The sequence below is a fragment of the Dermochelys coriacea genome, chromosome 8 (assembly GCF_009764565.3).
Source record: "Dermochelys coriacea isolate rDerCor1 chromosome 8, rDerCor1.pri.v4, whole genome shotgun sequence".
Classification (NCBI taxonomy): Eukaryota; Metazoa; Chordata; order Testudines; family Dermochelyidae; genus Dermochelys; species Dermochelys coriacea.
Window position 1 is genome coordinate 6,807,615 of NC_050075.1, and position 141,961 is coordinate 6,949,575.

The window sequence follows — 141,961 nt, forward strand, 5'->3', positions numbered from 1 at the left end:
GGTGTGGACTGCGAGTGCTGGAGAAGAATCTGCACTGGATTTCAGTGGCCACTTGACTTTAACAGCACCACAAGTACAGTCCTTTGAACTGAGGTGTTAGTCAAAGGCCCTGATTAATTGACCAGTTTATGCTGACACTGTTCTGGAGTCTTAGTTAATTTTTATACTGCATGGTGAGTCAGAACCCTTTCAGACTGCATGAGAAAGAAACGTGGATTCTGGACACTCAATACATCCGCAGATCTGCAGTGGGGTACAGCATGGGTGCAGGAACCCAAACCATGTGGGGAATCAGGACCTAAGATTCAACAGACATTCATTTCTGAACTCCCTCAGCCTGATGTGCAAGCCATTCCTTTCTCTCCCCACTATTCAGCCCGGCACCCCCATGCTGCAAACAGGAAAATTTTATTTATTTCAATCTATAGCACATTGGGCTATGGTGGATTATCCTGAGTTATGTGATAATCTCTCAATCAAAGGGCCCCTATGATTCTCCCAGCCTGGAATGTGTTTGATGCTTTGCTTAGTGATATTTCCATAAAGTCCCTTCTCTCACAGCTGTTCCCCAGAGGCAAGCTTGATGGGGTGTCCTGAAGGGTTAGGCAAGGCTACGCTTTGGTATAATTGGCATGTCAGGCTGATGTCTTCTACAAAGAATCCTTTTATCTTTTCATTGGCATGTGTGTGCGCGTGTGTGTGAGCCTCTCCTGCCAGATTTTAGAAGCCAATTAATTCTGAGGCTTCCCCACTATATAACCAGGATTTGATATGAAGCTGCTGGGTCATCATATAATTCCAGCTCGTATACTGGCTGAGAGACAAGCACAAGGTGCCGATTAGAGCCAACTGCCAGCTGTACACTGGACTTTGTCTATTTCAATCTCTGCTCCAACCTGCACAAAAATTCCCTGCATTCCTAGCAGGAGGAAACAGATTTGACACAGCTCACCGTTCTGTCCCTGCCCCCTTCCTTCTGCCCAGAGGCTAACAGTGCTTGGGTTAATCAGCAGCACAGACGGCATGAGTCTGTTTCACCACCTTGCCATGTGCAATAAGCAGAATTTCTCCCCACCAGGGACACTGTTCTGGCACGGGCGATGGACCGGTGTGCTGCTTCTGTCTCTGATATTCTGACGTGCTACAGCCACCATGCAGATGCAAGGAGAGATGCAGCAGGAGTCAGTGGCAGGGATTGAGAATGACAGAAGACCATGGGTCAATGTTGTCTCCTCAAAGGAATGACCAAGAATATCACAAGTACATGGCGGCCCTCTGAGGGATCACCGAGAAAGGGACAGAGCAGCCCAGGCCAGTGGGGGCTCCGCAGGTGAATGGCACGGAAAGAGATGGACATGGTGCAGCACAGATTGCTAGGGCTTCTTGGATGAACAGAAAGGCCAGGCAATAGGCAGGCCAATGGAGGGACAGAGAAGCGAGTCACAGGAAACAGCAGGACAATATGGGGGTGGGAGGGCAACATTTTGTAATGTAGACCAGACCTCAGGGTGAAATTCACCCTTTTGCAGAGGGCCAGCACCAGTACTATGCACCATTTAAGTCACACTTAAGTCCTGTTTTGATGTCAGAATTGGGACATAAGTCGCACATGGGTTTGATACAGATCCTCTGCATGGGGGTGAATTTCAGCCTTAGAAAATCATTTTTAGTGAGAAAATACAAATAAATGCCTTCTCAAAGGTGCTTTAGGACCTCACATGGCAAATCCCAAGCCCTAGACTGCTCGTTCTGGGTCTCCAGGCTGTCTCGGCTTTTGCCACCTGGCCCACAAATCTGTGTTTCATTATCCAGTCATTGTGGTTATTGCACATAGAGAGTGAGAATGTCCAACACTGGGTGAAGACGACACTGTGAGGTTTGGTGTCCCACAGCCAATAGGAACAAGACAGACTGCAAGATCTGTTTGGAATTTGGCCTCCGGCACAGTTTCCTGGGATGGTTTCCCATTAACCAACAGTGGAGGAAACAATGTCAGTCAAATCAAACAACCAACAAACCAAAGAAACAAAAACTTAGTAGAAAGGAAACAGAGAATGGCAGACAATTATAACTGCAAATTTACTAACAAGCTCAGAAGCAGCTATTGAAGTCAAATATTTTTCATCCTCAAAACAATTCCCTCACATGTATTTTTCCCTAAAGATCTTTGAATGTTTTGCCCGATCCAAAGTAACTTGAATGTTCAGAAAACAAACAGGAATCGTTTCAACTCTGAACTGCTGTAAACTGGATGATTTTTTTGCCAGCCTAAAATTGTCTCTCTAAGCTCAGCCAAAAATACTTAGCTCAACCAAGAAAATCTTATTGAATAGCTACTGGCCCATGTGAGAGTTATAGTTGGGGGATTCACATAGAAATCATCATGCAACAAGCCAGCCATGAGTAATAAACAGCACATAACAAAACTCTGTGCACAATCTACACAGTTCATAACCTCCGGTGGTAAAGTTTTCCAATGACTAATTTGTTAAACTCTTGGCTCAGCATTTATAAATACATTCTTTTTTAGAGTTGTCTGACCCATTGGGAACATAAGGTTGTTTGGAAAGACATTCATATTGATCAGTACCAGTTTTACCATTACAAATAAAATCAAGTGGGTTTTTTCCCCTCTCCATTTTCAGCTGCAAATTTAAAGGAAACCAACTCTGTTCCTGCACAATATGAGTTATAGACTCTACTCAGGCACAGCTGTTTGAAACCAGTCTAGCAGCTTCTCTCTGTATCATCTCCAATGTATTAATCAACACCTACACGTTCCTAAAGAGTTAGGAACAAGGCATGGTCCCATTGATGTCAATGGCAAAATTCCCATTGACTTCCCTAGGACCAGGAATTGGCCCTGGAAGTATATGCCAAATCCTTAATCATCTTTACATCAGAATTAGGGGGTTTTAATCTTCTTAGAACCTTTTTTGATGCACACATTTGAAATATCTATTTGAACTGCTTTTCTAACTGGGCGGGAAAAAAACCTTACAAGTGAATTGAAAAGCTGTTTACCTGCTAGCAACTGCATCCAGGGTACTGAGTTTCTCCTACAGAAAGTTCTTAACATCACTGGGGCAAGGGGAGAAGTAGTAAAGATTTAATGTTGGTGAAAGGTACCATTTTGACAGGCCCAGAGACCAAAACCCTCTGATTACCTACAGGATAGGAGTACTTGTGGCACCTTAGAGACTAACAAATTTATTTGAGCATAAGCTTTTGTGAGCTACAGCTCACTTCATCTCACGAAAGCTTATGCTCAAATAAATTTGTTAGTCTCTAAGGTGCCACAAGTACTCCTTTTCTTTTTGCAAATACAGACTAACACGGCTGCTACTCTGAAACCTACCTACAGGATGCGTACTGTAGAGGCAGCAGACAGCAGGGCAGGGAAAATAACTGGTTTTCAATTCAGTGCAGTTTCAAAAAAAATAAATTTTAAAAAATTGGATTGGGTTGAACCAAATCTGAAATGTTTCAAAATGTTCAGTGAATTGAAAAAATCCATTTTGGGTCCGTTCCAGAGCTGGGATTCAAATTCAGGTCTTCCGCAAATGCCCTAAAAACTAGGCTAAAGGTGGGGAGGAGGCAGGGTTACTGGCAGTGGCAGCAGCATCTCCACTTCCTCTTCTGGCCGTTTTGTGAATGGCTAAAACGGTTTGTGTCCAATTTGTGCATTGTTTCCGGTCACCCTAAACTGCACTTTTCATGGAACAAACTCTTTGTCAGAAACATTTCGCCCAGCTCCAGCTGACAGTATCCTTTGGCCCCTTATGACTCCTCCATCAGTGTGCCTTTGCCCTGGTGTAGGCGGAAGAAGGGAGTCCAGTCGATGCCCTTGCAGTCTTGGCCTCTCTTCAGAGCCTGCCGACAAGGCATGTTTTGGGTGGCTATTTTTCAGATGCAAACAGTTTGCCCATCAGGAAGGGAACCAAGAACGGTGAACGCAGCTGTCACAGGTCACCATCAAGAGGCTAATGACTTTGAAGGTGTGCCTACACTGCAGCTGGCAACACGCTTCCGAGTGCAGGCAGACAGACACGCCGGGTCTGCTCAAGCTAGTGCGCTATAAAAATAAATAGTGTCGCTCAGGATAGCATGGGGGGGGGCTGGCTTGGACTAGCCATCTGAGTACAAACCTGCTTCAGCCCCAGGTATGACTCAGGTGACTAGCCCGAGCTACCACCCATGCTACAGAGTTTCCTGTGCCAGGAAGCATGTTCCCAGCTGCAGTGGCTTTAGTCACTACAAACCTGGGCTGGATTCCCACTGCAGCTGATGGGGTCATTAAGAGCGTGAACTGCTGACACAGCAGGGGGAAAAAACCAGAATCCTGAACTCAGGTTTTCAGAGAGACAGATTACCAGATACGTGGCTTTAAAGGGATGCTGTCAGTTTAAAGATGGGCCAAGATTATAGAAGTAAAAGACCAATAGAAACAGTTAAATTGTTTTCATTTAATCATGAGATGAGCTTTGAATTCCATTTGCAGCGTCCCTGTGTCTGTGGGTTTCCCATCCGTTTGGGAGGCTTTTGCCAAGGAGCAGTTGGGATTTTAATTAGCCATGAACTCAATCTGGAGCATTTTTTAATGCAAAGCAACAGGGGGGCTGGAACAATTTGTACAGTGGGGGTGCTGAGAACCATTGAACCAAACTGTAAACCCTGCATATGATGGAAACCACTTCAAGCCAGGGGGCGTGACAGCACCCCCAGCACCCATAGTTCCAGCACCTATGAAAGCAACACAAGAAAGCTCGAGGAGGCAGTCCTCACAGTTTGCAGCTGGGTAGCTTGCATGACAGCCATCCATCTTGCACCTTTGCTACTTGGGCAACCAACGGGACACTCTAAGCACCCACACTGGCTGCTGGAAAAGCCCAGAATTGCAAGCTTGTGGGGTGACTTCGCTTGCCAGGATACAAAGTTCCTGATGCTAGGGGGAGGGTAGGAGAGGAAGGATCCTTCCCTTTGGAAGTGAAAGGAGAAAACACCCTTCCCACGCAGTGCCTAGAAGGACTTAAAACATTTATCGGCAGCTGTGGGACTGTTGTGTGTTTTATTAGAAGCTCATCTGGCAGCCTGGTATTTTTGTTACTATCAAATGAGGTTTGCAGCTTCCTTGCTTCTGGGTCACATCTGTTCCAGAACCATCTTTATGTGGGTCCAACCCCCAGAGGACAATTCTGTGTGTGATCTGCCCTCCCCACCCTTGCACACACCCAAGTTCTTCTTTGCAGCCCTCTTGGGATAAATTCATCCAGGCTTGTTCACATCCCACTGCACCTTTCCTGTGTTTTTGAGCTTGGACAGGCCACATGCATTTAGTTCCAAGCCTGACCACCACCTGACACATGACTGGTTGATGTATGAACTCTACCGATCCCCACTACTATCACATGGTGCTTGTGGAAAACTACTGTGTAATTACTGGAAGGTCCTGGATGATTAAGAAAGCTAAGAGAATGCTGAATGGGAAGGACAGACACTTAGTTAGACAAGTTTCAGAGTAGCAGCCGTGTTAGTCTGTATTCGCAAAAAGAAAAGGAGTACTTGTGGCACCTTAGAGACTAACAAATTTATTAGAGCATAAGCTTTCGTGAGCTACAGCTCACTTCATCGGATGCATCTAACTAATTTGTTAGTCTCTAAGGTGCCACAAGTACTCCTTTTCTTTTTAGTTAGACAAGGATCAAATGGAAACTGTGGAAAACCACCTCTTTTCTGGCGCATTTTCAGACCAGTGTGGAAACGACTGCAAAATACCAACGTCCACATGAGAGAGACAAGGTGGGTGAGGTAATATCTTTTATTGGACCAGCTTCTACTGGTGAAAGAGACAAGCTAACAGAGCTCTTCTTCAGGTCCACATTATTTCTTCAATACCTAGAGGCTCCAACCAACCAAGATGGAGGCCTCACTGTGAGGTGCTGTTCAAACACATAGGATGAGACAGTCCCTGCCCTGAAGGGCTCACAATCCAAACAGAAGGCAGACAAAAGGTGTGAGGGGAAACAGAGCACAGAGAGGAGAAGTGACTTGTCCAAGGGCAGGCAGCAATGAGGAATAATGTCTCTCTTTCTTGTTTGTTCCCCCACCCCTTGCCCAAAATACAAACTCCACCATCAATCACGAGTGCTGCTTGTATCACTGGAACCCTCAGCTGGAATTACAGCAGCCCTAATTAAAGTATGTGGTGAGGGAATCTTATCCAATATGAAACATAAAGAGCCATGATGTAGGTGACAACTGCTCAAGGAGACAGGAGCAGTACAGGATGGCCCACGTGGAGGGAGCTAGGAGTTATGTGGGTGGAAGTGAGCAAGGGAAATATAGTTTGCACAACACAAAAGCTTTCAGAACAGTGCACTCCATGAGCGTGTCCAATAGACTCCTAAGGAAAGCCAGAGAAGCTCCAGGGCTTGAGTCATTAACCGCAGACTGGTCAAAGCTCTGGGCAATAATCTGTAGGGCGTGGTGCTGCTTTGGCAGGGGAATGGAATAGGCAGAGTTGGCTGCTGGAACACAATTCTGGTATTTCTGAAACCGTCACTCGTACATGCTTGTACCGTTAGTTCCAGAAAGCCCTCCTGGCTTCCAAAAAGTGCCAGAATCGCACTCCAGAGCATTCCAGCGTAGCTCGAGCCCTGGGACGAGGTGACCGAAAAAGTCTATGAGATGCCTTGTGGTGGCATATCTGTAAACTGTCAGAAGCGGGGAAAGGCCATGGCACACTGAAAAACCACAGGAGTTGCTTAGTCTTCAGACCACCATTCCAATGCCAGAGAGTCACTATGTTCTTTAGGTTTCAGAGTAGCAGCCGTGTTAGTCTGTATTCGCAAAAAGAAAAGGAGTACTTGTGGCACCTTAGAGACTAACAAATCTATTTGAGCATAAGCTTTCGTGAGCTACAGCTCACTTCATCTTTAGCTATGTTAGCCCCACCCGTCCCCCCTTCCCATCCTCCTCTCCTCGCTAGACTGGCTATCATCTTTCAGTCAAGGACTGCAGATAGCACCTTGTGGAGGCGATCACCTGGCAGTCAGTCAGACAGACAGACAGATGGATTTATGTCCAGTATTCCTGTCTCCCTCAGATAACATGGTATCTGAGCACGTGGGTCCAGTGAAGCCTTAACCCATCTCTGGGCTGCAAGGAGAGCCACTTTGTTCTGATTATTTTTTTCCTCAAGGGCTCCTTGGCTCCTGATACTTATTCTCCCCACTTCCCCATAATCAGATATAATCCTCGGTCATCATATTTAGTCCCTTTGGATGCAGCTATGGTGTCAGAAGCAGAGGGCTTCAATGTTAGAAGGGCAATAAGCAGCAGGCGAATTCTTTAAAACGATGGATGTTTTCTTGCCAGCGGCTACTAATAACAACACACACAAAATACAGAAGCAGGATCAGCTCAATAAAGGATTTCAAAAGTTTTCCTTGGGCCACCAGTGAATCTTTCAACTTTGATAGACACTGGAAGCTATCCAAACCTTAAACAGCTCTCTGGAGTAGTGCTCTCAGGCCATCAATGCAATTTCCTACACCCTCTAGTGGGAACTCTGGGCATAGCCTCCTTCATATATCAAGCCATCAGCTCCTTTTCTGGCCCTATATTTTTATAGAATAGAATAGAATAGAATAGAATATCAGGATTGGAAGGGACCTCAGGAGGTCATCTAGTCCAACCCCCTGCTCAAAGCAGGGCCAAGCCTCAATTTTTGCCCCAGATCCTTAAATGGTCCCCTCAAGGATTGAACTCACAACCCTGGGTTTAGAAAGCAAATGCTCAAATCACTGAGCTATCCCATTTTTAATCAGATATAAATATGTTCACTCAGTATATAAGGTCTGAATCCTGTTCAGTTGGCTGATGCACGTAACCCAGTTAAAATCAGTATGGCTACCTCATCTTTATAGCAAACAGGGCTTGGCCCATTGTTTTGCTACCAAGAGACCCAGTCCTGCAAGCTTCTGAGCACTCTCATTTCCCATTAAAGTCTGAGCAGATAAGGGCGCTCAGCACCATTACACGCAAGAGGCACTCAGCAACTAGGCAGGATCAGGGCAAGGGAGGATATCGCATCTGTGAATAAATCAAATTCAATCTACCTTTCCAAAGACCATCTTTGATGTTTTCTCTCATACTGTAATCAGTGGGAATGGGAAAATAGTCACTTTCTAGGTTGTCTTAATGAAAAATTTTCCAAGTGTCAGAGGTTTTTTTGTTTTGTTTGTTTTTTTGCAGTGGAGGGGGTTCAAATCTCCTGATGATAATCATTCTAAAAAGAATCTATCCTAGTCCTTGTGCTACCATTCACAGCTACAAAGTCTATGCCTTTTACATTAGTCATCTGACTGCCTCACAGAGAATTATGTATATTAAAAACTCCCATGTTAGCTCCTTATGAGAAAATGTTCTAAAGAATAATGTATATTAAAATCTCTACGTACAACCCCTTGTGGGAAAAATTCCCAGAGACCTCCTTATATTCCCACATAGATAAATTTTTCACAAGAATGATATAAAAATGTTATTTAGCTATATCACAGGGGGTTAACCAGATATTAACTGCATTACAGACCTATTTAGTTTTAATAGACATCTCTCTAACGTAAGATAATGCATGCAGTTGGGACACATTAGCAGATAAGATTTGTCTAGGGTTCTTTTGGGATCAGAACTGCCAAATGAAGCCAACTAATTCTAAGGCCTAAAACGTGGACAAGAGTTTTATAGTAGATTTTGCTAGTTTTTTTTGGGTTCTTTTAAATGATTTAGGCTTAGAGCAGCCACTGACGCATGCCCAGAATACAGGCCCTCGGTTGGTCCTGCCCCGTGCATGCAAGGTCATGCTGCATGAAAGATGCTATTTTGCAGAACATGCTGCCCTGCCCCTGCCAGCGTGGCCTTGCCTGCACCATGTGCTTGAGGTAACACTGGTGGGCTGCTCACTAAAATGGCATCCTCTGTGTGCAATACTGGACAAAACCACGTCCGGTTTTACATCAGCACCAGATAGGGGACAAACGAGATGAAAACAGAACTGTCAGGCTTAAACCTGGGCGAATGGCCTGCCTAGTTAGGCTTTGTATTTAGGCATTAAAGGTCTGATTCAAAGTCTAATGCTAGTCTTTCCATTGACTCCAGTAAACCTTGGGTCAAGTCCTAAGCCCAGCTCTAGTACCACCAACAGCTAGAAGTTTCTTTGATAGCTCAGCAAACAGGGGATGGCTCTTTAGAGTCCAATCCTGTTTTACGGGCATGTTCATGCAAGCTCGGAGTTTTGCCATCAATTTCAATGAGATTAAGATCGGATCTTGAAGGAGGTTCAGCGTTAGTTTTGAATGGTGTAAGGGGTGGACGCAGAAATCTTTGAGTGCTTCATAGTGCGGAATTAAAATCCTTCCCTGAAGAAAGGCATGGATTCTTCCCCTCCTTCGTGATATTACATCAGCTGTCAGGAGTGCAGGCAAGTGTCTTAGATCAGGAGGGCTGATTGGAGACACCCAGCTGTCCAGGATTCAGGCCTTATCTACATGCAGAAGTTACACCAATTTAATTTAAACTGATTTATAAATCAATCTAGGCTTGGGCTGCACTTAAAAAAGCTTTACCGGAATAACTCTGTCTGTAAGGGGGGTGATTTTTCCCCAGACATAGTTATGCCGCTAAAAGCACTCGTGTGGACATTGTTATACTGGGCCAAGACACTTTACACAGGTAGAGCTTATTTTGCTTCACAGAACCGTATCAACCATAAGCATTTGTATACCAGTATAGCTGTGTCTACACTGCAGAAGGCATTACTGCTCTAACTATACCGGCAACGCTAAAGCAGCAAAAAACGTTAAGTGTAGACAAGGCTTTAGGTCCCGTCCACATTACAAAGTTTGGTCAGTGTACGTTCCGAGGGCGTTCCGAGGTCGGCTCCTGTATACTGCCCAGGGACATGTATGCTTGGCTGCTTGTGTTGGCTCTGTGCACACTCACCACAAGTGGTTGTAACAATGGAAAATGTGGGGCACCCCAGAGGTGGGTGTTGCCATGTGACCCCTGCCACCGTCTGGTTCAATGCCCGGTGGGACATTTTCGCAGTGCTTTGTGGGATACCAGCAATTGGCCCAGTGATTTCTGGGAACTAAGGGTCAAGATCTCACTATGCCACTTTCTCCATCCCATAATGTTCATTCTATCCCATAATTTTTGTGCCACAGTCCCGTACGCTGCTTTTCAGTCTCCACCATCTCTCTGGCAGAAGCCTGAACATTGCAGAGCTTAGTGCAGTTCTAATGTCCAGATGCATAGTTCTCCTGTATTTGCAGAGCTCAAATGACTAGTACGCCATCCAGGCGTGCGACGAGGAAGATGAGAAGATATCCAAGCACAATAACTGGAGGTGGAGGGACACAGTGAATAAAAATGCCAGGTTGCTGCTGGCATTCGGGGAGCTGCTCCACATGGCGGATCACCACTTCTGAGCCCGTGAAATGAGCACAGATTGGTGGGATTGTAATGCAGGTTTGGGATGATGAGTGGTGGCTGCAGAACTTTCAGATGTGAAAGGCTGCAATGCCGGCTCTGTGTGCAGAGCTCACCCAGCCCTCTCACCAAAATGAGAGCTGCACTGTCAGTGGAGAAGAGAGTGGCCATCCCATTCATAAAGCTGCAAGGCTCTCAGTGACTCTCATGGTGGGCTGCTCCTAGGGTGATCTTATTCACAGCTCCATTATCATCTTTGGACAACTGGAGAATTATCTATCTAGGTATCAAAGATTATTGAAGATAATTGGCCAATACATAGACAATAACAGATCTAGATAGTTATCTCCAGTTGTCCAGAAAGTCTGCTCGGATAGAGAACTCTGGAGATTCTATTATAAAAAAATTAAACTTGTAAAAACAACCTTTCATGCATCCATCACAAGGCCATGAAAAGGGGCATAAACGTACTTACTTGTCCTTTGCAGATCACCCTTAAATCTATAACAAGACCAACCCTGATTGGCTCTTGATCCAGGCTGAATCCTTGTGTCTTGTGAAATGGTCCCAGTCTACAGGTGCTCTCTCAGAGAATGAAGATGGTTTGGACCTGCCACTTTGCTGTGAGATTCCCCATCCCCTCCCAATCTTTGCCCCTTGAAAATGTTCATCTCAGAATCTGAGTCCAATGCAAGATGACAGTGATGATGTTAAAGCAAACATGCCTCATCAGAGAAATAGCGGCTGGAAGGGTGCCCACCAGCAGTAGCAAAGCAATGATTTCTTACCCAACAGGACTTCCCACTCTCATTTCTAAATCTATCCAGGGCTGTCGAGGTGTGACAATTTGAATGAAGTATATATTAAGTGAGATTTAAAATGTCTCATTGAAATACACAGCAAAATCCTCTTTAATAGGAGAAAGAGCCTGTTTAAAAAAAAATTCCCTTAAAATGAATGCAAAATTAATGCGTCTCTTTCCAGCTGAGTGCAAAGTGGCAGGTCGGCTGTTTTATGTTGTAAACACTTCCCACCAGTACTCCTGAAAGATAAATTAGGTGTAAAATAGTCCCTGAATTAGATTAAATCAAGGAGTGTATTAAACTTATTTCAGATCTGTCCTTCAACACTTCAGCTTCTTGGCCTGATTCTTGCTTTCTGCACTTGGCACAAGAATGTAGGATGGGGCGGGGGGAAGGTGGTTTTAAGACACTTTCCTGCTCTACATTCGGTGGATGGCCAGGACTCTGCCTCAGGGCTGCTCCAATTTACACTTGGGCAGCTCATGACCCCTTAGGGCCCACAAGGCAACAAATAACTGGGTCCAGCTACAGTTTTTTCAGGGCTGATGCTTTCAAGGCAAATTAATCAAGGCCCATCTGACCGAGACACAGTTACCACCAGTGAGGAGAGAACATCGTCTCCCAGCTAGCAGAAGATGGCTGGAAGCAGGTTTTTTCCTGTTTTTCCCCTTTGTGGGTGATGCTGTGTAAGAGCCCCTTGTTATCAAGCAATCCACGAGGGTTTTTAGTGTATGGACTAGTGTGACAATTTAGGGACAGACACCTTCCAACTGAGGAGATAGCATGGAGGACACAAGCTCTTCAAAGGGTTGAGAGGCCACTGCCTCCAACTGCTTAAAATCTAATTGAAAAATTTAGGTAAAGAATTGGGGGAAGCGGGAAATGCAGTCTCTGGTTTTCTTTCTTTCTAATCTCGGATGGGCTTGGTTACTGTAGTTACAGACTCCTGTGGGTAGGTGTACTCTATCACAGGATGGTCTTGGACCTTTGAGGGCTCAAGCCCCATCTCTGACCTTCTACTACACTGGACTCAGAGAACTGGGCGCAGGCGACTGACAGACTGGACATAAGCAACAACCTGAGTAAGAACATGCTGGAGGCTCTCCTGTAACTAAGGCCTGGGAAGGACCAGTGGTGACTCCCCATGCTGAGGGGAATCGGGGCCGTTTGGGATCCTTCCTGTAGGGAAGTCTGAGGGGGAGGCTTTGGGAATTGATTGGCTTGGTAGGAGGAAGCCAAATCTGAGGTGGAAACTCAGGACGGGAGGATTGGACTATAATCCCATTATTACCAAACAAAATCCCAGAAGGGGAGATTGTGTGTTGAATTGAAAAGTGGGAGGGTAATTGTACAGAAGAGAGGAATTGAGGCAAGACAAGCACTGGATGCCACAGGTATAAGATTCACACTCATGCTGCCCGATACAATTGCCTTAAAGTTTGTCATGACTGGTGTGATGGATGGGGGGTGGGGGTACTCTGTAACAAGTTATGAATACTGTATGTGACCTGGTTATTGGGATGTTTACTGTATGTGTATTTGGATTTGGTTTAACAAGGAAGGTTGTAAGAAAAATGAACAAGAAGTGAATCAATTGCTGAGATAAGCCACCCCTGGTAACACTTCAGGGTTGTTAAGAGACAATGCTCGAGACATTAGTTGTGAAGATTCTACCTATTGGCTCCAGCCAAGTTATAAAGCTTGTTTTGCCACACAGGGGCAAGGCTGGGAACCAGCGGCTCAGAAGGATCTCCGGTTGGTTAAAAAGCGACTCTCACACTCTAAGGGAGCAGCTGCCGAGACGGTTGTGAGGTGCTGTTCAGACTGAGACCAGCATCTGCTGTAGTGTCTGAAAAAAATAGACCCACTTGATCCATCATCACAGGGTGGGAGAGCTTTAGGTCAGACAGATGCATGTGTAGACTGTTTTTAAAATCCTTTTCTCTACAGGGTCTACTGGTAAAATTAAACAATTTACGTGCTGTCTGGTCAACGTATCCACCACTGGTTACAGACTCCCGAAGGGAAGAACCTTAGGTGTGGAACTCGGTTGTACCTGTGGGTAAGTCTGGTTACATGGTACTATAGCCCTAGGCCTGGTCTAAGAGTGGGAGAACTGCAGAATTCCACTCTGGATCGGTAATGGTATGAGGGGTACTCTCAAAGATTTGAGGGGGTGCCCTGAGAGACCCCAAAAGGGGACAGAAGTGCAGCTAGCCCTGTAATTTCAACAACCAGGATCTTGTATTTTTTTCTGCACTCCCATTAGAACCTTTGTTTTCTCCACCAGTCTTTGCTCTAAGTCTTCATGCTCCTTTCAGTCCTCAACCCATGCCCTAAAAGTTTTCCAAACTCCTCTGTATCACTAATGTAGCCTTTACAGTTTTGGACTCATGCTGTAAGTTATGTTTTTAAATATACATTATTAGTTCTTGTGCAATGAGATTGATAGTTCCTGCTCCTCTTCATGCGTACTTAGGAACTCTCTTAGGTCCCCAGCCCTCATGGAAAAGTCATATGGAATTTAATAGTGATGAAAACAGTAGGATTTTATAGAATTGTAATAGGATTCAGTACAAGCTAATCTAAAAATTCATAACAGGGACTAGAAAACTAGTTTCTTTCTGTAGGTTTTTGAGCCCTTCTATAGCAGAGATGTAATCCTCTACTCAATTCTATAGGATGGTTCCAAAAATCTATAGGAAAGTTTGCATTTTTTATTATATTCCATAATATGAACTGGCCCATGGAGGATCTCTCTGAATATTGAATTGTGTGAGATCTCAGGGATGTTCCTAAGGGGTGTATAAACTCAGAGAGCAATTTCACATCCCGGGGTGGGGGGGACAGGATGCGTCTCTTAGCTACTGAAGGAAACTCTGAGCTTGCTCAGCCCTCAGTGTGTATGACAAAAAAGAAAAGGAGTACTTGTGGCAACTTAGAGACTAACAAATTTATTTGAGCATAAGCTTTAGTGTGTAGGACGTATCCCCTTCTAGTGGCTGGCCTATCGAAAAAGATATGAGCCTATTCCTGCTACCAGCTAATGGACTTACCCCTTTTACTCAAGTGATAAAGATCCTATGCTTTCAGCACTGGTGGCCCTGGGATCTCCCCACTGATGATCTATGGTGAGTGGATGGGTGGTGTCACATTAGCTCCATATGGGAGCAGAGGGCAACCACCCATCCCTTATTTTAAAGGGACCATCCCATCCCTCATTTATGTATTTATTTATTTTTGATGTGTCCCTTAGAGGGTGCCCACCCAGCCCTTACTTTAAAATGGCTAAGTACGATTTTAAACATTACACTGAAGCTTACCCTGATTGCATTGTCCGCTTGAGGGCAGCAGAAATACACAGGAGCGACAAAACTCGCGCTGCCCTACAGGAAACGGTGTTCCCCTAAACCCGCCCTTGCAGGAAAGCGCTGTCCCTTGTTTTCCCATGTGGTTTGTTCCTTTATTTCCATCCAGCAAAAGTGCCCCCCGTGAGGGCGCGACTGCACCCATGAAGACGGTGCCCCCAGGCTCTGCCAGGCACAGCGGGCCCCTGCTGCCCCGGCCCTCGCACGTGGGGGACCTCCCCGCCTCGCTCCCCGCAAACCGCGCAGACGCACTCGAGCCCAGCACCCATCCGGGACGACAACTCCGCCATCGCTGTGAGGGGCAAGAGCCCCTTCCGGTGGGGCGCCGCCATCTTTGTGCGGGGTAACGTTCGGGTCCCCTGGGCGCCGCCATGTTGGGGGTGGCACCGCTCGCGTCCTCAGACGTACCTAAAGCGTGTTCTTAATCATTAAATCGTTCAACACAGTAAAACGCGCCCGATGACGGCGCTCAGCGCGCGGGTATGGATTTTATAGAGAATGACGCCGCCGAGGGACGTGGATGTGGGGGCTTGACCCCACTCCGTCGAGGTAGCACTTCCGGGTGATGCTGACCTTCTGCCCCCCGTGACCCCAGCTTCTTCCTTTCCGGTGTTGGGTGCTCAAGAGGGCGCACAAGTAAGTGGCCGGGCCCGGGGTTGGCGTCATCCGCTTCCATCCTCCCTGGCTGCGGCCCGCGGCGGCCTCCGCCGCCCGCAGCCAGCCTCCCCGGGGCCTGCCTCACCGCTATCGAGCCGGCGCGGCGGGTGGGGAGCGGGGCGCTAGGCCGCGGGGGAGCCGGCCGCTAGGGTGGCCGAGCTGCCCGGTGGGTGGAGGGGAGGCCGGGGGGAGCTGGAGCGGCCGAGCCGCGCGGCGGTTTGGGATGACAAGGGCCGGTGGGAGGCTTCGTTTCTTTTTCGCTCCGATTATGCAACGGGTGGGTCCGGGCCAGGGTCCCGAGCTACTCTCAGCCCGGGGCAGCTTCCCCCGGCTTGGGAGGGTAGCGGGGCTGCTGTGGGGAGGCCTGTGCTAGAGGGAAGAAGCTCGTGGAGCCCTCTTGGGCGCGGATGCGGGGAGGGAAGGTAACAGCCCCGTGCATGGCGTGGGGCTTGTATCGTGGGATAATTGGGAGTGGGCTCCTTTCCGAGACTCCGAACAGGAGGGGGGATGCTGCGGTTAACAGCGTGTGCGTGGCGGGGCACGCGCTGCTCACAAGTGGTTTCCAAGATCCCAGTCACTCAAGTGTCTCTTCACAATCCGAAATCCCTCTGGAGGGAGGGGAGCGGGCCACAGTTGTGTCTAATGTTTATTAGTGAGGATGCAAGATGTGTCGGTCGCTTCATTAGACACTTGACTGGGCAAAGAGCTCTGCTAAACCGTAGCTGCATGGGTGGGGAAGACAAATCAGACATACTGTTTTTACGCACAGATATTGTGCTAAATAGATATGATAGATAGCTAAGGCAAATTAATCCCTGCTGTAATTTCATATAGTAATAGGTTTACACCATGGATAAACTTGACCTTTTAAATCTAATCTCTTCTATTATATGTTGGGGACAGACCATAGTTATCACTACATTCAGTTAAGTTTGAAGAAACCCCAATTTATTAATTAAGTATTTTACCAGTTTTAGACCTAGGAGAGCTACTACACAAAGGATAAGTGGTTTAGTCTTAAGTTAACACATCAGGCTTTTTTTTAGGGTGCCTTCAAGGTTATGCTTAATGATCTGCTGAGGAACATCACACTAACTGAAGGTGGATGCAGTTTAGTGCTGTACTGCGTACATCCCAAAGCAGTCTGTTGATTGGTCACACAATGCTGGTGTTCTCTTCATTTCCAGTTGCTGAAAGTATTAAATGTTTTTCCGTGCTGTGGCTGTAGATATTATTTGATTGTAAATGGGAGAGGAGGTGGGTCATAAAGTTGCAAATGGGAATGGCGGTGACCGACCACCATGGTGGAGACAATTTATCTGAAATGTGCTCCACGCACTATGAAAAATTCAGGGAATCCTGTCACCACATCACTCTTGTATGTTTCCATTGCCAGAGTGTTGGCAGAAAAGAGAGACTGAGGTTGCATAGGTTAGTTGCAAGTTTTCTGTTAGCACAAAGGATGTCCTGCATCCATCTACACTTGTTTTGGGTTAAAGGCGGTATCAGAGATGCTACTGGTAAACACAAGACTGGGAGTCAGGTTTCCTGAATTTTATTCCTGGCTGTGCTTCCAACGCTTAACTGCAAGTCAGAAGTCTCTCTGTGACTTAATTTGTAAAATGAGAGAATACCATACAGATTTGGGACCGCCTGAAAGTGGTTCTATTTATTTGTATTATTGTAGGGCCTAAAGGCTTCCACCCAGATTGGAGCCCCATTATGCGCTTCATGTTTACATATGGAGAGGCAGTGCCTGCTCCATGTAGTTTACAGTCTAGGGCAAGAGGCAATCGTAGGCAGGTAACAAAGGCAGAGAGGTGAAGGGCCATACCTCAAATCAGACAGCAGATCAGTGGCAGTACTGGGAATGGAACCCCCCAGTGCTTCTGATGGAGGGCTGATTATGCACATGATGATTTAAACTGCATGGTTGCCATCCAGGCTCTCTTTCATGTTAAGCCATGTGTGGAAATGCAGCCGTGGGCGATATTTATGAAGCTGCTGTTAAAATTTCAGAGAGATTAAGAGTGGCAATGGCATATAATAAAGCCACTCTGATCTCCAGATTATTTAATATACTAAATGTGTGAAAGTGAGCCTAATGCTCTTCCAAAGGGTTAAGCGAGCTGGTTTTACGGATGAATGGGTTGTCTGGTCTTCTTCAGTCTTTGGAGTGTCCCTGTATTCCAAACAGGGTTGTTGGTACGTGTCTCCTCTGTATTGATTAGTACCCAGTTCACTGCAAATGCCTGTTGTGTTGATCTAAATACCCTTAAAAAATAACTTCCCGTTCATATGGTTCCTGTGTAATTCCAGGGAAAGAACCATCTTTATTGCTCCTCTTTATGACTGCGTGTAATTCATGCTCTTATTTCCCCTCGCAGAAATGGCACCGCGTAAGGGTAAGGAGAAGAAGGAAGAGCAGGTCATCAGCTTGGGACCGCAGGTTGCCGAAGGGGAAAATGTGTTTGGCGTCTGCCATATCTTCGCTTCCTTCAATGACACTTTTGTCCACGTAACTGATCTCTCCGGCAAGTGAGTACCGAACGTTGGTGACATGAGTACCGCACAGGCTCTATAGAACTTGCCTTTCCTTGGTACTGCCCCTTACAAGTTCTTAAATGGAAATTGTGCATGTGCAACAGTATTTTGGTTCAATAACTCAAGCTGTTTTCACTCACCTTTATCCTTAAGGCTAAAGTGTGTGCCCGGTATATAAGTGCACCATATCATACGCTTACCAAGTTGCAATCTAACTGACTCTTCTAGTCTTGGCTACTGGAGGGGGTTGCACTGGTTTAATTGAAATTGCTAACAAAAATTTTGTAGTTAAACTAGAAGAAAAACCTGTATAGAAACCCTTATTTTGGTTTGAGTGGCTTATTTCAATATAGCTTAAGTAGGTAAGGAATCAGCTTAAGCTAAATTGATGCAGACTGCTCTTGAACTGAACTGTGCAGGGCTTTGCACCCTAATCTTCTGAGCAGAAGGCAGTCGAGTATTAAAAGGAGTCAACAGGGGTATGTACCCGACACTTCTAATGCTGTTGCTTATAAAACACATGGAGGTATTCATCACATAAATGTCCAGGACATACATCTGTGTTGAAATAAGTGTTTACAGAAAGGACAATTAGTATTGCCACTGTACAAAAGAGATGACTGTAAACTGCTTGACAGCATCTACCATATCAGGAGCAGGCGTTTCCATTTGCCTTCTTGGCTATTTAGTAAAGATCTTTCTAAAATATATAATCTGATCAATCACAAGATATTGGGCTTGATGCTCAAAATTTTATGGCCTGTTATTCAGGAGGTCAGACTAGATGATCGTGTGATCCCTTGTAGTTTTAACATCTATTAATCTATAAACTTATTTTGATGCTCAGGTGATACAATACAATGACTTGTAAAGAGTTTTTTAATTGAAACTTGTTGGGCCATCTTTCCCATCTTCTATTTTTGCTCAGTGAATGAGACCTAACAATTAAGGCATATCTAGATGAGAAAGTTGCATTAATCTGACTTAAAGTGTGATTTTAAACTGATATATTTAGATCTGTGTAAAGGCTGTTATGGTTAGTTAAACTTGTCGAAAGGCTGTATGGAGATGCTTATTTTGGTTTTAGCGTAAGTCAATTAGAAACATGAATAAACTGTAATAAAGTACTGTTTAAACACAATAAGTGTCCCACAGAGCTTTGCCCCAGTTTAACAAACTCTCTTAGTAATTTATACATTAAATCAGTGTATCGTCTATATGGAAAAAGGGCCCTTGCTCCCTTCAGAAATGACCTTAGAAAAAGTAAGACGGATCATATAATGGTTGTCACATGGCAACTATGAACTGGTAAATATATAAATGAAATATTTTATGTTTTGAATCTTCTGCTTCTGTAGGCTTGCAGATTGTGATCAGGCTCTTTTCTGAGTTAAGTGCTTTTAGCCACGTACAAAGAGATATTGTCTTTTCAGGGAACCATCTGCCGAGTGACTGGTGGTATGAAGGTGAAGGCCGACAGAGACGAGTCTTCACCCTATGCTGCTATGTTGGCAGCCCAGGATGTTGCCCAGCGTGCAAGGAGCTGGGCATCACTGCCCTTCACATCAAGCTGCGAGCTACAGGTGAAATAGGTGTGTGTGGCATTCTCTGCTTGACGTACACAGATGTTGTGCAATGGCGAGGTAGCGCTTGGGTCCTGTTGGTGACTGAATGCTAGGTTATGCTCATCAGGTGGCCCAGAGTGAAATAAGGTGTTGCAGTTTTCACACAGTCCTACAATCTCACTTCAGTTGTTGCTATCACACATTTTAATATGGGCAGCTGTTCTTCTACAACACTGCTATTGAGGGCAGCAGTGAGAGAACTTGTATCTCAAACACACTCCAGCATTATTTATTCCATGCATCTTTGCAAACTGATGCATTTTTTGTGTGCAGCTGGGGCTTGTTCTGTTAGCAGAAACAACTCCATGTTTAGAGGTGTACATTTTTAGTTGGTGAAACATGTGAAAGCCCTGGCCCATTGACCCATGGAGATAATATTCACAGGACTCACATTAGTTCAGTTCAGCTCTGACCTGAAGGAGCCAGGCTTATAATGGGATGTGTTTTAATTGATATGTTAAGAACTAGTTTGATTGGGAAGGTATTGGTCATTTTACATAGTAATGACATCTTGTGAATCCATTTGTAATTAGATGAACACCTGGCATAGGTGGCTTACAGGAATCTGTTTTTTCCATAAAATTATCTCCACTGCTTTTCAGCAGGCTTATGGGACTCTTGTTTCTAGTTGTTCTTGCAAGGGATCCCCTATTGCATCTATGTAATGGCAGGAAAGATCATGTTTGATATTCAACTTTATTAACATCTCTTTCTGCCCCCTTCTCAGGGATGCAATTAACCATGTATATTCAGGTTTCAGAGTAGCCAGCCGTGTTAGTCTGTATTCGCAACAAAGAAAAGGAGTACTTGTGGCACCTTAGAGACTAACAAATTTATTAGAGCATAAGCTTTCGTGAGCCTACAGCTCACTTCATCGGATGCATTTGGTGGAAAAAAAACAGAGGAGAGATTTATATACACACACACAAGAGAACATGAAACAATGGGTTTATCATACACACTGTAAGGAGAGTGATCACTTAAGATAGCCATCACCAACAGCAGGGGGGGGGAAGGAGGAAAACCTTTCATGGTGACAAGCAGGTAGGCTAATTCCAGCAGTTAACAAGAATATCAGAGGAACAGTGGGGGGGGGGGTGGGGGAGAAATACCATGGGGAAATAGTTTTACTTTGTGTAATGACTCATCCATTCCCAGTCTCTATTCAAGCCTAAGTTAATTGTATCCAGTTTGCAAATTAATTCCAATTCGCAGTCTCTCGTTGGAGTCTGTTTTTGAAGCTTTTTTGTTGAAGTATAGCCACTCTTAGGTCTGTGATCGCAGTGACCAGAGAGATTGAAGTGTCTCCAACCTGGTTTTTGAATGTTATAATTCTTGACGTCTGATTTGTGTCCATTCATTCTTTTACGTAGAGACTGTCCAGTTTGGCCAATGTACATGGCAGAGGGGCATTGCTGGCACATGATGGCATATATCACATTGGTAGATGCACAGGTGAACGAGCCTCTGAGTGGTGTGGCTGATGTGATTAGGCCCTATGATGGTATCCCTGAATAGATATGTGGACAGAGTTGGCAACGGGCTTTGTTGCAAGGATAGGTTCCTGGGTTAGTGGTTCTGTTGTGTGGTGTGTGGTTGCTGGTGAGTATTTGCTTCAGATTGGGGGGCTGTCTGTAAGCAAGGACTGGTCTGTCTCCCAAGATCTGAGAGAGCGATGGCTCGTCCTTCAGGATAGGTTGTAGATCCTTGATGATGCGTTGGAGGGGTTTTAGTTGGGGGCTGAAGGTGATGGCTAGTGGCGTTCTGTTGTTTTCTTTGTTGGGCCTGTCCTGTAGTAGGTGACTTCTGGGTACTCTTCTGGCTCTGTCAATCTGTTTCTTCACTTCAGCAGGTGGGTACTGTAGTTGTAGGAATGCATGATAGAGATCTTGTAGGTGTTTGTCTCTGTCTGAGGGGTTGGAGCAAATGCGGTTATATCGTAGCGCTTGGCTGTAGACAATGGATCGAGTGGTATGATCTGGATGAAAGCTAGAGGCATGTAGGTAGGAATAGCGGTCAGTAGGTTTCCGATATAGGGTGGTGTTTATGTGACCATCGCTTATTAGCACCGTAGTGTCCAGGAAGTGGATCTCTTGTGTGGACTGGTCCAGGCTGAGGTTGATGGTGGGATGGAAATTGTTGAAATCATGGTGGAATTCCTCAAGAGCTTCTTTTCCATGGGTCCAGATGATGAAGATGTCATCAATGTAGCGCAAGTAGAGTAGGGGCATTAGGGAACGAGAGCTGAGGAAGCGTTGTTCTAAGTCAGCCATAAAAATGTTGGCATACTGTGGGGCCATGCGGGTACCCATCGCAGTGCCGCTGATTTGAATATGTATATTCAGATATTCAGATATTTGAACATGTATATTCAGAATTGCATTGAAGTATATTCTACTGACTGTTACTGTTCTTGCCATATACATGGATTAGACAAAAAGGGAGGCATCTAATAAGAGTTCCAGCATTTTCAAATTCTGGATAAAGGCTAAAATGACTTAAGCTGCATGTTGTTTCCTTGGGAACGGTGTGCATTCAACTTCAGCAGTTTGGTGAACGCTTCTCTGACCTGATCTGTTGCCTGTTTTATTATTTCCAGGACCAAGACTCCTGGACCTGGTGCCCAGTCAGCCCTCAGAGCTCTAGCTCGTTCTGGAATGAAGATTGGGCGCATTGGTAAGTGTGGTGTGTAAATGGGGTATTTTAGATAAATAATGGGAAATTAGTATGTATTCCGTGTTTCGAAATCCTGTCACCAAAAGAACCCTGTGCAGATGCATCTGTTGTTGTTTAATACCCTGAGTTACATGATGGTTAGGTCTGAGATTTATTCCCTGTTGGTCCTACAGAACCCAAGCTTGACCATCTGACATACTGGATTCCAGCTGGTTACTTGTGCTTTTTGCCTGAGGGTGCTGAGTTTCCTTTAATTTGATGTGTATGTGCTTAGAGGAACTGGAGCGCTTTCAAATTAAATATGAACCCACCAGCAAGTGGCATGTGTATTCAGTGTGGGCTAAGGATTGGTACCTAACTGCAAGTTGTATGTGCTAAACTGCAGTTGTATAGCAAGATAGTGATGGGCCTCTGGTTAGAGTCACTGACCCTTTGCTGTAGCTGAAAGATCACTGGCCATGATTTACTGGGGTGAAAGTCCCAAAAGCTGCTGCCGAAAATGCCTTCTCAGTGTTCAGAGAAACCTACGGAAGGACTATGGTGTACATCGATCTCCTATAGGAGCTTGTCTTGCAAGCTGCCTGTTGCTGCTGTGGAAGTCATGTGACCTGTAGTCTGTTTCCTGTGATGCGCCATTTCACCTTCTTTCCCCACCCATTTCGGTGTGGATTTCCCATATTCTAAATGTTACAAATGTGGAAACTTGTCAATGCGCAAGTGAAATATTGTATCTCCAGCACATCATTTCCCAGGCCGCCTCTTGAGAGGAAGTGTGTGTGTTTGGGGGAATTCCTACTCCTTGCAAGAAAGGCTTGGGTTTTGTGTGAGAAAAGGTGGCCGTTGGGAAGCAAATGTTGATTTGGCATTTTAATGCCCCTTGCACACTCAAAGCGGAGTAAAAAATTATTTTGCCTTTTGTACTGAATCCTCTTATCGTTAATGCTAGATCCTACTAAAGGCTGGTCATTGTGTGAGGATACATTATTACCACGTGAAGCCAATGCAGTTCTTCACTGCTGAGGCCTGGGGCTGTGGCTGGGTGGTGTCTGGCAGGGTCTTGGATGGTTTATTTTCTGTACCTGGGAAGCTGTTTGAAGCAATCTGCAGTCATGAATGGTAATGTGTAACTTTCTTTCCACAGAGGATGTCACCCCCATCCCCTCTGACAGCACTCGCAGAAAGGGTGGTCGCCGGGGTCGTCGTCTGTAAACTGTGGCTGGCTTTTGTTTCATCATTAAATCTTTCAAAGAAATTTCTTTTCTCATTTGTGTTCTCTTAACACGAGTTATGATCAGAGGGCTAGCCTTCGGTGTCGTTTGTCCTTTGGTTGTCATTTGAAAGCCCTGTGGTTGTAATGTCTTGTTTTCATGGAAACATTCAGAAATCTGAGTTACGTACACAAATAGATAGGTTTCCTGTTCATGTTGTAGGGCTCCTGTTCACACAGCTACACCAGGGGTGCCATATTTGTATATAAACTGGTAGAGCAGTTTAAAAGCACTCTAAAATTACAGCCCCACCAGACGTTCTAAGACATGTTATACTTCCAGTTACATTTCTATGAAAAATACTCTCTTCATGGCAATTTTGTATTTACCTTTCACTAATTCCTGTCATGATCGTATGGAAGGTATGCTCTCATCTGTGCTAAATGTATATCCCAGGTGTCAGCCCAGGGAGGTTTAAAAGCAGAGAGTGGAACTGCCTACATTCTGTGACTGGGAAGCCCCTCTCCATGTTGAGAGGTGTTACCTGTCTTTGGGTGACTCTATTTCAAGCTTGAAGATAATCTTCCTAATATCAGACAAAGCCCCACTCCTTTGTTCTACCAGTGTCAGGGTGACGTTCAAGATGGCTTCTGATACTCTGCTACCTTCATTACTATACATGTTTTTCAAACAAGTTGTCATCTCAGCAAAGCTCCATGTCCTATAATGCAGGAACCCCAGTATCATGCAGTGCTTTGTTCTTGCCCCTCTCCCAGTATAATAGCCTTTATTTTGAAATTGCACTTATTTTATGCTGTCCCAAGCGTGCTGCAGATTGTTGTGAAGATTCATAATGACTGTAGACGTTGCAGGGAGCTGGTGGATGTGGCAGTTGGCGCTTTTTTGGTCCCTAAGCGGCAGTTAGAGCCTTCAATACTGTGGAAAAGATGTCTCATTTTTCCCCTCTCAAGCAGAAGTGGATTCAAATTTGAAGGAGCAGGGTTTGAATTCTTCCTTCCACGCCTTAGTAAACGTTAACAGTAACTATATGCCCTACTGGACAAATACCTCCGGGTTTTTGCCACTAGCAATAGCAGGCAAGTATGTTAACTTGAAGCTTCTGCTAAAATACAGCAGTGAAATAGTTAATGTCACCATTTCAAGTATCATTAGACTTGAGAATCAATGTTTCCATTGAAATAAGAGGCAGTTTGTAAGTCTGAGCTGTTCAATTGAAAGTTTAGATTCTGAAGTACTATTATGCAGCAAACTCAAGAGTAACTTAAGTGGTTCAGACTCATGATATACACAAGGTCCTACATATCGAAGACATGGGCTCAGACATTGAATGTTGTGGTCTCCTATGAGACCTTGGCCAAGACTTCAGCCTGCCTTTGAACCTTTAGGTTTGAGAATGAACATAAAAAGATGGAGCTACTTTCACATATGCTCTTGCCAGCTTTGATGGTTATAGTCTTCCATAAGAGGATTTGTCTTTGGCCTCTCTCCCTTCCTCAGATACTGGAGAGGACCCTCCGATTGAATCCCTTTTCCAGGTAATTGGCTAGATGTGGTTCTGAGTCTGAACCAGCACGGAGCACTGCCATGCAGCCCCTTGTGGCTCTGTGTTGGCTTCCAACTCAGTGCGTCTCTCCTTACACTGCAGGGGCTGCGATTTAAATGGTGGAGAAGAGATGCTTAGAACTGAAGCCACTGCTGGGGTTTATTTTTGTTAATAGACTTTGTTCAAAACCAACTCTAACTCTGCAGCTTGCAGACCCTTTGTCCTGACTTCTTGGAGACGCGCCTGCTTTGGGAATGATCTGCTGACAGTGCCACTTTATCTCGTCCAGCGTCTTTCCTATGGACTGTTACTTTAATAGCTGATATTCTTGGAATTTCCCTTTGTGTGAAACATCCCTTGCCTGTATGGGCGCTAGCGTCTCCCCTGACATGGCCAAACTGTCATTTGTAACTTTATACGTATCATTGTTACACGGAAAGGCTTTTAGAAATAAAGGTTTTGTCCTGTTTCTTTTAGAGAGTTTTATTTGTAGGAACAATGACTATCAACTTCAAATGCTGCTAAAGTCTCCTCTGAATTCCACTGTTGGGAACCAGCCAAGGAATGAAGCTGCACATTAATGCTATCCAGCCAGTGAGAAATTAGCCATGGCCTGATGTCGGAGGTTACCAGGCAGAAGGGTGTTCAGAAAGAACAGAAAAGTAGATGTGCTCAGAGGAGGTTCAGGGAGCTGGGTGCCTTATATTAGTGAAAGAGAAGAAAGTATAAACCAGTTAATATTTCTAAACAACCTAAGCTTGCTGCCCTTACTGATGTGAGACAGTTTATTGGAATCTCCGTTCCTAATAGGCAGTGACTTAGCCCCTTCTCAGGAAAAAACAATCCCACACATGTACGTTGGGACAGATGGATGCTTGGCTTTGGAATTTAAATACATATGACATGCAGCTTCTGAAATTTGTTCAGTTTTTTCTCCCTTTTTTCAATCAGATCTATATGCCAGTTACTTAGAAACCGTTCCCAGCTGTTAAAGTACTACTGCTATTTGGGGCTAGAGGTTACATGAAGCATCTAACTCTGGGATTCTGCAGTGGCCCTGTTTGCCCATTAATTCTACTGTCCAAGATGTGTTGGTTTTTAAATGCAACTTTTATTTGGATACACAAGCTTCTGGAGTACATGAGTGTGTCTGATCGGGTATGGCAGTTTGTTTCTAATGAACAATTTGGTGCATACACGCAGCAACAGGGTTGCAGAGTTACTTGGCAAGGTGAGTAGGAATTGTTGCCATTTGACAACTGGGGGAATGAAGACATGAGGGCGGTAAAATCACTTGCACGCATTGACTTGGTGAGCCATTTTAGCATCAATCTGAAACAACCCAGGTGTCTTGCATCAGAGTTTGTAGGGTATGCTGCATGGTGCAGTGTTTGTCCTCAAGGGGTGAAATTCAGTGTGTTCATAATCTTCCTTGTTTTTCCTTAAACAAGATGTGGGAAAGAGATTTCAAAGGCACTCAACCCCTGAGCGGAATATACTGATTTTCGGGGTAGCAGAGGGGGTGTTGTTTAGACCTGTTGAGTTAGTCGCGTGTCAAGCCAGCCAGCCATGGCTTAGCTACCAGTGCTCACTTCTTGTTTTGTGCTTGAGGGTGGGAGTGGCTCAGATGAAAACATTCACCCTTTGTTGCAGTCACCGCAAATCCAGAAAAGGGAGCTTGCTTTTTATTCCACTTACCGATACTGATGGTAAATGGGAGTACTCCAGGGCAGCAGCATCTTACCTGTCTTCTTATTTATTACTAGGATCCCCAGTCGAGGGTCAGGTCCCCATTGTGCTAGATTGTGCACAGGCAGGTAACAAAGATGACAGTCTTTTCTCCAGAACTCAATCTACAACTAAATAATAAGGGGCCAAATGCAAGGTTCTGTTTCAGTCCTTGCTCAGGCAAAATTCTCATTCATTTTTCACATTTCGGTCTGAGCAAATAACTCAGGATTTGGCTTAATAATCATGAATCTTCAGAAAAGTAATCAGAGCTGGGCTGGTCTGCAAAGTGTTTCCTTGTGTCTCTGCGTATAGGGCCTAGTGGCCTAGGAGCACTTGTAACTGCATCTGCAATAGTAGAGAGTGAACTTCTCGCCTGTCACACGTCAGATGCTTTTCTCTCTCACCTCCAGACATTGGTCCAGCCTGTTACATGTATCTGTCTGTTACATCTCACTGGCCGTGAGCCCTCTGGTCTGAATGGCACTTATGTACGTTGTAACATACCCACTTACTTGAGTCTATGGAAACCCCAGAGAGCAGAAGTAACAAATGAGGAAGAGGAACCGAATTGCTGGGAAGTTCCTGTTTCTGTAAGGATGTTGAGCAGAAATTTGGGCTGCTCCTAATTGGCTGTCTAGTTCCTGGCCCTGCTGACCTGGCATTCTGTAGACAAGGTCGTCCGTGGCTCCTGGAGGGTGAGCCTTGCCTTGATAACGACTAGTCCCATCAGCCGTGATCAGATAACACCTGCAGTTGAGAAGAAGTGAGATGACTAAATGAACAGCCCGAGGAGAGCTCTGGAGAATGTGTTGGCTTTAACTACAGCTGTAGCAAAATCCCCCTGTCTACGATCCTGTCAGGTTTTACAAGCGAAGCAGCGTCAGGCCTGACTCTGTTTGGACAGGAGACCCCCATGATGCAGCAAATTCTGTGGCAATACAGTAGGTGTCAGACAGACAACCCAGCACCATGTTATGGGCCCTATAGAGTGTGGCTATGGGTGAGACCTTTGGGATGAGGCATAAATTAGTGGTAAAGATCCCACAGCCATGTTAACTCCATTGTCCTGCCTCCCTAAATTCCCCCTGTAGTTTCAGTTGGACACAGATTCCAAGTACGTCATTGGCAGGGGAAGTCATTCAAGCAGGGCCAAAGCGTGAGGAGGAAAGAAAGCGCCGCTGCTGAGGAAGATGCATAAAATACACCCCTACCCAGCACAAGGCTTCATACTATGTTTGTGATTTCACCCCCAGCTGTCATTACTGGCCCTTCTTGATTGTGCGGCAATCTGTGCTCTCTGCTATCACGCCCAAGCCCTCTTTCCTGTACTTCGTCACCTGCTGTCTAGTGTTGCTATGTGCAACATAGCGCCTTCGTCTTCTGGTTTCAGTCAGAGTTGCATTGAATTCTTTGCTGCTGTCTTCCACCCTCAGGATAGCTGCATTTCATGAGTGGGTGAAGTGAACTCACTATATCCCTTATCTCTAAGGTGCCGTGTGCTTCAATGTTCATTCCTGCTGGAATTACACTTAAAAGTAAACCTGGCATCACATCAAGTTTCAGCATACATGGCTTTGCCCAGGCTGATTAAACTATGAAATCCTGGGACCCTAGCTGCCCTGCTAGATTTCTCTGTGTCCTTTTGTCAAAAAGCTCCTGACAGCCAGGGAGTCCAATGTTTTTGCCACTTCTGTTGGGGAAGTGTAATGACCTTCTTCAAGCCGTGTAAAGTGCTCTCTAATGGGTGTCTTATGAATGGTGATGACTCGTTAAGATCCTCTGATGAAGGGTGTGGGTAGAAGTGCAAAATATTATAATCGGTGTGAATTAAAAAAACTGTCAATGCAACATTGTGATGGAGATTTTAAATGCTCAGAGTAACTGCTCCAACAGCAGCTGGTACTCGGTGCCCACTCTGATATGGGATATTTTCTTCTTATGTCGTAATGTAAGGGACGTGCCTGAACCAACCTGCAAACCCGTTTTCCCCGAATGTTGGGGAAGTTTGGATTTTGATTCGAGCTCTGCAGAGCTTGGAGCTTCTTTCTCAGAGGTCGGTTTATGGGTGACCTCATCAGTTGCAAAGTAGAAATGCAATTTGGGAGTCTTTTTTGAAACTTGCTTTAATACCAATTGCTGATGAACTCTGCGTCGAGCAAGTTGAACTTGGGCAGAGTCCATCCCCAGATACATGCGCACCAGGCCTGCTGCTTTCACTGGGAGTTGTGCATGCGTATCTAAGCACAGAGCTGGCCTCTTGCAATAGGGCACTGCTCCTCCACTATTCAGCATGCTCCCTGCTGGGATGCTTTTGTTTCTAGGACAGCTTTTCAGTCCATTAGTCTCCTAATTATTTCCCTTGCCAGATAATGCGAAGTTGCTCCGGGTGCTTTCACCTGGGAGAAAAAGCAAATAGTGTATGTCAGGGTTCCTTCCCCACTCTGAACTCTAGGGTACAGCTGCGGAGACCCGCATGAAAGAACCCTAAGATTATTTCTACCAGTTTAGGTTAAAACTTCCCCAAGACACAAAGTCTTTGCCCTTGGATTAGGTAAACGCTGCCACCATCAAGTGATTTAACAAACAATCAGGGAAAGGACCGCTTGGAGTTCCTATTTCCCCAAAATATCTCCCCAAGCCCTTACACCCCCTTTCCTGGGGAGGCTTGAGAATAAACAAGATGAGCACAAACCAGCCTTGGATTTTTAAGACCCAAAAAACCCAGTCAGATTCTTAAACCAGAACTTTATTAGAAGAACAAAAAAAGATAAGAGAACAACTCTAAGATCAGAATGGAAGATAATGTTACAGGCAGTCAGATTCAAAACATAGAGAATCCCTCTAGGCAAAACCTTAAGTTACAAAAAGACACAAAAACAGGAATATACATTCCCTCCAGCACAGCGAATTTCGCAAGCCCAAACAAAGCAAACCTATCGCATTTTCTAGCTAGATTACTTACTAACTTTACAGGAATTGGAGGGCTTGCATCCTTGATCTGTTCCCAGCAAAGGTATCACACAGACAGACAAAAGCCTCCCCCCCACACTCTCAGAACTGAAAGTATCTTGTCCCCTCATTGGTCATTTTGGGTCAGGTGCCTGGTTACCTGAGCTTCTTAACCCTTTACAGGTAAAAGGACTTTGCCTCTGGCCAGGAGGGATTTTTATAGCACTGTATACAGAAAGGTGGTTACCCTTCCCTTTATATTTATGACAGTGTGTATAAAAGCATGTCCGATGCTTTCTCCATGTGTGATGTGCCCAAATAATGATTTCTGAGAGGATTATAAAACATGAATGTCTTGGCTTTCATGTAGTTGAAATCTCATAAGTAACCTTACTGTAATGTTCTGATTTAATTTCCTAAGTTTTCTAAAACAGCTTGAATGCTGAAATGCTCCAGTTATTTTTATTTGAATGTATAATCCCTGAATAAATGCCACTATGTTGATCTTAAGTGTTCAATGCCTCAGATATCCTCTCATACACTAAATGTATTGCTGGATCTTGGTGTATTAAAAAGTTAATAGAAAATGCTGTTTTGCATATGCATAAAACACAGCTTTAAATACTGATCATTTAGGATCCAGTGCTGCAAAGACTGATTTACATGAGTAATCTTTACTCCCACGACCAGTCCTGTTAGCTGCTGGGGGCCTTCTTGTGTGTCTATTGCTTATCCCTGGGAGTAGGGATTTGTAGCACTGGGTCCTGACCAAATCAAATCTTTTTCAGACACGTCAATTTCATTATTTCTGGCTATGGGTCAGATTTTCCAAAGTGCTCAGCACCCACCTGTTTCCATTGCTGGTCTGGGGAGCTCCGGGGTGCTCTGTGCACTTCCCAAAACCCGGCCACATTATGCCGTGGTCTGGCAGCACCGCGCTTTGGAAAATCTAGTCTCAAAACTCAGGCAAGTTGAAGTATGGAAAAGAAGGCATTTTAAGTCCTATAATTGCAAAAAAAGGCACTTGTACCTGCTTTAAATATTTCTTTGACAGACTGAAATGTTAGCCAAACAGAGCATTTGCTGAGAGCACCCTGGGAGGGATCAGCCCAGAGGCTAACTTAGTACTTTTCAAATAAAAACCCTCCCTCCCTTTAAATAAAAAGTAGTAACTCTTCCACTAAACCCCTAACATGGCTAGTCCAACCCTAATAATATGTAAATGAGCATAAGAGTGTTTGGGTGTGTCCTTAGTGCTGACCCATTGACATTTCCCCCAATAACCCTTTTGCAAGTGATAGGATGAAAATATGTAAAAGCTAAGGCCAGGTCCTCAGCAAGTGAAACAGCATAACTCCACTGGAGGCAATGGAGTGATACCAGTTTACACTGGCTGAGGATCTGGCCTCAAAAGTCAAATTCTGCCCTACGATGCTTGTGCAGGGCCCCAAGTATGTAGCTCAAAAGGCAAAGTCGGCCTCTAAGCCATTATGTGTGTGTGTGTTGGTGTTAAATATTGCAGAGTTCACAATTTGTCCTGATTTGATGCAAAAAATCTTGCTTCAGAACTGATCTGGGAGAGGGAAATGTTGCCTGTTTCATCCTGAATGGCCTCTTTCAACAAATGCTAGCTCCTTATGCTAAACAATCTGTTCCACCTTGTATTTAGCTGGGACATTGGGAGCACCTTTCACAGACCCACAGAAGAGCTCTGCGTAGCTCGAAAGCTGCTTGTCTCTCACTTCTAGACACAGGTCCAGGAAAAGAGTTTCCTTCACCTATCTTGTATCTCTTATATCCATTGGGGATTTTGTATCATAGACAATGAGAGCACTGTGCTCGTTCCATCCATTCATGCAACTCCAAGATGAGGACTGTGAATTCAAAGGTTTGCCTAGAAACAAGTGATGCCTTCTGAGTAGCCAATAGGATTATTTCTAATGCCACACTTGAAATAATAGCCCTGGCTGGCAGCTCTGTGTGGCTGGACTGGGGGTGGGCAGGCTTTGGTGGGGTATTTCCAACTATTGATATTTTGTAGTTTTCACTTCCTAGTTTTTGTGCTTCGAGAAGGTTCAAAGGAACAGGATCTAGTTTCCTTTTCAGCATCAACTTGGAGCCAGTGCCGGGTGCGGCAGAGCCCAGAACGTAGTCAGCTGCAGAGCAGAAGTCAGCTAGAGGGAAAGAGGCACCATGGAAGACGAAGACCTGATCTCCACCCAGGAGCGACCTGGTGAGGGCGTCATGGCCCCAGACTCTGGAGCACAGAGGTATTCCTCATCTAGGTTTTCAATCCCCTTTTATTTGCATTTCTTTGGGCAGGGGGAAGTAGGGAGGGCTCTGGAAGCGGGAGAAGGAAAGTGGGCTCCGTTAATGGAATGAAGGAGCCATTTAAATCTTGGTAGGGGGGAAAGTGTGAGCTGACGGAGTTTCAAGGGAAATGAGTTCTTCAGTGGTTGATCTGACCAGACTCCCAAGCAGGGCTTGAATGTTGAACTTGAATTTCCCTTCTTTCTCCTGAACTCAGATCTGGGCGGCTGGTTACTTTATTTTAACACGTGGGAGGGTAGGGGCCTCTTTAAAAAGACCAACATTAGAGCCCAGCTGCGTGACAGCTTGTGATGTCTGTGCAACTATCTCCCACCCCGCAGGAGGGGCTTTCCACCAACGAGGGGGAGTTGGGAAGCTGTTTGCCCTTTATTCCTTGCCCAACGCTGCACAACTCTCTCGGGAATCTTTGGCCCTATTTGTGAACTGGCCCCATGGTAACCAAAGCCCGACATGGGAATCGTGCAAAATCTCTTGAGTTATTTTATACCCTTGGCTGGTGACATCTGTGCCCTGCTCGGCCCTGTTCGTCCCAGTTCCAATGAGCTGTTTAGACATGATTCTGCGTACAAAATACACCCTTCTCGTTGTTTGACCAGCATGTGCCCTAGACACCCGTGTAGCAGACTTGACCCTACCTGTCTGTGGTGTGCGCACAGGAAATTGGGTCTATGGCGGCACATATCTGACCTGTAAATCATGCCACAGCTGGGCTATGTTTTTAAATGAGATCCTTTATTCAACACCCTTGACTGCCCCTTTCTGGAAATTCTCCCCTGGAGAATGTGATCTTCTAGGTACGTAGCGTCCCAGAGCTTGGACAATATAACTTTATTTTATGCCCCCATCTTCTGCTCAGGGTGCTAGCGATGCTTTTGTTTAATATCCAGTGTTTCTGGAATTCCTCTTGGCCTGAAGCATTTCTTGGATCAAACTTCCTGAGCAGATATCTGCCCTCCTCCGGGCTGTATCTCCCACAATCCCGAGCATTTGTACCAGTATATACAATCTTAATGGAAGGGCTTTGAGATCCATCTCCTGTGGTTTTATAAAACTGCTGCATTTGTACAAATCAGTAACCATCCCCTTAGCACAGAGAAATGCATTATTGGGATGCAGCCAACCGGACCAAACAGCCACAGCCACTGAGAAATCAGATGTCTCATGACATCAGGAGTTACCAGGCAGGAAGGTTTGCAGGACGATCAGAACAGGAACTTGGGGAAAAGAAAGTGGGGAAAGAGCCTGCTTGACCAGGCCTGGATCAGCTCTAGGCTGAATTTACTTTTTATGTCGCTGTGTGTGTGTCTGTGCTGTAGCAGCCACAGAGACAGCACATGCACAAATCGTGTGTTCTCCAACCGATGGGCCTGATCTTGCAAACCCGTACTCCTTTGAGTAGCCCTTACTCATGTGAGTAGTTCCGTTGACACCAATGGGACTGCTCCGTGAGAGTTGGCAGGATCTCCTCCTACAGCAAGGGAGCATGTCTAGCACAAAGCTTCTCGGAATATTTGTGGTACGCTTTATTACTTACTGCCTTGGGCCCATCAGTACATGTCTTGCCATCTTGTTAGTAAATGAGGGTCCCTCTAATCTCTCTCTGATCAATCTAGCTGCCTTTTTAAAACACCCTCCCCCTCCTCCCAATAACACCTGCTGAGAATGAAGGCTGGGTACAAAAAAGGTAGTCTGCAGAACTTGGAGCTTCTTTCTAATAGGTCGGTTCGTGGGTGACCTCATCAGCTGCTAGGTAGAAATGTAATTTGGGAGTCCTTTTTGAAACCTACTTTAATACCAATTGCTGACGAACTGTGTCGAGCAAGTTGAACTTGGGCAGAGTCCATCCCCAGATACATGCGCACCAGGCCTGCTGCTTTCACTGGGAGTTGTGCATGCGTATCTAAGCACAGAGCTGGCCTTTTGCAATAGGGCACTGCTCCTCCAGTATTCAGCATGCTCCCTGCTGGGATGCTCTTGTTTCTAGGACAGCTTTTCAGTCCATTAGTCTCCTAATTATTTCCCTTGCCAGATAATGCAGAGTTGCTCCATGTGCTTTCGCCTGGGAGAAAAAGCACATAGGAGTGTGTATAAAAGCATGTCAGATTCTTTATAAAAGCGATATTTTGTTAGGGTTTTTTAAAAATGTGCCTAAAGTTTAGGCTACTAAAATTATGCGTGTGTGAAATGAACTCGCAAAAGAACTATAATCAGAAAATCTATGTGTATGGAAGACAAAACAACAGGAAAAAGGAGAGAAGAACACAATGCAAGAAGAGGTATAGCAGTATGATTATGGTACTTTATCCATTACCCGAAAATAGGAATGGTCTTTATATACAATCAAATAGTTCTTTATCACCCAGTAATCTCTAGATTTCTTTATCCTCATGAACAAAGCTGTTCCCATTAATTAGGGGTTCCACTCTTTTATGTTAAGTTTTGAGTCTGATTTTCCAGAATCTCCAAATTGTATATACATTTTCAATAGTTATGCTTGACAATTCTTCTCTCTTAAGCAAGTCATATGCAATAAATGGACTGTGGGAACAGGAGCAGCAACATGGCCAATTTTCTACTCCCCTCCCCCAACATAATCTGGATTTTCTCATGACGAGCTGAGGATGCTACCTATGGATCTGATCCAATACCCATTGGAATCAATGGGAGTTTAACCATTGCCTTCAGCTGGCATTGGATCATGCCCTACATTAAGAGAATGTGGAAAATATGGAGACAAAAGGCATTTAACAATTGTGTACATAAACTACCCTAAACCGACATGCTTGCAAGTATACCATGTACTGCTTCAGAACCTCTTCAACTCTTTATTCCATGTAGCCTCTTTGAAGAGTTCTCTTCACAGTCCTAGATGTTTGATATTATTTTCTCCAGCAACCAACCCCCTGCACTCCTACCCCAACAAACACACACATACACATGCTCCCCCACCCCCCGTTTAGAAAACTGTTTCACTTCCCCTGCCAAGTCTCACATGGAAAGAAGAGTCTAGTTTGGACGAAGTAGCTGATCAGTCCAATCTAACCCAAATCTCCATGGTGTTAGTGTGGGGAGGGCATTGGCTAAATGACAGATGCTTTCAGATGGGCCGGAGTTTGACATAGCGGAATACACTGAAAAGTTCAGTGCCCGGACTGAGGATGGGCCGACCTGAGAACAATCGTTTTACCACTAAAGAAAATAATTACCAAAACTAAACCCTCCACTGCACATGCATGATGCACATCTCCTGGGGAGAGAATGAAAGAGAACGAACTCTCAATGCTCTACTGAAAGCTGTGCTGGTGAAGAGGGTGGTACAGAACCCCTGGAGAATAGCACGTCTGCTAACAGTGCCAATGCAGTGTATCCCAAGAGGCTGGCGGCTGATGCAGGTGGCTGCAGGTTGTGTTTGCTGGGCACTAGCCTCCCTCTGTCTTGTATCTTGCAGGAACTACTGCAGCCGTGGAGCCGTTTACTCTGCTGTCTCCATCTTGGTGGCCCTGTTGATTGCTGGCCAGGCCATCACCATTTACTTCGTGTATCAGCAGAGTGGCCAGATCGGCAAACTGACCAAGACCTCCCAGAATCTGCAGCTGGAGGCCCTGACCAGGAAACTCCCCCAAAGTGAGTAATTGCCCAGCGTGATTGCACTGTGTGGGCACAAGTCTAGGCCAGTTGGGTGAAGTGGCAGCTGTACTTCACAGTCCCAGAGCATTCCCCCGACTCTCTTGGCCGGTGGAGATCAAGCTCCCTGGAGAGATGGAGGAAAGAGTTCTGGAGAGTGCTATTAACAAGGCTCCTGGAATCATCTAGAGCTCCTGCTGCCCTTCTGGAGACGGTGGTTTTTGTGCTGTCTTACCCTACTGAGTCTCATCATGTTTCCTTCCTCGCCCCCAACCTGTGGAGAGGGGGAAGTGAAACTTGCAGGGGTGAGAGTTTTAATCAGAATGGATGGAGACCATCTGAGTGCTGCTTTCTCCTTCTGCCTGTTTGCTGCATGTGGGAGGAGGGAGACTTTCTGGTGCTATTCCTGGCCCTCGGGGTGAAACCTGGCTGTGATACCAGTACCTATCAAGTAACCATTTATTGCCTTGGCCCTGGGAAATGGGCTGGAATCTTGCCAGGGCTGGCTGGAGCATTGGCCACGGAGTCCGTGACTCCATGGGTGTTTCCCAGCCTGGGTGGACAGACTCACACTAGCTCTGCTGGACATCGCAGCACGGGAACAGCACAGGATAGGCACTGAACTCAGGCTGAGGGTGACAAAGTCCCATTAAGCTAAAACACAGGGACCCTTCTGCTGATTCGACTCCTGCTTATGGAGACACTGATCCCAGAATGGACTTTGGGGGTCCATTCATATCTCTCTCTCTCTCTCTCTCTCTCCCTCTCCCCTGCAGGTGCCAAGCCAACTTCCAAGCTGAGGATGGCAAAGTTCAGCATGCCCATGGTCATGAGGGAGCTGCCACTCGCCCCGAAGGTGGACATGACAGTAAGAGACATCCCCTGGATCACTCTGCATGTAGTTTTGGATGCTACTCAGACTACAAAACTGCTGCCAATTTGGGAACGTGGTTGAGTGGCTTCTTCCAAGCCTTGGGCCATAGCTGCTCTGTGGTCAGCAGTGAGAGAAGCAGAAGGCAGCCCCAGCCATCCTGCCTCTGAGACCTCAGCCAGCACCTTGCAGTGCTCACCAGCAGCTTGGGCTTCTCTCTTGTGGCCGGGGCTCCTGCTGCTGGTTACTGGGTCCCAACTTGTAGGGGTCCGTTCAGTCCTTGGATCTTCTGCCATCTAGAGTGACACACATGAAGTGCTATGGAAACCCACCCATTAGTACCTGGATGGAGACCACTATCTCCAACCTGTTGCATTCACACCAGTGACGGAGGGGTGAAAGTTCTGTGGCCCATTCTCTCCCCAGAATCAGAGGTAGTTGCCTTGCTCTTTCTTCTGAGCTTGCTTAGGGTGGAGTTTGTGTGCTGAGTCCATCTCGGACAGCGGCTGGGAAAGGGGAGCAGTTGGAGGTGGCCAGCTTGGTATTTCCCAAAGCTCAGCTGTTCTTCCGTGTGCTGTAGACAGGCCCGTGCAGGGATCATAGGCTTTGAGAAAGGTTCCACTTCCCGATGGGGTCCAGTATTTCCAGGAATTAGCGTGCCTGGGGTGAAGAAGTTCTGCTGAAGGTTCTTGTGGTGCAGCGTCCACGCTCACCAGCCTGGCTCCCTGGTAGCCAAGTGACTCTGTGTCTGCCAAAAAGAACCCCCCAAGTCTGGCCATGTCCTGCCCATCCTGTTCCCGCTAAAGGCCATCTGCTTTAAGTCTTTGGCTCTTCCGCTCCTCGTCCTGACCATCACAACTCCAATTCTCTCTCTCTCTAGCCCCTGGAGAACACGGCCATGCCTAGCAACAGCACCACGGACCAAGTCAAACACCTGCTTCTGGTAAGAGCCTCCTCTCTGTTCCTGTGGCTGCCTCTATCCCTCTCATGGGTCTGTCTGCAACACCCATGTATACTTGGGCACTTCCACAGACCCACTTCCTTTCAGCCCTATTAGCCTGTTGGTTCTTCTGGGCGAGGGGTATGGACTATTAAAGAGCCATTGGATTAGGAGCAGCCTTGCTTTTCTCTCTCTCTGTCCCTTCATCTGCTGCTCTCATTTGCTTAGGCTCATGGCTCAGTGTTCCCTTGTTCCCGGGGGGCCGGCTTGACTGTGGCAGGTGAGTTCTTTCTGGCTCCTAGGTCTCAGCCTGCTGTTAAAACTGTCCTATCCCCTTTGGTCCTCCTGTAGCGGGCAGACCCCAGCAAGATGTTCCCTGAGTTAAAGAATAACCTGATGGGGAATCTGAACCACCTGAAGAACACCATGACGGACCAAGACTGGCAGGTCAGTGCTCTCACTCGGTCAGCTGGCTAGAGGACCAGCTGCAGCTCCAGCTCCTCCTTTGCACCCATTCCAGGGAATAGCCTGAACTGGGCTGGTGATGGAATGGGGGTCTCCCACTGGGAGAATGGCTGCATTACATGGCAAAGCACAGCCTGCATTCGGGCTGCTGTCATGGTTACATTATCACTATTGCATGGGAGGCTGGGGATTCACAAGGGACCCGAGCTCTCCTACTCCTGTCTTTGTGCGGCACACGTGAGAACACAAAAGTGGGGAGGGCTCCAGTGTCACCCTGATCAGATGGGGAAAGGGGGGCTATGCCAGTTGGCTGGGGCATTCGTTTTTGTTGGGTGCATTTTATTAACAACACCTTCTTCCCCTTGTTGGTCTCTTGCAGTCGTTTGAATCCTGGATGCACAAGTGGCTGCTGTTTGAAATGGCCAAAACCCCCCAAACTGTGCAACCTACTGAGGTCCCAGCAGATGAAGGTATCAGGGTTATGGGTCACCAAATTCCTTCTGGGTAGGAATGGTCCTTAGGTAGCAATTGCAACCCAGGAGATCACTGGCCAAGGTTCAGAGCACCTTGGAGGGCAGTGGAAGCACATACCCTCTTGGAATGGTTTTGCTCTTTGGTAGCTAGGGATTTTTTCCTTCTCTAGAGTCCTCCTGTGTTCCTTTGAGAACTTCAATTTTTGCCAAACTTGTAGTCTTCACCCTATCCTTGAGGCTGCAAGTTATGGCCACTATTGGAGCACTGGGGGCACATCAGCCTGAGGAGTTGCTGTTGAGGGATGTAAGGAAAAATCCCAGGGAACAAGGGTTTGAGCTTTGCTGGAGGCCATACAAAACCTGATACTATGAGACAGCCCTCCCGCATCCTTGAGGCTGGGTGTGTCATGAGTCTGCTTTTAGCGGCTAGATTTCCAAAGCTGCATCTCCCGCTGGGAGCAGAGTGAGCCTTAGGCCAATCGCCGCTGCCTTAAGAAAACTCGGAAATTAGATTGGTTGACATTTTGGCTCTTCTCAAACCAGAGGGGCTGGCCCACTGGCTCTTTGCCTCGAAAGGGTTGCTACTTTGAATTCTTCCCCATCACAACAGAAGCAAAATTCATTCCACTTCCAGGATGGGGTGACCCTGGTGTGCACACATGAAGTGTCTATAAAGAACAATTCATTTTTAATCCAAATTATTACAGCTAAATGGGGGATCCTCATGGAAGGGGGCCAGTGCCCCGATTAAGGCCGCCCTCAGCAATGGGAGCATCCTATGGAGACAGACAAGAACCCATTTTTAAACAAGTCTGAAAAGCATTATAATCGCATACAATCCTGTATTGGATGCAAAGGTGCAACTAAGATTTCGCTGAGATGCCTCTCAGTTTCTCATCTAGCTGCTTCAGTATGGAGAGCTCCATGCCTGGATTTCCATGCCACTTGGTCACTCAGCAGTGGTTGGATGCATCCCCGTGAGCAGACTTTATATTAATACTGTCTCCATTAAGCAGCAGCCGTCAGCCTTTGTTATCATGACGCTCCATGGGTTTCCTGGGAGCAATCCCAATAAAGCCATTGTCCCAATGAAGGTAGTATATTTTTGCACAGTGGTATTCCCTATCCCTTCCCCAGCCCTCCCTGGGGTGGTGCCAAGGGGCCAGCCCAGTGTGGAGAAGTTCTTTGCACAATGTATCCCACCGCTGCTTCAGTGCTCATGCAAGCAAGCCGTTGGATTGGCTGAATTGCCTCAAGGGCTTAAGAATGCTGGTAAGAGCCCAGCAGGGGGGAAGAATAAAACATACTCATGAGTATTTTCCTGTGCTTGTTGCTTTAGTGCAATCTAAGTGCCAGGCGGAGTCAAGTTTTAGTGGTGTCTACCCGGGTCGGTTCCACCCCCAGTGTGACGAACATGGTGACTATCTTCCCAAGCAGTGCCATGCCAGCACGGGGTACTGTTGGTGCGTCTACAAAAATGGCACCAAGATCGAAGGCACTGACACCCGTGGAAAGCTGAACTGCCCTGGTAGGAGCTTATTTCACGTTGGCCGGCCAGGGGCAGGGGAGAGGAGCACATGTGCATGGAGATGCTGCCTGTGATCTCGTATGTTCTCGCTCCGCTAAGCCGATGAGCACAGTGGGTGTTGTGTCAATGGAGGGTCATTGGACTGGCTGGTAAATCAGTAATTCCGGGGATGTCGAATCCAGCCCAGAGCGTTCATTGGGAAACGGGATTCAGAGCACTGCCGTGCTCCTGTATCTGTACTGGGTCCTCTCCTGCGAACTCCTGAGCACGTTCAATTGTCATGGAAGTCAATGGAGCCGTTTTTTAGACACGCCGAGCACCCACAACTCCAAAGGAAACCAAGGAGAATTGTGAATACTCAGCAACTGGCCCTGTGGGAGTTGAGGGTGTTTAGCATCAACCAGCAGGTGCTCAGTGCCTGGCAAGATCAGACACTAGGTCATCAACGGGAAGAACCCAGATAACACAGTAGGAAATGCAGCCTATTAGGAGCAAATATAAGGTGGAGGATCGTAGACATGGGAAAATGACAAAGGGTGAGATTGCACTGCCTATGTCTGCCCAGAGTTGGCTGAAGAATGGGAACTATCCCCTTTGCTGGTACACTCCGAGTTCTCACTACCCCATATCCTGGGAGAACATTGATTCCCTACTTCTGGGCGCTCTTATGTTGCTACCATCTTTTCTGAATGGAGCACTCTGAAAATGTATGAACTGAAACTTCCACTCTTGTTGGCTTAGTCAAATGGAGATAGCTGTCACCATCTCAGCCCGGCCTGGCCAGTGCCCATGTCATGTGTAGCGGTCCTAGAGAGCCAGGGCAGTAGGACTATCTCAGCTGTGTCCAGACTCCAGTTTGGGCCCAAACATGGCTAGTGCCCCACAGAACCTTCCCTGAAGAAATGAAGGGTCTTTGCTCTCAGAGGCGGGGGAAGCTATCCACAAATCCCCGAGCTCCCCATTTTCATCCCACTGCTGGGTATTGCTGCTGAAGGTGGTGATCCCAAGTACAGCTGTTAGCCACAGAGAGAGAGAGAAAGAAGTGAAATGTCTATAACTCCTTGGTAAATCAGACACTGAGGAAAATCAGAGCCCACACTTCAGTGTGTTGGGCAGGTTATGATGAATACATGCATGTAATGATCCAGGCAAATATTGTAGGGAGACTAGCCTTGGCTCAGGCTAGCACAAAGCGTCCTAAATGTGTTGGTAGCCGAGGTGGACGTGCATATCTCAGGTGTGCTATAAAATGCCGAATCTCTTGCTGTGTCTTGCTGCAGTTACTCCGGGTGGTTTGGACACTGAAGAACTGATGTACTCAGGTGTGGATCTGCTGAAGCTGGATTCTGGGAAAGGTAAGAGTCTGAGCCAGCCTAGGGCTAGGGGCTATGACTCGGCGAGGTGTTGGGGAGAGTTGGCTGGAAGGTGACAACAATTAGATTCCTAGGCCCAGTGGCCAGGTGACATGATGCTGTGCTGTAGGGATGGTCATGAGTAAGCAAGGGAGATGAAGGAAGGACCTTTGCTGTCTGGGCTATAGTGGTGTTTTGATATATCGCCACTCCCCTCAAACTAATGAGACCCAAATGAAGGACACAGGGAAAATAGCATTATGTTTAGCTGGTGGGGCTATCTCTTTCAAAGGAAATTAGTGCTTTGTCCCACTCAGGTCTGCAGCTCAGCATCCCGTAGTAAATCAGGTTTACTGGGCCGGGGGATAGATGAGAGGTATGGATATCCCAGAAGCTGGGAAGCAAAGGTCTTCACAGACCTGGGCTACCTATCTAATGGAATCAGGAGCAGCAAGGGAAAGTGCTGTTTGGATTTTTATTTTCTTGCTGTGGTGTGGGAGCTTAAGGCTGGCACAAGTGGCTGCATGCCCAGGTATATGGATTCTGGATGGGAGTGAAATCTAGTCTTCACCCGTCGTGTCACTTCACATGACTCATGTCAATCCAGCCGGAGAGGTGCTTTGTATTGGCCTCACCCTGAAGGTGACTGGAGTAGAACAAAGAAATGACTGACGGTTGCTTCACTGAAACCCAGCCGGATGCAGTGAGTATCACTTCCTGGGTTCAGGTCTATCTAATTTCTTCCTTCTTTTCTCCCTTTCCCCCTAGATGTCGCCAAGTAGAAGAGGACGCAGAGGCCTGGCACCTCCTGTCTCCGCCTCCAGTTTGCAGAGTTACCGCTCACAGTCTCGCTCTTTTTCACTCATGCTTTTAAATTGCTTTCCTGAATTACAGCAGCAGCCGCTGAGAGCCTCTGTTCAGGCATTTATTATTGTTTATCGTCTTAGCAGGCGATCCAAATAGGTAGATTATAGATCCTGTCTCCCAAACCCAGTGCCTCTCCGTGTACCAAGATGTGCTGCAGCCAGCCAGCAGAATATTAGGACTTTTAGTGGAGAAAGGATGCAGTGGCCCCTGAACTGCAATCAAAGGCAGGCAAAGGATAAAGCTCTTAGTGCTTTCTTGGCTAATCAGAGCACATTAGCCTCTGTGTTTATAACCACAGGTGTCTAAATAGCGATGGGGCTGGTGCAGTACCACAGCTCCTGTAACATAAGCACTGTCCAGGGGGAAGAGGGGATCCAGGTCCAAAACATGGTCAATTTCAATTGAATTATCAGATACTCTGGACATGATCCCTCCCTCCCTTACAGCGGTGTAACTCCATTGACTTCAGTGGAGTTGTTTCTGATTTACACCAGTGTATGTGAGGAGAATCAGGCCCTATGTTCGCTTATAAATGGCTCTGAGGGTCTGGATGAGTTTGGTCTGCCACCAGTGGAGACTTGTCTGGTTGTTCCAAGAAAAAGAACCAAGTATTTGTGTGTGCGGGGCAGGGGTGTCCGTAAGGTTCTGACTGCCACAGCACTGAATGATAATGCTGGGGTATGTCTGTATCTCAGGTGCAACCTCCAAATTCACTGAACCTGCCAGCAACTCTTAAACATGTATTCAATGCTGATAAGTAGCACAGGCCTTCTCTCCCCCATCCTAAAGGACCAAGCTGGGGTAGGCAGCATCCCATCCTATGAAGCACATGCTATTCCAAATTACATGGTCAGGAGCATTCAGCCACTGAAATACCCTGATTGCTTGAGCAATGCTTTGCGCTTCATCACAGAGTTAAAGATCTTAGTTTGAGAACCTGGCTAGCAGTGGGTTCTGAAGCGCCTCTGGGTCCATGGGTCACCTCGGAGTGGTGGGGAAAATCTAATCAAGAAGAGGCTGTAGGAAGAGTTTATCACTCAAGCTAGAGTGGGTCAGTGGTTTTTCCTTACACTGAATAGACATTAAATGCAGCAGCAGTGAACTCTGATCTTCTTAACCAAAGTAAGTGGGCTTCAGAGGGACATTAGCATACTAGAGGAATGCAGGCTTCCTTTATTTTTTTAAACAGGCAAATGAGTTTATATGCCCATCCCTTGCTTAACCCTGGTTTTTGGTAGGATCTTTGTTGAACAGGTAACGTAATAGCTAATCTTAAAGCTAGAATTTTGTGTTTTGAACATATTCTATTGTTACAGCATAACCAAACTCACAAAGCTGATGATTTCAAATAAACTTTTAATAATGACTGCCACTAAAAAAACTGCCTGGAAGCTATTTCACAAGCATTTCTTGGGCAGGCCAGGGTCTTGTTAAAGTAGTTGGCAAATCAGATGTTATTCAAAATAAGTCTCGAGCAAGTATATCTGTTCCACTGCCTATGTGGACTTGCCTGTGTTTGTATAGGTGGGTATCTGCCTTCTGTTCTCCACAGCCTAGCCCTAGTGACTATGTGCTTCTGCTCAGAGCATCACTGGCAGTCCATCCATGCTGTTTACTACGTAATCAGTCTGCTTGAGGCCCCTCCCCCCACTGCTAAACTTTCCATAGCACAGAGCAGCACCCATCAGGCCCTTTGATGGTACCCATTTCCACTGGTACCAGCTGGCGGGTGCTTTCTCTGAAGCGAGGGCTGGAACATCTCCCATCCTTCAGGCACCAGCCAGCACAAAGAATAGAGAAGGCCTTAGGGCCAGGAACGACTATCTCCCCCTCTGGCCCAGATGGGTGGAGAACCTTTTCCACTGGTCCAACTCGGTGTTCGACGCTTGCATCACGTCTCCATAGCCACGGCCACAGACTTCCTGCCCGAGCCTGTCATTCCTTTTTCCTTTAGCTTTCAAAGGCACATGGGATGCATTTTGCAGCTAAAGTCAATGAATTTCAAATGCAAGGTCCTGGGATTGATTTTCATTCCACTTGGTAAAATGAGGCAGGGCTGGCAAGGGATGAGCAGGAGTTTGTGGAGTGGTGCTATTGAATGGGGGAGAACTCTGGGGGCAAAGGGGCTGCTGAAGGCTACCCACTCCATGACTCCTATGCCAAAGGACATGTGTCTGAGCTCAGCCTCTCAGAGTTTGGCCTGTTCTCCCATTGGCACAAAGGATCTTGTTTCACACCGGAGACTGAGGAACAGCAGTGCCTCTTTGTCTCTCCCCACTGAGGTAAAATACCCAGGGCAGGCAGCTCTTTGTAAGCCGCCCCATACTAGGGCCTGCCTGCCACTGCAGCGGGAAGGACTCAGCTGTATCTACTTCAGATTATGAATACCTGGAGTCTGCATGGCTGACACAGCTCTGTCCTTTTAAGGCAGACAAATGATGTTATTGACCAACTGCTCCCCTCCCCCCTCCTTGTGCAGGTTATGCCTCTGAGGCTATGGTGCAGGCAGAGTTTGGGGCCTGCTGGAGGAACCTGAGGAAGCAGGAGCACTGTGAAGTATGTTTTTATAGGGTGGGAGGCTCCCCAGTAGCAGCCTTCAGCCCCTAGAGTCAGCATTAGCTTGGATGAGCTCAGCCAAGCCAACGGGGGAGAGGAATTCTAGAAAATCTCCCCCCCGCCCCGAGCTCTGATGCACATTTGGGCTAGGACCCTTTATGATTTGCATGTTCACCCACGCAACTTAGTGCGTGAGCAGAGGCTGCTCTGTTCCTGACCCAGTACTTCACTCCTTACCTAGGGGGCCCACCTCCAGGCATGAAGAGGAGGATGGTCTGTCACCCCTGCCCCTCAGTGGAGGGTCCCATTAGTACCCCCTGGGGTGGTGGGTTCTATGACATGAATCTGGACTAAGGCACCCTACAGACACATTTTGCACTGGCTCCCGCACCCAGCCCTAAGAGAGCAGCAGCTTGTGGTCCCTGCCCATGAGTCTGCCTTTGAACCTTTCACCTCTGGCTCCCATCAAGTTGCCTCTGCCCCTGGGCTGTAGGTCAAGGATCCAGTGCTCCTGCAATGCCTGGTCAGCAGGAGGGTCTCTAAACGATCATTCCTACCAGCCTAACAGAGCAGGGCACAGCTCACTCATCTTCTCCACCCGTCCCCCTTGAGGTCTTGTCCTCGCAACAGGAGAGAGGTGTGTTTTTAACTCCCCTTTAACTAACTCAAGCTAAAAGCCCAGAGAAGACAAGGCAGTTTATAATCTTCAGACACAGCAGCAGGGTGAGTTAAAGCTGGAAGAGTGGGGAGGGGAGAGGAGGAAGAGCCTTGTCTTTACCTGGACACGCTAGCTTTTGCACGCTGGCATTGTAACTTGACATAAGCAAGCACCACTTTGTCATAGCAAAGATAAGGCCTCAGTATCCATTCAGCCAGACCCAAGGATCTGACCTGCAGCTACTTTTTAATCGCACCCACCCCCCGTAGAGTCCGGACCACCGGGATCTCATGTACTTTAAACTTTCAGTAAAGTTTAATAAGCTGCCGTATCCACATGTTATGAAGGGCTTAAACACACACAGAATATCAGCGTTGGAAGGGATCTCAGGAGATCATCTAGACCAACCCCCAATTTTTGCTCCAATCTCTCAATAGCCTCCTCAAGGCTGAACTCACAACCCTGGGTTTAGCAGGCCAATGCTCAAACTACTGAGCTATCCCTCCCCCATGTTCCTTTTAAAAGTGTTGCCCTTCCTAGAGCCCAGTCAGGGACACACTTCCAATCAAAATCTATTTTATTTCTGTGTTCCAAAAACAAAACCCCAAGAACGCAGCCTAGGCCAACAGTGCCTTGTGCATGCCGCTGCTTGAATACAGCCTCTGACAGGACCGAGGAGGTAATACCTAGAGAACCTGGTTTTAAAGTTATATTATAAAGTGAACCCAAGAGCTGTTAGGTAGGTAGCAAAAAGACAGACACCGCAATCACAGAAAGATTGGAAGTTTCTCTTAAAAAATATAGCTCTGGAGAGACATTGCTGCACATCACTTCTAAGAGGGGACTTGTCGCACCGTAGGAGCCGGCTTCTTATTCCCTTCGTCCAAGGGGCTGCTCTGTTTGCCTCCTTTCATTTGGTTACAGTGCAATGGCTGGGGCGTTTCCGGGAGAGCAATATACACTTAAGTCCATTCCCAGCCAGGTGGTGGATGAGGCAGCAAGTACAATGCTTGGCTCTAAAAGTCACAGTTAAAAGGAGAAGTTATAAATTAAGATTTAGAAGTTTAAGTATTATCTTTTTCTTTAAAAAAAATAATCGAAGAGCATTTCTTCCACCCCTTTGTCATTCATTCGTTGTCGGCCATCCGAGGGAGTGCTCTATAGGAGAAGAAAAGATTTTGTTATTTCTTCTCCAAGTCCAGCCCACAGAGATGGAAAGGCCTATTACACGGCCACAAGGTGACCCGTTAACTCCCCTAAGCAAGGATCCCCCTTCGTAGAAGGGCAGTACGATCTGCTCTTACATCTCCCCCAGCCTCAACTTCTTTGTAAAAGGCTTATTAATTCTAGTCCTGTCACTCACAAACCTTCAGGACAAATGAGCTTCCCTTGGGCTTGTATCCAAAAACAAAAAGGGTCCTTGGCTTGGAATTTTGGATGCTGGATTCTCGTTCCTAGATCTTGGTGCCCTTGTGCTAGAGAAGTGGAGCGCCAAGCTCTGAATGCATTTTGGGCCCCAAGGCTGTAGTAGGTTTGAGTGTGAGCCTTGCACCTCCATCCCCCCAGCACTGGCATTCATGGGCCACCCTGTGAACCAGCCTGTCAGTTCTCAGTTGAGCAGGAAGTAAAGACTCCCAGAGAAAGGTCAGTAAGAGAGAGAGAGAGATGGACAAATTCCCCCATGACTAGTAGCACCTTCACTTCTATTGTCTAAAGTTCAAACTTCCCTCAAGCTCTGAGAGGAGCGGGGGCAGAGTCCTACGCTGTTTGAATAGGGAAAGTAATGCCAGCGACGCAGGAGTGGTTGACCACAAATAAAAGGGTGCCAGCGGCACTCACAGCTGGTGCAGTGAGGAAGCCGGAAAGCTGACTACAGCACTGCCAATGCTCAGGCGAGATGCAAATCTGGCTGGCACTGGAGCCAGCCCAGTGCTGAGGAGAGAAGTGCCAGCCTGCTAGTGAATCTGAGCCCTTGGATTGGCTATCTGTCCCATGTGCCTGCCTCCTGGGGCAGAAAAACTAAATCAGAGCTGGTCAATCTGGAGCCAGTCTCATGGGGGGAAGAGCTAAAGAGCCCAGCAGCTCAGGGTGACTCCTCCCCCTCCTCTACTGGGAGCAGTGGGGCACCTGTGCTTCTCCCCTACTCTAGCACCTGGCCCAGAGGGGGAGGACAGGGAAGAGATCAACAATCAGAGGAGACCCGGAACACACACAATACATTGTCTAAAATAAACAAACAAACCCCCCCCACCCTGTGATTTTTGGCCTCTTGAGGTTGGCAGTGCTGTGACCAGAGAGGCCGTTCCTGCACGGTGTGTCGCTGGTGACAATTAGGAACTGGCTGGAAGGTTCTGGGGCTAGCAGGTAAGCTCAGTGGCTGGTGCAGAGCCAGCCAGTTGGGGAGACTTGCTTATACTTCCTGGCACTACAGCTGCTCTTAGGAACCAAAACTGCCAGGGCTCGGGGAATTCCAGATCCTGTGCTGGGAGCGGAGGCCCAGATGCGAGTCCTGCACAGACAGATCTTCAGGAGAACTGACAGGGGCATGGCGAGCTGTCCTGTCACTATTGCTTAACGCTGTGGATCGAGTTATTCTCAGAGCCATGCTTTGTGGTGACCCATTCCTGGTGAACTCTGTGAAAACCTAACGTACATCAGGAGAAAAAGGTCCCATCTCCCTCTCCTCCCATTGAAAGCTTGGGCAGGACTTCAAGGGGGAAAGACTGAGCCCTGCATGGTGCTATTTCCATACAACTTCTTCCTATGCACAGGTATGGGTCCATTCTCCCAGACAGACGGGTGTGCTCCCACCCACCCCCAGGCACGGAGGTCGCTTGTTAAAGGCCATGTTTTAAAACAAGTAGAGTCAGGTGCCACAGAACAGCTCCTCGCCACCCAAGAATTCAGGTCTCAGGGTTTTGAGTTCAAAGAGCTAAGGACACGTCTCCATAGCCCACTTACCTTCTCACAAGGATCCCTCGAGCTCAGCATCTTTCTTCTAGGAAAAAATGAAAATAAAAATCAGTAAAACCCCCATATGAACTGGACCCAGTAGAGCCAATTCTATAGCCTGCAACAGTCACGGGAGGCTTCCTTGCTAACTCCACAGAAATGGACATTTCCTCCTCACAGTTTCATCGGATGGCTGAGATCAGCTTTCCAGTTGTCCAGAGGCTTTGCTCCTACTGCTACTCCTCTCTCCTGCCTCCCTCCCCTTCACCCCCCTGCAGTTTTTAGCTGAGTGATTCATTTTTGCAGAGCCTGCTGGGAAGTGCAGCCAGGGCTTCCCCACCGTGATCTCTTTGCTGGGGAGAGGCGTGAGCCCCCTGGAGCAAAGCTCTCTTTATCGGCAGGAGCAAGGCGGCATGGAGCACTCCCTCCACACACAGCCAGGAACTCAGGCAGGCGTGAGCGAGTCTAAGTGTTACTACAGCAAGGGAAAACCCCCTCCCTCCAGCAGTGCCAGCCACTGCCCCTCTCAGCACCCACCCGCCCTCACACAGGTCAGAGGACTCATCTGACACGGAGATCAGGTCAGTCCATCCCTCTCCAACACCACTGACATGGCCACGCCTTGAAGGGGCCAGCTGTAGGATGCAGCTCGGTCTGGCTGTGCAACCAGACGCTGCTGCTGAGATGCTGGAGAAGGGAGCCACGGATACTAATCACTTTATGCTCTGGGTACCTGCTCACTAGGGACAAGACAGAAGCCAGCCCTCTCTCACCCAGCTCCGGGGGGACTGAAGTGTGTACACACCCACTCACCTTTTTTTTCTTTTTTTTGTGGGTGGAAGCAGACCCGTCCGTGCTTGCCTCCACTCCAGATGCGGCCTTCTTGCTTTTCTTCTTCTTCTTGTCTTTTGCGGTCTTCTTCTCTGGGAGAGATAAAAGGACCGGGGTGCATGTGAAAGGGGACTGGGTCAGAACTGCACTGGGGGTCAGACACCGTCTCTGCCTCGCCCAGCAAGCCTTTGGCTGTGCCCCTGCTAGCAGCTTCCTCACCCTTGCCTTGCATTGCTCCATCAGGCTAGCAACGGTGGCAGTGAATGCCCAGCCCAGCCGCTCAGGGCCCACCAGCGCCCGAGGGACATTGCGAGAGGGAAGCTGGAATGCCTTTGAGAGCACGCCCCCGTTCTATCCCACGCTGCACAGGGCACATGCAAGCATCTCTCGGGCTGGAGGCACTGACAGGGGCAGCGGTAGCTAGGCCCTGTACTAACATTTCAGCCCGCTCACATCTCTGTGGTGACATGGCCCAGGGCAGATTCCCACCACAGCTGATACTGCGAAGCAAATTGGGGGTTCTCTGAGATGGGGCATGCGTGGGGGAGAGCCAGGCTTGGAGGTCACTGGCACTGAATACACATACAATTAAGAAACAGAAGAGCAACATGAGCAAACTGTTCTAAGAGGTCTTAATTCTTGTAGGGCTGGAGCATCCCTTCACCCCACAGAGCCCACCCTGGACAGCCTGTCCATCTACCCCACGCTGTGCTGTCGGGCCCCCTCCCAGACGAGAAGTTGGATTTTTATATGATCGAACAGGATCTGCTGCGGTTTCGATAGTCCTCTCCCTTTTCTGTCCTTTATTCTGGCCCCTCCCTCCGGGAGCTGGCACCTCTAGTCTGCAGTCCTGTGCTCTGCCAGGTACCGTGGGAATCTGCAATGCCCTGGTGCAGAAGGCAAAGCCTTAGCAGGAGCTACCTGCAGGGTAGGGGCAGAAACTGCTCTTTTACTTGGAAGTGACAAAGTCCAGCCCAGCTCCATTCTCTCTCTCTCGCCCCCCGAGCAGCGCTAACGGCATGGAGTCATCTTCGGGGATCGCTATGGTTCACTGCCCCGCTGGGACATACAGTAACAATACGCAGCCAGGCAGGGCCCGCTGTGAAGAGTGGGAGTGCCAGGCTGGCGCTGTGAAGACGACAGCTCATTGCAGAGCCTTTCAAACATGGGGAAAGGGTTTGTCAGTGAGAACACCCAGCTCATCAGCACTTCTGCCACACACTCTGGGAGCTGGTGCTGATCACAACCCCAACCTCCATCCTGCCTGGCTGGGAACTTCACCCTCCGTTTCTTAGAACCTGCCTGTGGCCTTTGTCAGGCACCAGCTGGGAGCTGGCACAGCCAGCCAGCTTGGCTTCAGCCCTTTAGGGCTGGGCAGGCACTCAAAGCGCGGCAGGGTTTCACCAGTGGCCCCTGGAATAGCTCTGTAAAGCTTGTAACTGGCAGTGGCTTGCCCAGTCCTTGTCGGCATGGCATGCACTAAGCCTGCCCACTGGGTCCTGCCGGTATGCAGAGTAGGGAAGAGAGGGGGCCCAGAGCGATGGGCCAGGGCATAAGGGCATTTCTGGAGAAGGGGCGGAAGCAGACAAACTCCTCCCTCCAAGCATTGCTGCGACGGACTAGCAACGGCGGCAGGACAGCTCTGCGGACAGACACGTGCCCGGTGTGCAAGCCAGACAGATGGGCAGGCCGCAGTTGGAAGCAGAGCTCGTCACTGCCTGCAGTCACCTTTTAACAGCAGAGTCATTCTCTGACCCGGGGTAACATTTATTCAGTCGCTTGCTTAACTAGTTCAGCTCAACACTTGACTGGATTTGGGGGGCAGCAGCTGAGCCCCAAGCTAACCCTTAGGAACCAGGCCCTCGGGTGCCATTTAGGGGATCCTGCAGTGGAGACCAGTGTTGGGATGAGCAGCAGGCACTAGCCTGTCTACAGAGGAGTGGGGACAGTCGAACCGGGTGAGGGACAGCAGCAGGGCCCTTACTTTTACTGGCTTTCTTCTTCTTCTCCTTGCTGCCCGCTGATCTCTCCCCTTTGCTTTTCTTCTTTTTGGGAGTCTCGAGGCCGCTTTTCAGCTTCTTCGGCTTGGGCTCCGCGGGGCCAGCGTCCCCTGGGGCCAGCTTCCTTTTCACGGAGGATTTCTGCTTCTTGTTCTCTTTGTCCCCACGCTTTGGTGCTTTCGCTGCTTTCAAAGGCTTGGCTGATGCTGCAGGGGTTTTCTTCACTTTCTTCTGCTTCTTCTTCCCTCCCTCCAGCTCCCCTGGCGCTGGCCCTCCTGGAGCCTTGGCAGCAGTGGTAACCCCGTCTTCGCTGTCGCTCATCGAGCTCTCCCTCTCCGACTGAGCGATGGACAGTAGAGCATACGGTGATGGCGTCCCCAGAACGCCCGCAGGACCGCCAGCATTCTGCGTCACCACCAGGGCTTTCTTTGCCCGCGAGGCTTTGTAGCTGGCGCCTCCTTCTCCCGCTTTCCCTGCCGCAGTTTCTTTGCTAGAGGCCACTTTTGTGGCGACTGCTTCGGCTCCAGAAGAGGACAACTTGCTCTCTGTGGGCACAGTTTAAATAAGAGGATTTAAGGAAGAGATTTGGTTATGACCCAGCCCACTCGAGGCAGGCTGGTGTTTAAGAGACGCCTTTGGTCCCCACCCCCAGACACTGTAATTTGCAGGTAGTTGTGTCATATAGAAATAGTCATTAATCTCCCCAGAACATAATGGTATATTGTTACAGGGCTCTGTGAGGGGGAATGGGGGAAGTGCATTAACTCAGAGTACAAAACCCAGGTTTGGGCTACAAATTAAGAGTCCAAAGGGCTCATAAGAACATAAGAACGGCTGAACTGGGTCAGACCAGATGCTTCAGAGGGAACGAACAGAACAGGGCATTCTGGTCCCCAATGTTTGCCCTAAAAAAACCCCCAAACCAAAAACCAAACAAACAATGTGAGAATTTTAAGTCTCTACTCAGGAGAGGCCCAGACTAAGAGCACTGGCTGGATCTGTAGGTGTACAGACACGGCTGTACATGGGCAACTTGCACTACAACTGTCTCAAGACAATGCTCTTGCATCCCTCGACTTTGAGAGTGTTGTGAGGGTAGATTCTAGATTACAGTGATCCCTTGCAGACATCTTGTCTGACTTCCTGAACATCACAGATCACAACACAGCTGTGTAAGGAGGATACTGACGAAACCCAACAGATCTTTCAGTCTTGGGTTTCTACCATTCACTTACAACCATTCAACAGCAGTGGGGAGAAAGGTTTTTAACCACACAAAAATGATGGGGGTATGGAACGGCTGCCATATATCAGGAGAGATTAACAAGGCTGGGACTTTTCAGCTTGGAAAAGAGATGACTAGGGGGATATGATAAAGGTCGATAAAATCATGACTGGTGCAGAGAAAGTAAATATGGAAGTGTTGTTTACTCCTTCTCATAACACAAGAACTAGGGGTCACCAAATGAAATGAACAGGCAGCAGGTTTAAAACAAACAAAAGGAAGTATTTTTTCACACAACGCAGTCAGCCAGCCTGTGGAACTCCTTGCCAGAGGATGTTGTGAAGGCCAAGACTATAACAGGGTTCAAAAAAGAACTAGGTAAGTTCATGGAGGATAGGTCCATAAATGGCTATTAGCCAGGATGGGTAGGGATGGTGTCCCTATCCTCTGTTTGCCAGAAGCTGGGAATGAGTAACAGGGGATGGATCACTTGATTACCTGTTCTGTTCATTCCCTCTGAGGCACCTGGCTAAGGCCAGTGTCGGAAGACAGGATACTGGGCTAGATGGACCTTTGACCTGACCTGATATGGCCATTCTTATGTTCATACAGTCTGTTTCAATCATCCACCAAATAGCTCTGTTCCCTTGTGTTTCCCTTTGGCAGGCCCTTCCCCAAACAAACATTTCTGAATGACACGCAACAGAGACAGCTCCATGGAAGATGTAGCAGGTGAGTATTTTGTTGGTAGCATTTGATAAAGTGATTCTTAAATCGGCATTTATCAAGCGTTGACACATTTCCAATCAAAAACGGTTCCCAGGAGAAGTGCAGCATATATTTGAAGACAAACACCTTGCAAGTTATCAGGTTAGAGAGCTCTCATTGCTCGCTGGTCTTTGACTTTAGAAAGAAGTTTGGCAACTATCACTAGAAATGTTAGTTAAACTTCGGGATTCAGAATAGCCTTGCACAGGGGAACACCCTGTAAGCTGTATACCTGAGCAGTTGTATGCTTCTCAAAACTTCCCAACCACCCCCTCCCGAAAGGATGCAGAACCCTACGACAGCTTGCAATGTTTCTGGAGGTGTCCAGCAGGGGGCAGCAGCAGACTGCCACAGTAAAGGACACAGTGGACTTGTGATTCGCACTCTTCACCCTGGACTCAGATTCAGAGATGGAGAAGACCTAATAGATCATCTACTTCAGCCCTGCCAATGCAGATTGTCCCCCCCAGCATATATTCTCCAAGCTCATCTAAAAGTCCCAGCTGATGGGGTTTCCACCACTTCCCTTGGAAGATTACTCCATGGTCTAGGGTGTCTGGAGCCCTGATACAACGCACATTTAGGAGCCAGCTCTAAAGCTGCTCGGGTTTGCAAGCTAGATCACAGCCCTAGGACTGACCTGCCTTCTGTTTGGCTGCTGTCTCCTCAGCATCCGTGTCGGAGTCACTGCTGTCACTCTCCGAGACGTCAGGCAGGGCTGCTTTCCCAGGTTTGGCGAGGGTGCTGGCAACAGCAGCTGCTTTTCTACGCCCCGGTTTGGGGGAGGTCAGGGAAGCAAGATTTTGCACTTGGGGTGCTGCTGGAGCCTTAGAAAGACCTAGATAACCTGTGAGAAGGGACTGAAGAGCACACGTACGCCGAGTGAGAGACACCGTCACCGGGGCTGGACCCTCTTGCCTTCACCCAGGGCATTTTAACTGCCACCCCCAACTGCCCCTTGAGCAGCCCTCCAGGTTGGCAGGCTCCCCTCAGCTGCCCTTTGTGATTTGGGGCCACTGGAAAGTGGAGAGACGGAAGCAAAGTGCACCTACCAACACACGACACAGGGAGACCAGGGGTTTGTAGGGAGCCCACCGAACTTTGGGCTCTACCCCACTGCTCCATTATTAGCCTCTCTCCTGTTCCACACCCCGGGCCATGGAGGTGGGTACAGGAGTGTGCTGGGGGTACCCCAGTGCCGGGCGGGGAGTGGCACAGCTGGGGTAGCACATGGAACAAAACCCAAACAGGGAGGTTATGTATATGGCTGCTTGATGAGTTTATGACATATGTAGTAATCCACTGTATATTTGCTCCTTTGCTCTCTCCCTGTTAAATGTGCCTAGGGGAGGTTTTTGACCATCAGTGCATTCCTACGCTTGATGCAAAGCTGATGCATTACAGATGTACTGCGCTCCCTAGATATTACTAATAAAGGGGTTTACTGGCTTAGACATGGGTGTAGTTACAAATAAAGTTGCTGCTACGAGCATGGATAGTTTCCTACGGTTTGGCTATTTCAGTGCTGCAAGCCTCCAGGTTCCAGTACGTGCCATTTTATTCGACGGCCACGTCAATACAGCACCAGGCCAAGGGCCCAGCGCAGCGCTGCGACGGTCCGCAAGCGTGCAGGAGTGTTCCAAACACCCGAGTTCAAAGTCTTCTCCCCTCTCACTTCCACAGGAGGCACGTGAAGCCCAGCATCCTTCAACCCGCCCACCCAGCACCTGAGCGGGTGCGACTTTAGGACTCCAGGTCAGCAGCAGCTGTTTACCCCAGTTTTATCCCAATCTTACAGAGTAGAGGAGAAAGGTGACAGCCCCAGCCCGCAGGGTACAGGACCCCTCACCTGCGAAGGCTGCTCCTCTTCCTCGCTGGACTCTGAGGAGGTGCTGTCGGCCTTCTTCGTCGCTCCCTGTTTCTGGGGCGCCCCTGCTGGGGAAGCAAAGCGCCCAGTGAAGTCCTCCAGCTGCTCCACCACAGAGCGCACTTGACCAGGGAGCACCCGAGATCTCTCTCTGGGTGTCGCTCCCGGATATAGGCTGCAGGGGGGCTCCCCAGAGATGTGTGCTGCAGAGTGTCCGTGCTGCTTTTTGTCACTCACAGCCTTGTGTGTTAGCGAGACCCATCCCGCCAGCTAAGCCAGGCCCAGTGCACAGCAAACCCTTGTTCTCCACCCTGCTTGCTGGGCCGGCAGCCCCCAATCACTACTGGAAGTCCCCCAGAGCAGCATCTCTTACCAGGCTTCAGGGGCTGCTTGGCCATGTCCTCCTCCTCGCTGTCGGAGGAACTGCTGCTGTCTGGGCTCTCCTGGCCTTTGCCGGGTGCGGGGGGCACAGCCTGGCTCTGGGTCGCCCTTCCTGCAGTGTGAAGTCCTGCTTTTCCTGCAGCTGCGACGGGACCTTTGCCCTTGGCAGAAGGGCTCAGCAATGCAGGGGCATTTGCTTGCGCACCCTTCCCTGCGGGGGCAGCAGCATTACCTGAGGCAGCCCCATGCTTCAGGCAGGAAGGAGGAAGGGGCTGAGGGGAGGCAGAAGGAAACAAGGAACATTTTAGACAAACTGGGGGTGGGGGATTCATAATTTCCCTGAGTTTTCCAGAGCATCCAACGTACCCCGAAGGCTGGGAGCTCTCACGGTGAGGGCCTAGATTATCATCTTGGGGGGGGGGGGGGGGAAAAACTCTCTCACACAGCTCATGGGCAAGTCACTTCACCTCTGTGACTCAGTTTCCCCATGGGCACAAGGAAAATGCCACCTGCCTCTCTGGTGGTGCTGAGGAAGCTACGATACCCGAGGCAAATCTGTAAAAGGAGTGAAGATCCTCAAATTGAAGGTGCTACCAAACCTCAGAGTCTCCTCAGTATCAGAGGGAGGAGAAAGCCCTCAGGGACGCAGCTCGTGCCCGCTGCTCTGGCTACCCCTCAGTCTGTGGCTGGGGGCAGCAGCAGCTCAAATCAAAGACAGATGGAGAGGGATAGAGATGGTCTGGTCACTCCAGATCTTTAGTGTAAAGAGGTGCAGGGGAAGCTACGAGACAGCACTGACGTGAGCCCGGAGCCATTATCTGGGAGGCGGCAAGACAGGCCTGCGGGGAACTGCTGAGAGCTAAAAAGGAAGTTTTCAACAAGGCACTCTTACCAGGAAAGAGCCAGTTTGAGGGGGAGAACTGCAGTCTTCTCAGTCAAGGCGACAGGGATTTCTTTTCCCCCCTGCATTGTGGTAACTGTGCTTAACGTGGCTGTTAGAATCACACTGCAAGCCTCAGCCAGCCTCTGGAGGACACTCCACCAGTCCAGGCCTACAGGCTCCACCAGCGGCTTTATCTCCCTGCAGCACCGCCTGTGGCTCTGCACACCCAGCATTTCTTTCTTACCTGTCTTACAGGCTTCTCTTCCTCCTCGCTGTCCGAGGAATCGGAGCTCGAGCTCTCGGGTGCTTGGCCAACTGCGGCAGCAGCTGGCTTCGCAGGGCTGCTGGCCACTCTGTTGGCCCCTTTCCCAGTGGGCAGCATGGGCCTGGCCGTGCCTAGAGGCTTTGCGGCTGGGGCAGGTTTAGGTTTCACCTGGGCCAGTTGCTAGGCCAGACAAGAAAGGAGGAACGTCAAGACAGCGTGGTGACTTTTAAAGAAATACAGCAGAGTTGAGGAGCCTGGAAGTCCAGGGAATTAGACCCCATTTTGCAGGAGGACAATGCATAGGCAAGTAAGCCTCTGTGGTCAGATCCCAGGCTGATGGGGACATACAGAGAACAGGACACCAGCCCCCAGGAAATGCATTCTCCCACTCTTTTCATACACCCCACGTGGTTTACAATGATGATTAACAAGAAGCTGTAGCATTTCATCACAGCCCAGGCCTATCACCTCCCCAAATGAGAGGGCAGTGGCCAACGGGGGTTGACGGGACAGCCCTGGAAGGAACACCATGCTCCAGAGAGGTAGACTATTGGCAGAAGCAAGTGAATACAAAGAGAGGAGGGCAGGGGAAGCGATCAGTCTCCGGGTGTCAGTGACAAGCCAGGCTACATGTGCAGCCTCCCACACCCAACAGACACCCAAGCTTCAACGTGCTGGGGCTCCATGGTATCTCACACAGTTTCTTGGATATGACATCTGGTGCAAGATGCCATCCAGGGGGCTGTGGATCCAAGGTGTCTTTAAACATTTTCAGCTGTGATTTAAGAGCTCAAAAATCACAGTGACTGCTTTTATGTACCTCTAAAATATCAACCCTCTTAATAAATGAGCCCTTGTGCCAGCCTGCCAGCTGGGGAGCACACAGCTTTCTGGTCATCCATAGCACAGGGGCAACCCTTTTCTATCCCGGACTCTCAACAACAGTGCCAACTAGGCTGGCGCTTTGCGCAGCACGGACACTTCTGGGAATGGGACGGAGAGCACCTAGCCCCTCTCCCAGAGGCCAGCCAGCAGGTAGCAAGCATTTCAAACACCTGGGAGCAGAACTAGAGCCAGGCAGCTGGAGCTGAAAGGCACATCTGGAGCACTGCACAGTTCAGGAGGCACTGCTGGGAGCGGAGAACCATGCCCCAGCCCACTAGAAGTTAGAAAAGCCACTGAGGTTGCTCTTATTTATGGCAGCTTCTCCAGTGGCATATGGGCCACCCTGCAGCACTGAACAGCTGGAGTACAGAGGATTCTGGTCAGTACATTCCCATAGGGTTTGGAGACCCCTCCTAGGCTGGGGGAATTCTCCACTGTGGGGGGATCCAGCTGCTTTCCAGCTTATTTATTCTACAGGAGTGGCACAAAAAGAGGCCCAATTGTGGGAAGGAATGGGCCTGTATGATTATCACTGTCACAAGGCAGCCAATCTCTCCACTGCTTCTAACCTTCGAACCCTAGCCAGGCCCCATTAGTTGGAAAGGTCCCTGTGCCAGCTGTCTGGGATCACCAGCACTGACAGACATTTCCCAGAGCTGGGTTTCCTGAAGAGCAAGTGCTCCAGACAGAGAGTTTCGCTAGTTGCCATTCCTCAAAACCCGAGCTCTCAAAGAAGCCAGCTCAGCAGAGCTTCCTCCTCATCGCCTGACAGCCGCGTGGTCTGTTTGCTAGTTACCTGCGGGGGTACCTGATCCTCCTCAGAGTCTGACTCCTCACTGCTATCTGCTGCTCCTGGGGCTTTTGGAAGAGATGCTGGAAGGGCCTGGGCCTTCTTGACGCTAGTCAGCTGTCCTGCAGCAGCGGTCCTCATTGCTTAAAGAAGTCGGAGAGAAACCAAGCATAAGACTGCAGGCTGTTTATAGGAAGACAATGGCTGGAGGGACGAGGGAGGCTGCTGATGCTTCAGTGTTCTGATTTTAGCCTAGGAGAGAAAACCCTGCTGGAAGGGGAGAGCTGCTAGAAGACAATGGATTTCCTTTCCTAACACCTCCTTCTCCGCAAGATTTCTCTTGCTGCCCCCAGGCCCCGGCTTTCTCCTCAGTACGACTGAAGGGGCCCAGCAGGGCGTGGTGCGAGGGGTGGCAGAGGAATGGAACAGTTGGGAACGCCACCACCATGCTAGAATAGCTGAGCTCTGGAGCTGGAGAGCCCTTCCCTCCTGCCTTTGTGCAAACAGAAAACCACCACCAGAAGCTGGCAGGAATCAGTAGTGGAAGATGTTAGCAACTGACAGCTGAACAACGCCCTGTGCAAAGCCTGCTGGAGGCTTCTGTTCATTTCCTACTGGGCTGCTGTCTTCCATATCCCACAAACCCTCCCACCCCAACAGCCGGGGAGAACGTCAGCCCATCACACTTTGGCTACTAATAAAGCTGACTGGGAGGGTTTCTGCCTGTTTCTTGGCAGCAGTTACACCAACAAGCAATAGAGGCCAGTCGGCCTATTGCCTGGTGCTTCCACTAGCCCCAGAACACAAACCAAGGGGGTGTCGGAGGTCTGGACAGCCGCGCAAGGGCAGATCTGTGTACGCTCAGGCTATTCCTCTGCTCTATGGGCAGGCTCCACTTCTCTCAGCACTCAACCCCACATGTACTACTAACAAAAGCTCTCCCCACCTCCCGCGGGCACAGGCAGTGTCCCGTTTTACCAGCTCCCTGCAACAAAGGACTTGACATTTGCTCAAGCTCTCCCTGCAGGAAAGTCCTGCAATAGCCATCTACAGGTGCAAGACTTTTTTGAAATGAAATCATTCCCTCCGGCATCCTCCTGCATCCAGGCATCAACTGCTGAGATGCCAGGAATAACTTCTGGTTGCTCATGTCACGAAACCCAGCAACAAAGACGAACCAGCCAGGAGCGCGTGTTATCTGCTAAGGCAATGCCTCTGTACTGCAAACAGCGACATTGCTGTGCAAAGATCACAGTCACCTGGTGACCACTGAAGGTTCGTGGCCATGGAAGGGAGGAGACGGGTCAACTGAAAACAGCAAGAGCCAACCTGGACAGTCATCAATCCCCTCCATTTACTGGGTTCCCATGGGTTGTCTCAGTGCTGCCCGAGCATGCCACTGGCCACACCCCGAGTTTCCTTTGCAGGTCTAATGGCAGGGGCCCTGCATCTTCCCAGGGGACTTAGACCTTGCGCTCTCTGGGCCTTGTAGCTGCAGAGATGCCTGAAGACTCTGGAAACAGGGGCGGCAGCAGCAGGGAAGCAGGAGAAAATATGTATTCTGCCTGGAAGGCTCCTCTGCATTTTCGGTGACCTTCCTCTATCCCCACTTCAGACATAATCCCGTCCTCGTAAGACTCCATGTCGTAGCCAGCCCCGGCCACTCCAGGATAGCTGCCAGGACTCCCTTCCTACCCCTTCGTCAACCAGAGTGCTGCAAGACTTCCTCGCCCGCTCCAGGAGGAATGGGGATGACAAAACTCCCCCAGGCCACACAGGAGGGGAGAAGCGTGGCTTAATTCATTACTAGTAGTAATCTCTTCTAGAGCCTTTCCATCCATGAATCTCAAAGCGCTTATTAATTATTACGCCAAGGCTCCCCCCTCCACCTACACACACTAGGGAGTATGTGTCAGTTAGCAGCTGACCCATGTTGGCAATGCTGGAAGGAATAGAAAACAGAAAAAAATAACCCCCCCCCCGTCCACCCCAAAAAAATCCAACTCTTGTGCCAGTTTGGAAGGACACTCTAGAAGAGACAGGAGGGAGTTGCACCGATGGGTCTAGCTAACATTAGTTTCAGAGCGACTGGCAGAGTCTGCATCCCCTGGCAGTTCAGAACGTGCCTGGTGATGGTTCTTAGGGGGCAGCCCTGCCTAGAACATGCCAGCTGCTCAAGCCGAGAAGAGAAGCAAACCCCGTGAGTATGGAGGAGAGAGGCCCTGAATACCAAGGGAAGGCTAGAATCTTACCAGCGTTAGGAGGCGGTTTCTGTGCGGCCTCGTCTTCCTCGCTGTCTGATGACGTGCTGCTCTCGCTTTCAGAGTCCTTGCCCTTCAAGATGCTTCCAGCTGCTTTCCCGGGGCTCCCAGGTTTACCAACCAGGCTGGGCTTGATGCCAGGGGACGGCTGAGGAGTTGATAATCTCTTTAAAAAAACAAACAAAAAACCAACAACACTGAGCCAGAGTTTGTTTCCTGCACCCCGTATGCTGCTGTGATAATTTAATATGCTCCCTTTATCCCCCAAAGAACATCACAAGTTTGGAGATGGATCATGTCCAAAACGAATGAAATGCGGCTACCTCTCTTGGGTGGGAAGCAGCAGCTGTTCGCAGCAGAGAGAAACACCACCCAGCAGTTCAGGCAAGAAGTATACTGCATCCAACTGGAAGAGCACAGGGAAAACTTGGGGGGGGGGGCATATTTAGCTAGAAATTAAATCAGGCCACCAGGGTTAAAACCCCTACTCTTTCAAAAAGGACCAAGGGATCTTTAATGACTAGGAGTTCAGCACCTCATTATCATGTCTCATCTGACAACTATACCAACTGCACGGTACTCTATCAATAGGCCAAAACAACAGGTCAGTTTGACTTGGAAGGGAGAAGGCCACCTACAGAAAACCCCCACTGCCTGCAGGGGCTAGATGTCCCTTGGAGACTGCTCCCTTGAACACTGTCGGACCCTGGTGGCTTGTGACACTTTGACGGATCCGAGCACAAGGCGAAACGACTGCAAGATTCCACCATTGCAGCAGCTGCCTCCTGGACACAGCATTAGAGAGGCGTTTAAGGGAGATAGTGTCGCACCGTTCCTAGGAAGCACTTTGTCCAGAACGTGAGCAATTCATTTGTCCATGAGCCTAAATAAGCAGCCGTGCAACTCGAACATGGTGCTTGGGTTGCACAGCAGCTGGCAGCGTTTTGATTTCTGTGACTCAAGGCAGCGTGTGAGCTGCGTCTCAGGGTCTTGTGCAGCTGATGAGTTGATGCAAAGAGGTACCAGTTATTCTGGCACTTGAAAAAATGATTCCAGCCAGGTCTGATCTTCTGGCTCCCATGCGGCGCAGAGAGAGCTTCCATGCTTCTCTCACCCTTTGGCTGCTTGCAGAGGGTGTGCTAAAGAGAGCAAGTCCCACTTGCAGGTAGTTCAGGAGACTTCCCCACCCTTTGGGGCTCTTCAGGGCCGGTGATGCTCTGCACCCGCTCAGGCACACAAACACAGCCCAATCTTCACATGCTGGGCTGAACGCTCAAGTACCAGTTTGTTCTGACAGCACAAGAACATAACAATGGCCATGCTGGGCCAGCCAATGATCCACCTGGCCCAGGATCATGTCTTCCCACAGTGGCCGGTGCCAGATGCTTCAGAGGGAATGAAGAGAACAGGGCACTTGTTGAGTGATCCATCCTGTGGTCCAGTCCCAACTCCTGACAGTCGGACGTTCAGGACACTCTGTTTGCCAGGCACAGTGGGAGCAGAGTGCCCCCCAACCTGCCTGTAGCTGTGACCCCTTTTGGGGCAGCGTCCCATGGCCTGGGAGCCACCACCAGAACTCTTCTCAGGGAAGACGGAGCATGACACTAGCTCTACCATGAAGGGCCCAATCCCCCCCCAGCATTCATTCCCTTTACCCCGCGTGCCGGACTTCGCACACAGGCTCTCCCTCAATACCAGTGAAGAGCTAGAACATCACAGTCGTTCTGACAGCCTGAAGGGGTGGCTGCTCCTTGCCAGTGGCCCAGAGCCCCAGGTTTGCAGCTTCGGGAGATGGAAGACTGTCAAACCTGGCTTTCTGGCACGGCCCTGCAGAGTGCTGCCCCTGGGGCAGCGTTTACTGCATTTAAACCAGCTGCTGAACAGATGTCAGTATTGGAGTGTTTACCCATTACAGAAGGGCCTCTCCAAACAAGCCAGGCATATCCAGGCTCTGCACAGAGACACAGAAACCTCCACAAGGACAAGAGAGGAAAACAAACAGGAGTCTCCGTTTTGTTTTGGTTAACATGAGTCACTAACTCTGAGAGAGGGGCCAGCTTCTAAATGGCAAATTGAGAGCATTATTGGAAACAGATGTAGGGATTTAAATGAATCACCTACTTGGGAACACACCAGACTCCTCCCCACTCAGACACCAGCACTTGCAGGATATTGGATCTAGTCTAAGTCACTTGCCTCCAACTTCCTAGTGACAGGACAGACTCTCGTTCACGTTCAGAAAGCGAGCTCATGTATAACAAGGACGTATTAGGGAACAGCTCAAGGACCTGGAAGACAATCAGATAGCAGCATCTGGACACTATGTAAGATTATTTCCCTAAAATGGCAGTGGTATCATTTCTACAGGGCTGCCACATCCTAGTGACTGAGCCCAGGAAGGGCTTGGCTGAACTATGCCTGGCTGTAAAACGCCCCCAGGTGAGCTGTGCAGAACAAGATCCAGGCCAGTGTGTTTTATGGACCCAGGAGACTGGAAGAAGCCTAAAGTAAAGGGGTGGAGAAGCAGTCTGCCATACTAGAGATGCTGGTACCTGGGTGGAATTCATGAGATGGTGGAAGAATAACTAAAAATTGAGCTTCTTGTCCTCTCCTCCCTTGCTTCCTTTCTCTCTCTCTGCTGCCCTACAAATAGCTCCCGGCCCAGTGGTGGGAGCACGCCAGAGTTGAATCACCCCTCTTCCCCCATGCTCTTTAATTTATTTGCATAATGCAGCGAGTCAGAAAGCGAGCATGCCCCCCAGAAGCTGCATCAGTCACACGCCAACTCTCGTCTACCGGCATGCACAGGAAGCACCCCCCAGCATACCAACAACGAGCTCAGTAACTGGGATGCATCACAACAGAAAAGGATAAAGGCTGCCGCTGCAAGGTATGCGCTTAGGATGCAGTCACGCTTCATCTTCCCAAAGGGTCGAGCGGACTATCGCCTCAGCACCGAGTCCAGATAAAAGCTCACAGCCAAATTTTCCGTCATGTCCATTAATACTATATGGCTCCATTTCTGGGTGCCGACAGGAGACAGACTCGCTGCACATCTAAAGTGAGGCACCGGAACATCAGTGTGCCCATATGACATTTCTGGACTTCATTGCACAGGTGGGTTTGGAAAGTCTGGAAGAAGCAGGAGCCTGCAGTTTCTTCAAGGTCAATCTTGTTTGCTTCCCCATTGCACCGGGAAAAAACACAAACACCAAAACAACACCTTTGCAAACAAATTTCTTTATAAATAATCCTAAAATCTTCAGCGGTAAACATACTAAATAAGTAGTTTGATGTAGAAATGATGTTCATTTTAATTGTGCTAATCCGCCCCCACAGTGAAAGATGAAGCAGCTTGCAATTCTCTGTACCTGTCTGGATCTCACTTAGAAGTGATCGGAAGCTGCAGGATACAGTAAGTCAGTGGTTACATATAGGCCCAAGTACTTCACGTTCTCCATCTGCCCAGAGACGTTCCACTGGCAGAGCCCGATTGGGGACACAAAAGGGCAGAATGGCTGAACGCCTACTTCCATTCCAAGTCCTTGGCTGCTGGTGTCAAGAAAGCCAGCCCATTTTGGTTACAGCCCTTCTTGGCAGCAGCGACTGGTACGTGGGAATCCCAAATTTGCAAACAGCGGCAGAAGGAGATATGAAATCCTTTAAATCGCCCTTCAGCAAGAGAGACAGTTACTTCTGCCTGGGATCTGTCTGAGAGGAGATACTCTAAGTGCGGCATTAGGGCGGCTGTCTTGGTGAGTATCTGAGTGTGTGTTGCGGGGACAGTTTGTCAGTTTGATCGTGTGCTTGATTGTTTGAAAAGTGTGAATTGGGAGCGCTTTGTTCCAGGTGAGCCCTGTTTTAAAAAGCCAGTCAGCTGCAATAAGGGTGATGTCGAGATGGGAGTCTGCTATAGACCACCAAATCAGGGGGGTGAGGTGGACGAGACTTTCTTCCGGCAACTAACAGAAGTTACTAGATCACAGGCCTTGGTTGTCATGGGAGACTTCAATCACCCCGATATCTGCTTGGAGAGCAATACAGCGGTGCACAGACAATCCAGGAAGTTTTTGGGAAGTACAGGGGACAATTTCCTGGTGCAAGTGCTGGAGGACCAACTAGGGGCAGAGCTCTTCTTGATCTGCTGCTTGCAAACCGGGAAGAATTAGTAGGGGAAGCAAAAGTGGATGGGAACCTGGGAGGCAGTGACCATGAGATGGTCAAGTTCAGGATCCTGACACAACGAAGAAAGGAGAACAGCAGAATTCAGACCCTGGACTTCAGAAAAGCAGACTGACTCCCTCAGGGAACTGATGGGCAGGATCCCCTGGGAGAATAACATGAGGGGGAAGGAGTCCAGGAGAGCTGGCTGTATTTTAAAGAATCCTTATTGAGGTTACAGGGACAAACCATCCCGATGTGTAGAAAGAATAGTAAATATGGCAGGCGACCAGCTTGGCTTCACAGTGAAATCCTTGCTGATCTTAAACACAAAAAAGAAGCTTACAAGAAGTGAAAGATTGGACAAATGACCAGGGAAGAGTATAAAAATATTGCTCACGTGTGAAGGAGTGAAATCAGGAAGGTCAAATCACATCTGGAGTTGCAGCTAGCAAGAGATGTTAAGAGTAACAAGAAGGGTTTCTTCAGGTATGTTAGCAACAAGAAGAAAGTCACGGAAAATGTGGTCCCCTTACTGAATGAGGGAGGCAACCTAGTGATAGAGGATGTGGAAAAAAAGCTCATGTACTCAATGGCTTTTTTGCCTCTGTCTTCATGAACAAGGTCAGCTCCCAGACTGCTGCACTGGGCAGCACAGCATGGGGAGGAGCCCATGGGGACCAGCCCTCTGTGGAGAAAGAAGTGGTTCGGGACTATTTAGAAAAGCTGGACGAGCACAAGTCCATGGGGCCGGATGCGCTGCATCCGAGAGTGCTAAAGGAGTTGGCGGATGTGATTGCAGAGCCATTGGCCATTATCTTTGAAAACTCATGGTGATCAGGGGAGGTCCTGGACTTGCCAGCAAGTTAAAGTATGGGCTGGATGAATGGACTATAACAGTGGTCCCCAACGCAGTGCCTGTGGGTGTCATGGCACCCGCCAGGGCATTTATGTGCGCCTGTCTACTGACAAGGGGGCGCTTCTGCTGGACAACCCGCCACTGAGGAGCGCGGCCGCCGGACAACCAGCCGTTGAAATGCTGCCCAGAAACAGCAACGCCAAGAAGCGTCACTGCCGAAATGCCACTGCTTCTCAGCAGCATTTCAGCGGCGACACTTCTCGATAACGCTGCTTCTCGGTTGCATTTCGCAGCTGGTCTTCCGATGCCCGCCACACTCTTCTGGGAAGATGAATATGCTATTGCAACAGAAAGGTTGGGGACCACTGGACTATGAGGTGGATAGAAAGCTGGCTAGATCGTTGGGCTCAACGGGTAGTGATTAATGGCTCCATGTCTAGTTGGCAGCCGGTATCAAGTGGAGTGCCCCAAGGGTCGGTCCTCGTGCCATTTTTGTCCAATATCTTCATTAATGATCTGAAGGATGGCGTGGATTGCACCCTCAGCAAGTTTGCAGATGACACTAAACTGGGAGGAGAGGTAGATACACTGGAGTGTAGGGATAGGATACAGAGGGACCTAGACAAATTAGAGGATTGGGCCAAAAGAAATCTGATGAGGTTCAACAAGGACAAGTGCAGAGTCCTGCACTGAGGACGGAAGAATCCCATGCACCACTACAGACTAGGGACCGAATGGCTAGGCCGTAGTTCTGCAGAAAAGGGCCTAGAGGTTACAGTGGACGAAAAGCTGGATATGAGTCAACAGTGTGCCCTTGTTGCCAAGAAGGCTAACGGCATTTTGGGCTGTATAAGTAGAGGCATTGCCTGCAGATTGAGGGATGTGATCATTCCCCTCAACATTGGTGAGGCCTCATCTGGAGTACTGTGTCCAGTTTTGGGCCCCATACTACAAGAAGGATGTGGAAAAATTGGAAAGCGTTCAGCAGAGGGCAACTAAAATGATTAGGGGGCTGGAACACATGACTTATGAGGAGAGGCTGAGGGAACTGGGATTGTTTAGTCTGCAGAAGAAAAGAAAGAGGGAAGATTTGATAGCTGCTTTCAACTACCTGAAAGGGGGTTCCAAAGAGGATGGATCTAGACTGTTCTCAGAGGTAGCAGATGACAGAACGAGGAGTAATGGTCTCAAGTTGCAGTGGGGGAGGTTTAGGTTGGATATTAGGAAAAACTTTTTCACTAGGAGGATGGTGAAGCACTGGAATGCGTTACCTAGGCAGGTGGTGGAATCTCCTTCCTTTGAGGTTTTTAAGGTCAGGCTTGACAACGCCCTGGCTGGGATGATTTAGTTGGGGATTCATCCTGCTTTGAGCAGGGGATTGGACTAGATGACCTCTTGAGGTCCCTTCCAACCCTGATATTCTAGGATTCTGCCTCAGGTAAGGTATTCTCCTCAACTAAAGACATTGTGGGGAAAATGCATTCTTCACCTATTACTATTGCTAGAAGGGCCACGTCTCACTGGTATTGCACAAATTCTTCATGCAGCATAAATTGCCCCTTTCCCCGACAACACCCCTCATTCTGAGCCAGCATTAGGATTTGAGTCACAGTGTAGAAATGCTGAGAGACAGACAGACTGGGATAGCGCCAATCACTCAGAGATGTTCCCTGAGCCAGCAGACCAGGACAATCCAATGTAAAAGCCAACATGCAGAGCTCATCGGACTCCCACACCTCCACACCAAATGGGCACAGAGAGAGAGAAAAAACTCTTGGAGATACAGGGGGAAACTAGGTCACAATCTTGCACACACCGTCAGACTACGCCTTGCTGGGGTGCCATCGTCAGGAAGACTGAGTAAGCACTTGGGGCCACCATTGATAAGGATGCGCCCTACCAGTAATGACTCCCAAGGGCAGTGCTCGCTGCCAGAATAATCGTGAGCAACTGAGAAGTGCCAATCCACTCAATGTGGATTCCTGCTTTGCTAAACACTCAGCCTGACCCCGATCCCACTGGAAGCAATGGAAGTTTTGCCATCAGCTTCAGTGGGAGCTGGTTCCGGCCTATGCAAGCGGGACAAGAAGCAAGCCCAGGATGCTTGTGGCCCCATACGTATCCATTCTGGGACCCATGTCACGAGTTCCAGTCAAAAGGAAGCAAGAGGGGAAGACTCCGACCAGCTACTATTCATATGACAGACCAGCGTCAGTGAGTGTTTGGATGCAGGCAAATTAACTGTTTCACTCTGGAGTTCTCCATGTACAGTTTTTGCTGGTTTGGCTCCTCACACTGCTGAAGAATGGGAGATGTTTTAAGCCAAGTGATACTATGCTACGGGCACCTCCCCCCAGCCTTGGCTTGTATTTTACTATAGTGTTTGCAATGACTTCCGTTTGATCTTATTGGCAGCAGCCAGTTCTTTGGCAAAGCCAAACAAGTTCTACAAAGGAGCCAGACAATTCAGTAACTGTAAACTAGTCACTTGGAAACAGCTGGTCTTTAAAAGATGCATTAAAGCAGGGGGCCATCAAATCAGAAAACAATTCATAGTAGTTCTACAAAGCAAAGATGGAGGAAGGTGGAGGGATACCTTGCACAGGGCTGTGATTTCATGCATCAGAAAGATTAGCATCCTAAGCATAGCAGTACGAACAGCCAGACACTAACACAGCCATCACCAGCATCTCAGAACCCAACTAGAGGCAATAATTACAAACCTTCTGGCTTATCGGCACTGGGGGTGCCTCGTCCTCGCTGCTCAATGAGTCGCTGCTCTCCGAGCTCTCTTCTGACTTTGCACTCCCAGCAGCCTTTGCAGCGGTTCTGGTTGTTCCAGGCCCCATGCTGGCCTGGCTGGGCACAGCTGGTTTTGAGGGCTGCTTCCGTGGAGCTGGAGTCGAGGCTTTTGCTGGAGTTGTCTTGGTGGATGGAGGAGCGGCTGATGCATTTTTCACTAGTGTCGCTGTGGCCTGTGGAGCTTTTGCAGATGAGTTGGTCTAGAGCCAAGAGACAAGACCAGAATAAACACAACAGGAATCCCTGACTTGGGGTGGGAAGATGCGTCTTCCCAGGATAAAATATAAGGGATCAAGATGTAAATCTGGGAAGCGACTGCAAAAAGTGGTAAGGCTGAAAATGCCAAGAGTGGATTGGTGCCTAGTGTGGCGAGCCAGGCGTCACTGGCCACTGGAAGAAATCTCCTAGAGTGAGGGAGCAATGACTGAAATTCCTCAATAATCTGCTGTGTAACTGGTCACAGCAGCAAACGAACAAACAGCGGGGGGAGAAAAGGCTACCTACTGCCCAAGAACATGAACGACTCCGTTTAACATGCACCATGGCACAGGAACCAAATGGTGAAAAGGACCAAACCTCCCCTACCCAGACTCAAAAGCATCAGAAATCAGGTAGCGCTAGAGTTTGCAGATTCAACACTCAGCTGTGAACTGCCATCTTTCCATGGATCAGATATAGAACTCGGAAGGGTTAGAGTAGAATTTTCCTTTCTTGGGTGGAGACCGCCTGTGTTGGATTTTAGTTAAAAGCACTCGCGCAACTTTTGCCTGTTGAAATCAACACACTTTATTTTCAACTGGTCGCTTGAAGTTTACAGTGGAAACAACCTGGGACCATTAACTACCCTGTTGCAAGTGCAACCTTGCAGTGCACTGTGCCCCTTTTACAAGGTTCCCATTCATAGCATCCCCAGGCCTCGGGACAGGTGTGAGGGACGATAGGCTCAAACTGACCCACCTGTGCTGCTGATGTGGCTTCCTCATCATCACTGTCCGACGAGTCGCTGCTCTCAGAAGTGTCCTCTGCCTTTGCACTCCCAGCAGCCTTGGCAGGAGCCGTCACCTTTGCAGCTCCTGGTTTGCTCTGGGTTCGTGTATCTACTGTTGGCTTCCATGGAGCTGGGGTGGACATTTTCCCTGGGGTCCTCTTGGTGGGTGCTGGAGTGGCTGGCGCGCTTTTCACTGGTGTTGCATTGACCTGCGCTGCTTTCACAGCTGGTTTTGTCTGGAGACGAGAGAAGAGACTCACTGAGGGATATGGAACATCTGTGCAGGAGTAGGGGTGGGAGGAAGCCGAAAGGAACTCAGGGGGCGAGGTTAGCTCAGAGAACAGGCCTTGATCACGAGGTGGGATTCGCTACAAACAAGGGTCCCACACTCTGCAGCAATACCACAATTATGCACAAAGCCCTTGGGTCGGGCAGCAACTGGTGACTCTGTGGTAGGTTAGTTTACACTAGAGATGGCGGTTTGGGGACTTTCATTTAATCAGCACAAAAGACTGTGTTACTCAGTTTATACTCTCTGGGTTCTCAGTATCCCACACGTCTACATCGAGTGCATCCTACAGGTCGGAGCGGCTCAGGGTTTGCTCCTCCCTCTGCTCTAACCCTCTAGTGAGGGAGCGGGACCCAGACTTTCCCTTTGGAGCTGACAGAGGCTGGGAGGTGCTGTCGGGTGGGGTGGGGTAGTGTGGGGATGGGTCTGTTTCCTCAGTGCCCTGGCTTCAGAGAAAATTGTTCCTAGTCCCTGCCCCACTGTCAGTCTGGGGAAGGGCCTTAACAACGCACGGCCCTGGGAGGTTAGAGGATGTGTATGGGTGGTGGTGGTGGGGAATGCTCAAAGCACTCAGTGGACCCTCTTGGAGATAGATACCTGGAGCACTGGGGTTTTTAATTCCTCTTCAGAGGAAGTCTCATCGCTCGAGTCCTCACAGCTACTCTCTGCCTTTCCCACCGTTTGCTTCAGTGCTGAAACACCAGAGAGGAGACGTCACTCACACTGTGCTCTCTTGTCGAGTCCATGCAGAGAGCTATATTCATGCAGCTTTTAGGTTATAGGAACCAGTCAGAAGGCACTGGGGAGAGGCTACAGTCATGTCGGCAGGGCAGGGCCCAGTGACACTGCTAAAATCTTAGGCACCTACTGAGCATGTCAAAAAAATTTTCTAGTCACATATTGAAGATTAACCCCCCCACACCCGCTTAGGAGACCCTCCCTCAAGGAGGATAGTCATCCCAAGTCCCCGCTCCTGGAACGAGTGCAGTGTGGACACTTACACACACACCCTCATTGCAGGATCAGGTCCCAAGCTTGGAGCATTTCTTTTCTGGGGATTTTCCCCCCAAAACATCAATAACAATTCACTTCTGGCTTGAGACCAAACATGGAAAGTTTCAGTGACTTTTTCAGAGCGCTCAGAATAAAGCAGCATTCTGGTATCATCCAGTGGCCCGGACATGTCAGCGCTCCATTGTACTGGACGCTGAACAAGACCTTAATTGTAGCATTTGCTCCCCCAGACGCTAGATCCCATCCATTTCTCTATATCGCAGATCCAAGCAATATGTCCCTGAACGCAGCCTGATCTGGTTGTGACTGGCAGTGCTTGTGTGGCTCCTGCTTCTGCCAGGCTTCTTTAGTCTCTACAGGGAGCAGTTTTGCTTTGATGATTATCTGCCAGGAGAGCAGAAGTCACAAAGCCTGTGGCATTACTAGGAAAGTAATTCAGACCCGATATACTGCAAAGCTGGAACAGAGATGTACGTCTCACGACCCCTCACCTGACTTGGGAGCTGGGAGCTTTGCTGCTGGCATCTTCTCCCCTTCCTCACTCTCTGATGAATCGCTGCTTTCAGAGCTCTCTGCTGCTTTGCTTTGCCCAACTTTGGCCTGAGGGGCTGCAGCAGGTCCTGGCTTACCAGCACTGGCTTTCTTCTGCCCAGCTTTGGCCGGAGCTGAAGAAGTAGCTGGAGCACCAGGCGTGAGCTTATTTGAGATGCCTTTGCTCTTTCCTGCTCTGGTCTGAACTACAGCAGCCGCCCCAGGCTTACCTGAAGTGGCATTGGCTTTGTTTTGGGCAGCATGCTGCAGAGAGTTAGTAGCTTTGCTACCCGCTGCAGCCGTTCTCACCTGGAGGAAACAACAAAAGAAAGTCAGTTCCAGGACAGCCTTTTGTCCTCTTCATAGAATCGTGATGCTCTGAACTAGATTTTAGGAACCACCGCCCAGAAAACGTCAAAATGCATCGAGTCGTTAATGCGCTCGGACACGGAGGCTAAGTCTTTGCATTTAAACAGGCACTCAGAGACACGTTCATCCATAGAGCACCATCAGGGAGCTCAAGGGACTCACACCAGCAATGTAGCTAGCCTTCAGAGTGCACTTCTCCAGGACACCAGCAACCCTCGCAGAGTTTTGCTGTGGTCACTGCCCCAATCAGGCAGAAGAGGCTTGGATGAGGCTTTTGTGTTTTGTTCCCCTGAAGTGAGCACCTAATTAACTGGCGCATGGAATAAAGAGGGAGTTCAGTGCTCCTCTAACCTCTCTCTCTTTCTCTCTCTCTCTCTCTCATTAGGGCCACATCTAAACAACTCTTGAGTCTCTTAACTCTTCAAAGTGAATGAAAAGCACTTTCCATGAGAACAGGTTCAACCTCCACAGTCGATTTCCCTTTTACAAAGCCATATGCACAGCTCCCTCAGGCCTGTCTATAGCAGAAGAGGGCTGCGAGTACAACCATACTGGCAAACCCTTGCAGAGCTGAAGCACTCGTCAGTATAGCTTATACGGGCTCCCCAGATGAAATAAACTGGAGCATCAAAAGCTCTTTTTTGCTGTTCTAACTAGGGTTTGTGACAAACACCACCCCCCCAAGCAGGCATTGCTAGAACTTTCTAATGCAGTCCTGGCCACAGGCCACTAGCCGCCTTGGGGGATGGCCCAGAGACAAGCGTCACCTTACCTCCTTTGTTTGCTTTCCAGCCGCTGCCTCCTCTTCTGAAGAGGAATCTTCGTCCCCCCTGCTCTCTGCCTGCACTGTGGAGTTAGTCACAACAGGGGCGCCAGCTGCCACAAAGAAGGGAAAGCCATAATATGCAGAGACTCAAAACACAAGACTAGCTTCCCATCAACCGGAGACAAAGGTAGCACTAGCTACAGACCCCTGGCGATGCAGAAGCTGGTTCTGGACATTACCATGGTGTCGGAAGAAAGACCTTGTTGCTCCATGAAGCGTTCTCTCCCCCTACCTCTCACCCCTCCTCTCTACGAGCAAAGAGTCAAGTTCTCTTTAGTGGAGAGAAATCCCCGGATGTTTTTGGCAGACAGGGAGCAGAGATGGAATAACGATATGGACACAGCAGGAACTGCTGTGTATTAATCTATGAACATCGAGACGTAATGATGGTATTATTAGAGAGGCCTTGTGTGGACTAGGAAAAACATGCTTTCCCCTCACCCAAAAATAAGTTAGCTTAACTTGACTGAAAACACCACTGAACATCAACGCAGACGCAATTTAACCCACTTAGGCTGTGTTCTACGGGCTCTCCCATAAAATTTATGTCAGTGAGTTTAGCATGTGCTAGAGTTCGATGGATTTTTCTTGGCTAGAGTTTTAAGCCAGTAATTAGACTGAGCTTGGTAACTCCATCTAGCATCCCACCTTTAAACATTAGGCTAGAGAAACAACGAGGAGTCCTTGTGGCACCTTAGAAACTAACAAATTTATTTGGGCATAAGCTTTTGTGGGCTAGAACCCACTTCATCAGATGCATGGAGTGGAAAATACAGTAGCAGGTATATATTACACACGCGCACACACACCACACATGAAAAGATGGGAGTTGCCTTACCAAGTGGGGGTGGGGGGGGTCAGTCTAATGAGACAATTCAATTAACACTAGGATACCAAGGGAGGAAAAAAAATCACTTTTGTAGTGGTAATGAGGGGGCCCCATTTCAAACAGTTGCCAAACGGTGTGAACAACGGTAGGGGGAAATTAGTATGGTAAAATCAGTTTTTGTAATGATCCATCCACTCCCAGTCTTTATTCAGGCCTAATTTGATAGGGTCCAATTTGCAAATTAATTCCAGTTCTGCAGTTTCTCATTGGAGTCTGTTTTTGAAGTTTTTTTGTTGAAGAATTGCCACTCTGAAGTCTGTTATTGAGTGACCAGGCAGGTTGAAGTGTTCTCCTACTAGTTTTTGAATATTATAATTCCTGATGTCAGACTTGTGTCCATTTATTCTTTTGCACAGAAACTGTCTGGTTTGGCCAATGTACATGGCAGAGGGGCATTGCTGGCACATGATGGCATATATCACATTGGTAGATGTGCAAGTGAATGAGCTCCTGATGGTGTGGCTAGGTCCTATGATGGTGTTCCTTGAATAGATATGTGGACAGAGTTGGCACCAGGGTTTGTTGCAGGGTTTGGTTCCTGGGTTAGTGTTTTTGTTGTGTGGTGTGTAGTTGTCAGTGAGTATTTGCTTCAGGTTGGGGGGCTGTCTGTAAGCGAGGACTGGTCTCTCTCCCAAGGTCTGTAAGAGAGAGGGATCGTCCTTCAGGATAGATTGTAGATCCTTGATGATGCGCTGGAGAGGTTTTAGTTGGGGGCTGTAGGTGACGGCTAGTGGGGTTCTGTTACTTTCTTTGTTGGGCCTGTCCTGTAGTAGGCGACTTCTGGGTACCTTTCTGGCTCTGTCAATCTGTTTCTTAACTTCACCAGGTGGGTACTGTAGTTTTAAGAATGCTTGACAGAGATCCTGTAGGTGTTTGACCACTATAGTTACCTACATGTCTTCAGCTTTCATCCAGACCACATCACACGATCCATTGCCTACAGCCAAGCTCTAAGATATAACTGCATTTGCTCCAATCCCTCAGACAGAGACAAACACCTACAGGATCTCTATTAAGTGTTCTTAAAACTACAATACCCACCTGGTGAAGTTAAGAAACAGACTCACAGAGCCAGAAGGGTACCTAGAAGTCATCTTCCACAAGACAGGCCCAAAAGTGATTTTTCCTCCCTTGGTATTTACTGTTAATTGAATTGTCTTGTTAGACTGACCCCCCACTTGGTAAGGCAACTCCCATCTTTTCACATACTCTGTGTGGGTATGTGCGTGCACACACACACACACACACACACCCCCTCTGCTACTGTATTTTCCACTCCATGCATCTGATGAAGTAGATTCTAGCCCATGAAAGCTTATGCCCAAATAAATTTGTTAGTCTCTAAGGTTCCACAAGGATTCCTCGTTGTTTTTGCTGATGCAGACTAACAGGCTACCGGAACAGCCAGCCAGAGAGGCAGTGGAAGAGCTCACTTCCTCCACCAGACCTGGCTGAAATCACGTGGGAAAGCTTTTAAAAAAAAAAAACCAAAACAAAACAAACAAAAAAAAACAAACGCATTCCCCCTGGCTGACCTATGACAAGTCCTCCTAAGAGCCTGCTGCTTGTGCATGCAGCCAATCCTGAGTTCTCGGTTAATCTGCCCCAGACTCCTCGCTGGTGAATGGGGCTCAAACGGGAAACCACCGCTCCTCCCAGCAGCTGCACTCAACTGCAGAGATAGGGAAACTGAAACATGGAGGCAAAAAATGATTTGCTCGGGGTCACCTAGCAGCATGCGTGGGCCAGGGGAGGTTCTGCATCCCCCAGCGCTGCCGCGGCCCCTGGGTTGCGGGGTTTGGCAGCAAAGTTTTTGCCCTATGATGTCCTTTGCAGGTTCCTGCACAGGTTGGGTCTGGAGAGGGAAGGCACTGCGTGGCTTCGGCCATCCCAGGGCTTCTCCGGGCAGGCCTTGCGGCTTCAGCTGGCCCAGGGGGCACCTCTCTGGGCAGGGGGCTTGTGGCTCCAGCCACCGAGGGGGGAGGGGGGAATGCAACACAGGGGGTCTCGGGGCTCTGGCCATGGGGAGGGCACAGGAGGAAGGGGTGGAGTCAGGGGCTAGCCTCTCCAGAGGGGGGGCTCCACCCACTGCCCATGTCCAGCAGGCCAGTGGAAAAGCTGGGTTTAGAACCCAGATCTTCTGAGTCCCAATCTGTGGCTCTAACCACTAGGCAACACCATAACAAGCTCCGCTAGAACAGCGGTGAGCCACATATTATTAAGCTATCGGAGCATCAGCTGCACCCGTTGCCTGCTAGCCCTCTCTGTTGTCCGATTCACGTGGGCCATTCTTGGCTCTTACCCTTCCCAGCTTTTGTCTCCTCTTCCGAACTTTCAGAGCTGCTCTGGGGATCAGGCACCCTGATCTTCTTTGCTGGAATACCTGCCCCCAAGTTGCTTGTCTTTCGTTTCTTGGTGTTTGAGGGAGTTCTGTAGGAAAGATTTTTCAAGAACAGGGAGGCGGTGTTAAAAAGGGAAATGGAATTAAATAGCAGAAACACTTATCAATTCACCCAGGGTCAGTGTAAGAACTGCCATTCCTCTGCAGTAACCTCAGGTGCCTGACTCTGGAGCGACTTAGCTTGATCTGAAGAGAATTCCCCATAATCCCTCTTAGCCAAACCCTGGATGTGACACCTCACCGGAATGCGAAGAGGAGATATGGCTAGAAATGAATTCCATCTGTATAGAGCAGGGCCAGTAGCCAGAGTCAGGAAAATTAGCTTCAAGTATTTGGAAAAATGCCCTTCTTGCTCTGACAGTCAAATGATTAAATGCTTATCTAGCGCTTTTCCTCAGCGTATCTCAACATGCTCTACCAAAGTGGTATCATTACCCCAATTTTACCAATGGGGAAACTGAGACACAGAGCAGGCAAGCTGCTTGCCCAAGGTCACCCAGCAGGTCAATGGCAGAGCCAGGAATAAAACCCTGAACTCCTGAGCCCCAGTCCAGTGCTCTATTCAATGTCTACTCAGCCTCACATTAGAACCGCAGCACTGGCTAGACTTGTTTTATATGGCTTGGTCCTACTGGACAAGCTCCAACCAGATATATGGAGGCAAAGATTGTGATGCAAAACTGACCCATGACCTAGAGGCTACACACCCATTCAGACTTGGATGGTCACACCTAGGGGACACAAAATTATGATATGAACTGGATTTGTGGGTGAAAATCATAGACTTGTAGGACTGGAAGGGACCTTGAGAGGTCATCTAGTCCAGTCCCCTGTGTTCATGGCAGGGCTAAGTATTATCCAGTGGTTCTCAAGCCACAGCCCAATTAGCACACAGCTGCAGCCCAGCTGTGTGCGAAAAAAAAATCCAGTTTGTCGCTCTGGTCTGGCAGGGGCTGGGGCCGGTTGAGGGAGGGCCGGCCCCACGGAGCCTGGCAAGAGCGCTCCTGCCAGCAAGGAAGGCGAAGCAGTCCAATGCAGGGGGCCTGGCCGGGCAAGTGGGTCCTGAGGGAGAGAGCCCGGCCTGTGATTGCCTGGCAGACAAAATCATCTCCCAGCAAAACAGTGAGTGCAGCAGGGGTGCAGGGAAGTGGGGTGGGTCCGGGGGCGGGGATCTGGGCAGTGAGAGGGTAGGGGGTGCTGGGCAGTGGAGAGGTTTGTGGGGGGTTCTGGGCAGCACAGGTGCAGGAACTAGGGGTGTGCTACAGCACCCCCAGGCTTTAAGCAGGGCTCCACTCCTGGCCTCACTCTGTGTAGGAGTCTCGGTGGGGAGGGGGAGGGACTGGACAGGGGAGCGCTGGGCATAGGAAGTCAGTGTGACACGGGCCTGCCCCCAAGGGGAAGGGGCATGCTGGCAGTGCTCATAGAATATCAGGGTTGGAAGGGACCTCAGGAGATCATCTAGTCCAACCCCCTGCTCAAAGCAGGACCAATCCCCAATTTTTGCCCCAGATCCCTAAATGGCCCCCTCAAGGATTGAACTCACAACCCTGGGTTTAGCAGGCCAATGCTCAAACCACTGAGCTATCCCTCCCCCCTAGCAGTGCAGGGCTGGGCAGGCCAGTGTGTGTCTGGCACAGTGGTTCTCAATCTGCGGATCACAATAGTAAGTAGGTTGAGAACCACTGATCTAGACCATCCCGGACAGGTGTTTGTCTAGTCTGCCCTTAAAAGTCTCCAATGGCAGAGATTCCACAATCTCCTTAGGCAATTTATTCCACTGCTTAACCACCCTGACAGTTAGGAATTTTTTCCTAACGTCCAACCTAAACCTCCCTTGCTGCAATTTAAGCCCATTGCTTCTTGTCCTATCCTCAGAGGTTAACGAGAACAATTTACCTCCCTCCAATCTTTTATGCACCAAACTGTTATAATGTCCCCACTCAGTCTTCTCTTTTCCAGACTAAAGAAATGCAATTTTTTCAACCTTCCTTCATAGATCACGTTTTCTAGACCTTTAATCATTTTTGTTGCTCTTCTCTGGACTTTTTTCAATCTGTCCATATCTTTCCCGAAATGTGGCACCCAGAACTGGACACAATACTCCAGTTGAGGCCTAATCAGCACAGAATAGAGCGGACGAATTACTTCTCATGTCTTGGTTACAACACTCCTGCTAATACGTCCCGGAATGATGTCTGCTTTTTTGCACTAATGTAATACCATTGACTCATATTTAGCTTGTGATGCATTGTGACCCCCAGATCCCTTTCTGCAGTACTCCTTCCTACGCAGTCATTTCCCATTTTGTGTGTGTGCAACTGATTGTTCCTTCCTAAGTGGAGTACTTTTCATTTGTCCTTATTGAATTTCATCCTATTTACTTCAGACCATTTCTCCAGTTTGTCCAGATCATTTTGCATTTTAATCCTATCCTCCAAAGCACTTGCAATCCCTCCCAGCTTGGTATCATCCGCAAAGTTTACTCTGTATGCCATTATCTAAATAATTGATGAAGATATTGAATAGAACCGGACCCAGAACTGATCCCGGCAGGACCCAACTCATTATGTCCTTCAGCTTGACTATGAACCACTGATAACTACTCTCTGGGAACGGTTTTCCAATTGGTTTTGCTCCCACCTTATAGTAGCTTCATCTAGGTTCTATTTCCCTAGGTTGTATATGAGAAGGTAACGTTAGACAAAAATCAGAAGCTTTACTAAAGTCAAGATATACCACAACTACTGCTTCCCCACCAGCCACAAGATTTGTTACCCTGTCAACCCTATCAGGTTGGTTTGGCACGGTTTGTTCTTGACAAATCCATGCTGGCTGTTACTTAAAACCTTATTATCTTATAGGTGTTTGGAAATTGATTGCTTAATTATTTGCTCCATTATCTTTCCGGGTACGGAAGTTAAGCTGACTGGTCTGTAATTCCCCAGGTTGTTCTTATTCCCCTTTTTATAGATGGGCACTGTATTTGCCCTTTTCTAGTCCTCTGGAATCTCTCCAGTCTTCCATGACTTCTCAAAGATAATCACTAATGGCTCAGATATCTCCTCAGTCAGCTCCTTGAGTATTCTAGGATGCATTTCATCAGCCCCTGGTGACTTGAAGACATCACACCCTGTCCAAGTAATTTTTAACTTGTTCTTTCCCTATTTTCACTGGCATTCACTATGTTTAGACATTCAATAACCACCAACTTTCTTGGTGAAAACCGAAACGGAGAAGTCATTAAGCACCTCTGCCATTTCCACATTTTCTGTTATTGTTTCCCCTCCCTCATTGATTAATCGCCGGGTCTTCCTCTTGCTTCTAGTGTATTTGTAGAATGTTTTCTTGTTACCCTTTATGTATCTAGCTAGTTAGTCTGATTTTGTGCCTTGGCCTTTCTGATTCTGCCCCTACATCTTATATTATTTGTTTATATTCATCCGTTGTAATTTAACCCAATTTCCACTTTTTGTAGGACTCTTTTTAGAGTTCCAGAACCCCACCCATTGCTGTAGGTAGGCTCTAGGTAGGCTCTACACTGAAGCGCTGCAGCTGCAGCATTTCAAGTGTAGACAAGCCCTCTGATTTTTCAGACCGGAGGGACCATTCTGATCATCTAATGTGGCCTCCTGCATAACACAGGCCAAAGAACCTCACCCAATAATCTCTGCATCAGGCGCATAATCTCTGTTCGAGTTAAATTGTTTAAGGCAAAACCTTTTACTGCACCAACTTCTGTTGACAAGAGTACCTTTACCAATCCCGAAGAAGAGCTCCGTGTGGCTCGAAAGCTTGTCTCTGTCACCAGCAGAAGTCAGACCAATAAGAGATATTACCTTACCCACCTAGTCTCTCGAATATCCTGGACAGACATGGCTACAGCTACACTGCATAAGGCAAATGTGTTACAACAACAGATTGGGTCTTCTCTTCCAATCTGATCCTATATAACTGTTCTATGCATCAATTCCCTTCATAACCCGACTATGTAAGACTAGAAGAGACTATTTTTTTAAAGCTTAAGGAGAATATTAAAAGGCTCCAAAGAAAGTCCCATCCCGCTCTCCTTAGCCAGATGTGTAATGGCTGCAGAGCGATGGATGAAAAGGAGTTTACTTGGAGGCTATTAAGATGGGTCAAGAAGGGGAGGGGCATCATCTTCAAGGCCAAAAATTGAGAGAGGGGGAAAGTTGTTCCAAGAAGAAGAACGTCTCCAGGTTATGGTGTTTTTGGTGAGCATGGTATTGGATAGATAAATACAATGATAGGTCCCTGCCACGACTAGTTTAGACTCTAGTCTAGACATAACAGCAAAGAAAAATAATAAACAAAGGGTGTGTTTGGGGTTGCACGAGTGGGGATGGTATTATAGGGTAACATTACATGTGCATTTTGAAAAAAATACACTTATGTAATATAGGGGTGGTTGCAGGAGTATCTAGAATGATCTGTCATGGTGCAATGCAAATTAAGATATTAAGGTAGTAGCAGAGAAAATTAAATCTCAGCTCCACCTTTGCATCAGTTGGGTTTCTTGAATCAAGTTGTAGAGTTTCTCATGATCACAGAAGACCATAAACATGAAAGAAAGGAGATCAGAGAGAGACACACGAGAGTAAGGAGAGGACCAAGGACTGTCAGGATACTCTGTATTTCATTGTGTGATACTTTAGATACAATGAAACCTATAGACTATTCTCTGGGGTTATTAGTACAATTTGTTTCAACCTTTAATAACTCTCTCTACTAGGATATTTCTCCTACAAATGACTCGGTGCAGGCTGACTCTTGTAGGCCTAGCTAACAGATTTTTTTGGATCCCTTTGACGGCTATCATAAATCAGATTTCATCCCATGTAGCAACACCCTTCCATGGGTTAAAATACAGCAAACAGCACATGGAGAACGTGCGGATACTGAACACATCATTTCATTCTTTATTAACACGAAGGCCCCAATGCTGCAAACATGCACACAAGTAGGTTACTCGCACAACCAGTCTCTAATGAAATCCTAATGAAGTCAATGGGGTTAGTCCACGGGAAAGAAAAATAACTAGGAAAACATCTTAACTGGTGAAACATACTGCCCCTCCTCTAATACCTCAAAAAAGTCCCCAGCTAGAATAGCATCCAGCTTTCTAATGTAATAAAGTTAAGGCCTGTCCTCTGGGCAGAGAAATTTCAGCCCAAACAGGGCTGTTGTCTGAGTTAGGGTTAGAGACACTTCCATCCTAGGTACGTGACCATCTTGACATTAGTGGGAATATTTCCAAATTGCTCCATTCCAATTAATCAGACATACCAATCTAATCAAACCTGGTTATTTCTATGAGGAGAGTGAGATATGACCTGCCTTCCACTTCATAACCATTCTCTCTCAGACAGACTTACTTTTGCCAGTGGGTGAAGATGTCCTCAAGAGAGGTCAACTGTGGAGGTAACTCCTGTAGGAGGAGAAGAAAAGGAAAGAATGGGCACCGTGTTTACCCCACAAAAGTACACAGATTATAGAGTCCAAAATAACGCCATGGGGCATGACAGACATGAACCAGTATGTCTCACCCTGGCCCCTCCAGACTAGCCCAATGTACTAGTGCTAAAGGGTCACGTGCCCAGGGACTCAGGGGAGCCCAGCCCTGGGGCAGCCATGCCCTGTCCCCCACGTGGGGGTGCTGCGGGGTTACCTGCTCAGGGGAGCCCAGGGGCACCACGTGGGGGTGCTGCAGCGTTACACCTGCCCACGCGCTCAGGGGAGCCCAGGAGCAGCCGTGCCCTGGCCCCCACGTGGGGGTGCTGCGGGGTTACCTGCTCAGGGGAGTCCAGGAGCACCACGTGGGGGTGCTGCAGCGTTACACCTGCCCACGCGCTCAGGGGAGCCCAGGAGCAGCCGTGCCCCGGCCCCCACGTGGGGGTGCTGCAGCGTTACACCTGCCCACGCGCTCAGGGGAGCCCAGGAGCAGCCGTGCCCCGGTCCCCACGTGGGGGTGCTGCGGGGTTACCTGCTCAGGGGAGCCCAGGGGCACCACGTGGGGGTGCTGCAGCGTTACACCTGCCCACGCGCTCAGGGGAGCCCAGGAGCAGCCGTGCCCCGGTCCCCACGTGGGGGTGCTGCGGGGTTACCTGCTCAGGGGAGCCCAGGGGCACCACGTGGGGGTGCTGCAGCGTTACACCTGCCCACGCGCTCAGGGGAGCCCAGGAGCAGCCGTGCCCTGGCCCCCACGTGGGGGTGCTGCGGGGTTACCTGCTCAGGGGAGTCCAGGAGCACCACGTGGGGATGCTGCAGCGTTACACCTGCCCACGCGCTCAGGGGAGCCCAGGAGCAGCCGTGCCCTGGCCCCCACGTGGGGGTGCTGCGGGGTTACCTGCTCAGGGGAGCCCAGGGGCACCACGTGGGGGTGCTGCAGCGTTACACCTGCCCACGCGCTCAGGGGAGCCCAGGAGCAGCCGTGCCCTGGCCCCCACGTGGGGGTGCTGCGGGGTTACCTGCTCAGGGGAGCCCAGGGGCACCACGTGGGGGTGCTGCAGCGTTACACCTGCCCACGCGCTCAGGGGAGCCCAGGAGCAGCCGTGCCCTGGCCCCCACGCGGGGGTGCTGCGGGGTTACCTGCTCAGGGGAGTCCAGGAGCACCACGTGGGGATGCTGCAGCGTTACACCTGCCCACGCGCTCAGGGGAGCCCAGGAGCAGCCGTGCCCTGGCCCCCACGTGGGGGTGCTGCGGGGTTACCTGCTCAGGGGAGCCCAGGGGCACCACGTGGGGGTGCTGCAGCGTTACACCTGCCCACGCGCTCAGGGGAGCCCAGGAGCAGCCGTGCCCCGGCCCCCACGTGGGGGTGCTGCGGGGTTACCTGCTCAGGGGAGCCCAGGGGCACCACGTGGGGGTGCTGCAGCGTTACACCTGCCCACGCGCTCAGGGGAGCCCAGGAGCAGCCGTGCCCCGGTCCCCACGTGGGGGTGCTGCGGGGTTACCTGCTCAGGGGAGCCCAGGGGCACCACGTGGGGGTGCTGCAGCGTTACACCTGCCCACGCGCTCAGGGGAGCCCAGGAGCAGCCGTGCCCCGGTCCCCACGTGGGGGTGCTGCGGGGTTACCTGCTCAGGGGAGCCCAGGGGCACCACGTGGGGGTGCTGCAGCGTTACACCTGCCCACGCGCTCAGGGGAGCCCAGGAGCAGCCGTGCCCTGGCCCCCACGTGGGGGTGCTGCGGGGTTACCTGCTCAGGGGAGTCCAGGAGCACCACGTGGGGGTGCTGCAGCGTTACACCTGCCCACGCGCTCAGGGGAGCCCAGGAGCAGCCGTGCCCCGGCCCCCACGTGGGGGTGCTGCGGGGTTACCTGCTCAGGGGAGCCCAGGGGCACCACGTGGGGGTGCTGCAGCGTTACACCTGCCCACGCGCTCAGGGGAGCCCAGGAGCAGCCGTGCCCCGGTCCCCACGTGGGGGTGCTGCGGGGTTACCTGCTCAGGGGAGCCCAGGGGCACCACGTGGGGGTGCTGCAGCGTTACACCTGCCCACGCGCTCAGGGGAGCCCAGGAGCAGCCGTGCCCCGGTCCCCACGTGGGGGTGCTGCGGGGTTACCTGCTCAGGGGAGCCCAGGGGCACCACGTGGGGGTGCTGCAGCGTTACACCTGCCCACGCGCTCAGGGGAGCCCAGGAGCAGCCGTGCCCTGGCCCCCACGTGGGGGTGCTGCGGGGTTACCTGCTCAGGGGAGTCCAGGAGCACCACGTGGGGATGCTGCAGCGTTACACCTGCCCACGCGCTCAGGGGAGCCCAGGAGCAGCCATGCCCCGGTCCCCACGTGGGGGTGCTGCGGGGTTACCTGCTCAGGGGAGCCCAGGGGCACCACGTGGGGGTGCTGCAGCGTTACACCTGCCCACGCGCTCAGGGGAGCCCAGGAGCAGCCGTGCCCCGGTCCCCACGTGGGGGTGCTGCGGGGTTACCTGCTCAGGGGAGCCCAGGGGCACCACGTGGGGGTGCTGCAGCGTTACACCTGCCCACGCGCTCAGGGGAGCCCAGGAGCAGCCGTGCCCCGGTCCCCACGTGGGGGTGCTGCGGGGTTACCTGCTCAGGGGAGCCCAGGGGCACCACGTGGGGGTGCTGCAGCGTTACACCTGCCCACGCGCTCAGGGGAGCCCAGGAGCAGCCGTGCCCCGGCCCCCACGTGGGGGTGCTGCGGGGTTACCTGCTCAGGGGAGCCCAGGGGCACCACGTGGGGGTGCTGCGGGGTTACCTGCTCAGGGGAGCCCAGGGGCACCACGTGGGGGTGCTGCGGGGTTACCTGCTCAGGGGAGCCCAGGGTCCCCACGTGGGGGTGCTGCGGGGTTACCTGCTCAGGGGAGCCCAGGGGCACCACGTGGGGGTGCTGCGGGGTTACCTGCTCAGGGGAGCCCAGGGGCACCACGTGGGGGTGCTGCGGGGTTACCTGGCCGAGCTGCAGCTGCAGCTCCCGCGCTGCCTTGGCGTAGCCAGCGCGCAGCAGATGCTGGTGAATGAGGGCCAGCAGCTCCCTCTGGCCCGTGCTCGCCGCTGCCATGCTGCTCCCGCCCGGCCTCCCCCTGACTACGGCCGCTGGGGCGACGCCTGGCGGCTCGGGCACCGGGGCTGCCGCGGGGACGCAGGGAGCCACATGCCCCCCCAAGCCCCTCCCGCCGCCTCTAGTCCCCTTTGACCACAGGCACCACGCGCCGGGCTTCCTCTTCCCCACGCGCGGCCCGGGGCCTGCCGGGAAGTGTAGTCCGCCCGCCCCGCGACCGCCGCCTCCTCGTGCCTCCGGGCCGGCGGCTCTGCCTGGGGGGGGGTGGGGTGTGTGCAAGGCCCCGGGGGCGGCCGCGAGCCGGGCTCGGGGTTAGACCCGCGGGGGCCCAAGGCAGAAAGCTGAGGGGCCCGCAGCCCTGAGCCATGTAGCCTTGCGGGGGGGCCCCCCTGCGCGGGGTGGGGCCCCAGGCCGTTGCCCCGCCCCGAAACGCCGTTGTTGAGGCACAGCGGGGCCGTGGGGATTTTCTAGCGTCGGGGCGCGAACCCCGGTGTAAGGGGCCAGGCACGGGCGGGGCGGGTGCACTCAGGGAGAGGTGGCTGGTTTGCCCACACGGGGGGCTGGCCCCCCCCCTCAGATGGCTGGGGGTGAATGCGGGGGGCTTGGTTGCGGTGAGAGGCACGCTCTGCAACGGACCCCTTCCGCGGCACGGGGGCGCTTTCAGAGCACCCCCGCACTGCGTGCCGCAGGGCCGGTGTGCGGGCGAGCGGCGCTTTGCTCAGGCGGGAGGGGAGGTTTCCCGTCTTTTGCGGCTTTCTCGGGTGAGTGGGAGACAGTGAGGAAGGGCAGGGGAGGCACGAAAAAAAAAAAAAAATCAACGTTTCAGGGCATTTGTTTGGTGGATGAGCATATCAGATAATTGGCAACCGTTTACATTGCTGACAGGTTTCAGAGCAGCAGCCGTGTTAGTCTGTATTGGCAAAAAGAAAAGGAGGACTTGTGGCACCTTAGAGACTAACACATTTATTAGAGCATAAGCTTTTGTGAGCTACAGCTGACTGCATCCGATGAAGTGAGCTGTAGCTCACGAAAGCTTATGCTCTAATAAATGTGTTAGTCTCTAAGGTGCCACAAGTCCTCCTTTTCTATTTACAGTTATGTTGCGCCTCCCATCGCAAAGAATTCCAAAACACTTGCAAGCTACAAGCCTGAGGTGATGCCCGTTGTAGTCAGTGGAAGTGACTTCAATGGATCATGCCTTAGATACCGAGAACACCACTGGATGCAGCCACTTCTGGGGCGGAGGGTATCAGACAGGGACATTTGAAAGATTTAAATAGAGACTATAAATAGGGGCATTTATACATCTTCTAAGTCAAAGGAAGAACATTAATTGGGAGATCTTGAGGGAGCGTGTTGACAAATGATAGCTACTTTCCTAAACAATTTTTGAAAATAAGGTTATTTTCTCCTAAATAGGGGCAGATACTCTATACAGAAATTTTGGCTACTGACATGAGTTCAACTCTTTTATGAAAAGTGCCATGGGATAGTTAACAGAGAGCAGGCAGAACCTCCGTTTTAAACAGCTCCCCAGCAGTGCTGCCAACTCCACGCAGTAAAAAAATCATGAGTTGGGCTCCAAAATAATGAGATTCCCTTAAAATCATAAGATTTTTTAATTATAAAAGTTTGGGAATTCTTTTTACTTGCCTTTTGGCTTCTAAGTGTTTGTGGATCAGATCTGCACACTTTTCTCTGCGAACACATGGGCTAGAAACACTTTTAAACAAAAATGAAAGCTGGAATTCTGACATAATCCTAAATTTCAGAGTAGCAGCCCTGTTAGTCTGTATTCGCAAAAAGAAAAGGAGTACTTGTGGCACCTTAGAGACTAACACATTTATTGGAGCATAAGCTTTCGTGAACTACAGCTCACTTCATCCTTCATAATCCTGTGACTCCAGGAACTTTAAGATAAATACCAAATTTCATGAGGCCTAAAAACACATGCACAGCCGCATGGAACTCAGTGTAACAACCTCAGAATAGTCCTAATCTGACAGCCACTTTGACTGCTTTAGTGCTGAGTTGGCATTCGGCTGTTTTGGGGAACATACATTTGGGCTTCCATCATTTTTTCTTAAAAACCAATCCTGGGACACAAAGTAGCAGAGTGAGTGGGATGAGGGTGGACAGCCCAGTAACCACACAAACACACAACAGACCCCCTCCTCCACAGTGCTGATACCTTCCAGGAAAAAGCTGGCTACGTTTACTATGGCAGAGGTGTGGGTTTATTTTTGGAAGGTTTAATAATGTTCAAAGTGCAAATACAGAACCTTTATTTGTATTTATTGAAGAGATTAAATATAACACTGGCTGAGTTCCAGCTGGCTTTGAAGCTAAATCTCCCCAACCATCATCATCATCATCAATCATCATCTAAGGTAATAAAGTCACTGGCCAGGTGGCAACCTTACAGTTACAGCAACACAGACTCTGGCTAGTTGTTTCAGTGAGTGACTCACTGATGGATCATTGGCCAGCGATATGAATATGCACAGTGCATTTTGGTGAGTGGGTCGGAGCCCTGACTGAGCTGCTGAGCTGGAGAAATGTAAGTGAGGTAGAATTCAAACAGTCCTTTGTTAAGTTTTAAATGTCTCGTAATGCTGAAATTGCTTGGTTGTCAGAGAGCAAGAGATTGAAGGCCTGATTCTTCTTTCACTTGCTCTGGGGCAAATCAGGAGTGACTTCATGAAAGTCAGTTCAGTGTACAAACAGGCATGAGAATTGGACCCAGAGACTATGGGTGCCAGGTTTGTATAATTTTTGGTGGTGCCCAGAACAAGTCCCAGACCCATCCCGTCCATGGATGGACTGAGGCAACAGCCCTTGGCCCGCACTTTGTGGGGCCCCGTGCTTCAGGGGGACTTGGGGTCCAGGCAGAGCCATCCCGTCCATAGGATGGACTGGGACAACTGCCCTGGGCGCCGAGCTTTGGGGGCTCCCACAATTCCGGGGGACACGGAGTTCAGGGCAGCCTGGGAGATTCGGAGGGCCTGGCAATGCAACGGCAGCAGTTAGTGACCCGTCCCCAGTCCGCCCCTGCTCTGCCATTTCCCCACCCCCATTCCACCCCTTTCCCTAGCCGCCCGCCCCGCCTCTTTCCAGCTTCCACCCCCTCCCCCGAGCAACGTCAGGAGCCGATGGAGTGGGGCGGGCTGGGGCTGGGTCACTTGCTGATGCCGGCGCCAGGCCCCCTGCTAACCCCTCAGGCCACCCTGGACCTCGCATCCCCCTAAAGCGCGGGGCCTCGCAAAGCACGGTAAACCCATACATTGTTGGAGCCGGGCCCATGTTTCTAAGTATTGGTGGAGCACAGGCACCACGGGCCCATATAACTCGCTGCCTATGCCAGAGACTTACATGGGACACTCTGTCTTATAGATATAGTTAGATACAGATTTTGACCTACTTTGACATGGTCCCATCTGGAAGGTTGTTTTACCTCCAGGAGTCTTTCCGTTTGCTTTGCTTTGGTCCCCCCCAAAGCTAACATTGCAACTGCTGGGAAATTGTTTTTAGAAAACTGAGTGGGGCTGAGCATGAATTACACAGTACAATACAGTGCCCATATCTCTGACAAGAAATTGCATTAGGAGCTTCTCTTGCGCTGTCAAGTGCTCTGTCCGCTGGCACCCCCTTCAAAGAGTTTCTGTTTGTTGCAAAGATTCATTTAAAAACAGAACCCAAAGGCAGCGCTTGCCCCACTAGTCCAGAGGTTAATGAACTGTCTGTCAAGCAGGAGACTATATTCCTTAGCACTTTCCATCTTCAAAACTCTTTACAGTCATTCTCATCGCTCCTCTGGGAGGTAGATCAGTAAAGTATTGAGTTAGTGACTAGCCTTAGGTCATGGAGAGAGCTAGGCCTAGAGGTTTAAAAAACTCATGAACAGGATTTCAAGTGCTCAGCACCTGGAGACGGCCAGATTTTCGCTTCCATTTCGGTGCCTAGCAATATTTTTCCAAAGCACTGCAGGGATTTAGGTGCATAAGTGCCATTCAAAGTTAATGGGAGTTGTGCTCCTAAATCCCATAAGTGCTTTTGAAAATCTGCCCCCTTGTGGCTAGAGCTGTGATTCGCATGCTGGAGTCACAACTTCAACCCTGAGAAAAACCACTCATTTCTCAAGGCCTGGATTTGACTTGTGCTCTCTCTCTCTCTCTCTCGCTCAGTTTAACATGATTGAGAAATCTCATGCAGGTTAAAGCTGTGTTAAATGGCCATGTTGTAGCTTAGGCTGCCCTTAGCCTGAATACTAATGGAGCTTTTCAAGCAGGTTAACTTGCTTGAGCTAGGGTGACTGCAAAACAACCCCCTTTTGGCCCTTTGTGTCAGCCTGCGTAGGAGGGCTGCTGTCCCCTCCAGTTGTCTGAGGAATGAGGATGAAGGGCTCCAAAGAGAAGGCTAATTTCTGCTGGCCTTACTCACACGAGCCACCCCACTGACTGCAGTGGCACTGTTTGCAGGAGTAAGCAGGATTTGGCTTTGAGCCTCCTTCACCACAGCAGGAAGAAAAGTGGCTGAAATACAGTAAGTCCTAATAGCAGCAAAATGGAAAGTGGGGGGAATTAGTTGGCCTGGAGGCTGAGGGACAGATAGAAAGACGGCCATAAAGACACTCAGAAGGGACTGCTGGCAAGGCAGGACAAACACTGTGCATTGAGTGCATCCCAATAAAACTGGTTTTAAAATGAGAACTAACTGCCTACCACTCATGCCAAGCGGGTAACACTTTGCAGGTCTGCTGTGGTTCAGGGTCACTTGAGTCCAAAGCCTCACATGCTTGAGTCATGAATAGCCCTTCAGAAACTGCTGTGCAAAGGCATGTCACAGCAATGCAGCCCCATTTAAACAAATGCATCTGAAGAATTTTGTTATTGCCCAACAATTAGAGGCAGGGAAGGTATTTGAGACGTTTAGTAAACATGGCAAATAATAAATAGGGCGATTCAGCAAAGCAAACAGCTGCAAAATTATAAATAGGAAAATCTGCCTCAACCCAAACCCCAGTGAGGGGAAAAAATCCATCAACAACGTGTGGTTATTAGAAGGTGAATTTTTTCTTGCATTTTTTGCCAGGAGTTGAAACTAGTTTGCCCACTCTTTATTTTTAGGAGGGTAAAGTGTCCCCTGTGGATTAAGAAAGCTAGCCTTTTAGGTATGTGATTTCCATGCCAGGACAGTGACTCATGAAGGGATTGCAGGAAGCTGTTTAAAATCCAGACGGGATAAAGCCGTAGTAGTTTAGTAGCCAGCTCGGTACGCTAATGTCCAAACAGCCCTGTTCATGTCCACAGCTCTGCAAGCTGAGTGCTTTGCTCATTGTGTTAAATTCCCCCACACCTACTCCATTATGAATGACTACACTTGTGTCCAGCCCAAGGTGGTACTCACCAGAACAAGCAGGGTTCAGGAGAACATTAGTGGACTGTAAAGCTCTTTTGCACAATATGGAAACTGGCATTCCTCAGCGGACCTCATGGCCTACTGGGACACTTTCCTTCCGTCCTTTACATGGACATTGAACGAGGGTCATTTGGGTTTTTTATTTGTCCCGGTGCAGATTTCTAATATTAGCAATTTCCGGCAGTGAGACATGCATCTTAGCCAGGGTCTGAGCTGTGAGATTCAGATTGGCCTTGCAACTTCCCCTCCCCTCAAATTGGGGGGCATTTGGATCTTGGGGGGATGATCCTGTCCATTGTGGAGATATTGAGAGTTGCAAAATCAGGATCTGATTCAGCAGCACAAAGAGATCTTAGGATCCTTATTAAGGTCTGCTGGGGTGCCATGAAGGGGAGTTAGCCTGGGCTGAAGACTTGCCCCATGTTTTCTGGTGGGTCTGAGAGAGTATCAAGTGCATCTGTCAGCACTGAATGACAATTAATAATTACTTTCAGCCCTCCTGTCCCCAAAGTACCCTAAAAACTGTACTCAAGGATCACATCATCTTTTGAACCAGTGGAACTGCCGGGGTCCATTGTTCAGGAGGACAGGACCCCGCGTGACCTGTACGATGCTCCATAGCTGCTGTCTGTGCAGCAACATGGAGGGAGAGCTTGTGAATAGGTCAGGAAGGAACTTGGTGTCGGGGGAGAATTTTGTCCCCTGTGAACAGGCATTTACTGCACTTATCTTTGGCATGGGAGATCAGAATTTGGCCCTAACAGCAGTTGCCAGTTTTGGTTGGACATATTCCTGGAGGTTTCATCACATGACATAATCTTTAATTAAAGATTAATCTTCAATTGCTGGAGACTCCAGGACAATCCTGGAGGGCTGGCAACCCTAGTGCCCTGCAACACTACACAATGGGTTGAGACCAAAGGTGAAGTGTAGCCTTGTTCAGCTGAAGCTGCCAGGGGTATCTTGGTAGGCAGCAAGTAATTAGCATGACCCAGTTCAGACAGGAAACTTTGATTAATACTCCTACTATTACCAAAATGACAAGGGGAGCTTTAATGATCGAAATGGTTAGGACTTCCTCTGAAAGGTGATCTCCCCAGCAGGGGCTCATGCACCATGCTGAGGCATTGGTCTAGTACTCACTGGGATGGAAGAGTGCCATGGAGTGAATCATCAACACTGCTCCCTGAAAGCACCTGTTGTAGGTGTTCCTTGGAGGTCTGCTGCCCAAGTGCTGAGCCAACCTCTCCCTGCTCAGCTTGACTGCAGGCAGATGAATAGCAAATGGCAACTTTCTAGCCCTGCAACGGGGCTTGAGCCCCAGTCCAGCAAAGCAAAGAAGCTGATGCTGTACTTTAAACAGGTGAGCAGTCCCATCGAAACTATTCATGTGCCTAAAGTTTAGCACGTGTTTAATGGCTTTGCTGGATCCGGGCCTTGGTCTGCAGTGCTGACCTGGCAATGGGTGGGGAAGAATATTGCTCTTTGGTCCTGTCCATGAGGTTACATTTAGGTCTTTCTCTCCATCCCTGGTCTTTCTTTCCATCACCCCCCAATAAAACAGCTTCTAGTAACTGAGGTTATCGCAAAGCTGGTAGAGAGCACACAGTGGCTGCAGCATCTTTCTGCACAGACCCTGCACTCCCAGGAGACCACTTCAGACTGCACTTTTAAACCTGTGGGGACTAACTTGAGCATAAACAACACCAAAGCAAGCAAACCCCAAATCTACTCTGATGCATTTGGTAAGTGAGAGGCTAGTGCTGCTGGAAAGCGCTGCCCAATCTGATAACCAGCATGGGAGGTGGAACCTGCCAAGCAGCCTTGGGGAACAGATTCCTCTGCCTGTCTACAGGACACAGAACAGGGAGGAGCTGTGCGAGCTTTGCCCTGGCTGCCCCTCAGTCCTAATCGTAAAGGGCTGCCTCTAGGAGGGACTGTGGGCCTGCCAAGTCTGACACCTGACCATTTCCCCCAGCCACAAATACAGCCCTCCTCTGAATTATTGCCAGCTCCATGCACCGCCACACGCTCCAAGCAGCCTGACCCTCCCAGCCTTCCCCAGCTTCTTCCAGTGCTGCGGGGGCACTGTGCAGATCAGGCGTCGCACACTCCATCCACCTCCCTCCTCTGATCAGCAGGCAGGCCTCCACCAGCCTGCTGAGCGGTAATGCGCTGCACCTGTAGGTGGTGATGGCCAAAGAGCAGAAGTTGGGCAAGACCAGAGGAGTTGGAAAGGGGACAGACAAAATGTAGCGAGGGAAGCAGAAGGGAAAAGGAAAGAGGATGAGAAAACAGGTGGGGAAAGCCAAGAGGGAGAGAGAATCGAATTGGGGAAGGAAGGGACCATGGGAAGAAAAAAAGAAACAGAGAGAAGGAGGGAAGGGACACCATGGACACAGCTAGGGGGAGAGGAGACACTGTTCTGCTCCGGAAGAAGAGAAAGACACTCTCATTTCAAAGGAGAGGTTGAGAAGGAAAAGATTTGAATGCATACAAAGAGGCCAACAGAGATGGAGGAGGAGTCAGTGGAAAAGCAGAGGGAATGGAGAAATGCACTTTATTTACATCCTTCCATTGGAGAGTATTCCCCTGGCAGGCATCCCATAGCTCCATATGTTTGAGGAAGGGGGACTGCAGAGTGCTGTTGCTGTGGGGGTCAGTCACCGCTGAGAAGATCTGTATTTTTAGAGAACATGCCTAGGTGTGTGCTCAGTGGAGCAGTGGGGAAATGTTTCGGATTGTAATTCTAAAATGACCATTTTCCAAACCAGTATTTTTTGGGAATAATTTTTGCCTTTGTCTGTTAATGTTCAACAGATGGGAGGAAATGACATTTCAGATGCCAGAGCATCATGATGAAATGCAATGGGATACTAATAACAGGGAGTGAACCATTTAATCTTTTTGGTCACAGAGAGCTATATTACAGCCAAGCCTTATCTGGGCATTCATTTATATGCTTGCAGTTTTGCAGGTATAATTAAGGTCATTTCGCTGTTTAAATAGCTGATTTGCCAGTGCAAACCGGTTCTCAGAGGTTCAAGTAACATTGAATGATTCTGCATACAACTGGGCAGTTAAAATGGAGCCCACGAGAGGTTACTGGTGGCAAAAACAGGGCCAGCTTTTAAACATCTGCTCCATAATGCCTGTGTGTGTGTGTGTGCTATGTATTAAATTCAATTCCAGTGTTACATTAATATGATTTCCTCACTAGGTGCAAAAATTTGGTCCTGACAAGCAACCAGATTTCTCTCAAACGATTCCAGCACTGCACAAATCTTCCTGCAGTCTCCAGCTGAACCCTTCTGGCTCTGGAGAATGTAGATCTGCCACCACGCCTGCTCATTCCTTGGTCTCTCTGTTGAGACTGCCCTTTGGTGCCAAGTATGCTGGTGGTTTTTGTGATGTGGGCACCTGTCCACCGGGGACTGCCTGAGTCCCTCAGGTCATTTCACGTAAGCCACCAGACAGCCGTCAAATAGCATTGGCTCAGTCAATAGCAGCCTGCAGCCAGATTAGAAACAGCAACCTAGAAGTAAAAAACTCCATATCCTGTTACTAAAACCATGAGCCATCCAGTCCCATTAGTTACATACTAATTAATTGTGCAAAAAAGTCCCCTCGGCTTGCAGAGTATAAAGCACTCTTTTAATTTATTTGGCTGAGAAAGTGGATTTGAAAACTAAAACTAACAGAAGATATGACATTAAAATTCAGCTGCCATCGGCCTGTTTTTAATAATCTATATTAGAAACATATCTCCGCGCATACATAGATGTCTGCACGTCTTGCTCGTGTCAATTACTCAGTACAGGCAACGAAAGGTTAGCAGCATTAAGCCATTTAGTTTTTCATTATTTTAAGATCTAATGTATGTTGAGCCTCTGTTGTTGCCAGCTCACGGGCTATTATTATTATTAATTACCCTAAAAAAAACCCCCTCTGCTTTCAACAGCACGCTCGCTCAGGGCTAGCTTTGTAAGTATATCCTCATTAAATGGCTTGGCAGCATTGCTGACGAGCGCAGGCCAACACCAATAGTTCCAACAGCACTTTCGTGTTTGTACAGATTTCTGAAACTTGGTGTTGATGGAAGGGAGAAAGGTTGCAAAGGCGAACGGTGTTCATGTTCAAGAAGTGCATTTCCTGTAGCGCTTACTTGGCTGATTTAAGTTCTGTCAAACGCTGCGTGGCAGGAAGAGGCGCTGGCAGGAACAGAGTGAAAACACATACCTCAAGGCAGGTCGGGGAGAGGGAGAGAGTGAGTCTGGGGCAGGCGCTTTGTAGAGGTCATTAATGCTGCATCTGCATCTTCCTGATGCCCCTGGATGCGTAGGGCTCCTGCCCTCAAACCTGCCATGGCTGTGTTGTATGGTAGGGTGAGGGGCTCACCATACTCTGAAATGTGGCCCAGTCCATCTCTAGCAGCTTTTCAGAACACACTTGGTCTAGATTCTGATCGCTGTTGCACCGATGCAAATCCAGAGAAGCTGCACTGAAGTTAATGCACCTAGCGGTCCAATGGAGCTCCTCCAGAATTGCACCGGTGCAACGGAGATCAAAAGCTGGGCCTCCCTTCCAAAGGAGTTTGTTAGAATGAGCATGGCCAGCTCTGTATATTTCCACTCCCTCCTGCTCCTTCTCTCCTCTTTCCACTGGAGCCTCCCGTTTGCTTTTAGCTACTGGAATGATAAAAGTCATTTTTAATGGACTCTTGACGTGTATTTACTCTATTTTGGGGCGTCCTGGGTGCCACGGAGGGATCTTTATAAAGACAGCGATTCATTAACGATGATTATTGCTTTCCCTTTATTTAATGAGAAAGAAACAAAATATGATCATTAAAGGGAGACTGCGGGCAGAGATTGAGGGAGAGAATTTGGACGCATTCACACTTTGGAGAATCCACATGGGGCACATTTAACACAAGGTTGCTTTACTATTGACTTGGGTGGGAACAGGATTTGGCCCAGACTAGGCCTTGTCTTGCTCCCTTGTCTTCTCCCCAGTGCCCAAGAGCAAAGCCGGGGAATGTGAAGTCAGCCATTGGTTTGGAGATGCTTGTCCCTGCTTGGATCCCCAGCTATGGCTTATGGCTGTTGCTATTGGAGTGACTGTAGTGAGGTCAGACCTGGTCTGACACGGCTGGTGACCAAAGCCCCTGGCTACAGAACAGGTGCAGAATGGGCTTTGCTCCCATTGCCCTGCCATGTGTCTCATCTCTAACCTGCAGGAACCACCCATAGGTCGGAGAGGGCTGTTCATCCTCCACATGGCTGACTTCCCGGAGGCTGTCCATGGAGATGATGATGGCAAGTGCTGGGTTTCTTTCTTTGTGGCGTGGATGTTTATCCACTAGGGACTGGGCTGTGATCACCTGCTCATTTCACATAGGCCACCTCATCACAGTGACCTCCACATCCCATTACCAGCTCCCCTGGGCCAGCCAGTTCCCCCAGCATGATTTGATCTTAGATTCCCTTCAGCCAAATGGGTTTTGTGCAACCTGAAATTCATTTTTATCACACAGCCAACACTCTTATCCTTCATGTTCCAGGAAAGCTGTTGTTATTCAGACAGACAGTCTGAGCTAGCCATCCTCTAAAGCTCTGCTTCTTGCTATGTGACTGGGAGAAGCTGGCCTGGGCCAACCCTCACTCCTCTGGAAGGAGGATCCCTCACTCTGGATTCATTTGGAGGCAATTTTTGAAACCTCCCCTGGCATCCCCAAGTGACAGGTTGACAATCCTACTGCAGGGATGCTGGGCCAGCAGGGCCAAAGGCTGCTCTCAGTGCCCTGCGCGGTTGTGGTGCCAGTCCCTCTTCATCATAGTAGAAAGGGGACACTGCTGAATGGGTGGACCTACTGTTTCATAACAGAATTCATTGCACATGGTCCTTTATTATTCCTTTGTCTAAATACTGCTATCACTGACTGGCCGGAAGTTGCTGCAGGAGGGTTGGTGGAACCCAAAAATAAGGCAAAGAGGTTAGGTAGCTGCTTTGTAGATTCACCATTTGCTGGGCAGTGTTTCTTTACTATCGCTCTACGTTCAGGTGTGATGCAGACACCTGCTGTGGTAACCAGATCCAACCACATTGTTAGGCCCTGGCGAAGCCTTATGGGTTCAGGTTTCATAACGGAGCAAGACATACAAAGGGGTCTGCTTAGAGCGGCAGCAAGATCCAGACTGTCTCTGCTGCCCCAGCACTTCCAGCTCCCTCCCAACTAGTTAGAGCTAATGGAAAAATATAGGGTTAACTTTTAAAGGAGAGGACTGTTATGCTCTGTCATCATTCAAGATTGCCATGGAAGAGATTCGGCATCTGAGACAAAGTAGAAAGTTTCCTCTCTGTCTTTGTGCTGGGACAGCCCAGGACAGGGGGATAAGCTTGCTTATCTACGTGGGACATTAATAAAAGGGAATTGCACTCAGATTCTTGCTTTGTTTTGCTCAAGGGACATAGCAATCATGGGATTTATTGCCTTTTGCCAACAAACACACACAAACATTCCATCAAATCATATATATATTTATCTGGAAAAAGTAAGAAACTTTTGAGTGTCCAACCCCTCCCCTCCCCTGTTATTAATCTGTGGGTTTTATCCAAGTTTCATTAAAACATGGACATACTTTAAAAGGATTTTAGGATAACAGTGATTGACTCTGTCTGTTGACCTGTGTTAGTAGTCAGACCTCTGGGGCCAGATTTCCTGGCTGAAGAATGTCAGCTCTTGATGGGGTGAGGTTTGGGGCTGGGTGCTACACAGCAACCTGAGCTGAGAAGAAGGTGGCATTTCAAAAGAACCAAATCCAAAGGAATGTTGAGCCGTCTCGTTGGCAAGGCCAAGGCCAGAGTGGATGTAGAGAGTGATCCGCCTCTGCTCTTAAGGGACTGGAATGGATCAGGAGTAAGACACATTGGCTGGAACCTGGTAATTAATTTACTGCTGCCAATGCCTGTGCAAGGTCTTTGAACAGAGAGCAAACCTTATTCTCTGGGCATGTCGATAGGTGGATATCTTTCACTACATTCACTGGAGGGGTCAGGGAGGGAGAGTGTCAGTGTAATGACACCCATGGCTGGGTAGTCTTCAGGGACTGAACCTGCGATCTCGGGGTCTCAAAGCATGAGCCTCGATTGCTTGAAATAAAAGGCGAGAATAATTAGCTCCAAGGCAGTAGTAGACTCTCAAACCTTTATACATGGTATGGCCACAAGAGGGGGACAAATAGCCACACTGTTGGCTTGGGCCTCATGTTTATTACAATAAATATCATGCCCCAATATATACTCATCAGCACCACACTGAATAGATCAGCTGAAGCAATCACTCTCACACAAACCCCTACAAGAATGCTTTTGCAGTATTTGAGCTTGTCAGAATAACTGAGGAGTTTGGAAAATCCTGGCTGGAGCCATGGCTCTGGGAGAACACTAGTTGGAACCGGAATTCTTTTATTTACATCTTTAGGACTTGTCTTTATCTCTCCTGGCGCTAGTTAATGCCAGAACCGACCTCAGCAAAATTTGCCTTTTTGCCAAAAGAGTAGAAGGATGAAAACTCCCAAAGATTGCTGTAGCAGTCAGAGAAAGAGACTCATTCTCACCCTCCAGGGATGGTATAATGTGATAGCCATATTGCGCAGTAATCAGTAAGAACAAGAATAGTTCATCAGTCAGCGTCTGTTGTACCTGTAGGGCAAATACTTTACTGTGCACTCCCTGGGACTCTGCTCTGGGCAGGCCAGAGAAGGGAAAAGGGGAACTGAGTGGGACTGGGATATGAGCTGTGTGCAAAGTCACCCAGGCTCAGCAGCTGGAAAGGGGCAAGGAAAGAGCCTCCCAGAGGTGTCTTGGTGCCTGCTGATATGGAGCAGACCTTTACCCACCAGCTGTCTGACATTGGATCCTGAGGGACAAGGGGGGAGAGGCAATATGTTTCATTGGAAGTTGGTCCAATATAAGATGTTACCTCACCCACCTTGTCTTTCTAATATCCTGGGACCGACACTTCTACACCACCACTGCAGACAACATTGGGTCTTGAGTCATTTGCAAATGAAAGGCCAGGTGCTGGTGGATACCAACACAGGGGCAGATCCTGCAGCATTTCTTTAGAGAAAAGGACAGCTGGCAGGCAAAACCAACTGGAAAAGAGCAATCAGGATGCACAGTGCCCATCAGCTCAGCAGGGAGCTGGGTGCAGGCTGCCATGACTTCCAGGAGAACAACTATGGCTATACTAAAAAGAAAAGGAGTACTTGTGGCACCTTAGAGACTAACAAATTTATTAGAGCATAAGCTTTCGTGAGCTACAGCTCACTTCATCGGATGCTGTAGCTCACGAAAGCTTATGCTCTAATAAATTTGTTAGTCTCTAAGGTGCCACAAGTACTGCTTTTCTTTTTGCGAATACAGACTAACACGGCTGCTACTCTGAAACCTATGGCTACACTGCAGCTTAAGTTGACATACATGCTGTCACTCAGGAGTGTGAATTAGCCACTCTTCTGAGCGACATAACTTAGGCCGACTTAAGCACCGGTGTGCACTGTGCTATGTCAGTGGGAGAGCGTCTCCCACTGATGTAACTACTGTCGCATGTTGGGGGTGGACGCATTAAGGCTACAGGAGAGCTCTCTCCCATTGGCTTAGAGCGGCTCACTAGAGAGCTTACAGAGGCATAGCGGCACCGCTGTAAGCTCTCTAGTGTAGCCCTGGCCTGAGATCTGGAGGGTTAGCATGAAGCGATGCAGGTAGAATTTGGGATTTCTGTGCTTAGCCCTTGACAGAGGAGATAGTCCTGCCCTGCGTGTTGCGATTTCTCACTCCCCTGGTCTGTTCTTAATTCCTGCTGGCATGGAAACAGGATCGGCTTGCTCCCTTGTTGCAGAGTTTGGCTCAGGGTGGGAGCTTTGATACCTGTCACCATCCAGACTGGGCTTTGTTTTATGATTTTGCTGAAGTTTTTTTTTTTTAAACAGAAAAAGCTAATTTATTGCAGCTGTCAGTTTTCTCAAAACTTGATGCAACTGATTCTGCATCGCAAGCTGGGCTCTAGAAGAAAGAGGTATCTGGGGGAATATGGATCCCTGTAAATGCACCTAACAGGAGAGAAGAAGAGAGAGGAAGGGTGGAAAAGAACCAGAAAGCAAGAGAGGAGGAGTCAAAGGGAAGCCGGGCAGCTGAGGGATGGAATGAAGGTGTGTCCATTTATTCTTTTACGTAGAGACTGTCCGGTTTGGCCAATGTACATGTCAGAGGGGCATTGCTGGCACATGATGGCATATATCACATTGGTAGATGTGCAGGTGAATGAGCCTCTGATAGTGTGGCTGACATGATTAGTGTGGCTGATGTGATTAGGTCCTATGATGGTCCCCCTGGGGGGGACACCATCATAGGACCTAATCACATCAGACACACTATCAGAGGCTTATTCACCTGCACATCTATCAATGTGATATATGCCATCATATGCCAGCAATGCCCCTCTGACATGTACATTGGCCAAACCAGACAGTCTCTACGTAAAAGAATAAATGGACACAAATCAGACATCAAAAATTATAACATTCAAAAACCAGTTGGAGAAAACTTCAATCTCCCTGGTCACTCGATTACAGACCTAAAAGTCGCAATATTACAACAAAAAAACTTCAAAAACAGACTCCAATGAGAGATTGCTGAATTGGAATTAATTTGCAAACTGGACACCATTAAATTAGCTTGAATAAAGACTGGGATGTGTCATTACACAAAGTAAAACTATTTCCCCATGTTTATTTCCCCCCCGTACTGTTCCTCACACATTCTTGTCAACTGCTGGAAATGGCCCATCTTGATTATCACTACAAAAGGGTTTTTTTTTGTTGTTCCTCCCCCCCCACCCCGGTGGTAATAGCTCACCTTAACTGATCACTCTTGTTATAGTGTGTATGATAACACCCATTGTTTCATGTTCGCTGTGTATATATATATCTTCCTACTGTATTTTCCACTGCATGCATCCGATGAAGTGGGTTTTAGCTCATGAAAATTTATGCTCAAATAAATTTGTTAGTCTCTACGGTGCCACAAGTACTCCTGTTCTTTTTGCGGATACAGACTAACACAGCTTATACTCTGAAACCAGCCAGACCTAGTGGTCAGAGCCAGGGTCCACAGTCAGGGGACAGGAGTCAAGAGTCAGCTGGGTCAGGATACCAGGAGACTAGAAGTGGGGGACAAACATGAGAGCACAACCATGAATTGATAACCAGAGTCAGGCCAGGCTGGGATACCAGGGGGTCAGACACAAGCGTCAAAGAGAAGATCAGAACCTCAAGTCGAACAGCAGGAAGTCAAGTCATGGGAGCTACCAGGCACACAGTCCAATGCAGGGTGAATCCCAGCTGCACAGACAACTTCTTGTACCTGTTCCGGGTTTATATAGAAGCTGTGGACCAATCAGGACCCCCGGCAGCCTGCCAATCGGGTCCCAGGACTGGAGTCCTTTGTTAGGGTTCAGCTTCTGGATGGCAGGTTGGAGCGTACTAGCTTCTAAGAGACCTGTGGCCCAGCATTCAGGACCTGAAGTCCCTAATATCCCCGCTTCCCAAGGGGTCCCCTCAGGGTGATGTGGGACTAGGCTTTTTGGGGGGATTCTTATGGAATGCCTGCACAAGCATGGGAGTGTGTACATTTTCCCTAGGCTCCCAGGTGGGTTCCTCCCAGTCGACAAGACACCAGAGCCTGCCCCATTTATGTTTGGAGTCCAGGAGCTCGTGAACCGCATATTCCTCACTGCTGTCAAATCCAGCCTTGGTCTTTCTTTGGGAAACAGAAAGATCTGTGATGTGTCTGTCTCTTGCTGCCTTTCCATTGTGCTTCTCAGGCTGGAGTATCACCACACACGCTGCGGACACTGGCGGGGAATGAAAGACTGTTGCCAACTGATGTTTTTTATTTTGTTTCATAGGGGACAACACAGCGATTCTAAACAACAGCCAGAGGTGCCATCCGAAGATTAAAGAGCCTGGGAAGTTTCCAGGACTAAGTTTCACTCCTCCTCCTCCTTTCCCAGGGGCCAGGCCGGTGGGTGTGGGCTCTGACAGGATCTGCAGCTCCAGCCAGCTCTGTTATAACTTCATCTGTCACTTAGATGAAAACAGAAGTAATGCCACCAATGTCAAAGCCTCTGATCTTAGCATCTGACCAAAAGTTGTAGGGTTGGTGTCTGGCTTTGTTGTTTGAACGGGAATGGCACAGTGCGTGAATCAGGGTGGAAACTGAGACTTTACTGTGAAACCTTGGAGTGTCCTGTTTTAATGATCGCTCCTGTGTGTGCGAGTGAGTGTGAGTGTGTCTGATGTATAATGATATGGGTATTCAGGAATGTAGATTTGCCGATTTCCATCCACCTGCCCCTTTCCCATACCATTGGCTGATTAAATGACAAACACTTGAGAAAATATAGCAGCATAACATTACTTGTAGGGGAGGGTTCGTACCATCATTTGGGTTGTACCATCACATCCGCCCCCAGGTAGAACACTGCTTGGTAAGTATGTTGTAACATCGCTCGGTATGTGCGTTCACTATTGTGTGCGTGAGGGGTTGTGTGCAGTGCGTGTGTTTATTGCTGGGCACGTGTATAGTGTACTAAGGGCATACCTGGTGTGTGTGCACATGTAGAATGGTGCACGTATTGTTTGGTGAGTGTGGTGAGGTATGTTTGCTGTTGTGGTACCTGCGAGTGTTGTACTGTGTGAATTTAGAGGGTGTATGTGGAATGTGTATTGGCTAGTGTGTGTGTGCGTTGTGTTGGTAGGTGTGCTGGTATTCAGTGTGATCTGTATGTGCGTGCAGAGAGATATGTGTGGTGTGAGTGCCTGTGGAATACTATGTGAGGCGTTTGCCAGCGAGGGGAACCTTTTCCTCAGGGGAGGCTCAAGAGGTCACTTGCTCTTTAAATATAAGCAGCCATTAGATGCTGCACTTGGCGTTTTCTCAGACAACGGCTGCTGCTTAATTTAACTTTAAAATGGTCCAAAGTGAAATGTCTCCAGATCTATTACAAGCACTCCACTCCAAGCCTGTCATGGTGCCCTCTGGGGAGGGAGGGTGGGGACAGTTTTAAGCCCCTCACTCCTGGGAAGATTCAGACTCCCTGCTCATGCCCTGGGCTGGGGCTGTTGCAGAGATTTCTCTTGGGATGGAGAGAGCACTTCAAGGGGTGTCAGCCCTCAGCCATGAACCCTGTGGTATAGTCTCCTCTGCCCAATGGCCTGTAAAGACACAGGGCCTTGAGGAAGCAGAGATGGTCATCCTCCTCTGGGCAGGACGAGGAGGCTGGGTGAGGCTTATGGGACAATGGGGAATGGCTTCATTTGTATTTACATACACTACAAAATCAATGTGTGAATGAAAATTCATTCCAAATTCCTGAGCCAAACCCTGGGAAGTCTGAAAGCTTAGCGATTGAGCAGTGAACCTCTGAATTTTACAATGGTTAGTGAAAACAGTGCCAGTAAAAATTGCTCTGGGTTCAGCAGTAAGTTGCCCTAATGCTGAAAAAAAATCTCAGCCGAAGTGAGCTGTAGCTCACGAAAGCTTATGCTCTAATAAATTTCTTAGTCTCTAAGGTGCCACAAGTACTCCTTTTCTATTTGCGAATACAGACTAACACGGCTGCTACTCTGAAACCAGCAAATTTCTTGTTGACTTTGGCTGTTGAAATGCTTCACTCTGCTACACTCCACAGAGTTAACGGCCAGGAGATTTTCAAGTCCTTGGCCATGGAGAGGCTGGTTTGAATGAGCATCTGGCAGGGAAAGCGTGGCGGGAACAGATTCCATTTGGTGTAGTCAGCAGATTTTATCAGCGTAAGCAGTACGTCGGCAGATGAAACGCTGAGCATTGGAGATGAGGGATATTTCCTGCTTGGGTAAGAGGATTCTGGTGGGGGGAATCGATGGGCAGAAATAATGCTGGAAGTTTGGAAAGCCCAGGCAGAACAGCCTGGGCCAGACTCTTGTCTGAAGCTTGAAAGAGGCCAGTGAGTAGGGCTTGATGTTGTGAAAGACACTCTGCCTCCCTTGTGTTATTGTTGGGATTCCCAAAGAAGAAGCAAATGTACCAGAAAGGTCTGAAGCCTTCCATTTCAAATGGAAAGTGAAATCTTGTCTCTCTTTGAGTGTGGGCTTGGCACCGGGTCAGATCCCGAGGCAGGTGACTTTACAAGGGATGTTTACAGGAGTTGCCTCTGAATTCATTTCCTGGTTCCCTCATCTCGCTTAGGGCTGGGCCTGAGGACTTTGTGTTACTGTTAAACCCTGCTCATGCTAGGAGCAGTGCCCTGCTAGCTGCAACCATGTTTAATCCCGAGTGTTGTTCACACAGATCATGGATGTTTTCCCTGAGCACTGTGTCTGAGTGCTGTGTCAGAGCCATGCTCTAAAACCATACTCCAGCCTCCCATGCTCTTACCTGGAGCAGTCTCACTGGTACCTAGCATGGGCCTCACAAAACCCCCTGTCTGCAGTGGTCAGGGAAACACAGTGGCAGCCAGCACAGTTCCTCTCAAAGGGAGGGATTGTGCCCCAAGATCCACGCACAGGGAAACACTCCACACCTGGATCTCTCCCCATATGCTCAGAAAGGGCACCTTTCCCCTTTTTTTCAGACCTAGGTATTCTCTCCACTTGTCTGAGACCTGTGCATAGGAAGGGCTTGAGGACTGGATTGGCTGGGGAGAGAGGAGGTGGGCGAGATGTGTGCAGGGGAAATTACACAGTACATACAATCTGGGGCTTATTAAACAGAACAGAATGCTGGAGGGCATGCAGTGACCAGGGGCTGTTCAGATACCAGGGTGATGGGTGTGCCATGAACAGATATAGGGATAGAAACAAATCATATCTAACTCCTTTAAATCTCTCTCTGTCTCTCTGTTTCTCTCTCTTACACACACACACACAGACACAGACCCACAATCTTTATACTCAACACCTGAACATAATAGTTCAGTTAGACCATTAGTCTATTGAGAAAAGTACCCCATGTTCTCGGCAATGAATCAATATCACACTTTGCTAGAGAGGGCTCAGTTTTACCAATATCCTGAATATGGTTGGATCCATGGTGAATATTAGCAACCACATGTCTTATTGCATGAGAGGATTAAGCAAACTGTACCTAATAGGGCAAATAATCACAACCCAACACCCCAGAGAGTGAATCCAGTGTTTGACTATTCTGCAATTATCAGTCTTTGGTCATTCATGGGTAACCAGAATAGCTTAACAACCAGGTATGGAGACAAGTACCACAAAACCCATGTCCAGATCCACATCCCCACTCCTGGATCCCTTTGTCCCCCCACAATACAGGAGATATTGTGAAGTTAGTGTTCTTGCAGCCATGTCGGTCCCAGGATATTAGAGAGACAAGGTGGGTGAGGAAATATCTTTTATTGTACCAGCCTCTGTTGGTGAGAGAGACAGAGCTCTACTTTGTGTAAGCTCGAAAGCCTGTCTCTCTCACCAACAGAAGTTGGTCCAATAAAAGATATTACCTTATCCACCTTGTCTCTCTAATTTGGGAATTTATACATCCATTTTTGCTTTCTGGAAGAGAGAAATCAATTTAACACTTAACCAAAGTCTCCCCCCCCCCCGCACCCCCTTCACTATTTTCTAACTAACGATATGGTTTCCATTTTTCCACGGGTCCCTGTGTGGGATAAACCAGAACTTATGCCTTCATTTATAGAACAGTATTTATGAGATATGAACATGGGTTATATCTTTCCATTTATAATTGTCAGAAGCATGATTGGATTTTGTTCCGCTAATTTTTTATCTCAGATAAAATGTCGGATTTGAGGACCTATTATTAGCAAATTTATATCATCTCTGCAAAGCTGCAGATGATAATGAATCACCTTCTGCACTATTGATACAGGGACTTTAAACCTGCTAACAATCAATCTTTAAACTGTGCTTTGGACTTAGGTGGAGAAAACCTCAGATGGAATTAAAATGGGTTTATAGTGCGTCTACAGTTTTCCCTTGTATAAAATAGGAAAAATTAAACTGACCTTTGCAAAGCACTTTGAGATATCTGGATGAAAGAATCATAGAATCATAGAATATCAGGGTTAGAAAGGACCTCAGGAGGTCATCAAGTCCAACCCTCTGGTTGGTGCTATATAAGTGCTAGGAATTGTTATTATTATATACCTTGAAAACAGATCCCACATCTGGAAAGTATGTTTCACTGCTGTGCTTAGCTCAAGCCTATTCCAGAGACACATATTGACAGCAGATAAATCGGAAATCCCAAACAGGAGTCCCCAGTGCATACACACTGACTCAACTTCAGATCTTCTCAGCAATACACTTGATAGTGCTTGAATCCATGTCTTAACACAGACAAGTCTGGCTTCCCAGAAATATATTTTAGTGTTAGGCTTGGACATATGACAATTCCCTTCTGCACAGCCAGAAATGAGCGAGACAAATCTGAGTCCTGTAACTCACCCCAGTGAATCTGGAGGAGTACTTATTGACCATTCTAAAAGCTCTTTCCAGCATTGCTGCAGGCAGGTGTTGAAAAAGGTAAGAAGTCTTGTGTTATTTCCATCTATAAGAAGCCACTTCTTCTCCCTCCATCCAAGAAACTGGCAGCTGAGACCATGAAGTGACATCATTCCCAACACCTTGCAAAACCTCAGGGTAATTATTCTTCTATAAATCAAACAGTAGAAGTAACCTTTAATCCTAAATAAAAGCTCTTTTGTAGTGACTTAGAAAGGCAAACCTGGATGGAGAACAAAACCAAGTGCCCCCCACAGCTCTCTCATATACATCCTGATATTTCCACATGAGCTTCAAGACATGTGAAAGAAAGGGAACTGAAATTTTCAGGGACACTAAATATAGCACAACAAGAGTTCTCTTGTTGACAGGCAACCACTGGATGGCTTTGAATCAAATTAGATTGGCTTGTAGCTTAGCCAAGGAGTTCATCTACGCAGCGGATATTGAACACACCTGCAGTGAAATGTAGAGGGAATTTTGCCATTTACCTCAATGGAGCCAGGATTTCATCCCAGGAAAATAGAGGAGACACAATTTGCCACTAGACCTTAGGTTTCCAGTTTGCATGTAAAGCCCTAATTCAAGGCAGATATATTTCTCCAAAGCCAACCTCTAAAGCACCATAAGCCAAAACCCCCACTCAATGCAGACAGAGACTTCTCTAGGTGTTTCAAGTTTCAAGTTCAAAACCAGAGGCCATTTTTGAAAATTTTGGCCCAGGTGTCTGATTTGCCGCAATCTCCCCAGAGTAATCCAGTCTGATCAGACATAATTGTTCTGCCATTTGTACCGACAGGTGAAGACTCTTTTAACAGCAATGGACGTTTCGGTTCTGGTGGAAGGAGGACTAGTATTCTGAACATCACTATAAGCATGCCTCAAGTGGAGACATTTATGCTCTGTGAAAGCATTCTGTAGAACACCTAGGAGGGCCAGAGGCTTTTCCCCACCTACAGGCTTCCTGCTGCCTGCACCACTTAGTGAAGGAGGATGTAGAGCTAGCTTCCGAAGTTGATGGGAGCTTTGCAACTGACTTCAATGGGAGCAGTTCAGTTTGTAATTCCTTTAAGAATGCATCCATTTTATTCCCTATACCCATTACCTACAAGTTGAAAAAAAACCCCATCAGCTAATACGTGGCTTAAGTACAGTGGTCACATGGTCTATGAGTATGATTCCAATTTAAAGCACAAGGAGTCCCGGTTTCAGGGCTTGGACAAACACTCCAAGAGAGTGAAATCTCATTTATCTTTAGAGTTTGGTACCCAGGTAAATGGCAGCAAGGACTTTAGAAAGGTATCTATGATGGTTCACTCTTTCAGATTTTTTCAGATTCTTTTTCTTTTTCCATTTTGATTTTTAATTTCCAAAATTTCTCTCTTATTTGGTTTTGCTCTGGTGGATGCTTTTCTCACTTTGGCTCCTCTAACCCCACACATTTCTTGTGGAGAGCCATATTTCTTTTCTAGATCAGCAGTTTCTATCTTTGCCAGACAGCCTCTGGCCGCCTGCAGTTTACTAAATAAAGTTTACCCTGATTTGCCTGTCCAGTTATGATGCTGTTCCAGACTCTTAGTTGCTTTGCATAAAACATTTCCCTGGATATCTCTCATACTGGAGGGTTTAGCTGCAAATGAAATATATTGCCCCTGAAGAATTATTATTAGAGTTTTCCATTTAAGCAAAGTACTCTAACGTGTTCTGCTAAATTCATTTGATGGAAACTGATTTTTTGGGAGGGAGGTGTTGGTCCATTTCCCACTCAGGAGTGAAGAATCCAATCTCCATACATTAATCCAGATTTAGTTGCTGGAAGGGTTCACTGCACAGATACCAAGTGATGCTCCAACAGTATATGGGGGGGGGTCATTATGAATTGGCAGTAATAGTGGAATTATACTCCATGACTCCACACCCATGTCTCTGGCCTCCACTAAGGATCTGGTGTGAGGGGGAAGTGGCTGGCCCTTTGATTTGTTCCATAATGGGGCTGGATCTTCCTCCCACCCCTCCCAACTGGGGAGAATTCCCCCAACTGGGAACCTCATAGAGGCTTCCACTTCTTTAGGCCCCACCTGTGGTTTCTGCTGTGGGACGGAGAGTTGGGCCGTACGTGAGGACCTCAGGATTTGACCCACAGTGAGGATGTAACAGAAGCAGCAAGGCCAGTTCCTTATAAAATCAGGACAGCAGGGAGTACAAGCATAACCAGTGAAAACTCCATCTCTCTCTCTTTCCTTCCCTCCCTCCAGTACAATGGCCCTGGGCATTCTGGGGCTCAGAAGAGACTTCAAAGAATCCTGTGTGCTGCTGTCAACACTCCTCTCCTTTTAGAAATGTAGGAGGATGAATAATATACCAGACCCACCCACTCTCCCTTTAATCTGTCATGCTCCACAGAAATTAAGCTCTTACAAGAAGGCAATTTGTGCTCCCGGTATTCTCAGTGGGGAAAGAGCTCATCGTTGTAGTTGGGTTATTAATATCTTGCACGTTAAGCAATACAACTTTTGAATTGGCTATTTGCGTATTCTAAAATACTTCCCTACCAGTGATCCATGGACCAGTGACCCTTCAAGAAGATGTCAGTGGCTTTGCCCCTTTCTCATTTCCTCACATGCACTCCACCCCATCCAAGTCGAGGGCCCTGAGATTGAAACTCTTATTGAAAAGAAGGAAAACCCTACAGCACAGCTAGCCTACACGTTGTAGATATAGTCCCGCTAATTAAAGTGCAGGACCTGATGGTAACTGGGTGGGGGAGGGGGGTCACATGGACTAGTTACTAGTCAAACCTTCAACTCATTCTGATCAGCATGAAGTAGCTTTTGACGGGCAGAACACCAAGGGAAGGGAGAGGCAGGGATGTTAACCTGCCGGGAGTCATCACATACAAGCCTTTTTCTTCCTCAAGTCCAAGCCCTCTGCTCTCCTGCCTCAGAATACTGGTGTTATTGGGATTTCCTTGTAACTGCCATGGGGAAATAGAGCCTGGGGCCTTTCAGTTGGACCAGCTGGTTTTGGCCCATCTTCAGGTTGTTTTTCATGTCTAACCACAACCAGACTTGGAAGTTAGAAGATGCATGAATGGGTCTCATTCCTCCCAGTCTGACCCTCCTCCATAACCTCCCCCACTCTATCTATCTATCTATCTACTGCAGTCCATCACCAGAGTATTTCAGCACCCTCCACAAAGTCTCTAGCAGACTTCATGGAGTCTGTGGCACTTTTCCCTTTTCCGGGCCAGAACTCTGCTTGGGGTAGGGTTTTGTTTGACTTTTCTGGGGGGACTAGAAAGGGGTGTTTGTATTGTGAACATTACTAATGGTGGAAAGACTTTCTCCAAGAGAAGGATTTTGCATCATTTACTATGTCCTCTCATTGCAGCTGGATAAAGAAGTGGTGCAGATGGTCCAGTGTTTCCACCACTAGTCAGGGGGTTCAGAATGGGGTCTCTCCATGCCAGCAGGGAGTCTGTACCCCATCCTCCAATCTCTCTGTACTAGATACTGACTTTCCAAGATCAAGCTAAAAAGGGCATGCTGGGGCCTTCCCATCCTGCTCCACCAAAGGGAAACAATGTCCACTCCTATCTCTGGAAATGACCCCCCGCCCCCAGCAAAAGCTACCAGGGACACAAGGGAAACATGTTGTGGAGAAACAGGCTCCTGTTAATACATTACAGGTGCTAGCATGGGTCCAATGCAGACAGGTGTGTTTTCCTTTCTGGGAACCGCACTTGGCTTATAAATAAACAGAAAGATCAGTTGATCCTGTTGCCTCTGCCATACCCCATTGAGTGGTCCCCCAGCGAGAAAGCACTCCTTGTTTCAGGCAGGGGTGCGAGCCAAGCCGAGGGGGGTTGTTTTTTTAACGCTTTGTGCCTTGACTGCGCCTATAGGAGTTGCAGACCTCACTGCAAGGCAGAGCTCCTGGTATCCACACGTGCTCTGGGCACTTCAGGTCTCCTGTCCGGCAAAACCCAACGACTGCTTTTGGAGTGGTCCTATCTGAAAGGGGAGATGGAAACTGGCAAAGGAGAGAGCTCTAAGGAGACTGCAGGCTGCTGAGCCAGAAGAAATGGGTGGGCTGGCCCCCTTGCTTCACCAGGCGTAGGAAGAGAATTTGGTGCCCAGCCTGGATGTAAATAGCATAAGATTGATGGTAGCCAGAGTGAACTATAGAGTGTTTGTGCTCAGTCCTGAAACAGCACTAAAAGGGCACATAAAGTGAGCCCTTTCTTTTTCCAGCCTGGAGAGAGAAAAATCTAATACACTGGACAAGTTAAGTGCCAAAGCACTCAAGGTGGCATGCGTCCCTTATGCATCAATAATGTGTACATATCATTTAAGCCCTGGCTCTGTGGCTGAGCTGCCTGCTAGCATCAATGTTACTTAAGAATAAAATTGCAGGAGAAGGGAAAAACCACTTAGCATCGAGTCTTTATCCCAGAGCACGGCTACTGAGGGTGCCTGAGCAATAGGAGGTCTGGATGGTGCAACAGGTGAATTGGCAGAGCGTGTCTTGTTTGGTAATATGGGCAAGAAGTACAAAAAGATGGTGTGAGCAAACAACTGAGAGAAGATCGTTAGCACATATTGGGGCTTATCCAAAGCCCCTCTGAAGTCAATGACAGGCGGCTCTTAGCCCCTTTACCTGTAGCAGAGGGAAATTTGCCAGTCTGGTGCCGGGAAGAATTGTTCTTTCGTGCTCAGCTAAGACGAGGCTGGAGGTCACACCAACATCTTACATACTCTGAGCAGTGAGATGTTACTGTTTGTCCTATGAATAATCACGTCAAGAATGGAGTTAGAATAGTCCAAAATCAATAAGCCCTTGTAGCCAAGTGTCAGGGTCATCATGGGCTATGGAAAGCACTGCCAGGAACCAACCAGGCTAAAGGCTTAAATTCCTTCCTTCCGCCACCTTTGGACCTACTCCTCCAGTTTAAAGAGGGGCCTGCAGGCAACAGTAGCCACTTACTCTTTACTGAAAGGGTCAGCCCCTTTGTCCATAGAGCCTGACCAGTGAGGGACACATGCACAAAAACAGCTTTGACGGTTAGAAAAACCCATGAGACAACATGAAAAACTTCTCTAAGGTGAACGAATTTAAGCTTCAGTCTCATATATTCAAAAGTTACCCTGTATAGGAAAGGTTAAGATTCCTCCCTGAACCTCCTAACAGTCCATAGCATTTCAGCATGGCCAGAATTCAGGTCTTCCCCACCTAATCCTCTCCACAAGATCCTTCTGGGCACTGTTGTCTAACCACTTCCACCAAATTCCATATGGCTAGAAACCTTAGGAAGAATACAAGCCGTCCTGCTGCCCTCCAGTCTCTCCATGGGAGCAGCAGTCCCCAGCATGCTGCCTCAAGCATGGATGCATTTAGGTCCAATGTAGGAAACTTGGATCCAAGTTAGAGTGAGAATGGAGTGTGCCGAAGCCATGTGGAAAGCATCAGACATGTGAAGAAAGGAGTAGAGCCAAACCCACAGGCTCTTCTCCAGCTTGTCAGCCCTTCAAAGAAAATACACTGGTCATTAAGGAGAGAAGCTGAGCTGTAGTTTACCAAGGGATCGGGTGGACCGAAATATTAAATAGAGGAACTGTAGATGATGGAATGAAATCTATCAAAATGAAAGGAGGAAGAAAGAAAACAAACCAGTGAAGGAATATTTATGAGTCATATAATGAAAGCAATTTGCGGAGTAATTGAGATGTATCATCAGTGACCAAACATGGAAGAAAAATTCCTCAGCATAGGAAAGGAAATATCTTTGATTTAGGTATTTTATTTTTTATTTTTCTAATGGCGGGGAAAGGAGAACTGCGGTGTTTTGATTCCGAGCGTGTCCAAGCCAAGTCCAACATGTGTTAGCAGGCGCTGTGGTTTACATTAGAAAAGTGCTATAATATTACTCTACAACTTCTAAGTGCATTTTTATTATGATGATAATTATTTTCAACTGCACAAATGAGATGCATGTGGCACATGGCTTTAAAAAGGTCCAGTGAGTTCCAGAAAGTCATCCAATGGCTGGAATGCTCGACAGAGTTTATCTCTCATATAGGGCAGATAGAAACCATGCAGTGGAGACACAGCCTGTGCTGTGACTCCACTCTGCATAGAAAATACATCACCTCTTATTGCTTCAGTGTCTGACATCACAGGGTGTTGCTGTAGCAATGATCATGATTGCGAAAGAGGAAGATCATGCGAACTTGCTCATTATTCTTCCCCTGGCCACAGCTCAATGAGAATGAGTCACTGTGGTCTGGAAACCTCTGACTCTTCCACAGACATACAAATTGGTCCTGAGCCGTTTAATTTTGTCAGGCTTTAGATCAACCGTTTTATGGTAGTTGCCATCAAAAAGTAAGCGTTTACCCACAGCTACCATCCCCAGGTACCTGAGAAACAACCACACTTCCCTCCCATGCTTTTACTTGGAGTAGAAAACCACATGGTCTAGGGCACTGCTGGTTATTAACATGAGGTAAATGGTGATTTTTTTTTATGTCATCTAGCAGTTGTCCAGTGAGGGAACAGAGACAATACCATGTGACTTAGGTGACCAACTGCAAGATAAATAAGGAATAATCAACGTGAACAGGTCACAAACAACCCATAAGCTAAGACCACGGGCTCATCTACAAGGTGAGTTACTGCATGTTAAACCAGGGTGTGAATCTACGGAGCATAATAAGCACAGTAACTTGTTGTGTGGACAAGCCCTGATTCATTAAAGGTCTGCTCCAAAGCTCACTGAAATCAAAGGAACTTGAACTTCTGCTGGGTTCAGTGGGTAATGGATCCTGATCCAACTCCATTAGACAAATACTTCCAAATAAGGACTCCATTTGGAAAAACTGGAGTTGGTTCACAAAGGATGGACTAAGCAGGAAAGGGGCTACATTCGGAATGATGATTACTTAAAAGGAACACCTGGTTCATTTCTAGGACAACTTGAGATTTGGCCCATTATTTACATCATTTTTAAAAGTCAAAGCTTTTTTTTTTTTTTAATCGCAAAATTGCTAACAAGAAATTTCTTTCTTTGAGTAAGAGCTTGTTGCCAAGTTTCCACCTGGAGGGAGTTTTTACAGCCAAGTTCTAAATCCTGTAAATCAGCGCTGATATCATGGAAATGCTGAAATGCCTTTATCTACAGCAGCAAGCGCACGCCATCACACGGAAAGTTCGACACAATCATCACAGTGACAAACTGAAGCAAACTTCATTGCCATGTAACTCTGAGATTCTCTGCTTGGATTTTGTTCCTGTCAACAAGCTCCCACCAACCTCTGTACTGTTTTTTTCTTTTCCAGACGAGGCTCTTTCATCAAAAGCCCAATAAAGAAAAATAAAAATCAAATAGTGGCTAGGGAGAACGGAAGCCCTTAAACATCTAAGGCAAGGAGAGCAACACGTTCTACATTTCAGGCCTGGTCTAGACCCCGATGCCCTGTTAGGTCAAAAGTCTTGCTATGAAGAAGGAGAAATGGGACTTATTAAACTCCTTTCATATTTTCAGTTGGGGGATGGAGATTAGATGTGTATGTGGGGAGGGCATGGGGGTGGAGGAGGAAAGGGAACCAGCAGCCCATGCAAACTGATTGTGCAATATTTTGCCCTGCACAGAGCTCCCATTGAAAAGCCAGGGAGTTCTGCTTTCAATAATCCTGCTGTTAATAATGCCCCATTGAGTGCTGAGAGAAAGGCAGTATTGAAACGCTAAGGGGCTAGGTCCCCAAGAAGGGTTTGAAAAAAAAGGGGGGGGGGGTTTGATGCTTGGTTTTAAACTTCACTCTGTGACCCTTACGGTAAAGCATGGCTGCAAAAAATATGCAAAACCTGTGTGTGTAACCCATTTGCCTCAGAGGTTTTGTCAGTCAAAACACTAGTGTGTAGAGATTGGGGCTAGGGGGTAGTGGCAGCCAGTGCAAGAAGAACCTTGATTATTTTCATTTTTGCTCCAGGCCACGTAACAATTCTTTTTTTTTAAAAAAAAAGAAAGCTAATTTTCAAATTAGAGAAACAGCTGAGCAAATGGGAGGCAGTGTGCCAAGTGCGGCCCTGGGGAGAGAACTCACCTAGAGCTAGGCCAAGGTTCATCTCTGCACAATTAATACAGCAGCAGGAGGGCACCAAGCACGTGGCTTCTGTCTAGTTCACTAGGCTAAAAAATGTCACTTGGCTTTGTCTGAAATGTTGCTCCTCACCCGCCAGCCCGCTCCTCCCAGTGTAAGATTTGCCTGCCCCCGCAATTAAAGTACTTGACCCTGACTTGAAGGAGAGTCCAGCTGAGCTCTTAAGGTTCCCAGTCTCAGCTGGGGATTTTAATAACATTACACGTGTAAAACTGGCATAATGCAGGGACCAATCAGCTGCACTGGGCACAAGTGATGGCAGTTATAAATGTCAAGGAGACAGAGGACTGCTGTGGATAGTGATGGGAGGTATAACCAGAAGCAATAGGAACACATGTTGGAGAAAGTCAAGGAAAAAGCCAACACAGTTTTGCCTAAGGACTGCAGGATTTGACCAGCAGTTCTTTTAACCTCTCCTTATTCCTGCCAACCCCTAAGGACCTTTGATGACCTCTGAATTCCCTCCAGTTTGCCTCAGTCTTTCTGGTATTGAAGTCTCCAATACTGGACACATTATTTCAACCACAGTCTCACTAGTGCCCCAGAGTCAAGGTCTATCATCGCTCTGCCCTGTGAGTAACTTCAGTGGGAGCTTGGAATGAGTAAAGATTGCAGGAGCTCATCCTAAATATGGACAGCTGAATTGGATAAGCAATCTCTAAAGCCTTAATCCAAAGCTCACTGAAGTCCCATAAAGAAAAGGAGTACTTGTGGCACCTTAGAGACTAACAAATTTATTAGAGCATAAGCTTTCGTGAGCTACAGCTCACTTCATCGGATGCATTTCATCCGATGAAGTGAGCTGTAGCTCACGAAAGCTTATGCTCTAATAAATTTGTTAGTCTCTAAGGTGCCACAAGTACTTCTTTTCTTTTTGCGAATACAGACTAACATGGCTGCTACTCTGAAACCTGAAGTCCCATAAGAATCTTTCTAGTCTATTCAGATCAGGCCGTAAGGGAGGCCATAAGAAAAAGTGCCCGCAAGTGAGGCACTGGGGAGATAAGAAGGTGGTTTTGGGGTGGTATTGGAGGGCACAACTAGAAGTGATGGGAAGAAATTAAAGAAAGGATCACTAAAGATGATTATCGGGAGGAACTTCCTAAGAATGCAGTGCCTGATCTCTCCGGGGGAGCTGTGAAACTCTCTTCTCTTGAGATGTTTAAAATCAAATTGGACAAAGCACTACAAAACATACTGACGCGCAACATTCTCGCATTAGCAGGCAGGATGTACTAGAAAGCCAAAAACAAAGTGTTTTTTTGTTTTGTTTTTTTACCTCTAAACTCTATGAGGCATAAATCGTCCACTGAGCGGCACTCAAAGCTGGCATAAACTCTCCTGATCCCGAAATGCCAACATGTCATTTGTGACTTCACCAGCTCCGGGGACGAGTGTTGCAATTACCCAAGGCCTACGTCTCCTGTGTGGCTGCATCACCACCTGCCACTGCCCCAGTGAGCCAGATCCTGGCCTTAGCAGCAGCTATGTGCAGAACCCGCAACAACTGCATATAACAACTGCTTCCAGGGCTGCTGCGTAGCTCCAATCCCTCCCTCGCTCCAAGGTTTGGGTCTATGACTCTGTCCTGCTCTACTGCCGCTTGGGACAGCTGTACACTAGCATAATGCGAGGGATGGCAATGCGTGCCCAGTGCCCTGGAGATAGGGCCAACTTCCTCTCCAGCTGAATGAGAATCAGGGAGAGTGAATGGGCCACAGAGTCCAAGACAGTGATCCTGGCTGTTCCAGAGAGATAAGGCAGACAGAAGAAATGAGATAACTGAGCTAAAATGCCCCACCCAAAGAGATTGTGGGGAGAGCAGAGGGATCCCCCAGTGAGCCACTCTGTCCTCACGGCAACCTGGAACCCAGCTCCCCCACTCACCTCCCACAGCCTCCCACTGGAGCTGTGCAGCAGGACTGAGGGAGATAAAAATAAGGCCTGGAGCCATTTTATCCCCTTCCCCTTGGCGACGCCCAGCATCAGCTGGCACGGCTCAGCGTCAAGCCCCTTCTTATAATAACTGTCATTAATTATGTCTCCTTTCCCCCCACATTTTGCTGCTTCAACTCGCTTCCCCCACCAATTCCTACCTCCTCTTCAACCTGCACGTGGCTCCCTCATGCACTCTTTCAAATAGGCCGTTTAGGGGGCCTCTTTTTACACTGGTTTCTCCACTGGTTACTAAGGTCAGCTTATTGATTCTTCCGCTTACCTCCCATTTTCCCGCCTTCTCACTCTTGCTCAGGGGAGAACCCATTTCACGCACTTCCCTCTCCAGGTGGACGTGTCCACCCTGCGCGTCAGTTGCCGTCTAGAACCTTCAAAACCGACTCACTCCTGGTGTATTGATATTTACCGGTGATGAAACACACGCTGGAAATTAGATCCGGCCTGTGCTCTTCCATCCTAGCGGCGGACCAGCCAGAAGGCGGGATTCCATTACGTCAGTCATACCAAGTGTTACATCATCACAACACAGCCTCACTGGCTGAGCATAGATGGAAGACAGGTCACTTGTTACCTAGCAACAACTACAACAACTTGTTACCTAGCAACATGAGGTCAGAGCCGAAACGACCCACAAACCAGCTCAAGGAGGTCAGGCCATTTTACTGATTGGCAGAAAGATAATGAGTTATGACCTGAATGGATAGGACCCTCGGTGCTCCCCACACTCCATTGCTTCCTGTTGAAGTGATGTAGGTCCAATGTGTCTGGACCTCAAACCTCAAACCTTGACATCTACAGTGATTATGTCTAAGCCTAAAATTGGTGAGTGTCTGGAGGAGTCCATGTGCGTTATTGAGAAAGTGCCTCTAATTGTACGCACGGCAGCTCTGGACAATTAGGGGCCCTGGGAATCTGTCCCAGAGGTCAGCTCAGGCAATGATGACTCATGGGCCTAGCACAGCTGATATGGCCCAAGGCCATGGCAATAGTCTTTGCTCCCCTCAGAGAAGGGGCTTGAAAGCTCTGCAGCTACAACTTCGTGGGGTGACTGTCTGGGGGTCCAGCTGCCTCACGGCTTGGCTTACTATGTGTGCTGCCCTCCTGCTGTTTGCTGTCTCTGGTGCTCAAATGGTGCACACGGCATTGTGGGGTGTCTCCGAGCATGCCCTATTATGCACAATATGATAGCATGCTAAATTAAAGCATAAGGGACAACAAAGGGCAGTCAGAAACAGCCCATACCCCCGTCCACATGCCCTCTTGCTTTTTCTGGACCCAATCTTTTCTAGTGGTGGGGGCCCCCTCCCAAATAGATCAGTAGATTGAAGTTCTCTTGGGTCCTTGATCTCCGGGCAGCCAGGACTTGGATGTACAGCTCCATGCTTTCTGTGCTAAACCTGTCACTATATGGAGGATTCTTGGCTCTTGGAAAACCTACGTGTCCCTGGATCTCTCTAAGTCCTATATGAGGCCCGTCCAAACCTGCCACTGACACAGGTATAACTAAGAGCAGAACTTTGCCTTATGTTGACAATGTGTGCCAGAATTTCTGCCATGTTAGGCTAGCTGTTTAGATTGAACACTTTGGAACAGATTCTGCATTCACTGACATAGCTGTAAATCCAGAATAACTACATTGGCTTCAGTTTACACCAGGGTAACTGAGAGCAAGATCTGGGCCTCAGTGTTCTGTACTTTGACATGGCGCAGTTAGGAGTTCCTCGCTGCTCTGCAGTGAGTCACCGTTTGCTGACTCTGGCGCATCAACCTCCTACATTTGGTCCCTGTGACTGAGTTCCTGGAACACAACCCATCCCAAAGCTGTGTCCGTTCTTCCTGCCTCCAGCTATGATTTCTTCCTCCTTTCTCTTTAGGGCCTGCAGCAGACATGGATGCTCTGCCCAGCGGTGACTTTCCTTCCCCAAGACCATGATGCCCTCTCTCATCTCTCTGCGTCCTGGACAGCCAGTCGCCTCTAGCTCTGGAGTCTCTGGCCCTCTCGCTCCAGTTGTTGCCTCTGCACCCCTGTATTCCCAATCACACTCGCTATCTTATACCACTGCGTTTCCTTCCCAACATGTTCCACTCTTCAGCCCCCGCAGCCCTTCACTGCCTTCCCTCTCTGGTACCATGTGTATTGAGCTCACTCAGCACCCAGGAGCAGAGGTAACTCATTATTTTGCTTGCACTGGGGTTAAAAGCATGTTCTGTGCTGCTTATAGTTGTGCAACTCTTCTTGTTTACACCCTCGGTATCCAGCAGGATGTTATGCACAGACTTGCATCATTCCCTTCTAGTCCATTCCTGGCCCCCCCGCAGCTCTGCCAACCCACCTCAGTCCTGACCTTGCTATTCCAGTATTTCCCTTCCCCACCCCCAAAGCCTTGTCAATGTACCTCAGTCCTGACATCCTCCAGACTGCTCCAGCCTAATCTCTCTGCTCCTCCTCCCGGTCCCTCTCCTCTTTCCCTTCCAACTTGGTCTGGCATTGCTGCTCAGACAGCGCAGAGAAATCAGACTTTGCCAAGTCTGCGCCTGCTTGTATTTTTGCTCTCCTTTGAGGATGATAATCTGGTTTAGGGGGTTGCTGGTAAGTAGTTTAGTCCCAAAATGTGCTGCATCTTAAAATTGTTCCAATCATTGTTTACAACCCATGTCTAACGGATTCTGAATATGATGGCCTTCTAAAACCCAGACTGCCCCTCTGCAACAAAGAAAATAAGCAAGAAGAAAAAATAGACACGATGTGTATAGGACCTATAAAATTATGTGGTGTCTGTGCAGCAGCAGGTAACTTAAAAAATACTATTCCCAGAGCAATTTTGATCTGATCAGTGGTACCAGGGCACAGACAAAGAAGAACATTAAGAAAAATCTCCTGTTAACGTCAAGTTCTGTTATAAAAAAGAGAATAAAATAGCATTGTTTTTACATGGTAAAAGACAAAATCAGAAGGGGAAAGGCCAGTATGTTTGTGTTTCTAGGAGACATTTACCAAAACCAACTGTTATTTATTATTTAGAAAGTGCCAGGATTAGACTTGGAAATAACTCACTGCATCTGGCCTCAGGATCTCAGAGTGTTTTACAAACATTAACATGCTTCCTGGGAGGTCCGGCAGGAATTCCTGTTTTTACGGATGAATCAAATGAGGCACAGATAGGTTAAGTGACATGCCTGTTATTAAGCAACAAGTTGTGGCAGAATAAGAAACAGAGCCCGAGAGTCCTGGCTTCAACCCCCTTTTCCACCCACTACATCACACCACTGTACTTCCCTACGCGTGCATGAATGTTTGCCAATGTGAAAAGACACAAGGCTGCTGTCCAGAAGATAGATCTATTTATCTAATCTGTGTATCTATTTTTGGTTTTTCTATAGCACCCCATCACCTTAGTCTCTACTAAATTACTAAACAGATGATAACAGCTAATGTGCACCAACATATGTAGATATGACCATATAGTGGCTTGGGTAATGTGCAGCACTGCTGGGGCAGGGACTGAGTTAATTTCCACCCCTTCCTTTAAACGTTTTGTACTTGGGAAGACAGGTGGAAAACTCCCTGGGATACCGGTGACTCTCTAATTCTTTCTGCCATCACAATCCCAGTGAGTTTCCAGAGACACAGCCTCTTCCTCTTCCACTCTCAGTCTGTCAGTGCCGTCTCCAATCCAGAAACTGCTGTGTGAGAAGCACCCAGACCGGACAGAACCGTTGCATTTTCTTCCAAGACTCCAACCTCCTTTAAGTGAGAAGGATTCTGTAGCCTGCTGAATCTTTCTTCTGGGGCTGCACCTGGGGTCTTCATGGGGAAGAGTTACAAACTGTGGTTCGGGGACTGTAGGGGAACTAGACAAGCTTTAACTTGTCATGGGAGCCACAGTTCCAGTCATGGCTTCCCACAACTGGAGGAGAGAGTGAGACGGCAAGAGAGAAGAGTAGTGCTGAATAAACTCACCCAGCTGTTTGACTGAGTCAACAGAACTACAAGAGCCTCACAGAGGGACTTGTCCAAGAAGCTGAACTGAAGCACCTGCCTCTGCGGTCCTAAAGACCGACGGCTCCCTCGAAAGTGCAGCTGCCCCATTTTGCTTGTAAACCTAGCCCAGTGGCTCTTAGCCTTTCCCAGGCGAGAGTCCCCCTTTCAGGAGTCTGATTTGTCTTGCATATCCCCAAGTTTCACCTCGCTTAAAAACTACTTGCTTACGAAAATCTGCCATAAAAATACAAAAGTATCACAGCACCGATTACTGAAAAATGACTGCCTTTCTCATCATTACCATATAATTATAAAATAAATCAATTGGAAAATAAAGATTGTACTTACATTTCAGTGTATAGTATAAAGAGCAGTATAAACAAGTAAGTGTTTGTCTATATGAAATTTTAGTTTGTACTGATTTCACTAGTGCTTTTATTGTAGTCTGTTGTAAAACCAGGCAAATATCTAGAGGAGCTGATGTAGCCCCTGGAAGACCTCTGCGCACCCCCAGGGTATGTGTAGTTGAGAATCACAGGCCTAGGGGATGAAACTGATGAATTGGATCTCAGAGGCAGGAGATGAGCCCCACTGCCCAGCCCATGTTGTCACATGCATTTTTTCCTTCTAGTGAGGTGCGAAGAGGGTTAGAATACTCACCCGAATCCCCTTTTAAAGATCGGGAAAGCGGAGAGGGAAATGTCTGGGGCCTGATTCCGATCTACCTTGCCCCAGGTGAAATCAGGAGTTGTTCCACTCAAGTCGCTGGTGTAAACTGGAGAAAGTGAAATCAGAATACCTCATCATTATGCATGTACATAGATATAGATAATTGATGCTGTCGTGTCAGAGAATTTGAGACAATTACCAGCTCCTTAGAGCCCGAGAAATCTGCGATGCAACCTCCTCTCTGCTGAGTGAATGACAACCCAGGTGCCTTGAACAAACATTTGACTTTCCCAGGGCCCCTGGGCTCTCACTAGGCTATAGCAAACGTGCAACCATTTTTTATTAGAACAACATATTCTGAATTTGAGATTTTCCCGTTACAAGCCAAATCCTGCTCATTAAAGTCAAGAGGAGAAGACTCTTGTGAGTAAGGTGAGCACCACTGGGCATCAGCCTGGACTTGGTGATAGGATGTAGCAAGAAAATGGCCCTTTTCATTGACATACACCAGCACCATTGGCACTTAAGTAGCTATTGAAACAACGACAAGTATTCCTAAAACTGCTTTGAACTATTCTATATTCAGGTCTATAGGGGAGTACATCTATATACCTACACCTACATGGGAGCAACGCCTATATATCTACATTGACATCTACCTGAAGGGTTGTATAGAACACTAAACTAATTCTTGGGGACTGCTATAATGCAGACCATTTAAGTACCTATGCTGGAAGAGACCTTGATTCTATTACAAATCCTGCTCCTCACTTGCCATGTCACCTTGGACAAGACATTTAACCACTCCCTGCCTCAGTTTCCCCATCTGTAAAATGGGAATAACAATGCTAACTCAACTTTGGAAAGTGCTTTGAGATCTACAGTTGAAGAGTCCTGAGTACCATTAGATAGTCCTGTGTTATTAATTTTCCAAGATCTATAACTAATCATTGCCATTTCCCCTTAACAGGGGATCTTTCAACTGTTATTTATTTATTTATCTTACTGTGGCACCGAGGGTGAGCTCCACTGTTTATCCACCACCATTCCAGGCCTACCTCTGCCACCAGCTCTTTATATCATCTGGACACATCTTTGCAAGGGCAAGAAAGGGAAAGCGGTGGGGGAAAGTTTTTCTGCAGTCTCAGGAATTTGCCCTGCAGTGACTCCAGAAGAACATATTTGTCTGGCTGGGGGTCGTGGTGAGGAATGCCAGACAGGCCTACCAGGAGCCTTGATGCATCTAGAGGGTGAAGCATCCTGTTTAAAACCTTCAGGTTCAGAAAAATGAAAATGCCTCCAGGAATGTGGGCAAGAAACCTCTGTGTGCTGGTCCTGGAATTAGTTCCCTGCACACATCAGAGGAGACATCCACGCTGCAGCTATAAAGCAGGGGAACAGAACCAGTGTTAGGACCCTGCAGGGCTCTGGGCTTCCCAGCTTTTTTCCTTGAAGTCAGTGAAAGAACTGGGAGGGGCTGAAGCTCAGGCTCCCCTTAAACCTGGCTGCTTAGCCTGTCTCCTGGGCAGATGTTACAACTTTCTGCCTTCCTCGCCAGTCTTTTCAGGAAGGAACTTTCTCTCTTTCCCCCTCTGGCTCTGCTCTCATCACTCGGGTTGCAGTTTGAGCAAAGCTAAGCAGGGAACTTCCAGAGCTCTTTGTCCAGTTCTGAAAAACTTCAGGGATTCTTGAGGGAGCTCATTTGGAAGAAGGGGAAAGGGGAAAGGAAAAACAAAACAGAACAAGGGAAGGAAGAAAGGAGAATAATGGTGATCTGGTCTTGCCAAGAAATATTTTCAGTGCAAACTGTGAAGAAGGGAGAGCCTGACTCAGCAGCTGTGGGCTTGAACTTTGGCTCCATCTTGCATTGGGGTTTACATAAAAAGAATGTATTCTGCTAAGACAGGGCTCAATGAGCCATTTGGCTAGCCCGGCGTTCCAACATCTGAACGGGACAAGAATCCAGCGTGATCTCTATCTGGTTTTGGGTAGTTGTATTAAAAACAAGACATTGCAGCACTTTTGGAAACTAAATAACATCCCAGAGGAAATTAACTTTATGGTGCATGTGTCTTTGACTGTATCAGCTTGAAGATTATTTTCTTTTTACTGAAAACAGCTCTACAGCACTGGTGGATTTAATTACTTCTTTTTCTTTTTTTTAAAGAGAGAGAGAGAGAGAGAGAGAGAGAGAGAGTTGTTTCTATAAAACTTGCCAAAGGAATTTGAAAGAACAGTCCCGAGGGTGGGAGGGTAGATTGCGATTTTTTTTGGAGGAGGAAGAGATCTCCTATTCCTCTTTCTCAGTGGAAGATGCTTGGACAATAACCTCCCTTAGAAGTGTGAATGCTTGGTCCAGCATGGCTGTTTATGCTCTCACAGGTTTCTCACTAGTTAGCCTGCTTAGTTTTGGCTACTTGTCCTGGGACTGGATGAAACCCAGTTTGGTAAGGGACTTTTCCATGGACCCAATGGAGAAATCGCTCCCTCCTGCCTTCTCCAGACCACCTCACATCATCTTCATTCTGACTGATGACCAGGGGTACCATGATATCGGATACCATGACTCAGACATACAGACACCAATGCTAGACAGGCTAGCAGCCGAAGGAGTTAAACTGGAGAATTATTACATCCAGCCCATCTGTACCCCATCCAGGAGCCAACTTATAACGGGCAGGTAAGACAACAACTTCACCTGTCACTGTCCTTGGAAACTTAACAGTTTCTTCCCTTCTCTTCTGACCACTTAACCCCATCTTACTGTGGGCAGGTGTTTATGAGATAGCCCTATGGAAAATACCCAAGTAGTAAAACCTGGAGGCTCTCTTAGGAAGAATCCCTTGGAAAAGAATTGTTTTGTGTATTGTGTAATAAATTGCTTGAAACTTTACACTGTAGACTCTATGGGGCAGGGATCTTGAACTGAACTGAGCACTGTGTAAGCAGGCACAACTCCCATTGAAGTCAAATGATATTATGCCAGGGCTAAATGTGGTCCGTTAGCCCTGGTGGTTCAGGTGCTAGCCTAGAACTTGGGAGAGAGGGATTCATTCCCCTGCTCCACCATGGACTTGTGTGACCTCAGGCAAGTCATTTAGTCTCTCTGTGTCTCCATTTCCCACCTGTACAATGGGGATAAAAGTCCTGCCCTGCCCCATGTGGATGCATGAGTATAAATAATAAAGATTGTGAGTGTTCAGACATTGTGGGAATGCGGGTCCAGATAAGTACTTAAAGAGATATAGCATGATCTAGGTCAGGGGTTCTCGAATTTTTTGTTTCTGAGTCCTGTTTCCCCCCAACATGCTATAAAAACTCCACGGCCCACCTGTGCCACAACAACTGGTTTTCTGCATATAAAAGCCTGGGTTGGCGTTAGGGGGTAGCAAGCAGGGCAATTGCCTGGGGCCCCATGCCACTGGGGCCCCCGCAAAGCTAAGTTGCTCAGGCTTCAGCTTCAGCCCTGGGTGGTAGGGCTCAGGGATCCAGGCTTCAGCCCCATGAGGTGGGGCTTCAGCTTTTTGCCCTGAGCCTTAGCGAATCTACCACTGGCCCTACTTGGCGGACCCCCTGAAACCTGCTCGTGGCCCCACAGGGGGCCCCGGACCCCTGGTTGAAAACCACTGATCTAGGCGACCAGGCATCAAGCTGGGAGTCTGGAAACATGAGGATCTATTCCTGACTTGCTGTGTGAATGCTGGGCAAGTCACTTAGGCCAAAAGTTTTAAAGGTGCCTTCAGGTAGGCAACCAAAATCACTGGCTGTTTTTGACAGTCATAGCCTGTACCTGTGCCTCAGGCTTCCCATCTGTAAAGCAGCTAAAATGGTGCATGCCCATGTCTGCAGAGCCTTTGGAAACTGATGCCTATAACACAGATTAATAACCATGTGAAAAGGGAGAACCTCCGACTCCTCCATCAGACTCCCAAAATGGAGGGAGACAGTTGCAACCTTTGCGAACAACTGGGAAAGAAAGAGCTGGTATCTGCATGGCCATGGTGTTAATGTGATAGTCTCTGTGGCTGTGCATTATATGATCCTTTCTTCCCTTTACACTGACTCATGGGGTCATACAGTGGCATCGTCCATGTGGTGTTTGCTTTGACCATGGGGCCATAGGAGGCTTTTCTCTCATAGTAGTAATAACAATACTTGACATGTTTTTAGTGCTTTTCCTACTTGCTTGGCTTTACAGCCATTAATTGCTGGATTCTCACAATGGCACTGTGAGGGAGGTATGTGCAACCACCTCTAAGTCCATAGTCTTCTCCTGTAGAGGGTGCAGGCTGACTCGCTATTGAAACATATAGTGCTTTCACTGTAGATGCATCCTGTGGTGGCAGCACATGGCTGCATGTCTCTAGGGTATGCTGCATGTCTATAGGGAAACTATGACAGCGCTTGGAGATCAGTGTTCATTGTATGAAGCCTACCTCATCTCAGTCTCTTGGTGCTAAGGGTCTGGATAGAACAGATGCCACCTGAGTGCCACTAGAAGAGAGAAACTACCTGAATTTGGGAATGGGAGTAAGGAAGCTAATATTCCCAGGACAGTCTTAGTTTCCCTATGGACACACAGCAAACTGCTACATTGTGCAAGCCTTACTCATCTTGTTGAGCCCTTGCTCACACGAGTAGCCCCACTGACCTCAACGGGATGACTCATGCAACATAAGTAGGGGTTGCACAATCTAGCTTTCTACAGGAGTACAGGAGAGCAGCCCAATGACCATCCTGCACTGCTGGCTGGAGGGGCATTTGCTGAACTGATTTTGCACAGTTTGTTCCTGTAGGATACATAAGGGTCTTCCGGCTTTCCAAATGATAGTGGATGCAATGGATTTAGATAGAGCAACTTGGACAGGAGTGTGTGGTTGGGACAGTTGTTAAATAGGGTCTGCCATGTCAAACCTAGTGCAATGTGTTTCCTCTCCCAGTCTCACAGGCAGGCTCCACTAAGGAATGGAGGCTCAGAGCTTTTCTGGATCAAAACTAATTTCTCTTTTTGTTTTTCTTCATTCCCCTTGCAGGTACCAGATCCACACGGGCCTTCAGCACTCCATCATCCGGCCCCGGCAGCCCAACTGTCTGCCCCTGGATCAGGTCACGCTGCCCCAAAAGCTGCAGGAAGCCGGCTACTCGACGCACATGGTGGGCAAGTGGCACCTTGGCTTCTACAAAAAGGAATGCCTGCCCACCCGGCGAGGCTTTGACACCTTTCTGGGCTCCCTGACGGGCAACGTGGATTACTACACCTACGACAACTGCGACGGACCTGGCATCTGTGGCTACGACCTGCACGAAGGTGAGAACGTAGCGTGGGACCAGAGCGGGAAGTACTCAACCTTCCTCTATGCCCAGCGAGTGAACAAGATCCTGGCCACCCATAACCCCAAGGAGCCCATCTTTATTTATGTGGCTTTCCAAGCTGTGCACACACCCCTGCAGTCCCCCAAAGAGTACATCTACCGCTACCGCTCCATGGGCAACGTGGCTCGGCGCAAATACGCCGCGATGGTGACGTGCATGGATGAGGCCGTGAGGAACATCACCTGGGCACTCAAGAAGTACGGTTACTATGACAACAGTGTGATTGTGTTCTCCACGGACAATGGCGGGCAGACGTTTTCCGGGGGAAGCAACTGGCCTCTGCGAGGCCGGAAAGGGACCTATTGGGAAGGCGGGGTCCACGGCATCGGCTTTGTCCACAGCCCCCTGATCAAACGCAAGCGTAGGACCAGCTGGGCGCTGGTCCACATCACAGACTGGTACCCAACGCTGGTGACCCTGGCTGGGGGCAACGTGTCTGAAGCCAAGGGCCTGGATGGGTACAATGTGTGGCCGGCCATCAGTGAGGGCAAGGAGTCCCCGCGCACTGAAATCCTACACAACATTGACCCCCTCTACAACCACGCCAAGCACGGCTCCCTGGAGGGTGGCTTTGGCATATGGAACACAGCTGTGCAGGCCTCCATACGGGTGAGGGAATGGAAGCTTCTGACTGGTGATCCTGGCTACAGCGACTGGATCCCTCCGCAGATGCTGACCAACTTCCCAGGGAGTTGGTGGAACCTGGAGCGGCTGACGGATAGCATGCACAAATCCGTCTGGCTCTTCAACATCTCGGCTGACCCCTACGAGCGCAACGACCTGTCGGACCAGCGGCCAGATGTGGTCAGGGCTCTCTTGAGGAGGCTCGTCCACTACAACCGGACTGCGATCCCGGTTAGATACCCGGCCGAGAACCCCCGGGCCCACCCGGACTTCAACGGCGGTGCCTGGGGGCCGTGGGCCAGCGAGGAGGAAGCAGAGGATTGGGAGGGAGGTGGTGGGCCGCTGAGAAATAAAAACAAGAAGAAGAAGTGCAAGATCTGCAAGCTGCGCTCCTTTTTCCGGAAGCTGAACACCAGGCTGATGTCAAACCGCATCTGATTGGCTGCCGCAGAGCTCCAGACGCAGCTGCTCAAGGTGGGTGTTCCAAATGGCCAGGACAATGGGAGGGAGAGAGGCAGATGGCCACAGAGACAGCAGCGCACTCTCACTTTCCCTTGCACCAATGGACCCGCGCACAAGGCCAGCCAGGCACAAAAGCCCCTCGATGCCTTTCCCTCCGGACTCCCCCAAACTGAGCAACCTGTAGGGATAGCCATCCGGTCTGCAAGGAGCAGGTGTCCAGGTTAGGGTGGGCGAGGGAGAGCGACGGGGGTCCTGCAATCCTGTTCAGTGCACGTTACATCGGTCGCAGGTTGTCGAGCTGTCCAGCCCGTTCCAGTGCAAAAGAATTAAACTTGCCTTAAGCGATCGACCCAGGGACCAGTTCAAACGCACCATCCTGGGAGCAAAGCTTTAAACGCAGATCAAACCGACAGTACTTGAAGCTGCATGAGGATGTTCTCAAGTGGTTCATACGAGGAAGGCTGGCCTGCTGAAGGCTGCTCTCAGTTTTCCCTGATTGTCTTGCTCTATAAAATGTGCTGTCACCTTATGGAACCCTAGTGAGTGTGCCGCACCATGTGCCCCTGCTGTGGGAAACCTGCCTCTCCTTTCTCACTCAGCCCCGACGACAGCTTTTCCCTTCTGAAGACTTTACGGCAGGTGGTAGCACAGTGAAGGCGAGGCGCACTTAGTTTTATGTTGATGGTCCCTGGCTCAGAGACCAGGCAGAGTCTGGGACGGCAAGAGAATACTATACCTAATGGACACAAAGGCAAACAGACTGTATATGCACCTAGATCAGCATGGCTCTGTGGTGTGTTGGAGACACGTTTGCACTGAGAACTTGTGGGGCATTAGCGGTTTCAGTATAAAACAACCCCAGTTTACATTCATCTATTGTACAGACTCATGCATGTACACCCACGTGGACACATATGTGTGGATTCACTTACCCCCCCCCCCCCACCAAAATGGGTTTGAAAGAAGGCAGCTCCCTGATTCTCAACTCCCAGGGGTGTCCTCTGCCAGACAGCCACCCCCCACTCCGCCCCACACACACCTTTGCAGTGACAACAGAGCAGCTTTTCCTCATGACCTTGCTGCCATGTTGATGCCAGCTCTGGATCAGAGGACCAGGTCTCTCGGACACTTGCTCTGCGTGATCTATTTTCCAGGGTGTGCATGGATTCCCAGGGGATCCACAAGGAGCTGGTGGCAAATGTAGTGCAGCTTGACGATGGGGATGTAGGGAGGAATGCAGGTGTGGGATCAGTGTGTAGTAACACCTTGCTGGGCTGCAAACTGCAGGCATCTCTTTTGTTTGTTTCCAAAGCAGATCCTAACTCAAAATATTCTGATGATGTGTTTGCACCAGACAGGCACCCCCTGCTTCCCTGGCTGCTGAGTGAATCTCCATGCTTGCTCAGTCCTGCCAGCAAAGGGGAGATACCATACCGCCTTCCTTCCTTGGGAATTTAACTGAGGAGATCATCTGAGGCCAGTCTTCTCTGAGCGCAACAGAGTGCAAATTGCTGGTCCTCCACTTCTGCTTCCTTTTACTGCTGACCTTTCTGTGGCATGTGTGAGAGAGAGTGTGTGCCCGCATGTGCCACAGAAAGGGCTGGCCAGGAAGAAAGGGGGTAAGCGGCTTTAAAAGCATCTTTAACATGTGGTGCATTTACATTTACACAATGCATTTTACATTTCTCCCCACAGGTTTCTCTTGGTGCAGCGTGTGTAGGCGACGGCCCTACTGTGAATTTTGAAAATAGTTATTTTTGTCTCTGAAAAACGAGGCCTGTAGAGGCTTGTCAGCTTTTGGATAAGCAGTGTGGGCCTTTTTGTTTTTTTTTGTTTTTTTTGCAAAATAACATTTATTTTAAATCTGTCACTGAAGGACGTGACAACTGGCAGCGTTTTCACTGAATACCTTGCGGAGTGCTTTCCCGTTGTCTCCGTATGTGTGTGCGAGGAAAGAGACAGAGACAAGGCTGGGGAGGGGAGAGGAATACAATGACATCTGTATTTTTCAATTATTATTTAGATTATTTGGAGGATTGTGATTTTATATAGAAAGAAGGAAAAAAACCCCAAGAACAAGAGGAAGAGAAATGGGAGGCCGTGTTACCCTAGAGATGGGCAAAAATGGGAGCTTTTGCATTACCCACCAGCAGGGCATGGATGGATCTACCTGTCTATACAGTAGCCATCACTGCACTATGGCCCTGATCCTGCAAGTTGTTCCGTGTGGACACCCTCCCATCTGAATAAGAACAGATTTAAGTACATGCTTAAAGTTCAATATATTTTAAACCCTTTGCCTTTGGGAAGAATCCATACAGAGCAAGAGAAAAGGTAAAAAAGAGCTAATATAAAGATCAGACTTGGAATCAAAGCAAAGGGGGATGCTATGCAAAAACAAATCATTGTTGATCATTTGAGAAAACAGCTTTAATGGGAAGTTGGACGTGGGCAACTGTTATAACCAAATTCATGATTGGGGGTGTGTGGTGTGACAAGAGTTAGTCATAAAAACTTCTCTGAAAATTTTTAACCAAATTTCACCATTTTTTCAAAAATGGAAATTTCCATGAAAACATTTTTGATTTTTTTCAATTTTTTCCATGTTTTGATGATTTTCTTTGTTTTGTTTCTTTGTTTTAAATTTTTTTCCTTTCTTTTCTGTTGCCATTTGGAGTGATCAGTCTAATGCAAAGCTTTTGAAAATGTTTCTGAAACAGAAAACTCATTTTAGACAATTTTTAATTTTTGAATGAAAAAAAAAGATCGAACCAAAAGTCTCTGGAAAAATTTGAAAAGCAAAAAATGAGTTTGTTTCACAACCATATGAAATGAATGAAACTTTATTGGAAAATTTTTAAAGCATTGTAACTTTTTTTGTAATGGTTGGTTAGCTCTAGTGGTGACTTCACAATGATTGCATGTGCCATCTCTGAGCATGCTTAATTCCATGAGACCAAATCTGAGTGGCATGAGAGAAAGGGACAACTGATTCTGGGAATGGGAACACTGGTTTCTGGTGACAGCAGCTGGTGCAAGCTACATCTTATTTTCTAAGTGTTTCTCAATTTTGAGCCAGTGACCACTTTGTCCTGCCTTCTCAGCAAATCCTCTGTCACTCCCGGAGATGCACTGTTGTCCTATCCCTATACTGAGACACGCTGGCTCAGTTTCCTTGCTCCGTGCTCTGCTTCCAGGTGCGATGAGAAAGGCCAGTGCAAACTGCTGGAGGACAGCTCAGCGGAAACAAAACAACCTGCAAAAAACACTGGAAGAAAGGAGGGGTCTCAACCTGCAAAGATAGGCCCCTGGACTGCTTTGGCTGAAAGGTGAGGCCCCAAGGAGTGCTTGTCACACTCCATCTCCTCCCCTGTCTGGCTCTAGCTCTAAGAAAGTCCGTGGGTGAGATTTAGCTAAGCCCACGGCCATTCTACTTCTGCCTTGGCAATAGTGGCATGAGGAGCTGCTCACACACCGAGGAGATCTATTTGCACAGATATGCTAAGATTACTCTCTTGTAAAGTTGCAAAAGCCAAAGTATATTTAAAACATCAAGCCCTAGGAGCCAAGTGACAGCCAGGTTCCCACGGAGGAAGCCGGTCAGTGAGCAGCGTCTCGGCAGCCACAAGCTTTGGCACAGGAGGACTGGAGTGCTGGGAAGGGAGAGCCCAGCATTACGGCATCTGCCTCTCCTTGGCCAAGTCTCCCTCTCTCTCTCGCTGACGTTCCTGCTGAGACCCGGGCCAGCAGCACTCCTTTTTGGCCTGCCTGTTCTCTCCGCCACTGAAGCGGGGATCTGGAAGCCTGCAAAGATGAGACTCGGGAGACAGCTGTCTCTAAGCACTGCTCCTTTCTCCCCCTCTTCTGCCCCCATGCCGTCACTCCATAAAGGCTGCTTGGTTGGGAAACTGCAAAGAGGTTAGAGAGGAGTTTGCAAAATACAGGGTTTCAAAGCAAAATGGGCCTGTTTGTTCCACATGACAGTTACCCCCAGCATTACCCAGGAAGCACTGCAGCAGCCAAGTCACCTATTGGTCCTTAGCATTAGTGTTGGTGATGCTGTTGCACTATTTGCCACGTTGGAATTGCCAGTGTTGCTAGCACCCTTTTTCTCCAGCTGGGCCCAGCCCCCTACCCGGCCTGTCTCTTACTCGTTCTCCATTTTGTTCTATGATGCCATCAGTTGATTAATAAACTATTAATTTTATGCACCTTGTGGTTATGTTCTGGGATGGCGAGGATGAGGCGGACTGTGTAAGCGACCTTGGCACACTCAGACACACTTGTCACTCCTTCATTAATTCCCCTCTCTCGGTTTCCTCTCCAACGGGAGCAGTGCAAGGGGACAGACGAATGGCCCTGGGGTGGCCTCTCTTCATCCATGGGGCCAGGGGAGCAGCAGCGTGAGTGACAGCGCCTTGCTGCACATGTTTTTCTGCTCCCCTCAGCCCTACCTTGGAGGGGCTGATCTCCAGTGGGGAGAGGACAAGCCAACCTCCATTTCAGATCGGCGCTCAGCCTGTGCGGAGACTACCAACATGGGGGCCAGGGTGGGCTACTAGTGGGATGGCTTTGGGGATGTGTCCCCTAGGAAGTGAACTGAGTCCACCACAGTCACTTCACGTAAGGTATATGTACACTGCAGCTGGAGGATCAATTCCCAGCTCGGGTAGATGGACATGGACTAGCTCTGATCAAGCTACATGCTAAATACAGTGCTGTAGCCACAGCCACATGGGCAGCAGCTTGGGCTGGTTGCCTCAGTACATACCTAGGCTCTCAGACAGGGCTGTATGCGGGTGGCTAGACTGAGCTGCTGTCTGCACTCTACTGCCATGTTGCTATTTTAGTGCAATCAGAGCTAATACATGTACGTCCCAGCTATTGTGTAGAGGTGCCCTGTGAAGCCATGGAATAGATAAAATGCCTTTGGTCTCCTATGGGTCTGCATCAGCCCCATCCCCCTGCAACCCGTATAGGCCTGTATCATTCCCTCCCTCTGCACCACCTCTAGGCATTGTCTGCCTGATTACAGGTTGCCCATGGACTCCAGAAGAATTCACATCCCATGCTGCTCGGCCAGAAACCTGGGAACTTCAGGCTGGATCACGAAGGGAAAGGAAGGAAGTATGGGATATCCAAAAGGGGATGCACGGGATGGAAACAAATCACCCCCTCCATGCCCGTAGCCTCACTCTACTAGGCTCCATGGTCTATAATGCTTCTGAACACGTCTCCATTGCCCGATTTATCACACAGGTGTAAGGCCTCACCCCTAAGCCTCCAGCACTTAACCTCCTGCCCTCACCACCCCATGATAAACTCAGCCCCCGGCCCCCGGAAGCCCAATGCAGGATGTGGACACTGGGATAGTGGCTGGAATTTCAGATACAGGCTAGGTGTCAAGTATCAAAAGGGGAGTGCTAGACCGTTTGCCTGACTTCCCCTCCCACCTTTCCCAGGTGTGGCTGGTCAATGCAGTGCAACTTGTCTTTTGAGGGGAGGGCAGAGGGACTGAGAAGTGTCTAGGGTGGCAGCCAGTAGCCCCTCCTTTATCTGGGTAATAATAATAATATCCAATAATATTTCTTTATGTTTAGTGCTTACACAGAGCTCTCCATATTGGAATTTCAAAGCACTTTACATATTAAAGCATTATGTCTCACAATCTCCGGTGAGGGAGGTAAGTGTCCTTATCCCCATTTTACAGATGGGGAAACTGAGGCACAGTTAGGCAAAATGACTTGCCCAAGGTCACTGAGCGAGCCAGTGGCACAGCCAGAACTTGCTGCAGTTACACACTCTAGATGTTCCCCTACAGCTGCTCAGACTCACCCTTCCTTGCTGCCTGCTGCCATAAGAAAGGCCTCCACACTCCTGACTTCCCTCCTTGCTTACGACTGGATGCTAGAAGCACACAGGAACACAAGTGTGCTTGGGAGCTGTATTTATATATTTAGCATACAGTGGATCCAGTTTCTCCTGGAATCATGCAGTGATTTATGCCAGTGCAAAGCAAGGGCCAAGTGAGTGCGAAATGCTAGCAATTCAGAGTGGTAGCGTTTCACGCCTTCTGTGCACTGGTATACAGGACTGCACAAGGGGCAGGGCAAGCGGGAAGGGGGCCCATTGTGCCTTCCCATACAGATGAAATATCATGAGAGTTATAAGCATCTACAAGGCAGCACCCAGGCACTGTCAGAACACGGGCTTTGCATTTCATCACACACACATAACAGCCACACACATATTTGTAAAAAGAAAAGGAGTACTTGTGGCACCTTGGAGACTAACAAATTTATTTGAGCATAAGCTTTCGTGAGCTACAGCTCACTTCATCGGATGCATTTGGTGGAAAATACAGTGGGGAGATTTATATACACACACAGAGAACATGAAACAATGCGTTTTATCATACATACTGTAAGGAGAGTGATCACTTAAGATGAGCCATCACCAGCAACGGGGGGGGGGGGGGGAGGAAGGAGGAAAACCTTTCATGGTGACCAGCAAGGTAGGCTATTTCCAGCAGTTAACAAGAACGTCTGAGGAACAGTGGGGGGTGGGAGATAAACATGGGGAAATAGTTTTACTTTGTGTAATGACCCATCCACTCCCAGTCTCTATTCAAGCCTAAGTTAATTGTATCCAGTTTGCAAATTAATTCCAATTCAGCAGTCTCTCCTTGGAGTCTGTTTCTGAAGTTTTTTTTGTTGAAGTATTGCCACTTTTAGGTCTGTAATCAAATGACCAGAGAGATTGAAGTGTCTCCAACTGGTTTTTGAATGTTATAATTCTTGATGTCTGATTTGTGTCCATTTATTCTTTTACGTAGAGACTGTCCAGTTTGACCAATGTACATGGCAGAGGGGCATTGCTGGCACATGATGGCATATATCACATTGGTAGATGTGCAAGTGAACGAGCCTCTGATAGTGTGGCTGATGTGATTAGGCCCTATGATGGTGTCCCCTGAATAGATACGTGGACACAGTTGGCAACGGGCTTTGTTGCAAGGATAGGTTCCTGGGTTAGTGGTTCTGTTGTGTGGTGTGTGGTTGCTGGTGAGTATTTGCTTCAGGTTGGGGGGCTATCTGTAAGCAAGGACTGGCCTGTCTCCCAAGATCTGTGAGAGTGATGGGTCGTCCTTCAGGATAGGTTGTAGATCCTTGATGATGCGTTGGAGAGGTTTTAGTTGGGGGCTTAAGGTGATGGCTAGTGGTGTCCCGTCCCCCACCCGCCACTGTTCCTCAGATGTTCTTGTTAACTGCTGGAAATGGCCTAGCTTACTTGTCACCATGAAAGGTTTTCCTCCTTCCCCCCATCCGCTGCTGGTAATGGCTCATCTTAAGTGATCACTCTCCTTACAGTGTGTATGATAAAACCCATTGTTTCATGTTCTCTGTGTGTGTATATAAATCTCCCCACTGTATTTTCCACCAAATGCATCCGATGAAGTGAGCTGTAGCTCATGAAAGCTTATGCTCTAATAAATTTGTTAGTCTCCAAGGTGCCACAAGTACTCCTTTTCTTTTTGCGAATACAGACTAACACGGCTGCTACTCTGAAACACATATTTGTCAATGCTCTTTTCCGCCTGTTTTGTTTAGTGCAGGTTGCAGTGCCCCCTAGTGGCTCCTCGTATAAAATATACCTTTCAGCATGTCACCGTCATGCGGTGGTTTCGCATTTGACTTTTTGTCTGGAGGCCTAGGAGGCATTTATAGAGGGATGCATCCTTGACCCGGGCTTACAGGCAAATAGCAGCTGGTGGCCTTGCCCTGTCAGCAAAACACCAGACAAACCAGTTTAACTTGCACCAGATTGTACTGAATGACTGTGTAGGGCAGGGGTGTGCTAGGACAGTTCGCTGGAGAAGGTTGGAATAGGTCTAGGTGGGGAGGAATTCACCTCTGTGTGACCTCTGCTTAACTGAGGCAGAAGGCAGTACTCTGGTATTGTCTAGCCAGAGGGATCCTGGCCCGATGCACCTAGAATGAATGGATACATGAGGATTTTCTGCTCTGTGAGGAATTGGCATGGATAGACAGAGAGATGTGACATATACTGGAATAAGCCACAACTCTTCATGCAGACACATTTTCTCTGTTTTGCCATTTGACTTGGTTATAAGATTTTCTTTCACCTTCTTCCCTAAATTGTTGCTGGGTGCACTACAAACAGCTGCTGTATCACACCCCAGAAGCAGCTGCATTTCAGTAACAGGAGAGCTGGCTTCCCTGTCATACTTGCCAACTGCCCCACGTGGAACAGGAAAGTCGTGAGTTTTTCTGCCTTGCTGCCCCAAGTGGCTAGGTCTGAGCGGCAAATAGCTTTGGCTGCAGTTTTCAGCTGTGAAGGCTAGAGGCTGCTGGTCTCACTGCTGCTGAGCAGTCAGAGGCACTGGGTAAAGGCACGGTGTGCAGGGAAGGGGAAGAGGCAACTGTATCCCCTAATCCCTACCAGACCTCACCAATGGGAGCACATTCTCTCCCCGTCCCGCACCCCAGAGGGGTACCAGGGTGGGGTGGGAGGAGCAAGAGGTCTTCCCCCAGAGGAGAGGCAAGCAAAGAAAGACATCTCTGCCAAGGTGCCCCACCATGGCGGGAGGGAAGCAAGGAACCAGCAGACACCCTGGGAGGAGGGCCAGGCATGTAGTGAGCTAAGGCCAGCAGGGCTGCAGCTCCTGCAGCTTTGGGACTGGCCAGAGACTGATGATTTGATGGAGAGATGAGGCCTTCTTCCTCCTCAGCTGGTCAGATCACTTCCGGGGGTAGCGCTAGAGGCGGGAGGCATGCGGGGAAGCCGGAGGTGGCGGCGCTCTGGTCCTGAGAGGAGCTTCTGGAGCCTGGCCTCTTGCCTGGGGGAGGGGGAAAGGCCTCAGCCCTCGAGACATGTGGGATGGCCCAGGGTGTGTTTGCCTGGAGGCACCTGGGGGCTGTGGGGTTTCAGGTGAGGCTCCTGGGATCTCACTCTGCAATGCAGCCTGTACTGAATGTGCTCATGCCAGTCCAGCCAGGAGAGCCCGCTGAGCGGTAGGCACCCCCCGGCTCTGACAAGTGGGGCTTCAGCAGCACCTGCATCCAGGAGCAGTGGGGCAGTTGCCATGGATACTGACACTCACTCACTTCCGTGCACCACTGTGTGCGCTGGCTCCAGCCTGGCTGGGACGAGCAGGGCGTAGCTACCTGCAGTGGGGGCACCCCAGGGGGAGAAGGAGGAGAAGAACAGGACCATCAGCAGGAGGAAGTGGAAGTGGGGGGCGCGAAGAGGACATGCCTCACATGAGGAAGGAGCACCTTGTCCCAGGTGGCTGGCCCATTTAAAGGCATCAGGGCCCATCTTGGCTCACCAGTAAGTACTTAACTCCCTAGGTGGCTGGTTGGCAGCTAATTGACTAACGAGCCCTGGGCCTGATAAAGGCTACCAGAGCACAGTTGGAGGATAGTGCTTCTAGAGAGAGAAGGCACCTAGAGAAGCCACCAGGAGGTGGCTGTTTGCCTGTGACTCTCCCCAGGGATGAAATGGCTGAGTGGGAAAAGGAGAGCTGTGGACTCCTGGGCGAGGGAGAGGAAGCCCATCTGAACCCTCACACGGACCTTGGATGGGCTTGGACTCGAGGGGCTAAAGGAGAGGCGAGTACCCTCTGTAAAAGAGCTAACAAATCAGACCCCCACCCTACACACACACACACACAAAAGGGGGTGTAAGTTTGAAGTATTTGGGTCTGAGCAGGGATGTCCTGGGGGGGGGGAGCGGGCCTGGGAGAAATCAGCCTGTATGGGTCCCCCCTGTAACACTTTTTTATACAGGTGAAATCTGGTGTGGGGAGGGGACACCAGTGCTGGGGGGGGGTGAGGGATGATGGAGAGTCACAGGATGGCAGCCCTGTGCTAAGGGCAAGGGGGCCACCTGGGCTGGTGGGCCCTGGAAAAGGGAGTGGTCCAGGGCAGAAGGGCAATGGATGAGGTCAGCCTGGTGCTGGCATATTCTGGTGGCGCTAGGATGCTGGCGGCTGGTGTGGCGACGGGCAAACAAGAAAAAGAAATACAACGTGTGCTTCCTGCTGGTGAGTGTGGGCCCAACCCCTGATTCCAGGCCCCCCTCTAACTCCCTGGGCTGGCCTGGTCCCCCAGGCACCCCTAACCCCACACCTCCCTGGGCTGGCCTAGCGCCCCCCCGCACAACAAATGCGCACTGAAGCGAGGGGCCCACCAAAGCGCGGGGCCCGGAGTGGTTGCCTGATTCGCCATACCCAAGGGATGGCTCTGGGTCTGAGTAAACGATTGACAGAATCCAGAGGGAGCTAAGGGCAATGCACTCAAAAGGGGGGGTGTTTGAGGGTGGTGCCCCTAATACACACCAAGGAGCTTGTAGGCTAGCTGGTTTCTCTCAGGAAGATCGCTCCAAAGTAGAGGAGATCCAGAGCCTATTGGGCAGAGAGGTGCTTGTGTGGTGGAGGGCAACTGGCCCTGGCAGGGGCTTCCACATGTTAAGATATGCATCCTGCCTTTGAGAGACATCCCTGAACCAGGCCTGGATGTGACCCTGGGTTTTTATATGCCCCCATGCAACGTGGACAGTGGAGTTTGAGGAACTCCTTGTACATCTCTTCAGGGTTGTATTGTGACAAAGGGCCCTCATGACTGACTGCAGAGTCACTGTATGCTAGGTGAGGTAGAGAAGGCGGTGTGTGCAGAGTTGGGGTCTGGAGGGAGAGAACTTTAAGAACACCGTGAGGTCAGTTTTATGATCATGATCATTCTGATCATCCTATGAAAATAATCTACAAATCATAACAGACACGCAGGCCTCTGTGGGACAGGGACTGAGCATCTCATAGGCCCCAGCTTATTGTGGAAACTTCCCCTATAATTATTTTCCATGCATTGGCAACCCATGGAATCTATAACTTGCATTTAAGCTATGCATCTTATAAATAGCTCTTATTCTATGGGGTCTCAGAGTAGCAGCCGTGTTAGTCTGTATTTGCAAAAAGAAAAGGAGTACTTGTGGCACCTTAGAGACTAACAAATTTATTTGAGCATAAGCTTTCATGAGCTACAGCTCACTTCATCAGATGCATTCAGTGGAAAATACAGTGGGGAGATTTATATACATAGAGAACATGAAACAATGGGTGTTACCATACACACTGTAACCAGAGTGATCAATTAAGGTGAGCTATTACTAGCAGGAGAGCGGGGGGAGGGGAACCTTTTGTAGTGATAATCAAGGTGGGCCATTTCCAGCAGTTGACAAGAAAGTCTGAGAAACAGAGGGGGGTGGGGGTGGGAGATAAACATGGGGAAATAGTTTTACTTTGTGTAATGACCCATCCACTCCCAGTCTCTATTCAAGCCTAAGTTAATTGTATCCAGTTTGCAAATTAATTCCAATTCAGCAGTCTCTCCTTGGAGTCTGTTTCTGAAGTTTTTTTGTTGAAGTATTGCCACTTTTAGGTCTGTAATCAAGTGACCAGAGATTGAAGTGTCTCCAACTGGTTTTTGAATGTTATAATTCTTGATGTCTGATTTGTGTCCATTTATTCTTTTACGTAGAGACTGTCCAGTTTGACCAATGTACATGGCAGAGGGGCATTGCTGGCACATGATGGCATATATCACATTGGTAGATGCGCAAGTGAATGAGCCTCTGATAGTGTGGCTGATGTGATTAGGCCCTATGATGGTGTCCCCTGAATAGATACGTGGACACAGTTGGCAACGGGCTTTGTTGCAAGGATAGGTTCCTGGGCTAGTGGTTCTGTTGTGTGGTGTGTGATTGCTTCAGGTTGGGGGGCTGTGGGTAAGCAAGGACTGGCCTGTCTCCCAAGATCTGTGAGAGTGATGGGTCGTCCTTCAGGATAGGTTGTAGATCCTTGATGGTGCGTTGGAGAGGTTTTAGTTGGGGGCTGAAAGTGATGGCTAATGGTGTTCTGTTATTTTCTTTGTTGGGCCTGTCCTGTAGTAGGTGACTTCTGGGTACTCTTCTGGCTCTGTCAGTCAGTTTCTTCACTTCAGCAGGTGGGTATTGTAGTTGTAAGAATGCTTGATAGAGATCTTGTAGGTGTTTGTCTCTGTCTCAGGGGTTAGAGCAAATGCGGTTGTGTCGTAGAGCTTGGCTGTAGACAATGGATCATGTGGTGTGATCTGGGTGAAAGCTGGAAGCATGTAGGTAGGAATAGCAGTCAGTAGGTTTCCGGTATACGATAGTGTTTGTGATTATCGCTTATTAGCACCGTAGTGTCCAGGAAGTGGATCTCTTGTATGGACTGGTCCAGGCTGAGGTTGATGGTGGGATGGAAATTGTTGAAATCATGGTGGAATTCCTCAAGGGCTTCTTTTCCATGGGTCCAGATGATGAAGATGTCATCAATGTAGTGCAAGTAGAGTAGGGGCATTAGGGGACAAGAGCTGAGGGACGAGAGCTTAGACGTTGTTCTAAGTCAGCCATAAAAATGTTGGCATACTATGGGGCCATGTGGTTACTCATAGCAGTGCCGCTGATTTGAAGGTATACGTTGTCCTCAGCCGTAACTATTTCACATTTGGGGACAAAGTCACAAAGTTCAGCCACCAGGTTTGCCATGACGTTATCGGGGATACTGTTCCTGACGGCTTGTAGTCCATCTTTGTGTGGAATATTGGCCTAATCACATCAGCCACACTATCAGAGGCTTGTTCAATCTGCACATCTACCAATGTGATATATGCCATCATGTGCCAGCAATGCCCCTCTGCCATGTACATTGGTCAAACTGGACAGTCCCTACGTAAAAGAATAAATGGACACAAATCAGACATCAAGAATTATAACCTTCAAAAACCAGTTGGAGAACACTTCAATCTCTCTGGTCATTCGATTACAGACCTAAAAGTGGCAATACTTCAACAAAAACACTTCAAAAACAGACTCCAAGGAGAGACTGCTGAATTGGAATTAATTTGCAAACTGGATACAATTAACTTAGGCTTGAATAGAGACTGGGAGTGGATGGGTCATTACACAAAGTAAAACTATTTCCCCATGTTTATCTTCACCCCCCCCCCCCGTTTCTCAGACGTTCTTGTCAACTGCTGGAAATGGCCCACCTTGATTATCACTACAAAAGGTTCCCCCGCCCCCGCTCTCCTGCTAGTAATAACTCACCTTAAGTGGTCATTCTGGTTACAGTGTGTATGGTAACACCCATTGTTTCATGTTCTCTATGTATATAAATCTCACCACTGTATTTTCCACTGAATACATCCGATGAAGTGAGCTGTAGCTCATGAAAGCTTATGCTCAAATAAATTTGTTAGTCTCTAAGGTGCCACAAGTCCTCCTTTTCTTTCTATGGGGTCTGTATCTGTTGCTGACCTCTGTCGGAGTGTGATGGACCTGCCCTGGAGGAATCGTGTTTTCTTCTGGCCAAGTCAATGATGCTATTCCTAGGCTCACTGTGTCTCTCTGGAAGCTGAAGCTGTTAGGTTTGGAAGCTGTTCTTGAGTATCATGATGCTGCTACCTCTGCTTGCTGTCCCACCCTGGTGGTGTGGTGTTTTTGTGATCCAGACCTGGCGTTACTACGGCCAACTTCCCTTGCCCTGGTCTCTCACCATCTGCCTTGACTCTACTGTTCCTAAGGCCTTGTGCCACATATCGCCAGGTTCTTATCACTCAGGCCATCTGCCCTGGCCTTGTAGTTACTGTGTGCTAATTATATACACTGCAAAGCTCGCTGTGTTTAACTAGGTAAGAAACACCAATGCCCTCTGCAGTCTCACCTCCCTCTAATGCTAGCCACTAGATGGCAGCGTGTCCCTATCATCTGCATCAGTAACTGTGACCATCAGGCTGGGAGGACACTGGGCTGGACAGAAATCCCCCCCCCCCCGACCTTGCTGGTGCCTTCCAGGCAGAGGGGAGATGAGGCTTGTCCTAAGTGCTGAGACCCTTCCATGAATCCTGCTGCTGCTGCTTTCACACGTGTCTCTAATGCTTCTGCCACCAGAATAGGAAGCTCTGGATTCAAGGAGTGAGACCAGACAGCATTGGTTGAGTTTGGGGAAGATTGGCCATATACCAACTATATTATACAGGCCATGATTGTCACATGCTCCCATGTCACCACTCCATATCCGGTTCTGCTCTGCAACGACACCCACTACCTCGTCCTCCCAAGCATCACACCCCCTTTGGGATCATTCCTTGAGACAAACTGAGATGAGATAAAACCCAGGGAGAGCTGGTGTCTGCCTTTCTCCCAAATTCCAAGGGGCAGAGATACCAGCAAAGGGGGCACGGATACTGGATGAGGAGCTATGATACTGTAGCACTGGTGATATTTACAGAGCTGTCTTGTGTGGACTCAACTGAACAAAGGAGCTGCGCCATCTGTGCATGAGACACTATAGCCTGGATGCAGAAAACTAGACAGGCCTGCAAGAGAGCAGCCGGGAAAAGGCAAAATGGATTTTGGGAGATACAGCCATGGTGCTAAAGAGAACTACGGGCTGAAAGTCTCCATCAGGAGGCCAGACGACAGCACAGCGGCAAAACAGGAGAAGTGACTGGATTTGCCTTGCAACTGCTCTTCTAAAGCTCCAGCAGAAACATTTCACGGTGAGCAAGGAGCGTGAGCTGAACTCTCATCTGGCCTCCATTTTGAGAAAAAGTCTTGGAAAGAGTGCCATTGCCTGGGGACTCTTCCCAGTGTCCCGGGATGTGCTGGGAGCTTGACTTCTCCTGCCGTTCTACTAGGCTCTGAGAAGGCCCTTTGAAAACCGGGGCCCTGCTGGGCAGTGGAGCTGCAGCAGTGTGGTATGGTGCGGACCTGGGGGAAAACTGCCCCTCACTTAGTTTTGGCCTGCTGTACTGCTAGCTCTGGCTCTTACACCAGGATTACCCCCATTGGGTCAGTTCCCAGCTGGTCAGCTGTCTTGTGTAGACAAGGGCTAGTGAGGATTAAGGGACACTGCTCTGAGGAATCTGAGTGGAAGTGCTGGGTTTATCATGCCAACAAGTCTGTCCTGACCGCAGCCGTAGATTACTGCAGACCTAGCTGGAAACTTTCCATTAAAGTCTCTTTGACAGAAAATGGCGAGTTTTGTTGAAGAAATTCCTGCAGGAAACATTTGGGTGGGTTTTTTTTAACTTTCATTGAAAATCCAAAATTTTTTCAGTTGCTGAAACCCAAAACCATTCCAGGGGAAAATGTTAACAATGAGAATTCTATTTTTGGGAGGCGGTAGGGTGGTCAATTTTTTTTCATGGGGGAGGGCAGCAACTCTTTTTTCCACCAGCTTCATTGCTGACCCCTCGTAGGAAAGCAGAAGAACCCCGTGAATATATGGTATAGGTTCAGCTATGTAATCCTGTATGGGGGGGGTGGAGGGGTGTGTCAGGTAGGACTCTTCCCTGCCTGAGTCAGTTGGCTGGTTGATTACCCCTATTTTAGCTTGTAGAGCCATGTACGAACGTGTCACTGTTGCTCCTAGGTTTATCCAGCCCCTGCTTGGAGCCAGGGGTTGTCCAGTGACTCTCAGACTTCCTGAGGTCAGTGACTGCTAAAGCTCAGCTGTAGTAGATGCTTCGCTCCTCTTGCCGTTACCTGCTTGCTGTGGGATGAGTTGTGCTCTTCCTCCCTGACATCAGCGTCCTGCTAGCACAGTGCTCTGACACATCACACAGCAG

At 48.6% G+C, this 141,961-nt stretch overlaps 4 protein-coding genes across 13 annotated transcripts; 3 read left to right on the plus strand and 1 right to left on the minus strand.

Annotated features, from left to right (window-relative positions):
- The first annotated feature begins 16,490 nt into the window (after nt 1-16,490).
- On the plus strand, nt 16,491-23,416 carry RPS14 (ribosomal protein S14). The gene is given in 6 exon segments (XM_043520136.1): nt 16,491-16,515; nt 17,707-17,861; nt 19,297-19,393; nt 19,396-19,447; nt 22,079-22,164; nt 23,306-23,416. Coding segments are annotated over 5 exon segments (456 nt in total). The 5' UTR covers nt 16,491-16,515; nt 17,707-17,708; the 3' UTR covers nt 23,374-23,416.
- A 7,901-nt stretch (nt 23,417-31,317) lies between these two features.
- On the plus strand, nt 31,318-54,869 carry CD74 (CD74 molecule). Of its 3 annotated transcripts, XM_043520135.1 has the most exons (11): nt 31,602-31,886; nt 35,396-35,571; nt 36,348-36,439; nt 37,323-37,385; nt 37,734-37,829; nt 38,227-38,317; nt 39,660-39,848; nt 41,129-41,203; nt 41,656-41,660; nt 50,461-50,470; nt 54,856-54,869. In XM_043520135.1, the coding sequence occupies exons 1-11, from the start codon at nt 31,810-31,812 to the stop codon at nt 54,858-54,860; spliced, it is 879 nt and encodes a 292-aa protein (XP_043376070.1). In that variant the 5' UTR covers nt 31,602-31,809; the 3' UTR covers nt 54,861-54,869. The 3 variants fall into 3 exon arrangements, with proteins under 3 accessions (XP_038268868.1, XP_043376070.1, XP_043376069.1); XM_038412940.2 differs by lacking the exons at nt 41,656-41,660; nt 50,461-50,470; nt 54,856-54,869 and adding an exon at nt 41,969-43,448 and having other exon boundaries at nt 31,318-31,886; XM_043520134.1 differs by lacking the exons at nt 41,656-41,660; nt 50,461-50,470; nt 54,856-54,869 and adding an exon at nt 41,967-43,448 and having other exon boundaries at nt 41,129-41,207.
- Nucleotides 45,841-84,230, minus strand: TCOF1 (treacle ribosome biogenesis factor 1). 8 transcript variants are annotated; one of them, XM_038412939.2, is made up of 18 exons: nt 83,938-84,230; nt 80,912-80,964; nt 75,420-75,547; nt 72,175-72,278; nt 70,994-71,342; nt 70,086-70,180; nt 69,169-69,435; nt 68,133-68,411; nt 60,381-60,555; nt 58,135-58,271; nt 56,433-56,633; nt 55,298-55,577; nt 54,907-54,989; nt 53,698-53,917; nt 51,049-51,609; nt 49,047-49,156; nt 48,243-48,279; nt 45,841-46,439 (listed from the first exon to the last, which is right to left on the minus strand). In XM_038412939.2, exons 1-17 carry the CDS (start codon nt 84,046-84,048, stop codon nt 48,247-48,249), a joined length of 3,186 nt encoding a protein of 1,061 aa, XP_038268867.1. In that variant the 5' UTR covers nt 84,049-84,230; the 3' UTR covers nt 45,841-46,439; nt 48,243-48,246. The 8 variants fall into 8 exon arrangements, with proteins under 8 accessions (XP_038268867.1, XP_038268863.1, XP_038268861.1 ...); XM_038412935.2 differs by having other exon boundaries at nt 54,907-54,992; nt 71,264-71,342; nt 83,890-84,230; XM_038412933.2 differs by having other exon boundaries at nt 83,890-84,230.
- Nucleotides 84,231-121,306: 37,076 nt separating this feature from the next.
- Nucleotides 121,307-128,114, plus strand: ARSI (arylsulfatase family member I). Its single transcript, XM_038413575.2, has 2 exons — nt 121,307-122,505; nt 124,859-128,114. Exons 1-2 carry the CDS (start codon nt 122,186-122,188, stop codon nt 126,258-126,260), a joined length of 1,722 nt encoding a protein of 573 aa, XP_038269503.1. The 5' UTR covers nt 121,307-122,185; the 3' UTR covers nt 126,261-128,114.
- Nucleotides 128,115-141,961: the final 13,847 nt, after the last annotated feature.

Excerpts from the sequence above, each read along its gene's own strand:
- CD74 (XM_043520135.1), top strand. The coding sequence starts at position 31,810 with ATGGAAGACGAAGACCTGATCTCCACCCAGGAGCGACCTGGTGAGGGC. Across the intron at positions 37,830-38,226 it reads TGACGGACCAAGACTGGCAG|TCGTTTGAATCCTGGATGCA; the intron begins GTCAGTGCTCTC and ends GGTCTCTTGCAG. Across the intron at positions 39,849-41,128 it reads TGGAAAGCTGAACTGCCCTG|TTACTCCGGGTGGTTTGGAC; the intron begins GTAGGAGCTTAT and ends GTCTTGCTGCAG.
- TCOF1 (XM_038412931.2), bottom strand. The coding sequence starts at position 84,048 with ATGGCAGCGGCGAGCACGGGCCAGAGGGAGCTGCTGGCCCTCATTCAC. Across the intron at positions 58,272-60,380 it reads GAAACCGCCTCCTAACGCTG|CAATGAGGACCGCTGCTGCA; the intron begins GTAAGATTCTAG and ends GACTTCTTTAAG. Across the intron at positions 55,578-56,432 it reads AAGAGAAGCCTGTAAGACAG|CCCCTTCCTCCTTCCTGCCT; the intron begins GTAAGAAAGAAA and ends GCCTCCCCTCAG.
- ARSI (XM_038413575.2), top strand. The coding sequence starts at position 122,186 with ATGGCTGTTTATGCTCTCACAGGTTTCTCACTAGTTAGCCTGCTTAGT. Across the intron at positions 122,506-124,858 it reads AGCCAACTTATAACGGGCAG|GTACCAGATCCACACGGGCC; the intron begins GTAAGACAACAA and ends TTCCCCTTGCAG.